We start from the raw sequence: 144,179 nt of genomic DNA on the forward strand, positions 1-144,179 counted from the left end.
TAAACCAAAACCCAATCCCCTTCTTCAATCTTCTTGGGACGAAGTCGATGCGTGTTGTCGAACCGAACTTTGTTCTTTACTCGGGCTGCCTTCATCATCTTTCGCGCTTTTTCTAAATCTTCAGGTCTTCTTTCAAGTTGCCTTATCCGCGCCGCTAATAACTCTTCTCGGCTCATCTCGTTCTCCCACGGTATCGCTACCCATGAGGCGATCGTCCTTTCGATGGGCATAATCGGCTTTTGTCCATACATAAGCTCCGTCGGCATATACCTTGTCACCGAGCTATGTGTCGTTCTATCGGCCCACAAGGCATAGGGTAATAGTCGTGGCCAATTCCCGACTCGACCGTTGCATGCCCGTACGATGGCTTTAACGATAGGTCCATGCCCTCGCTCGATCTTCCCATTTGCTTCCGGATTGTAGGCAGTCGTGAGGGAGAGCTTCACGCCTAGTCTTTCAAAGAGCTCCGTCTCTTCGTGCGCGTCCAACTCCCCTCGGTCGGCCACTATCTTCCCTACACATCCATATCGGCAAACAACATCTTCAAGTAAAAATTTACAAACGGCTGAAGTCGTCTTATTTGTCAAGGCTCGTCCTTCCACTTGATTTGTCAAGTCTTCCCTTGCCAGCGCTAAGTACTTCATTTGTCCCACTCCCATTGGCATTGAGACCAGATCCACCATCCATTTGAAGTGAGTGGTGAGTGGGTATGTCGGCTTTAACTCATCACGATGACGTATATTTGAATATATTTGGCAAGTTTCACATGTGGACACGAAATGGAGTACATCTTTGTACATGCTTGGCCACCAGTACTTCTCCTTCAATTTTTCGAACGTCGCCCATGTTCCTCTATGACCTGCCCAAGCACTCTCGTGGAATTCGGTCATCAGCGTCTCTTGCTCTTCTTTCTTTACCACCACTCGACGTGGTATTCCTGTCCTTCTTTTTGGATGTCGCCAAAGGAATCCTCCCTTCAAGAAGTATCGGTAGCTTTCTTTCGGATTCGTAGGGCCTCCTCCTTTGTCAACGAAGCATCTGTCGTCAATGTTCTTAGGAATCTACCGATGAGTAACCATTCTCCTTCGTACTCATTCTCGTTGAAGGCGTGGAGGGTTTGTGTGTCCTGGTCTTCCACCGACAATTGAGCCATCTTGAAGAAGTCGAGGGCGACATCTTCATCTTCCGAAACCATGTTACTTCCATTTGAAAATCTTGCCCTCGACAGCATGTCAGCCATGGCGTTCTTCTTCCCTGCGATGTGACGGATCTCTGGGTTTAAAGACTTGATGTAGGCGATCCACCTTAGCATAGCAAGATCTGGGGTCGCACATCCCGAGACCATTCCGAGAATTGGGAGACAATCTGTCTCTATTATCACTTCTAACCCGATCAGGTAATCTTTGTCCGTCTTCACTGCCGACACAATACCCCAAAGTTCCCGCTTGACTTGGGCATATCTTTGTTGCCGTTCGCTGAGAACCTTTGCTCCGAACCGGACGGCATATCGCGCATTATCTTCACCTTCTTGATTGATGACCCACCCGATTCTGGTTGGGCTCGTATCTACGGTCACGTAAATTGGTTTCCCTTCGGCATAGTCGGCCTTCCTTAGTGCCGGAGCTTCAAGAAGCAGTTTCTTTAATCTTCGCATCGCCTCTGTGTGCTCGTCTCGCCATTCGAACTTTATTCTTTTCTTTAGTAGTCCATATAACGGTTCGGCGACATGAGCGTAGTGAGGAATCCATATATGATAAAACGCGCACGCTCCAAGGAACCTTCGAACCTCCGTTTGGTTTTCGCATTCTTCTTTCATGTCTTGGATTGCGTTCACTTTGGATGGCGAGGGCTTCCGGCCGTATGCTCCACACAAGTGACCTACCACCAAGATCTCCGGTTGCCCGAATGTGGATTTTTCTCCCGAAAATGTCAAATTCGCATCTTCGAGCCTTTGAAGCACCTTCTCGCAATCTTTCATATAATCCGCAACGAACTTTCTACAACCTTCCTTATCTTTCGATTCATCTTTCTCCTTATCCGAACATCCTTTTATCGGAATATCATCCAAGAATGGCATCGTGATGTCCGGAATGCAATCCTTCAAGACTTTATTCATGGCATTCACCATATGAGCCACCGAGTTCATTGCACCTTGGGGTAAGGTACACATCCGCACAAGCCCGATCGGAGTCCTCATGGTTGTAATGTCCCGACTGTCGATCGCCAATTGGAATTGGTCATATCCGGAGTAGAGATCGCCAATGGAGTAGATGGACCGGCCCGCAAACGCTTCGGCAAATTCGTCCACGCTCGGACCGATTCCGGCATTTCGAATTGTCACCTTGTTGACGGGTTGAAGATCTTGGATGAATCGCAATGATCCATTCTTCTTCGGCACCGTGAACCACCTATTGGAATAAGGAGCATTCGACGGTTCTAGAATTCCCATACTCACCTTCTCCTTTAAGAGCTCGATCAGCTTTGGAAGGTGTGCTCTCGGAACCGGTATCGGTTTCAAATTCCAAGGCACATGAGGCACCGTGAAGATCACCATCGGCTCTATAACCTTTGGGTCGGCGCATCCGATTTCTCGTGGGAAGAATGCGAAAGCCTTCCCATGTCTCTCAAGCATATCGCGAAACCTTCGCTCCTCTTCAGGGAGAAGGAAATCCTCCTTTCCAACTCGTAGCTTCCCCTTCGTCTCTTTGGTGAAGTCATGACCTATCTTCTTCGGATCTCTTAAGCTTGGATCGTTAGCGACTTCCTTCATCTTTTGCCAGCTATCTTCCGGTAGCGGAACCGCAACTGGCTTGATCTTCTTATCCATCGTTTTATATTTCGTGTTGATGTCAGCTTCCTTCATCGAGATGCCACGACGGTATTCATCGATGATAGCGTACATGATGACGGAGTTAACCGAAATCACGCATTGGTTGTGAAGATAGCTCAAGTCCACGACGTCCTCGATTTCGCTGATGGTGTCATTAAATGAGGCTTCTTCCATAATATGAGTCACGAACTCTCCTTCTTCTATAATGTTCTCTTCTTTCAGCATCTTCTCGAATTCTTGCATCCGGCGCTTGTGCTTCCTGTCGGGTAGTACTAGTTTACATGCGCCACTAGGTGTGACACATGTTGCTTCTCCTTGCAATCCACGCACTCTTCTTTCTTGTGGGGTCTTGTGATTGCTCGGACTATTTGTGCCCCATGCTTCAATAGTCCGCTCTAAAAATCCGAGGATTCGCCTCCGAGACTATCTCTATTCCTTTCATGATTGGCTCGCACTGTTAGGAATTGGACCGATCTTTGGTTGTCAAGACTCTTTATTCGTGCGAAGGCTGCTCCATTATCGAACACTTTGGTCTCCATCCGAGATGATGTGATATAAGGTTGCCCTAGGATGACAGGATGTGACGCCGATTCTTGTACGAAGAAGTGTTGATCCATCTCCACATCCCCGATCGTGACTTTGACATTGGGACAAGCTCCGTACAAATCCTCCGTAGACTTTGTTGCCGCGCGAATCTTCCATCCGTGGTTTGTATTGATTGGCCATCTTCCCTTTTTGTAGAAGTCGGTTGACATGAGGTTGATCTCCGAGCCGTGGTCGATCAAGGCTATGACGGTCTCTTTCTTCTCCCCGATCTTCACCGGCGTCTCCGTTGTCGCTCGTGCCCAATGAGGTCGAGTGTAGTGGCTGTCCACCATATCTTCATCGATTTCGTCTCTTGCCATCGTTATGGCATTCGTTTTTGCTTTTTGAGGCTTCTCTTCTTCCTCGTCCGATTGTTGTCTCTTTCTCTTTACAAGGTCCACGATCGTGTCATGGAACTCCTTCTTCGTAATGCCAAGCAATTCCCTCAAGGACAAAGTTACGTGGCTATCAAGAACTCGTTCTTCGAGAATCTTCTTTAGGTCCGTTGTCTGCTCTATGTCTGACCTTAGCTTATAGGTAGGTATAGTCCTTGTCCTCCGAGTGGGGTCTTCGACACCAACCTTCACGGGCCGAACCGTTTCTTCAACTCATATGCTTGGCTCCCCTTTTCGGCTTGATTCTCGTTCCTCCGTTTGTAAAGGTCGACTCGTCTCCGTATCGTCCTTCTTTTTCGCGTTCCTTGTTTCATGTCTTTTTGATGGGCCTTGCTCTTCTATTTTCTTTCTCTTTTCTTCGACGAACACCTCGTGGTTGTCGCACATCACCTCTGCGAGTATGGTGTTGTCGTCCACCGGATCCGACCACCCGGTTATGCTTTGCACGTTTCCGTCCGCAAGCTCTACCTCGTTCGATGTGACTTTTCCCTTCTTCTCATATTCGAGAACGGAAGTCCAAAACTTTGCTCCCGCTCTAGCAGCTTCAGTCTTGTCTTTCCCGACTCTTATTCCGGCCGACGCAGCATAGTGCATCGCATCCACATGAGTCGCATCGGCATCCTCCATAGATTTCTTCATTCCTCCTCTTCCGAAATTCACCCATAGGGGTCTTCTAGTCTCGCTTGAGCAGATCATGTTGTCCTCTATGTATACGATATTTTGTCGAATCGCCTCTCGAAGGCTCGCACAATCCCTTCTCATGTGGTCCATGCTATCGCACCACACGCATCTAAAGGGTTCTTTTCCTTTAGGGCCCCGATGATTCATGTTGGCTAGAGTGACCTTCTCGAACTTCTTCGCTAGCTCTTCAATGATGTCGTCATCAATCTTCTTTTCTTCCACGTTACTTTGTCTCAGCGGCTCAGCTACTTTCGGCGGTCTTGCTTTCTCCGTGGTAGTCGGTCCCGTCAAGTCGGTGTCATCAACCCATTGGCGACGCTTGTCGAGCCTATTGCATGCCCGCTTCACCGCGATCCAGTCCGCTACGAGCCCATTTTCTTGGGTATCATCTTCGAGAAGAGTCCCCAACTCCCGTCTATCCTTTATGTCCACGGCCTTCAAGAAGTACAAAGTCTTGTCCTCTTCAAGCAACACTTGGTCCGTATTGGGGAGACGACTAAACATCTAGTCGAATTCGTCGTACACCCTCGAGACGCTCATCTTCTTATTCTTCTTCTCTATCCACTTCATCAGGGCATGTCGAGTCATCCTCGTTGAGTCTTCAGTCACGAACTCCGCTAGTATCGTTTTCTCGAACTCAGACCATGTTGTCTTTCCTTCTTGAAGGTCGATGACGCGTCTTTGGATGTTGTTGGCGACAACTCTCTTGAAGCTTGCGATTTGACGTGCCTCGGACACGTCCCTTTCATTCATCTCCCTCTTATATGCATCAAGGAACTTCGTAACGTTCCTTCCATCAAAATGGCCCTCGAGCTCTACAACACGATCGACAGCCTTTTCCACGCTCGCGTCGTTGTCCCGAGATCTCATCATTTGCTCGACGATTAGCATCATCCTTTCGAGCTCTCCTGCTTGGTTGCTTGAGGACGCCATCTCCAAGTATTAATCTCGACTTGATCCTTCCTACCGCCTCTTTCACGTCGGGTTCACCACTTAATTATGTCGTGAAGATCCGTCACTACGCGCGGATCGTGAGGCGGAACCGCCGAGGTTCTGGACCAGAAGGATTTAGAGTCGATACAAGCTTTGACGAGAAAGTACTTAAGATAGATTGGGAAAGAGAGAAGTTGAGATTACACGATTGATTTGATAACGAATTTCTTCCTCTTAATTTTCATAAAAAAAACCGTGTTTTTTCTCCTCCCCCTTCCCTCTTTTATAGATGCTCTCATGCATATGATGCATGTGAGGGTACAAGACATGCATAAATTGCATGTTTGCCGACAATTTGTCGGAACCTCGTCGGGTCGCATACCTTTCCCGTATCGGGACGAAGCTTGACGGTTCTGTCCAGAGGAGTCGAGATGGACTTACAGTCGGCCATCCCGAGTTTGAACAGCATACTCAGCACGTAATGACGTTGGCTGATCAATATGCCTTCGGGGGTACGGATCACTTCGATCCCGAGGAAGTAATGAAGGTCCCCCAGATCCTTCATGTCGAACGATGCCGCAAGCTGGAGCTTCACGCAGTCGATTTCACCTAGGTCGGCGCCGGTGATGACCAAGTCATCAACATACAGTAAAATACTAACCGGTCCGAGTCGACCTGTCCGGATGAACAGGGAAGAGTTGGATTTTGACGTGACGAAGCCCATCCGACACAGTTGTTGCGTGATCTTTGCGTTCCAGGCACGCGGGGCTTGCTTTAGTCTGTAAAGGGACTTCTTCAGTCGGCATACTGCCGAGGAGTTCGTTCCGGAGTGAAATTTGGGGGGTTGTACCATGTACACCTGTTCCTCAAGGTCACCTTGCAAGAACGCATTCTTTACATCCATCTGATGTAAGTGCCACCCCTTCGCCACAGCTACTGCCAGCAAAACACGGACGGTCGTTATTTTCGCAACCGGCGCAAACGTCTCATCGTACTTGATGCCGTGTTTCTGCGCGTAGCCCTTTGCCACTAGCCGAGCCTTGTACCGGTTGACCGAGCCATCGGTGTTGTACTTGACCTTGTACACCCACCTACACCCGATCGGCTTCACACCCTTCGGTGCGTCAACCAGGTTCCAGATCTCGTTCTCTGCCAATGCGTGCATCTCTTCCTCCATCGCGGCACGCCAATTCGCGTCTTTAGCCGCTTCTGTGTAGCTCTCTGGCTCACGCACTTCCGCTACACGGGTCATGTACGCATAATGATGCGCCATGTACTCGTTGTATCCGAACCGCACAACTGGGTTCTTTTGGCAGGTAGATCGGCGTAATCTCACATTAGCCGATGTCGAGGCCTTCTCGGTCGACACGGTCTTCATCTTAAAAGACCTGTCACCGGTTCCCTCGGAGTCGGACTCGCGTCGGTCTGACTCGTTCCTTTCCGTGCCGGAATCCGACACCTTCTTCTTCCCTTTCTCTTTGCGCGTAAGCCGTCTCCTCGGCTTCCTGCGCGGGGAATGCACGGCCGAGTCTCCACTACTCGCCGGCTCTTCATCGAACGGGTCGTACCGACTCAGTCGTCCAATCGATCCACTTAACCGGAGTGAAATCGGACTCTCTTCGCAGGTCTCGATTTCGGGCTCATCCGGAGGCATATCGGCCTCGCTGACCTCATCGTTAGAGCTTGTATTGGAGTCGGGGTTCCGAGTCGGCGGGAAGTACCAGGACGCGAACTTGTCAAACACAACGTCGCGGCTGACACGCGCTTGTTTGGTGCGAGGGTTATAGCACTTATAACCCTTCTGCTCGTCCGAGTAACCGACCAAGATGCACTTCTCGGCCTTTGCGTCCAGCTTCCTCCTTTTCTCCTTCAGTACATGCACATACGCAATGCTACCGAACACCCTCAAGTGTCGCAAGTTCGGCTTCGTTCCAAAATATAGCTCGTGCGCCGACACTTTGTCTCTAATCTGGTTCTGGATGTATACCGCGGTCCTTACCGCCTCGGCCCAGTAGAACTTGGGCAAACTCTTCTCCTCCAGCATTGCCCGTGCCGCTTCCACAACTAACCGATTCTTCCTCTCGACCACGCCATTCTATTCTGGCATGTATCTACAACTGAATTCGCGCCGAATTCCCATTTGTTGTAGATAACCGTTGAATTGACCGGAAAAGTACTCTTTCCCGCCATCCGACCGCAGGCACTTGATCTTTCGTCCCGTTTCCATTTCCACGAACCCTTTGAGGTCCCGGAAACAGTCGAAGAATTCGCTCTTCCTCTCAATGAGGTAGATCCACGTGTGCCGCGTGTGGTCGTCGATGAAGGAGACGAAGTATCGGCTCCCGCCAAGACTAGCGTTTTGTGCCGGCCCCCACACATCCGAGTGTATAAGGTCGAGCTTGTTCCGGCTCCGGTTTTGCTCATTGGGGAAAGGAAGTCGGTGTTGCTTCCCGAGCTGGCAGGCTTCACAAATTTGTGCCTTTCGGCCACTAAACTTGGGCAATCCGGACACTACCTGTTTCGATTACAGATCTTGAAGCCGCTGGTGGTTGACGTGGCCTATCCGCTTGTGCCACAAGTCGATGTCCGACTCGGCTTTTTGTCCCTTTGCGAACATTGCGGTGCCGCCGTCAGTGGAATCGAGGATGAACATCCTCCCGTCTCTGCGCCCTTGCGCGATCACACGGCCTTCTTCCTCAATGAAGCACCCGAGGTGTGTAAACCGAACCTCCATCCCTTGGTCGACGATCTGTCCAACCGAGACCAAGTTCTTCGTGATTGTCGGAACGTGCAGCACGTTCATGAGTTTCCCTTTCTGCCCAACATGGCTAAGGGGAACTTCTCCGACATTCGCGATCGGATGCGGAGTGTCGTCTCCTGTTGCGACTACTCCCGGTTGTATCGGTTTTTCAAGGTACGAGAACCACTCCTTATGGCTCATCATGTGGTTTGACGCGCCGGAGTCCACGTACCACACCTCGTCCGATCTCGGGGTGTTCTGCTTCATTGAGTTTGGTTTGTGTCTCATCACGAAGGCAGTCCCTTCTCCGGCTCTCCCGGAGTCTTCGGCGTAGTGCGATCGCTGCCGATTTCCCTTGTCGGTATGTCTGGAGCCGTTCCCGGAACCAGTTCTCTCCGAATCGGCGCGCTTCTTCCAGCACTCACTTTCCTTGTGGCCTTTCTTGCCACAGTACCAGCACTCCGCGATGGCCTTCCCTTGCCGGTTCTCATCGCTTCGACTCCCCCTATTTCCGGAGGGTCCAGAGTTGCTGTCGGCATCACTTCGGTGCCTTCTTTCTTGATCTCGTCGGCCGCCTCCATTGCGTGCCGACTCGCCTCGTCCTCCACGTCCACGGGGCCTATCTCCCTCCATGTACAGCATTCTGTTGTCGGTGTGCGTGCTTGTAGACGCACCCGCGTGGTTCTCCTCTACCAGGAGCATCGACTGTAAGTCAAAAAAGGACGGCGTATTCTCCCGGGTACACACAGCCGTTCGGAACGCTCCAAACTTCGACGCCAAACCTCCGAGACAGATCTGGACCATCTCGCTCTCCTCGATGTTCACCTCTATGGAGGCGAAGGAGTCGCAGATATCCTTGATCTTCGAGGTATAGTCCGCCACCGACAAGTCGCGTTGTAGTAGGTTGCTCAACTCCTGTCGGAGCTGAAGCTTCCTGGCTGTGGTGCTCGCGGCGAAAATCTTCTTCAGATTTTCCCACGCACCCTTCAGCGTCTTTGCATCCCGAACATAGCTCAATAGTTGTTCGCCCACACACGACGCGAAGCAATATAATACCCTGCTCGCCGATTGCTCCCACGACGGGAAGTCTCTGTGTGTCGATTCGGGTGCCGCGTCATTAGCTCCTTCAACATAACTCCAGTAGCCGTGCCCGAGCAAGTACTGGTGCATCTTGTAGGACCAAGACGCGTAGTTGGTTCTGTCGAGCTTCTCTGTTGGAAGCAAGCTCGCCATGCCTTTATCCATCGTTCTTCTTGTTCTTCTTCGTCAAGCTATGTCAGCTACAGAGAGGTTCTCAACCCTCGCGCTCTGATACCATGTAGAAAGTAACGTGCGGAAGCAAGTATGAAGACCGAACAGAAGGAAGGAAACTCAGGTTTAATGGAGAGCTTGAGCTTACATGGTATACGCGGGAGAGACAGAGAGAGTGAACTCAAAAAACTATATTCAACAATAATACTCAATCTGTACATAAGACGTTGTCGTGAAGTACGAAAGCTTCACATTAAAAGTCTACAATAAGATAAATACGTAACTAAAATAACATTTGATAATGTTTTATATATAAAGATAATATTAACAACACATATGATAATATTATATATATGTAAAGAAAAATAATATATATATATATAGATAAATATATTATATTACACGAACAAGAGAGGACTTGAACCAATAACCCCACCCTATGACTCTCAAATCTTACCATTTACTCTACACTAATAATATTCATAAAATAAAGCATACTTTATATATACTTTATATTACATAAAGGATTTGCTTCATGATATAAAAATAAAGTTGCATGTTGTATTCAATAATATTTTGAGACTCGAACCCACAACCTCATACACTAAAGTCAACACACCTACCATTAGGCTAGGCCCTTTCTCTTTAAGGTTATGTTTTCATGTTTGTTGTTATTGCATATATTGTTTCATACATAAAAGCTCAAATGAGCGAGATGTTTATCATGCATCACATGTAATGCATGAACGCCAAATGGCGATCATGCATCACATGCATTTCATGCACTACATGCATGATTTGTACCCTCCAATGCATCATATGCATGGGGGCACCTATTTAAATGGTGAAAGAGAAGATCAAAGGGGGATAGGTATGAGATATCAATCAAATTATGTATTACATAAGAGATACCACAAAAATAGATAAAGAAGGGAAGAAGTTTAACATAAAGGTGGAGCTCTAGCTTGGCGGTCGTGGTGGTCAACTCTCAACAAGAGGGAGGTGGTTCGAGCCTTATCTTCATCAAAATATTGAAGTGAAGATTGTAGTGGTCTACGATCAAGAAAGAGAAGAGCGATTACCTTGCAAGACAAAGTTCGGAGGTTCAACGACGTGTACAATCATTTTGTAACTCTTTTATCAAATAATTATAAATCTTTTTTATTGCTTCAAATATCATTCTATATCCTATCTTGTCGTATCTTGTTGATCACTATTTATCTATCTCTACTCTTTCGTCTCTTCCGTCCATAATCCCAGTGATTCCTTCCTCACTTTCACGTTATCCTTTGTCTACGCAACGCTACGCTTCTAGGCGAGCCACGCCACGACAACGTGCTCAGTGAGCACTTTTATACAAGTCCTAAAAGGACTGACCGAAGTACTGACAATACTTCAATGCTCATCAAGAGCCCCTACACTAACTCCCAAATATATTCCTCACGGAATATCTTTCCTAACGACCTCCCGGTTTACGCACTCGGCCTAACCGATCGGTCCCAACCGATCCGGTCCTCGGCTTCTTCAGCCGATCCGGCTAATGTTGAGCTTGTCTCTCAACAGCTTCGCCCAATAATTCAACAATATTTCATGGAATTGTTCCCCCCACAGGCTTTCCCAGCTCCGGGCTCGACCCATCCATCGCCAGCTCCACAACACTAGAAGTGGAGGCTTGAAGACCTCGCCACAATAGAATGGGAGGAGGAAGGCAACACTTAGGCCCCAGAAACCATCGTTCCCCGAAATGAGCACCGGACCCCTCCCGAGGAGGAAACTAATGAGCGAATAAGCAACCCTAAACCCAAACGTCGTTGACTAGATCAAAAGGACGATCGAAGGTTGGTAAAAGATGCGGCTCCACAACCTACCCCCACAGTAATCGTTGAAACAAAGCCCCCGCAAGTGCTTGAAAAAATTCCACGGTCCCAATTGACCCTGACCGGAAATACAGAACGAGGCAAAGTCATCCTCATGCCCGATAATGTCGTAATGGCTTACCTGGAGATGCCAGTCGTGGCCCCACGAAGCGGTGCTCCATTCGGCACCTCCTTCGAAATCATGAATTCTTGGCCACACAGTAAATCAAAGTCTCGCAACGCATGGCGGAGAAGCACGCAGAGAGGTAAATGATCAAGCAAGCTCTGGCCAGAATGGTCGAACGAGAGGAAGAACGTGCTCTAAGCAAGATCGACCGAATGTGGAACGCGGATGAGGGCCGTATGGGAATCGAGTTGCCCCCATTAAACATTGCCTTAGTCGAAGTTCACAAGGAACTCGCCACAGTGCAGAACAATGTGAAGGATATGATTTGTAAGAACAAGATGGCGAAGAAGGCCGAAAAGTACGCCAATCAGCAACTTGAGGAGGCCCAAAAGACAATCGCGGAATTGGAACACCGCCTACAAGAAGCCACGGCCTCAACCACCACCGCAGCCTCCCATACACCCGAATTACAAAAACTCCACAAGGAGGTCGAGGCTCAAACGATGATAGTAGCCATGGTGAAAAAAGCAGTAGAAATCTTCAACACTGAGATCGAAAGACTCCGCTCCGAACTCCGACACTGAAAACTTAGACACTAAAATCACGGCTCACGCAAAGATGACCGAAGAGCTCAATAAGAGAAAGGAAGAAATTGGTCGAGCTCAAGGGATCATCACGACACTGCAGGAGGCCACGCAAAAAAAACACCAATGGTACAAGGAACAAATCAAGATGCAACAAAACACGTGAGTGGGCGAAGTACGCTTGAACAATGAAATGGGTCGACTCGAAGTGTTTCACGATAAAGAATCCAAACTATGGTAGGCAGTAAAAGAGCGGTACGAAGAAAACGTCGCCTCCAGTGCAAGCAAAATTTTGAACCTCAAGACGACTCTCAAGAAGATGCGAATGTGCACAGAGATGAACACAGAGCGCATTAAGGTCCTCCTAGCCACAACACGTGACAAATTTACGTAGCAACTTCAAGCGACGTTGAACACTAGATGGATCGAATGGGCAAAGCATGCCGCAGAGCTCCACACATATCGGGCCGACCAAGAGAATTGGTTGAAAGACGGGAAGGGCTTCTATAAACTTAACTAGGAAGCATTGTCACGGTCTGCGAGGACCTTACGCAAGACTATCAAGCCCTGGTCGATCGCCACTCTGAGGAGATAGTGCAACTGCTAGAAGAGTTCGGCGACAGTCAGCGCGATAACTCCCTCCAACTCTAGGCATTCGAAAATGAGCAAATGAAGGCAGAAGAGGGTAAAAGGGCGGTCGCCACCATACTCCCCGACAACAACTCCGGGGAGCTCACAATCGAAGGACCCCAACAACCGGAAGAAGAAATCCCAAAGGTCACCACGGCGCCAAACCCACCCTTGGATGCACAATCGGATTCCCGCGACGCCACGACGGAAGATACGGCTGAAGGCCCTACGCAAGAAACGCTACACGCAGAGTCGACAAGAGAAGCTACACACGCAGTAGAATAGTTGCAAGCAGAACAAGCACCGCACTATTAGAAGAAGGCTCGTAGCAAGAACAACCGCAAGAGGTTGCACTAGAGCCGATAGAACCCGCCAGCCTCCCAAGCGTGCCATGTGTCGGCCACCTTGGACGGCCAAGTGGGAAAGGTCGAGAAGGAGAAAAGACAAAGGGACGGTTACGGCAAGCGAAGAAGACCGGTGGGGCCGTAGCATAATGAAGAGGGGGTAACAGTCGTAGCGTAGGGACAACTGAAGTGTAATTAATATGTTTAGAAAGAGTAATGGTTCACGCGTTGAGCGTAACCGACCATAACCCTATATATAAATGGCATGGAAAACTTCTAATAACTAGCGATAATTTTGTATTCAAGCATCTGCAATATAGTTTCTGTTTGCCTGACTTTCTGTGTTCTTGTAACTCTCCGTCTCTGTTTCTGTGTCGAGTCATATACGATGTGTATGTTGTTGCATAAGAAGTCGATTGTAGGCGTCTTCCGAATCTCCACAGTCTCCACGATTACGGTAACACTTACGAGCTCAATGTATAGTAATCCGTATCACGGTTATGGTGTACTCTCCCATTTCCTAACCACAATTCAGCATCGTGTCACCTTAACCAGTAACAATCGACTCCTTATTTTATGATACTGCCATGACATGCCAATGGACAAACATTTTGGAGTTCACAAAACTTTGGAATTAGTTTCTAGAAATTATTGGTGGCCACATCTTCGTAATTATGTTGAGGACTACATTCGCAATTGTGATGCATGTTGTCGGTCCAAGTGTCAACGACATCGACCGCATGGTTTACTCCAACCCTTACAAGTTCCTGATGGTCCCTGGAAGTCTATATCTATGGATTTCATTACTGGTCTTCCTTCTTCCAAAGGTTTTGATTCCATCCTTATTGTTGTAGATCGGTTCACTAAGATGTCATATTTTCTACCATGCACAAAGACTTTTAATAGTCAAGAGACAACATATTTGGTTATGTGTGAAGTGTTTCAACATCATGGTCTTCCTAATGATATCATTAGTGATTGAGGCCCACAATTTATCTCGACACTTTGGAAACACTTGCTTGGACTCCTCCAAATTGATTGTAAACTCTCTTCAAGCTTCATCCAGAGATTGATGGTCAAACCGAATGTACCAATCAAACCTTGGAACAATACCTTCGTTGCTTCATCAATTATCAATTGGATGATTGGTTAAACTATTTGCATTTTGCGGAGTTCTCTTAGAATAATTCAGTTCATTCTTCTACCAAACTTATTCCCTTCTTTGCCAACATAGGTGTTCATCCCTGTTGGACAATGCTTGACCATCCAAAAATCTTGAAAAACCCTACTGTGGAGGATCGCCTACGTCGTATCCAGGAAATTAATATTGTTGTTTCTCATCATTTACATAATGCTCAAGCCACCCATAAGAAATTTGCAGATTGTCATCGACTCGACTCATCACCAGAAAAACCCAAATTTCAAGTTGGAGATCGTGTATGGCTCTTACGACGTAGTGAAGACCACTAGGCCTTGTAACAAGTTGGATTATCAACATCTTGGTCCATATTTAATCACGAAACAAATCAATGAAGTTGCTTTTCATCTCGATCTCCCTCCTCATACATGCATCTTCATCCAGTGTTCCATATCTCACTCTTGGAACCTTATGCTTCAAACTCTATTCCAGACTGTGTTGCTCCCCCTCCACCTCCTATTCAGGTTGATGAAGGCCCGGAATATGAAGTGAAATCCATTTTGGACTCTAAAGTTGTGAACAACAAATTGTATTATTTCGTTGATTGGTCGGGTTATACACCTACAGATCGAACATGGTAGCCAGCTAAAAATCTCAATAATACCACAGAACTTGTAGCCGAATTTCATCAACAATATCCGAATAAGCCAAGTCTTAGTTCGTGGATTGCGACTCGTGGAACTCGTAATCAAAGGAAGGGGATAATGTTATGAACATATACCAAGACTGTAAGACTCGTAATAGAGATTCAAACCCAAGACCTCCTAAAAAAGGATGTGTAGGTTTAACCACTAAAATCTATTATATTACATATATTAAAATATACATGCTTATATTAGATCAATAAAAAACATATATACTATTATGAAATCTTGCCACCGCATAGGCTAGCGCATGATTACTAAGTGTCCTGCTTGCACGAATGCCAAGTGGCAATCATGCGTGCTTATGAGGTGGCGAGCATGCATGTATCCAAAGCATGATATATAAACATGTAACGAAGTATTGATGAACCATTCCAATTCAACGCCAGACTTCGGCATACTCTTGTAACCCTTGTTCTCATTGTTGATACATTGTCAACATCTTATTTCTCTCTCATTCCTCTCTTATTTGATACTTCTAATTCTCGTCTTCATTTTCAACTTGTCTTTGGCTACGGCCTTGACATCGTGCTCCTGCCTTGAGTTGGTCGGGCTCCTGGTGACAGAGGGGATCCTTTTTATAGAGTCGAGCTCCTGGTTACAGAGGTTGTTAGACAACGAGGCTCCTAGTGACAAACGTTGTCAGCTTTTTATCCACGTTGGACGGTGGAGATCGCACACGCCATTAGCTGAGCGACCTGCGCCGTCCGCGCCCGCGATTCCCTCACGTGCTCTCTTTAATTTTTTGTAGCAATTAGACACGAGCATATGTATGTATGTATGTGTGTGTGTGTGTGTGTATGTAATTAGACACGAGCGTATGGCTCGTGTCTATTCTACATCAAATCATAAAGAGGGCTGGTGAGGGAATCGCGGCCACAGACGGTGTAGATCGCTTAGAGGAAGGCGCGTGCGATCTGCACCGTCAGATTTCGATAAGGAAGAACGCGCGAAAAAAAAAGTTGTCAGAGGTCGCCCAACCCTGTCAGAGGTCGCCCAACTCTGAGTCGTTGGTCGCCCAACTCTGACTGTTGCAAGTCGCCCAACCATTTTAGGTCCCCCAACCCTGACATTTGCAGGTTGCCCAACCGATTGGTCGCCCAACCGTTGCAGGTCGCCCAACCAAATGTATCATTTCGACCAAAATCTTCAAATAAGCTTGTTCATTACCCTTAAAACTTACAATAACATATCAAACAGTCACAAAATCCAACCTTAAATTATTCAAAATCGACGATCTTTACCATACTTATGTTAAAACAAATAATCATATTAAAACATAAAAGTTAAAACTTAAAAAACTTAAAACTTAAAACAGAGAACGTAAATCCACTTTAAACACCGTAAACCCAAATCAAAGGATGACATACTTGAATAAGGAAACTTAAAACATAAATCAACATATGACATACTCCCAAATGCACTCATAAATCAACATAAATCCACTTGAAACATTGTAAACCCAAATGCACCGGTCTGCAAAACCACCCAAGCTACGTTTATGGCTCATCCAGAGATGATGGCAAGATGCGACCACAATTCTTGCAACAATCAACATTTGAGTCCCTTGATCTAAAGGTCAAGGCATCGCAATGCAAGCATCGCACCTTCTCTGTTGCACATATTGGCAACCGCCTCCTAGCTCAACTTGTGCCTCTTTGCATTTTTCCTGTGTGTGCCTTGCAAGTGTTTGGGGAGCTGCCAATAAGATCTTGTGAAATGTTGATTGATGCTCCCCTTTTTGCACCAATTGCTTGCTTACGCCCTATGGATCCACGGTCTTCTTCATTGGTTGGTTTCGGTGCACCTAGGTGATACACCAGTGTCTAACCTATTTCTTCAATGGACTCCATACATGCCAAAATTGTTGCACGGTCGAGGGATCGTAACCCTTGCCTAAGACATTGAATAGCCCCCTCAACCGTTTGTATTTTCGACTCCCATTCCTCCATTTGTGATGTTATAGGGTTTGTCTCCTCGACTGGTTCTACTTCTGTCTCCACTTCCGTCTCTGTGAAATGGTCATTGCGCATATGGGTTGCATGATCTATAAAAGGCAATGACCCACATAGATGTGGCATGTGCCTCTCAATAATCATCTTGATGCCGAGTATATGCTTACATTTACTCGTAGGGTCTTGGCAATCACAATATGAACATTGGAGCGATACATTATACCATACATTCGGTTTTGTCAAGCTCAATATTTTAAACCAATATCGGAGCTCATCCACAATATGCATTGTCGCATCATTAGTTTCATACCTCTCTAGTAGCCTTTCGGCCTCTTTAAGTCTTGTTGTTTGATCCCTACAATTTGCACGTGGTGCAAATCTACCACTCTCACATATTTCTTGTCGTTGCTTGTACCATTCAAAAACAGTACCCCCGATGCAAGTGCTAGTTTGACTATCCCCGATTAAAACATGCACAAGATCGGTAATTGATCGGTTTATCCTCCCTCTTAAGGCAGTATATTTGATAAACTGCCAATGTCTCTCCACGAGATTGGTAGTGTCAACATGTCCGTAGTTGAACATTCTACCAAATTTGGGCCACAGTTTCCTCCACACACATGTCAAGCCACACCATCCTCCTTCTATATATTGCCAAACACCTGGCTTGTTTGCATATTCTACCTTTAACTCCTCACATTGGGCATTGAATGTGGATTCCGTAATGCATTGCATGAGTTGGCACATCCGATTATAAAGATGGTTTCTCTTAGTTGCACTTACCTTTGGCAACAAATTGTCCAACCATGCTTTTTTTGCGTGGAAGTGACACAACAAAAGTCGACAATGTGTTTGCGACCTTTGCCCATTTGTAACTATCCAAGATAATCGGTCTGTTGCAATCACATTACTTATGGCATTATATGATGTCCAACTTTTATCGATGACTATGGCATTTGGCCTCACATTGGGCATCCGAGCAAATATGACTCTCAAGCAAGTTTCTAAAGCTACTTGCTCATGGTTAGACCCCTTATCAGAACTACATATCATGTACCATAATGGGATACCAACTCCCATGGCATTTGGGGCCACAGCTGCATATAATGGCAAGCCAAATTGGTTTGTTTTAAACGTGGAGTCGATTGCCCAAGAGTTGTTTATTGACAATCGCTCACACATCTCTAACATCCATTCATCTTGGAGCACCAAGATGAACGGTTGCCTTGCGGGAGATCCATATTCACCAGGCAAGTAGGGTTGGACATGAGCCACCTTCCCAAGATCTCAGAGGGCATAGGCATCTTGCATCGTCAAAGACCAATCAACCCCTGACATGGCACTCCCAATTTTTAACTTGTTGGCCATGTTATTGACCTCCTTTGGTATCATAAAGAACCTACAACTCACAAGGTCTAATGGACTAGCCTTGGACTTATGATATGCTTCCTTACGCATGCTCATTCGTGCCACATGTCGTGCGCAACCAACATCAAAAAGGTCATCTCTACAACAACTTATAACATTTGGGGCCACTGGCAAATAGTACGCATCTGGTCTACTTCCCGGTACATGACCCGTATGAGGTTCATATATTGAAACGGTCACTATCCCATGGTCAACCCCGCCATTCATTCGAGCGTTCACATGAAAAGTACACCCACATCAAGATGAATGCTTTCTACGTCGAGTGCATGGATATTGCTTGTTGGCCACACCGCATCGGTGACAATTATACCTAGTCACATGTGCACCCCTTGTGATCCCTGTACGGAAGCGTGTGTGATACCTCAATTGAACATCTATGAGCGTATCATCAACCCTATGTGCCTCTATCTTGATCACTTCTATGGGTCTAGACTTTTTATATTTCACGACACTTGTCCCCTCCATGTCAGATGGAGTTAACCTCGACACAACTTGACAACCACATTGGTCAATCACTGCTTTCACATACGCACTAGGGATCCCATGGTCACGAAGGTCATTGGACCAAAGTCTCTTTAACTCTGACAGAGTACTTGTCAAAGAACGGTGCGATGCGCCACAATGTGACGCCAATACTATCTCCCTCCATTTGTCTACGTGCGTAATCTGAAGATGAGGCGATGCCTTAAGGTGTATTGCATTCTCATTTCTAAGTGTGAGACGACTCTTCATGCGCCTCCATGCATGTAAATTAAGAGGTGCACCCCTTGCGAGTGTGCTTAATATTTCAAATGTTACCTTAACTTGACCCAATAAATCTTTAAGCATTAAATCGTACATACCTCTAGTGAACGCAAAATACCTCGCCGAACAATACATGAAGGGATCAACCTCCCCCACCTCTTCTTCAGATGAAGCTGCCGACTCATAGTCTTCGGATGTAGACGAATCCAAGTCTTCATCGATGGTTGCGGAGTATGGTGATGCATAACCATCCTCAGAATCATACAAGGACGTGATGAAATCTATTTCATTTTGATTCATCTCAACAACTTGGTTTTCTTGTAGTGATTAATCAGAGGTAATTTAAGCTAGAGAATGTGATAAAGTAAATTTGATTAAGACAGAGATTATGATTAAGATAGAGATGGCGATTATAAGAATCTGATTAATTGAACCTGATTAAGCTAGAGAATGTGATTAAGTGAATTTGATTAAGACAGAGATTATGATTAAGATAGAGACGGTGATTATAAGAATCTGATTAAGCTAGAGAATGTAATTAATTGAACCTAATTAAGATAGAGAATGGGATTATAAGAATGTGATTAAGATAGAGAATGTGATTATAAGAACGTGATTAAGGTAGAGAATGTGATTATAAGAACTTGATTAAGATAGAGAATGTGATTAATTGCTTCGGATTAAGATAGAGAATGTGATTAATTGAATCTGATCTTAAAAGGTAATTAACTGGAGATGGAATCAACTCTTATTAAAATGACGGTGAAGGGTTTAATATGACTTAAAATGTGATTAATTTACATGTTAATATGACCGTTTTTTTGGCCGTTTAGGTAACAGGTTGGGCGACCTGGATTATGAGGTTTGGGCAACCTGGTTGGGTGATCATATCAACATAGAATAAATTTTAAGAGGTTTGGGCAACCTAGTTCGGTTACGATATTAAAAGAGAATTAATTGTAAGAGGTTTGGGCAACCTGGTTGGGTGACCATATCAAAAGAGAATTAATTTTAAGAGGTTTGGGCAACCTGGTTGGGTGACCATATCAAAAGAGAATTAATTTAAAGATGTTTGGGCAACTTGGTTTCTCCGTTGAATGAAAAATCGTAGTTCATTAAAGAAATAAAAAAAAGTCATTTTTTTAGACATACGCGAGGAAGGTTCTAGGAACGTTGCTAAAGTCAATTGAAAGTCTTTTAGGAACTAGGAGTTGTGTGAAATTAGAATTTACTAATAAGATAGAGAAAGGATTAAGTAGATGATTGGTTAAAACGTCAAATCTATTGGAGATCACAACTTGAGAAACTTTTAAAACAGCAAATCAACTTTAGATCACAACTTAGATTGGTTGAAAACAACAAATCACCTTTAGATCACAACTTGTGATTGGTTTAAAACAACAAATCAACTTGAGATAAACACTTGTTGTAAACAACATTTCCATTAATAAGTAATCGCGATATACAATGAGTCGATTCTCGCTATACAAAATTTGTGTGGATTCCAAAATATAGTTATAACATCAACTCTATAGCAAAATTTGTGCTGAAAACAACATTCACAAAATTTACAATATGGAGCCACCGGTCGCAGGTGCAAATCCTAGTACCCTTCGTGCCCACTCGTCCATATGATTCCGAAGTGAATCCACTTCGTGTTTGGTGAACCACATCTCTGTGCCCTGTCACCAAATATGTATAAGAACACATCTATACACAATCCACATGAATAAGGCATTGCAATTACACTTACAAAAGTCGGAGATATCCATCCTTGTAAGAACTCCCCCACCAACATTTGGATAGTCTTCATGACGTAAAAGCCACAATCCCAACAATTTGGCTGAGTTGGGATGTGCAATACGTGATGTTGACCCTCGGGCACAATGCTGTGGTCTAACGGTTCAGATGAAATTTCCCGAATCGCCAACTTTGCCATTCTCCGCACGTTGTCAGTCGCTACGTTGTTCAATGGATCACAGAAGACTACTTTGCTAATTAGCTTAGAAACTTTCTGTCGCATCTTCGTCCACAACACCCAATGCCCGTCAAGCACGATCGGAATGAACATATAATCACATTCAGCCACCTTCCTAAGGATGGCTTGCCCCTTCATCGTCTGTTGGTGTAGCGTCACCCACAGTGGGTCGACGACGGTGAAGCGTTCTGTCACCTCGAGTGGCAACGAATACTCCATCCACAACGTGAATAAGGTCATAGTCCACGTCGATCTGAGGCGTATGTGTTTGATCCATTCTGTCCCCAGGCGTATGTGTTGCCATGGCCTGTATGGGCTCGATATGAGGCGTATGTGTTTGATCCATTCTGTCCCCACTCGTACACATGTCGGCTGACAAACTTCGCCAATGTCTTCTAACGAAGACCCTTTAACAAATCACGAGTCAACATACATGCATCAAACCCTAAACCAATATTAGGGGAGATTGGTTCGTGACATACCTCTCTTGAGTTGGATATATGTCACTGTTATCGAAATCCCACCAATCTTTGTACTTGGACTTGGAAGCCATCTACCACCATTCAAGTAGTCAAACATTTTTTGAATTTAATACTCAAACACACACAATATTAAGTTTAAGCAAGCAAATCATTAAACCCAAAACCCAAAACCCAAAACCCTAATCCCTCACTTCCAAATCTCCCCATATGTTATATCCTACTTATCATGTTGCGATAATTAGATTAAGCAGGAATGAGACTCAAATCCCAATGTCTAAGTTGTAAGAATTGATTGTTTAAATTGATTGTTTCAACCTCATATTTAATCAAGAGACATGAAGTTTTGGGGACTTAAGGGAGATGTGAGTTCTTAGAATGCCAAAGCTTGTTAAGTACCTACCATTTAGGAAAAGAAACACAAAGACATTGACACTAGAATGCATAGGAAGCTCAAAAGGAACATTAGAAAAAGGGAAATAGAATAAATCTCACCCAAAACTAGAATGTAGATGGCTTTTGTAATGTTGGTAGCCCAACCCCATCGTATAGAAGTCCATTGGTTGATTAATATTGGTTGATTAAGAAGAAGAAATGAAGATGAAGATGTGTTGCAGTGAATGTGGTTGATGTGACCTCTAAGAAAAAAAGATGAGGATGGAACAATGGCAATGCTTTAGTGCCATTGTTACACATTATTGATGACTAAAAAAATGAAAAATCAATGCCATTCTGAATCAACCAAGGATTGAGACAATTTAAACATGGCATAGAGCTGTCTCTGGGGATTGACAATAAAAGAGAGTTAATTGAATCAAAGCCAGAGTCTCTGGTGTTGGTAAACTAGAGAGAGTACAAGATTAAAGAAGTAAGAAGGTTTATGAAGAGGGGGTAAGGCTATTGATGATGGTATGGAACCATGATTATGATGATGAGTGAATGTGTAATTGATAGAACATAAGATAGTTTTCCTTTCGTTATGTAGAGGTTGCTTGCATGCCGCTTAGCAAAAAGTGTTACACATTCTCGAAGAAGATTAAAAAAATGTGGTAATTGATGTGGATGATCTTAGGGGGAAGATTGAAATACCCCTTTTTGAATCAATCAAACCAAGGATTGAGACAATTCAAATGCAGCTTCATGATTATTATTACTATTTTTTCCATTTGTTTTGGGGGGATAATAGTGATGGCATATCCATCTTTTGTACCTAAACTATGCAGTTAAAAGACTCAGGATGCAATATCGAATACTGCTACCTTATTCAATGCATAGATTTCATGTCTGAGGTAGAGCCTTCTACATGATTTTAGTAATGAATCCTTATCCTTGTAATCCCTCAACAAGAAACAAAATCCCTCAACTACTCCAAACCCTAATCCCTCAACTATTCCTACCACATGTAAAAAAAACAGAAAAAGTGATGTGATAGGGTTTAGTACATACCTGGGAATAGTGATGGAGGAGATTGATTGTTGTGTATGTTGATTGCAGGTCGCCTAACGCCCAACTCTTTCCCGGCAAAAGAAACCTGTCAATCTCGTTTGAAAAAATGAGAGATAATGACAAGTTTTAGGCTTTTATAGTCATCGGTTGGGCGACCTACATCTTTTATTGGGTTGGTTGGGGGACCAACTCAATATAAACCCTAAAGCAATTGGGCAACCTGCTTAAAATGGTCACCCAACCGCTTTAAAAATAAACGGTTGGGCGACCTGCATCTTTTATTGAGTTGGTTGGGTGACCAACTCAATATAAGCCCTAAAGCAGTTGGGCAACCTGCTTAAACTGGTCACCCAACGGTTGGGCTACCTCTGACAAGGTTGGGCGACCTCTGCACAACTTTATTTTTCACGCCTTCTTCATTATCGAAATTCGACGATGCAGATTGCACGCGCCTTCTCTGAGCAACCTGCACCGTCTGTGGCCACGATTCCCTCACCAGCCCTCTTTATGATTTGTGTCATAATAGACACGTCGGAGCGTATGTATGTATGTATGTGTGTGTGCGTGTGTGTGTGTATGTATGTATGTATGTATGTATGTATGTATGTATGTATGTATGTATGTATGTATGCACGAATCTCTGGAGTCAGTATGTATGTATTTGCTCTGTCTCCTTCTCAAGAAGAGTCTGTCACTCCCGCAGAGACACAGCGAGAGACAGAGACAGAGACAGACAGAGAGACAGAGGGAGAGGATGAGAGATGGAGATCTCAAGCTCTCTCAGAGATTTCTGCCCTCTGCATGCCTCCCAGATGCAGTACCTTCTCAATCGTCTTCCGATTAAGGTTCTATATATAAAAAAACCTTCCTTCTTTTGTTTTCGTCCCCCGTCATCTTCATATTCATCGTCATTGTCGTCATATTCATCCTCCTTTCTTCCTCTCACCTTTTCTGGTTTATTTGCGCATAAATAGGTTGCCGATGTCAAGAAAGGATTTCCTGGTGCAAATTATGCAGATCGCTTCTCCCTCTTTGTTCCTTTCTGTCTTGATCACATCAAATGTACGCGTGTTATTTCCTCCTGCGTGATAAATAAATGAATGAAATTGTGGTCTATTTCCTGTAGTTTTGTTAGATTTTGCGATTTTTTTCGCTCTCGTTTACTTTTAATTATCAAATTATATATGCATCCCCCCTCCATGTGCAGAGTAAATTAAGTATATTTCATGTAGTTTTCTTTGGTCTTCTGTTCCTCAACCGCGTTTAAAATTTTTCTAATTTGAACTTTATTTTGTTTGAATATTCTTGGTCGTTGAAAACGTTTTATGCTCTCGTCATCTAATAAATGTATGAATAGAATATGTGGTCTATTTTATGAAATGTTGTTATTTTAGATTGTTTCCTTCTCTGATATATTTGTAATCCATTTCAAGGATCAGTAAATGATGGAAATGTTGTGTATTCCATTAAATGCAGCTATGTTTTTTTAGAGAATTTTTTCTTTTCTTTTATTTTGGCTGTATTGATTGTATATAGTTTATATACGAATCTTCCATTGCTAAATGTGAACAGGACTTCTGTCTATTTTATGAAGCTATAATAGGCTTTCATTCGCTAAATTAACTATTTGAATGATTCTATGTTTCTTCATTGGCTAAATCAATGGATGTGAACCGTGGTCTCTTTCATGTAGTTCTGTTAGATTTTGCTCTTATTTTTATTTGTTTGAAGGTTTGCTTTTTTCTTGCTCCATTTGAACCAGGGGATATTATCTTCAACGGTGAGTATCCTAGGCATGCTCCTGATGTTATATTTCCAGTGGAAGATGAGAAATTTCTGGCAGCTTTGGTTGGAGATAATAGCCAAGCGTGTTCAAATGTGGCATGGAACATCTTGAGAGATTGGAATGTGAAAGATGAAAGCAAGCTTTTCCAATTAGTATCTGAAATAAGGTAAAATGCTTATTCTCCTGAAAAACATATTATGAACTAACATTTGATAATACAATGGTGGATGTTAATAAAATGCAGATTTTAATATAACCTGAATTTTACAAGCCTTGATAAGAATCCAGGCAGGGGGATAAAAATTTACGATTCTAAAACTTGTGGACTTAACTGAAATTTGCAAGTTCACATAAGACTCTAGGTTAAGAGGGAAAAAGAAATAGTAAGATGATAATGGATGATGGCAGATGTTTGAATATAAGCTTAAGTTTATGAGTTTGGAAATGGTTGTGAGGCAAGATGCTGAAAGTTTGAATATAAGCTGAAGCTTGTGAGTTTGGAAATGGTTCTAGGGTAAGACAGGAGCATTGTCATAGAAAGATGATAGTGCGTCATTATATATATATAGATAGATAGATAGTTAGATAGTTAGATAGATTCATGCAAGTCTATTTGCATGTATGTATGAACAATCTATAGATAGGTATATGAACATGTAGATATGCCAAAATTTTACACCTTGATATGAATATATATGTGATAAGGATGTGAGAGTGAAAAAATTAAATTTGAGTCGTTGAAACTTTGACACGCCTTGGCAAAATTAAGGAAAGTTTAGCAAAAATGGTTTTGTAATGTGTCAGAGTTGAAGTCTTATGGATATATATATATCATTATTTTAGGGGTACCTTTTCATGGATGCTGATATGTATTAACCGATAGAGTTATTGAAGCTTTTTTGTTCATGTAATTTATATGGATGTTGAAAATTGATATGTGAACCTTCACTTACACTTGGGAATGTGATAGAATATAGTCAAATTTATGAGAGGTTGGTTTCTTTGACACTGATAGATTAACTGTGGTTTGAATTGATGTACTCGATTCTAGTTGTACAAGAAGCTGACCTATGTATCTTTACATTTGCCCGCCATTCTTTTGTTTTCTTATGGGTTTGATTTAAGATTTTCTAATTTATATGGTTTAGTGTCACAAAATTTTTATGCTATTGTTGATATCTCAACTTTTGTCAATAGGTCATTGTACTTGCAATATCAACGCAAACTCGTTGAACAAGTTGATGATGAAAGAGTGCGGTTTGAAGTTGGAACAATAAGCGATTTTGAGGTTTGTTGCTTGTTCCATTGCATTATCATAATGGTAAAGCAGATATTTTCTGTTAATTACTGATCTAATCTCTTCTGCAGGGTCTGGAGATGTGTTTGGTCAACATAGCTGACAAGGTTAATCATGTGGATGGTAGCTCTTCCATGTTTTATATGTAATAAGTTTCTTGATTATTTGCGGCTTATTCCTTTTTGTAAATCTTGTTGTCGCCTGGTACAATATCTCAGACACAGGAGGTCGTATTTGCTGTTTCTGTCCTTAGAACAGATTGTGACCTTGAGACATCTAAGCATCAAGCTGTGATTAAGCTAAAAGTGAGGGATTTCTTCGCATAATAGAATATAAAGACTCTAGTAGTTGAAGTAAAGCATGCACTGACTCTAATCAATGGGATTGCAGGTTATCTTTCCTGTGAGGAAAGGGCATTCATGGAACCCCACAACCCCATCATTGAAGCTGTTTGCTCCTGGTTTGACAAAAGAATTGTTTGACGTTGATGATGTTAAGTTACCTGTCTGGCCAGAAAGAATGTGGGTTTCACTCTTATGCAATCAAATGTACTATTGCATTGTAGGTGAAAACATTCAGCATCTTAGAGGTGATGACAATCATTGTGATAACCTTGACTAAGATGAAGCAAGAAACTAGAAAAGTAAGAAACCAAGAAACAAAATGGCCTATGAGACAATGTGTAAGAGTACATCAGAGAATTTTATCTCATCTCAGGGAACCAACAAATCCAAATAAATATAAATATAGATCAATTAGAACTGCTTGATATTACCTGGATGAAAGGGTAGCCTTGAGAAAAATGTAGATACTCCCAGAAACCAAAATGGCCTATGAGACAATGTGTAAAAGTACATCAGAGAATTTTATCTCATCTCAGGGAACCAACAAATCCAAATGAATATAAATATAGATAAATTAGAACTGCTTGATATTACCTGGATGAAAGGGTAGCCTTGAGAAAAATGTAGATACTTCCATTAGCTAAGCATATAACATTATGAGCGTAGAGAGTTTTTGATTTTGTGAATGTAAACTGAGTCCCACTCAAAAAAGTATTCCTGATATTCTAACTGCCTGATATTACATGGATACTAGGGTAGCCTTAAAAAAAATGTAGAGCATACACCATTGTGAACTTAGAGAGGTTTTGATTTTGTGAAGGTAAACTGAGTCCTCTCATAAAGTATCCCGGGTATGGTGCAGGTGTATAGCTGAGTATATACCAACATTGCAGGAAACTCTAAAAAAACAGGTGAATTTCTGTGTTTTTTGAAAAGCAATGGAAATAGAGAGTAGTAAACAATGCAACAGATGGGGCATATGATTGCATAACAATTTCATTTAAAGAAATTTTTTCTATCTGGTAATAAGCATTAAAAGACAGTGATTATTATGACAGATGAACGAGGCCTTCGCGTCCATCACTTTGCGGAAAAATTTCATAGAACGTTTAGCCATCTTTTTCGGATGGCCTCTCGAGGCAGATATTGTAAGTGTGACCTTTTCTGCTTCAAATAATTAGATTGACATATTTGTGCTCTGCATGAAATGAAGCTCTTCTTTGCTGTAATTCTGAAGGATTTTTGTATAGATAATATAGAGCTATGTTTTTTAAAAATAAACAAGATAGTACTTTTTTGGATGAACAAAGCAGCTTCAATTTCATTCCTTAGTCCATTAGTGTGTCTATGATGAAAGGATAGGCGCCACATATTGACAAAGATCAATGCCCTTGAACCTCTCACTTGTTTAAAAGCAGTGGAGCCTCAAACATTTTCTGTTCACTCAACAACCTGAATAAGTGAACAAAAGTGCTAAGCCACTCTATTCCTTTCACAAATCATCAGAAGCTAAAGATTTCATCATTTCATAGATGTTATTGGGGGTTCAGGACTGATACTACTCTTGCTACACAACCGTGCATGTGTTTGTTTGCTTTATAGTTGGTGTGCAGTTGTCGAGGTCAGACAACATAAACCCAAAACCATATATACAAATGAACCATCTCAAGAACTGCTGTATCTTGATAATATGTGATTGAGCCTTGATTCTATTGTCTATAACAGCTGTGTACTTCTTATGCTTAGGTTTATTTGAAAACTGTTTACAGAATTTCAAATGAACTTCCAAGTCTTTCCTTGAAGAAATGCATACACATAAATGGTTTTGAACCATGAACAAGTGTGTATGTTCTCCATAATCCATCGGTCATAATGATGGCTGATCTAGTACAATAATGAAGTATTATAAATGGTTAACTGAGATGCCTAGGAAACTTATTCAGGCTGTTGAATTTGGTAACTTCATAGTGTGACGAATGTTTATTATATGACATTATTGTAACTATTTTATTTGGTAGAATTCTCTGCCTGATTATTAATCTTAGTGATCTTGTCTGCAGGCTTTTGGGAGGAAAGTCTCTATATTGACATCTTCAGGCATTTTTATTTTCTTGGTATCATCTTTGAACTGAGACACGTTATATGCATCAGAGGATCAATTTTCTGTATTTTATAAGACATCTTTCAGTTAGATGTCTTTAAACCGAAAAGAGAACAGTTTTTTATCCATCTACTTGCAGCTAAAACAGATGATACTGCTAGTTATCTTATCGATGATACTGGTAGTCATCTTATAGATGATACAGCTGCATTGAGCAGAATAGCAGAATCTAACATTTTTTAGCTTGATCCTATCATTCGAATTTTAAAATTTATCCAAATCAAATCATTTTATAATTTCATAGTTACTGTGTTTTGTAGGTTCATTTCACACTCTTAACTCAATTTCCTAAACAGCAGCCATCTATAGTACTTCAGAGCTGTCTTGTAAGTCCTGAATAGTCTTTACGAATATATCTTGATATATATATTGTACACATTCAAATTTGAAACAATTATTTTTCTCGACAATTATGTTTTATATTCTTCTCTCTTTTTCAGCACTTTGACAACCTTGGAAAACCAATAATGCGCTCATACAGTGATTACCCATGGAGTCCTCGATGGGATACATCTGAGATGGTGCAGCGTGTTTGGTACATAATCTTATCTTTCATTATGGTGCAGCTACACTGAACACAAATTCTGCAGTGTTGCTTATTTATTTGGAGAAATTTTCATTTATTTTCAACATACTTAACAATAAATATTGGTTTATTGCTACAGCGAGTTTATTGTTGAGGAGAGTGGGAACTTCAAGAAATATTGTACTGACACATTGCAACGACTTCGGTAGGAAGAGCATGTGAATGTTTTTTGCTGTATATTTTCAACCCAGCCTTCCTCAGTTGTGAATCGGGAACCCTCTGAGTGAGACAACCATAATCTATCTAAAGCTCGTGTGATGTATTTTTTAAATTTATTAAGAGAGTAACTTCTGAAGTCTGCAGAGTTAATTATGGCAGATTTGATATAATAATTTTGGCATTTAAGATCAATATGGATGTAATATATCGCTATTGTAACATGTAAAAAGTTGTTGGACAAAAATCCAAAATTTTGAAGAATATGGACCGATTTTTGACCTGTATCAATATTACTTACCTGTTTGAACTGAATGGTTTTATGTCCTGACACCGTCTTAGTTTTTCTTGTGGTATTAGATGTTTTACACCTACCTATTGTCTTCTTTATATTAGTGTTTTTTATGTACAATTGGACTGGAGAGAGGGCACAGAGGTAAGTAGGTCACATGATTGTAAACTTGAAAAGGTGAGAAGCCAAATGAAATAGAGAAGACTGAATGGCTGCAATAGATTGGGGACAATAAAAGGATCAGAATCATCAGATGTCCTTTGTGCCTGTCTATTTTTCTCTTATTTGTAGTGGGGCATGCTGACGTTTTCTGTGGTATTGGTCTTCTGCAATGTATGGAAACAAAACCTTGATTGAGTTTTAATAAGTTTGATAGTATATTCTTGAAGAATTTGGTGAACCGTTCTCCAATTAGCTCCTGGAATCATATCATTTACAGAACCAAATTCAGGGAAGAAACCATTTCCTGTATATTTAGTGTTTCATCTATACAAAGGAAAATGCCTCCTTTGTCTATCATGGCACACCATGCAATGGTCATAAGTATATCGTGCCTTCTGTGTAAATGTATCCACATGATGTGAACCACATGTAGAGGTTATTCAAAGTAATAAATGATGCTGAGTAGTTGCCAGTTGGATGCAATGATTTTATAGAAACGTTTCATCATAAGTATGTAAAAGAATGGCTCCTCATAATGTGAACCATGAATATGAGATTATTCAAAGTAATGGATAATGCCTACACGTACTAAAAGTATACTGTGCCCTTTGTGTACTTGGTTTTGATGATTTTGTACGAAAGTATGTTGTATATTTTGCATATTTGGTTTTGATGATTTTATACAAACCACCGTCATAAATGGGTGAAAGATTGGTCCACTGTTCACAATTCCAAAGCCCCATAAGGTATCTCATCTTGATTGTTACGATTGTGCTGTAGGAGTTGCAATTCAAACTTCCAATGCTTCTCAATGACTTGCATGTATCAAGTTTGTGGAGAAAGGTCACGATTTTTCACTCATCTAATTACTAGAGGAATTCACAACACTTCTCAATGATTTTTCTAAATGCACATATCTAGTTGGCATATCTAGTTGATGGACAAAGGTCATGATTTTTATCCCATCAAATCAGTTGAGTACTTCATCTCCGAAACAATCCCAATGGCAAATTCCTAGCCTCTTGTCTAGTCTATACAAATTTAGGTGGGAGAATATTATGTAAATTGAATTTCTAGACCAGAGGCTTTCAGTGCAATGCAGTTCCTATGTGTAATGTTTAAAGATTTAAAGGCCATATATAGATATCTGAGACTCATACACAAACTACTATTCTTCTTAGTTAACTTTTATCAAACCAATGATGGTATTTTTAAAGGGATTTTACAAAACTCAGTGAGAGGTACGCATGCATATACGGTTAACCATGACAGCAGTTGTCAAACTCAATTGATGATAAATTTATCTGTTTATTACAAGATGAAAACAAACAGCCATCTCAAGATAGAGCCTTCCCACATTCAATAACAAAATCATATGCTCATAGATTTCTTTCTTCTAATAAAGGGGAGAGGTTGAACCGTTATTAGCATCAGTAAGGCACTTTCAACCACCCTTCAAATTCTATATGGAGAACTAGAGCTCTTTAGAAGTCCCCTACTTCTGAAGGACAAGCTCAGCTATGAAACATTTACCACGATCTGAATAATCAAGGGTTCTAATTAAAATTTACAAAAGTATCTACAGTTGAGATCGCAAAGTTGTGACATCTTTGTAGATAACACTTTGAGCAAATGAACGTCCAAAAAAGCAAGGGATTTTTGGCAGTACATTTAATACATTAGTGTCCTAGAATATAACATCCATGGTGGCCATGCACTATCCCATCGATGTTATATCTATGACATGGCAGACCCACTATCAGCTGTCTGTGATTCGTTAATGCTTTTTGGGGTTTACCAAGGGCAACAGTTGTTGGATTCCATAGAAATTTCTATATATGTATATATCCTCGGATTGCTTCTGTACAAAAGTCCAACAAACCATTCAATCACGCACTTGTAGTTTTATGTGGTTTTGGCCCGATGATTGTAGAATACGAAAGCACTCAGAAACATCAGCATCACAAGTGAGTATGACCCACTCTTCATCATCATCTAGATACTTCAGCTGAAACCCATCTATCTTCAGTTTGAATCTTTTACCAATTTCTTCTCTTATATCGTTGTACCCGATGTCCAACTTTACACGGAATCGCGCAATATCATCTTTGTATGTTGCCTTGATGGTTGCATACGTATCTTCCAAATCTCGTCTCTCATTCCGGGAGCTATTGTCTCCGCTTAATGAGCCTGACCCAGACTCGCTTCCTTGCATTCTTGATGATTCTAAATCAGGAGAAGATCCAGCTATTTCTTGAGAGCTTTGGCTAGCTTCTTCACCTTCAGATGTCGGGGTGTGCATCCTCATGATACCTGGAATATCCAAGTTTATTGTTCCAGAATTATAGTTCATAAATGCATTCTCTCTCTCAAATGACCCGAGTGCTCCTCGTAAGTTTTTCAACATCATAAAAGAATCGAAATTCCCATGGCTCTGGGACTCATAACTATTGTCATCACCTGCACTCACATTATTAAAATTCACCTTCCCTTTCTCATCATAAACAGAAACAACTCGTGACGGGAGATCAGCCATCAACGACATCCGACTGGAAATATTTGGATAAATGTGATTCTCCCTTACTTCAAATGTTTTTCCTCTTGAAGGATGTTCATTATTCCCATTGACCTTAAATAATTGTCCTCTTAGAGGATGTCCGTTATTCCCATTTACTTCAAATAATATTGTTGAAGGTTGCTCATTATTCACATGAACCCCAAATGTTTTTCTTCTTGAAGGAAGTTCATCTACTTGCATTTCGCTCAGCTCTCTGACCTGGTCACTAGCTTCCTTCCCTGCGCTACTACACCCAACCGCTTCCATATCAAGTGAAGTTCTCCCTAAAGGAGAACATGAATCATCTCTTGCCACTGAAGCCATTGGCATGTTCTCAGAAAACTTGCATCCAGTCGTTTCTCTCTCTAAAATCACAGGTCCTATACTTGTAGAGAAAGAGGAATCACCCAAACTATGGTCCTTCGTAGAATCTAAAGAGGGAGGTTTTCCATTATTAGCCTCCCATGAGAGGGCCCACCCACCCAGTTCAATTGCTGAGCTGTTGTCACTGCTTGTTTGTACACGCTTTACAGCTGCTGCTAGAGCTGACAGATTATTTATTTTCAAGGTACCATCTGCACCCTCTACTGAGTCAATCACACATTGCAGCTTCTTGAGTGAGCGGTTGACCTTGTTGATCTTCCTCGATGGCCACCTTGAGATCCCATGTTGCCGGCATATTCTCTTCAGTGTTGTTGGACACACTGTGTCATATACATTTTACGGCATTTATAACAATTTATAACATACATCCACACCCCACACACATAAAGATCCTAAAGGGAATAAGCACAACTCAATAATACTTATTTAAGGTGGCAAAAAGGAGTAGCCAAACACTAGAACAAAAACATTGAGGACATCTATAATGCACATGCAAACGTATACAGAAGAAATCACATACAAGTATCTATGAGCAAATCTAACTTCCTTGAGGAACTAAAAGGGTGACAAATCCTTGAAACAATAAAGAAGAGGAAAACCGAGAGTAACCAAACATTAGAACAAAAAATCAGGGATATTCATAAGACAGACACAGAGAAATCAAATACAATAAGTTGTGATCGAATCTAATACTCGAGGAAATAAAAGGTTGGCAAATCCTTGGAACAAAAGAAGAGGACAGTGGAAACCTATGTTCCATATAACACTTTCATGTCAAGAAGAGTGGAATGAATCATTTTATCAACCACTTCTACCCTTTAATCTGTATATCATTGGGTCTTGACTTGGTTTATAAGGCTTTACTTTATATTTCAGAAAACCACAACTTTCAAGAATAAGTTGTGCTATTGTCTATGACATGGATATTCAAACCATAACTGCTGAAGCATAGATACAATTTCGTCAATCTAGAGCAGAAAACATCCCAGCTAAAGTAAAGAGTCATTAATTTCAAGTTGCATACACTTGACGAAGCACATTAGACAAAAGTATCATTAATGATGTAAAAGAAAGAAGAGATTGCATACCACCGAGGCTTTTAGCAGCATCCTTTAAACTACCAGCAAAGTATTGTTGCAGAACACTGAGGCTAACAGATTTTTCCGTCATCCCCCGGCGCCTGCTTTCAGACTGCCCTTTAGTGCTGGTTCTATCTTCATGCAATTCTTTTACTGACTTCTGGGACGAATAGTTCTCATCTGTATGAGACTGAGGTGGTCTTGATTTATCTACGATGACAGAACTACTTGACCTCATATCACAATGAGGAATAACTTGTTCACTAATTCGTGACGAATGCAAGTTTTCTCGCTGCCCATTTATTCGCTCATTGAGTTGAGAGGATGACAAGGCATCTTGTTGCCTATTAATTCGCTCACCAAGTTGGGAAGAAATATTATTCTCTCTTTGGACATGCACTTGATCATTAGGGATAGACACTTCAGTAGACACGGAACTTGAATCACAACCTGAACCATACGGCTTCAGTAATGGGAGATCATCACTGCTACCTGACAGATTTGCATGTAAGTCTATGCCTTTCAAGTTAGTCTTTTCCTCTTGCAATTCTTCAATGGTGATTGTGCGCAAACTTCTGCAAATGCATTGCATAGTTACAGAAATTGCATTCAGCAATAACTGTTGCTCTTCGGGATCCAAGCATGATTGTGGTAAGAAGAACTCCAACACATAGTCATTCTTACCCGTATGCACACTTCTAAGCCGAATAGCAACAGCTGCGTGGAGATTGAACATCCGAGCATGATGACAAAGTGGATATTCTTCTTTGCTACAGCCTTTGACATCAGAACAAAAGACAGGTTCATTGGAAACCAATGCTTTACCAGGAACGCCTTGTCCAGTGTCCAGAAAGTACTCTGAGCATGCTTCTCTGAACTTAGCAATCCTGGAATCGGTGAGGTAATGGGGACCATCCCCAGTAAAAAGACCTACTCTGGTGGTATCACAGCTAGCTGGACCAGAAAAATGGCACTCTCCCGTTTGATCAAGAACATTAGAAAACCGGCAAGGAATCCATGTCTGAGCCAGTGGAAGTTTATGGACCCCACCAACTGCCATCAAGATCTCGAAGATTTCTTTGAGAACCAGTTGTCTAGAGGTTTCTGACACCTGATGCAAACAAGACTTAGTAGGATAAGCTATGATCAAGATTTAGTATCAGCAGCTATTGGCTAAAGAATTACAATCCAGCGTTAACTGGAAAATCCATGAGCAAGAGTCACTTGGAGAATCTATAGGCAGAATTAGTTGGAAACCTTATAAGCAGGAGATATTTGGGGAACGAATGAAACAGTCAAGATACAATACCTGAAGTGGAAGGTGAGACGGCTTCTCCACGCTCCCAAGGTTGACCTTCTGTAAGAATCAAAGAAAAACCATGATTAAGAAAGTGTTTATCTTCTTTGCAAGAATATCATTTCAAAAATTTAGAAATATCAGTTGAAGTTACGCTAATCAAACATTTTTCACATTACATTAAGGGCTTCACAAACGCTTTCAATCTCATTCTTGTACTCCAACTGTTCTTTCGACATAACTAGCTCAAGAACCGCGACACAACGACCCGAACCCTTCTCTACGACAGGCAAAGCCAATGATCCCCGAATACCAAAGTGTACTGCATCTTCGACTCGGAGATACTCACTCTTACTGTAAAATTGCACATTTGGTGTCCATTCCGGAAGCTTCTTTAGAAAGACTCGACCCGGAAGCCCAGGTAATGCCACTGGATCATCTTGCTCAACCGAGAACTTATAATTATTAGAGATCTCCCTATATTTAGAAAGGGAATCATTGTTGGGCTTGTGCAATAAACTTAGCTGTCTATAAGTGCTTAAGAAAACCCTGTCTTCATGCTTCTGAGGTACCCATACTTGTACGAGAATACCATTGCCAGATAAATGTAAGTAGTTTGTAAGTGCAAGTTTAATCCGATCAGTAAAAGGTAGATTACCCAATGCCGAATCATTCCAAGTCGTAATGTGTTTTTCCTGTAGTTGATAACTTGAATATGGAAATTTCAATTTAGACTTCTTCGCTTCAATTACATCTGTAACACACAATCGAGACTCGCGGTCTATTGCTTCTGATACGGTATCTTCCATCGCTCCTTCTTGTGGGAGATGCCTATGGTTTATCACTTGAGAAGAAGGAGAAACATTCGTTGGCCCGGAGATGGACATAGGAATGCGGTGCAATGAATGCAAAGAAATGTCAGAAATTTGTTCCTTAACGTTGTAATTTGGATTGGAATCTATTGAAGGTTGGATAATTGGAGAGGAAAATCCAGGGCTTAGAGAGTATGGATTAATACCTCTCGGGGAGTCGAGGAAAGGTGGAGGACTAGAGGAAAAGAGAGGAAAAGAAAGGAAAGTATCAGAGGAATAAGGAGAAAAAGCAGTGGGTGAAAAACCCATTATATAATTACATTCCGATGTAGCCTCTGAAAGAATAGCATCTAGATCCATAAGCTCGTCGAGAACAGTGTCCTCTCCGGGTTTAGAATTAGGGTTAGGATAAGGATAAGAGTAAGGGTAAGAGTTGGGGTTATGGTTGGGGTTCATTATATCGCTTGATTAGCCTCCTGTATGCGAACTGAGCTATGTTCTAAGGTTAGGGTTAGGGATTATTTTGGTTCTGATATATGTTCTGTTCTAGGTTTGGGTTAAGATTAGGATTTACTCTATCTATTGAACTGTCTTCCTCTATTTGTCACAAGTCCTGTTCTATGTTTGGTTGGGAGTTATTCTATTTATTGAGTTTTCTTCTAGATATGATGCTAGTTCTGTTCTATGGTTAGGCTTTTCTCTAGTTGTGACGCAAGATTTGTTTTAGGGTTCGGGTTTGGTTTAGGATTAGAGTTATGGTTTATTCCATCTATTGACTTGCCTTTTAGAGGCGATGCAAGATCTATTCTGAGGTTTGAGTTAGGGTGAGGATTTATTCTTTCTGTTGACTTTCCTTTCCAAATCTGATGCAATCTCTGCTCTAAGGTTAGATTTAGGGTTTATTGTATCTGTTGACTTGCCGTTCTATATGTTATGCAAGCTCTGTTCATCGGTTTGAGTTCATTGTATCTATTTACTTCCCTTTCTGTTTGCCATGCAAGATCTATTCAATGGTTAGGGTTCATTCCATCTATTGGCTTCCCTCTCTAGTTCTGAGTTAATCTTTTGCAAAAGAGATATCAAATGTGATGCAACCTGCAACCTCTGTTCTAGGATTAGGGTTTTCTCTATCTCTTGATTTACCTTACCTTTTCTGCTGTGCAAGAAGTTGTTCACGGTCGGATTAGGGTTTATCATATATATCGAATTGCCTTCTTTTGCTGTGATGCGATACCTGTTCTCGGGTTAGGGTTGACTCTTACCTATTGATTGATTGATTGATTGATTGATTGATTAGCCATCTTAGATGTGATGCAAGTCCTGTGCTAGGTTTGTAAATGGCTTTTCTTTCCGATGTGATGAAAGACTCTGTTTTCCTGAGTGGGCTCTTTTCAAATTTGCAGCAGAAAAAGACCAGGGCTAGCTGCAGCCATGGCCATATGGAGAAGAAGATCTTACCTCTAGATTGCTGATTTGGGTAGGGAGGGGGTGGGGTTTTTTTTTTTTTTTTTTGTTCTTTTTTCCTTTTCTTTGATCCTCTTTTAGCTGCTGCTTCTTCTTAATCTACCAAAGCATTAGAGCCATGGCTGTTCTTTCATCAAACCATCATTGCTCTGTTTTCTTCCTCAATGCTCTGTTCCTTTCCTTTCCTTTCCTTCTTTGCATAGGGTTAGGGTTGGATCAATGGTGGAAAAAGAGAGAGAGAGAGATTCTGAAAGAACAGAAAAGAGGATGGATGAATGATTGATTGGCCTTTTATGAATTAAAATTTTTCATCCTATCATTCTCCATTTACTGCTCAAAAAAGCTTATATATATAACTTTTTGGGGGAAGAAAAAAGAAGAAGAAGCTTATATATAAACCTTCTTCTCTCTTTATAGAAACAAAAAAAACAAAAAAAACAAAATTGGGGAGAAAAGGGGGAAAGAAATAAATACACAAAGATTTAACTAATCACCAAAGTTGCCAAATCACACACATGTCTCTCTCTCTCTCTCTCTCTTCATGCTGATGTAGAAAGTGCAAACAGAGAGACACAGAGACAGAGAGAAAGAGAGAAAGAGAAAGAGACTTAACAAAAGAGAGACATAGAGACCAATCTACAAAGAAGACCACTTCTTCTTTCTCTTCCACCACTCTTTTTACACACACGCACCCTCCCCACTTTCTCTCTATAACAAAAAAACCCTTCTCTCGATCGAATGACCTCATCATCGATGTCACTTCCTTGTTTCGTCTCTCGCATCTCTTCTTACAAGAGGCTCTCTTCTCATTGAGAAACTCAGACTAAGACTGAGAGAGAGAGAGAGAGAGCGACAAGAGAGCCCAATTGTTGGCCAGTAGTAAACCCATGCGCCCCAACCCCACATATCATTTCACTAGAACATGAAAGTCCGGGATGTGACAATGGTAAGGGGGGTGACAATCGTGGGGCATGGGGGCATGGGGGAGGAGAAGGAGAAGAAGGAGATGTGTGTTTGTGTGTGTGTATGTGTGACAATTGTGGGCCCGACAATCGTGGGGCATGGGGGAGGAGGAGAAGGAGATGTGTGTGTATGTGTGTGTGTGACAATTGTGGGGCCGACAATCGTGGGGCATGGGGGAGGAGGAGAAGGAGATGTGTGTGTATGTGTGTGTGTGACAATTGTGGGGCCGACAATTGTGGGGCATGGGGGAGGAGAAGGAGAAGAATGAGATGTGTGTGTGTGTGTGTGTGATCTGTAGGAATCGCCTCTCCAATGACTTGATAGATAATCGATGCCTCCACACATTGAAGTTGAGCTGCGGGTTGCTTGCCCCCCTCCCCCCCCCCTTTGTTGAGACAATTTCCTCGTCGAACACTACAGTTTTTCTCTAAATGTGTTGCTTATTCGACTTTTCGAAGCCACCTCTCCCACTTGATCTTTGCTCATGTCCCCCTCCCCCGACAAAAGGGATGCGTCGATGTGCGACAACACACCTCTCAAAGTTAATGACCCCTCGTGTTAAGAGATCCTGAGTACTTTCATGGAGAGAATGGAAGGAAATAGGTGATGCGTCACAACCATATGTAAGTAAGTAAAGTTTGGGATCATTCAATCATCAAATTTTTTTGGGCCCCTCTCGAATAACTCAAATGTACGTATGTGTTTGGATTTTCTGTGTTGTTAGATCTCTTCCGCATCTGAATACAACCACACATTGAAGAGAAAAAAGAAAGAAAATTCGTAAATTTGTTTGTGCACGATGTATTTATATGGCCGAACTTTAGATCTTGGAAACTTTGTTTTTTTGCTCTTTACTTTTTTTAGGCTTTAAACAAATCATGTTAATTACTTGCATATGCCTATAAGATTGTTTTTTATGACCTCTTTCCAAAACTCAACCGTTGTTCATGCACTTCATAATACCACCACTTTATCCACAAAGTCTTTGTCTACTCACACGTTGAGAGGGGTGGAAAGATGCAATGACAATTCTTTTTATAACCTTCAACATTTTTAAGACCTAGAGGTTTTTTGATCGAATCATATAGCATGCTACATGCATGTACATGATGAACATAAGCTATGAGGCAGAGTACATAGACATCAAAGAAATAAATATGTTAGTAAATGTCCTTATCCCAATCAACAACGCAATGTTATTTTTCACTAAGCTAAGTTGGCAACTCCGTGGAATCTATTACAAACTTTGGTACTACTATTGCATTTACGATTTACTTGCTCTTGTTGTGAGAGGGTTTTGACTGCAATTGCTAATCTAAGAAACATTGATAGAAACCAATTGCATTACTAGCTTCGAGATATATGTGATGTGTACAAGGACATGGGCTTTGAGCAAGTGAGACTATTTTTTAATAGCTAAAAATTGTGGAAATAAAAACATAACGAAATCTGTTAATTTTGAAGCAACTTCATACATTATGATAAGCCTTGGTTTCCAATCCTCGATTAGAGAGATACATGAGAAATGATTGATTCCCTTGGTTCCGGCCCCTCCACCATCAAATAATTTCTTTCATAGAACAAAACTAGAATATGCTCACATGTTTAAGCCATATTAATCCGCCATCATGTGAAATCAACTTTAGGTGTCAAGGCAACCTTACTTTTTCAAATGCATCAATCAGCCGAATATCTTCTATGTTTGCAACAATATTAAACCCATAACTAAATACAAGAGCACCTTGTTTTTCCATACTTAAGTAGTTACACAAATACCATCACATAAAGCTTTGTTTATTGTTCTTAGTGCATATGAGTCTTAAGATTGAACAAGTGGTGAGCTCGCTAACCTCACAAGTTGCCTTTACCTTTGCATATTCTATATGAACATGCACGAGTCAACAATTGAAGCCCAATCCTCAAATTTGGTCATGGCTATCCTTATATTGCGACATAGTCCAATGCAGAAGGTGTGGTGTTTCAGCATTTATGATCACTCCTCGTCCAAACTAGGTCTAAGAATGTACAACCACTAGGTATGTGCTAGAGCAAAGAGTGGTATGACTCGGTTGATATATATACCCCTACATTCAACATGCAACATATTGTCAACAATTATTATGATACATGATTAGGTGCATGTAAAATAATTTTGGTTTACCACTAAGGTATAGGCCTAGCACAATAACTAATGCAAAGACATAATATCATCTTCCCCATTAGGATGTTATGCAATTAAGCAAAAGCATGTGTTGCAAGGGAAGTATGCTTTTGATAACCCATATTTTCAATATTCTTGGTTTTTAGTAATTGAGGAGTACACATGATGAGGGCAAGGGGCTATTGACAATCTCTTCTTTTGTCATAATGTATACATAATTAGAATCCGAAGCATGGGTTGGATGTGCTCACAATGTTAGGTCCTAGTTGTTATTCCTTCGATCAAGTTGGCCAATGGAGTTAGGTGTACTTAGGAATTTGGCTACCACATAGTTTTAGACTTTGTAATCAATGCACTGTTCAAAGAACCTGTAATGAATGAGCCACTCTATTAATTTAATGTCATCGTTATTGTTGCCCGACCATATGTCAAAAGCCTACAAACGCTAATGTTTTGTAACTAAAAAGTTCAAATTTTTTTTAATAAAAATATGTATGTGTGTGCCTTTCTCTCTCCTCCTTTCTTCTTTGTTTGTCATACAACCCTCTCCTCCTAATGTAGCTAGTTGGAGTATGTGGAATGAAGGTCACGATATTAGTAATTTAGTTCTTAATCACACTTTTCCTATGCAATTGGCAAACTTGTGTGGAGCCGACCTACAAGGAGATAGAGTCAACGATAATGTTATGTCTTATTATGATACAAATCGAAAATGTCCAACCAAGACTTTTGTGAATGTGAGTGAGAGAGGCAATCGAGATAAGAGATATTGCTCATAATGGTAGGTCCTAAATTCTCCCAAGCTAGAATTCAAAGAAACAAGAGAGTCTAGAGAGACTGCATGCATGAACAGGTTACAAGAATCCCTTGCCCAAATAGAAATCGTAGAGAGAGAGAGAGAGAGAGAGAGAGAGAGAGAGAGAGAGAGAGAGAGAGAGAGTGTAAGCATATTGACAAAAATCCAAATAAAAAGAGAGAACGCAAGTTTCATGATGTTGACCCACCGAAAACATCCATGAGAAGGTTCATATTGATCATACTATTATGCTCAATGAATGTCAAGCAAAGCCTTTGATTTCTATTGGCATATCTCTAATTCTTGATTTCATGTCTCCAATGACCAACACAATCCCTTCATTAGCATATTTAGTAGCCTCGAAGCACAAATAACAAAAAGGGATTGGTCTTGTCAAACACAAAAGCATGTCACCATAATGATCTCCCTCCCCCCAAATGATCAATCCGCTATGCATATAGGTGCCTCTACTACATGAACACATGCCCACACGTTTCTTTCAGAAATAGCCATCACGTATTGTAGTTCCTCTCTTTACATACTTGCTATACCTACACTTGACCTTTCTGAATCTCCACGTTGTGGCACCCAAAAGAGAAATGGGTTACAAACATGACTAAATGGCACTTGTCGTTTTCATGAAGGATGGGGGTTACCTCGTTCATGCCTTTCTCCCCAGTTCCATGAGAATTTGTCTACGACAAAAGTTGGTCCCAAGGGATGGGTCACAAAGGAATGGATGGATGAATGAATGTATCGATTGCAGGCTATGGAGTTTTTACTGAAGAAGCATTGTAAGCTTGTCGGACATAAATGTATGTATATGTATAATATGTGATCACGAAGCAAGCATTGCATTGGGTGTCCAACTGAAAAGAAAAGAGAAAGGAGCCAAAGAGAGAGAGAGAGCGAGCGAGCGAGAGAGAGAGATTAACAATTGGCAACGATTCGGTTTGAACCGAACCGAACCGAACCGTGAAACCTGGCTTAACGGCTTGAATGGATGGATGGATGGACATGAATCAATGAATGAATTGAATGAATGGAACCTCTTCTTCATCTAATGAATCTCATCATCCAAATTTGTACATACATATGTGTGTGTTTGAGAGAGAGAGAGAGAGAAACAGAGCATCCCTCTGTTCCTCTCCTCTGTTTCTCCCTGAATAATAACCAGCTCTCACCCCAAAAAAAAAAACAAAAAAAAACGAAAAGCTTAGGCCCCGGATTAGGTGTTCGACAGTTCAAAGATTGATTATATAATCCGGAAGAATATTCATACATATGTATACATCTCCAATGTCCCTTTGATTTTTGAGCTCTATGCGTATTCGCCATTGATGTTTCAAAACCAGGGCCCCAGATCAAACCATGAGATAAAGATTTGGATCTCTCCCTCTCTCTACGTTCATTTCGTTTCAGCTCGATACGGATTCGCCATTGATCTTTCAACATTGGGGCATTTTGAGTCTAGTCGTCAGAGAGAGATTTGAATGCGGGTAAGAGAGTTATTCTTGGTTTTGGTCAGAAATTCGATTTGTATTACATATAGAGAAATTTTCCATTGATCAGAATTTTTTATATCTAGAAAACCCTGAATCACACAGTACAGAGAAAAAGGTGTTTTGATGCATTGTGCAAGGCTATGGAATTTTTTTACATAGATAGGTGTATATAAATATATTTGTATATACACCTACATACATGCTTACATATTTGAGAGAGAGAGAGTGATTCTTCTTGATACTGTGAAGATCAACCGTCTTTCCAGAGATTCCACATCTAATTCTGAGAAAAAACCCTGATGAATCGTCAGGTGATGGTTTTGACCTTACCTATTGCACATATAATTTTTGGTAAAGACCATAATCGATCATCAGGATTTGGTGAAAGACATATCTTTTACTGATTATATGAATGCATTTTCTGAAACTCTCAAAGAAAAGATGTTTCGATGCAATATAAGGCGATTCGGAAACCCTAAACCCATGGTTACACTCTTCCCCTAAGCCCTAAATCACACAGTTATATGCTTCTCCAGAACCCTAAATCAGGCAGTTTGATGCTTTTGAGAATCCCTGAATCAGACAGAGGAGGTCTTTGATGCATTACAGAGCTACGGTGATTGAGTCTCAGGAAACTGCTATATGATTTTGGTAACCTAATCACAAAGAGAAGATATTTTGATGCATTATAAGGTTATGCTGTTTCATTTTCCAGAAAGTACTATAAACGTTCATGAACCGTAATCTATTGCTCAAAGGAGTGTTTTTTTTTATGCATCGTGAGGCTATGGCAAATCTACCCTCATTGTGATTCTTTGAATCAGACATTTCTTTATCCTTTTGAGAAACCATAATTCTGAAGATAACATCATACATACATCATTCTACAAAGATAGAGAGATGGAAGGAGAGAAACTTATTGGTAGATTTCTCAAAGAAAAACTTGAGGTCATGGTAATTCTGTTCTCAGTATGATACCTTGGATCAGAAAATTCGTCCTACTTTTCAGAAACCCTAATTACAAAGACAAACCTCTTACATACCTTAGAGAGAGAGAAAGAAAAGTAGTTTATCGGCGATGGTGAAGGTCAACTTCTTCTCAGATTACGGTGAGGTGAATAGATATCAAATCCAAGAGATTATCGGAAAAGGAAGCTATGGCTTGGTATGCTCAGCCATTGATAAACAAACAGGGGAGAAAGTAGCTATTAAGAAGATCACTGATGTTTTTGAGCATGTATCAGATGCAACCAGAATACTCCGAGAGATTAAACTTCTTCGATTCCTTCGACATCCTGATATAGTTCAAATTAAACATATTCTTTTACCTTCTTCTCCTCGTGATTTCAAAGACATTTATGTTGTGTTCGAGCTCATGCAAGCAGATCTTCATGAGGTTATTAAAGCTAATGATGATTTAGCACCTGAGCATTTCCAATACTTCTTATATCAGCTTCTCCGAGCTATAAAATTCCTGCATACAGGTAATTGGATTCTTGCTAATGTCATTTTGATCTAGCTATTATTTTGTCATAAAATATATCCATCACTGTTGAGTATAGCAAAAAATGCACCGGTGATTTAAGGAGAGATATGTCATCCTTAGGAGGAAAGGTTATAGTTTTTTTTCCCAAAATACCCTCAAATTTTCCTTTATTTTTCCCAAACGCTCCATGTGCAATATGGGTTCTTTTGGCTCATGTGCATACCTAAATGCTTACATCTCATCTTGAAAAGAATATTATTCATCAAATGAATTGTACACGTGATCTGGGAAGGATAGATGTGTTTATTTGGTTTGGAATGTGAAGTGTCATGGGACAACTGGGTAAATTGAGGCATGTTTTTTTTATCGTCCATAAAGAGGTCAGTTTTGACCTATGGGACCAGAGTATACATGTGTTGATATGTGTCTCCTTCCTAAAAAGGGGTATTCATACATTGAAGCTCAAAGTCTGTATGCGTGAATAAGGCATACACATATGAGCTCAACCTTCTAGGTGGTGTCTTAAGTATGGCACTTAGGTTATCCCTCTTAATATGTCATCATATCTTGAACGAATTGCATTATATGCCAAGCATGTTAAGAGCAAGTGACATTCATCCTCTACCATGCCTTCATTGCATACTTTACATGCCTTCAAATTCGTTGCATTTTGATATCATGATGCAACTTCAATACCTATCTTGTGAGATCGAGTGTGAAGTAGTGTGAGGGCTCTATGAGCATTACTAATCATATTGGTAATGAGATAAGGTTGGATACGATCAATAGGCATTCTTGCCTTATATTGAGACCAATATTCAGGGTTGACATAGGGTGGGATATGGGTGTTTGGTTGATTTGGTATATAAAGTATCAACAAATGGGTAAATTGAAACTGAAAAATGCTCTGTTGTTGAAAGTTTTTTCATGTAAATCCAAAGGATATGGTAATGTTAACATTTATTATTTTAGAAAGACACAAAAAGCACACTTTGTTGTTGTATTGGAACCAAAACATTTCAAATTTCATTTGATTTGTAATGCAGCAAATGTATTTCATCGGGATCTGAAACCAAAGAATGTATTGGCGAATTCTGACTGCAAACTTAAGATATGTGATTTTGGTCTAGCGCGGGTGACTTTCACTGGTTCATCCTCAGCCATTTTCTGGACAGTGAGTGGCCCCAATCTTTGGAACTTTTGTTGCAGAATTCTGTCTAACATCTATGTCTAAAGAGCATAACTAAAACTTGTCGATTCATCTCTTAAACAGGATTATGTGGCCACAAGGTGGTATCGAGCACCAGAACTTTGTGGATCATTTTACACAAAGGTATTGAGTTTTGCCAACAGTTCTCCATGTGTACTCACCATCATATTCAAATTTGAAGCCATTTCTTAATTGCGTATATGGTTTCCATTTCTTCATAGTTTCTCAGGAATTAGTAATATTTTTTGGGCTAAATTCTTGGAAGTTGATCAGATCAAGTGTATGTGGTGTGTCATTCATCGCTTAGTCATTTATTTCCTACTTTTCTTGCAGTATACAACTGCAGTCGATATATGGAGTATTGGGTGCATTTTTGCTGAGCTCCTGACTGGAAAACCTCTATTTCCTGGGAAGAATGTGGTTCATCAACTAGATCTTATAACTGATCTATTGGGAACTCCTTCAGAGGAGGTTATTTCACAGGTTTCTGTTCCTTAACAGCGCAAACATTATTATTATATTATGTGCTTGTTTAGGATTGTGTGTCTACGCTAAAACAATAATATTTAGGAATATGATCGAGCATTACTTTCCAATGGTTTTAAGAGAGGGCAGGAAAGCTAATGTTAGGGGGGAACCATTCTATGAAAGGATAGAAGAAGATGCTGTTAAATTGGAACAAACACCTGAATTATTTGGCATTGAATGTCTCAAAAGGTATTCAAGTTGAAACTATTTTACTTTTGCTTCTATGCCAAATTACTCTCTTCGATATGATATCCTAATGTTTTTTCCATGTCATAACACCAAAAACATACAATTCCTACTTAAAACTTTAATTGAAAGACCTCATTTCTTGATGTAGATCTTGTGGTAGGGTGTAGGGATTAAGAAAGTGATGCTTCACATTGAGGGCTACTAACATGTGTGAATACCCCATATATTAGCCAAAATCACTGCCAGAACCACTTGTAGTCATATCAAGAATATTTGTAAACCAATATGATTAGGTAGTTAACACAAGAGAGATCACCCTTTGGTGCAAAATGGCATAATGAGATCTTGCAATTAGATGGGATGTTTGGAAGACTTGAATTAGGGTTATGGACGCAATACACCTGCAGAAGAGATTGTATATATTGAGTGTGAATTAAAGCTCTCTTTCCTGGGAGACCATTTTTATCATGCGACCTTATATTATTTGTTCCTGCTTCATTGGTATTAGATCAGCAATGAGAAGGCAAAATGTCACTTGAATAATATGCGCAAAAAGCCACCATTCCCATTTCAGCAAAAATTTCCACATGCCGATCCAATGGCAGTCAGACTCTTGAAGAGGCTTCTTGAATTTGATCCGAAAGATCGTCTGACAGCACAAGAGGTGAGAATGTATCTATTAAAACTATTGATAAATCTATATACTGGATCATGTTTAAACATTTCATGTAAAAGTTCCCTTTTATATATCATGGACTTCCATATTTCTTCTGTAGGCTTTGGCACATCCATACTTCAAGGGGCTAGCAAATATTGAGCAAGAGCCTTCCTCACTGCCAATTGCCAAAGCTGATTTTGATTTTGAAAGGAAACGATTAACAGAGGATGATTTGCGAGGTTTGATTTATAGAGAGGTACGTTTGAGTTAGAGTCAACCTGGAACAATTTCATAGCAGATAACATGTTTTTTCAATGCAGAACTTCTTCAAATAGCATTTCTTTTGATTACACATCTCAATTGACGTCAACACCATGACCACTGCCTTTGGAGTAGTCTATTTTTCAAAAACATAAAGGCACTCTATGATTCTGCAGCAGTTAATGTTCAAACGTATTAATTTTGACATTACAATTAGCATCTGGCGTGGGTTTCTATTGCCAATTTCAGCAGTAAGGGCTATCTTGTTTTCCAGATACTCGAATACCATCCGCAGATGCTGAAACAATACTTAAGCAATCACAGTAGTGATCAATCAAGATTCTTTTACGCCAGGTTTGTAAGTGTAAAAACGACCCATATGCATATATATCTCATCAAATTTTGGCACTTGATAGAACTTTAATGCACATTGTTATGTGGCAGTGCAATTGATAAGCTGAAGAGGCAATTTGATCATTTACAGTCAGGGTCTGATAACTTCGAAAGAAGGGATACTTCTCTACCAAGGTACAAATTCTCCTCATTTATCTGAAAGGCAAAATGGTTTTTTCAAAAACGAATGTCTTCAAAGTTACCAAAAGTGACAGTAGAGATCCGTTTTGTTTTTTAGAAAAAAAGAATTGCATGTGTGTAGTATCAGTTCGGTTGGGCCTATTTATACGACTTCTTTTGGATGAAAGTGTCCTTTTAAGCATCATATTTATCGGTATCCATGTTTGTATACTTTTGTTTGTTTAGAATATATACTAGCTGATTAGGTCCTAGTTGACTGACTGAAATAACAGGAAGTGTCTGATAGAAGGAGACGGAGATGCAGGAAGGCATGCGAAAGAGAATGATGTGGTACAGTGTCTAGGACAGAATAAAAGCACTGAAATTCGGGCACCCCTCGAACCCCGTAAGTCTTCTCAGGGTTTGAAAGAGCATTAGCAGTTTATTTTATTTATTGTTGACATTAGTAAGTCAACCCTGGAGCAAAGAATACAATTTTTGTTTGTTTATATTTTTGTCAATGTTTTCAAAGATGAACCTTGACTAAAACCATTTATCTATTATTTTTTGACATAATGTATTTTGATGTGAATGAATAGGTGAATCCTTGAGCAAAAACATTAATGATCCAAGTACCTCTAAGAGTGTGGATGAAGTTCGAAAGCAAGGTGTGATGGTCGCAAAAACTGCAAGTTTTCACTTCTCTCACCAAAGTAATACAAATTCCAGTCAATCTAAAATGAAGCCACAAACAAGTTTCAATACAAAGTTGAGAATAGACCAACATAATGACAAGGATTTTGTCAATGACGCTAAAGCATTCCAACCAAGAAGCCGATTTTCTGGGGTGTCTGTTGCCAACTTAGGCGATTCTGATGTCAAACTGACAAATGATCAGGATAGTTATTGCAAGCAGGATGAGATGATGGTAAATGAATCGGAAGTAGTAGGTCAACCAAGAGCTAGGTTAATGGGAACCAGAGTTGCTAAGTTGGTTGCAGCATTCTCTAATGGAATGCCCATGTAATTCATGATAATTTGGGAAGTGTCTCCATAAAAAGCCAAGCTACCACCCCTATGCATGTAAATATTCTATTTTTCACACTGATAACCATTTTTTTATTCATATGATGTGTTTATGCAGCTGTTAAAATAGAATTTTCTGCTATTGCAATGCCTTTATTTTGTAACTTTTATATTTTGGATTCGAATGCCTGCTAAATAGAGATGGTGTATATGAGTGCGTATGTGTCTATATATGGATACACACAATTCATCGATGGCAGAATTTCTTGTGGAACTCATGGATGGAATAATGAAGCTACCATTGAGAGCTATTGTCCATTACTATCTGTAAAAGAGTTTCTTGTACAAGCAATGTGACCAATCCACCTGACCTGCAATGCGCCCTTGGAACATTCCATCATAATTGGAGAGATTTGGAAGTCATGTCCAACATTATGAAGATATTTGTATCCTTTTGGCTCTGCACCGCACAAAATTACTTTGAGCAGCCATGCATAGAGTTTTAATATATTTCTATTTATTGTGTTTTCTCCAAGCATAATCATGCGTAGCACACGTGGGACCAATCGACAAATGTGAAACATAGAACCTTAGAAATAAGAGGATTGCTCAAGAAACCCATTGTTGGGTACCCATCTTTTGCTGAAGATCCAAGTGGATATGAAAACATTCCACCTTTATCTTTTTTATGTGCCATCCATAGTTAAGAAACTGTTGGTAGTGCATTCTTTCCTTGAATTTCCAGACAATTTTATTGCAACTTAGACGAAGACATTTTGGGACCTTGAATTATTGGTGATAGATGATATGATAGGGAGAGGTTGGAAAGGTATATATTTTTAATAATGAAGACGAGAATGTCCTTTTATCAACCATCATAATTACAATGACATTTTCAATGTCTTAGATGAACATGGTTAAAAGTTTGGTGGCCAACAATAGACACCCAAATGGGTTGGGTGGTTGAAATTATAGGTTCATATTTTGTAGAGTATCTTTCATGCAATGTCTATTTTAGCTCAACAAAGGCCAAAAAGGGTCAAGAGATAGTGCTAATAAGTGCTAGTAAGTGATAACTAAATGGATTCGAAAAGAATATGCCACAAAAGGGATATGCGTAAACTACTGCATTATAGCTTAATTGATTTCAAAACTTTTAAAGGTTTTGATAAAACAATAGTTAGATCTTCTAAATAAATCTAGATATTCCAAAGATGGGAGGAATCATGTCTATAATATATTTTGAACAAAAGGGGCTAAAATCACGAGGTCCACCCATTTGGAATGTACTTGATGTAGTTCAATGCCATAATGTCGATGTAGTTTATTGTGATAATGCTCCCAATGTTGAATTGTACACATCCTTTTCCTTTGTGACCTAGATGTCCGTAATTTATCATGCTTTAACACATTACCCTTTTCTTATGATGCTTACATGTTGTCATGTTCCTTGTGTCATTTAGGAATGCTCCATATTCCCCTCAATCGAATGAGATAGTCTAATCACTTCTCGATTATTGGTGTTTAGTGTTTGTTCCAATACTTCTCTGATTTAATTTTCGATATATTTGGGACATGCTCATACGACTACTATATATCATAACTTTCATACACATCCTAAATATTTACAAGGTTCAATTAAATTTTTGAAAATGCGAGACATTAGTTGTTTTTGAAGAAGATGTCGTAATAATTTTATCTCTTTAAGGAATTGATTGACTTGGGAAATAAGACATTTATAAAAATAAGACGTTAGTCTACTGGGAAATAAGACATTTATGAAAATGTCAGAAATTAATCTTCAAAATCGATGTGGAATATTTTCCTTTGCTTAATAACATAGAAAAATATTGATCAAGATTATGAAGTATTCCATGTTTTTGATGTGGAGGATACTCTTTTGGGGAACTCTACTTATCGGTTCCTAATTTGGCAGGTGTGGTTTTCATGTAACCAGAATATGATGAAATGTTTGCAATTTTATAATGCATGGTACCTAGAATTTCATTAAGTGTTGTGGACAAGCTATTTATGTGGATAGCTTTTACGATAATATTTGTCTCAAAATATGTCGTAAAAAACCCTTTAATCATTGTAGTGTATGTCATGAAGGAAATGTAGCACATCCCATCATTCACATGGACATGGCACATGCTCTAAGAAAAGTAAATCGTTGTAGAGTATGCCATGAAGAAAAATGTAATGCGTCCCATCATTCACATATACATTAGAATTAGAATTAGAATTTTTATCGTCCATAAAGAGACCAATTTTGACCTATGGGATCAGAGTATACATGTGTTCTTGATATGTGTCTCCTTCCTAAAAAGGGGTATTTATACATTGAAGTAAGAAGTCTCTAAGCGTGAATAAAGCATACATATATGAGCTCAACCGTCTAGGTGGTGTCTTAAGTATGACACTTAAGTTATCACTCCTTAGTATGTCAACATATCTTGAATGAATTGCACTATACGTCAAGCAAGTGACATTCATCCTCTACCATGCCCTCATTGCATACTTTACATGCCTTCAAATTCGTTACATTTTGATACCATGATGCAACTTCAATACCTAACTTGTGAGATCGAGCGCGAAGTAGTGTATATGATCCCCAAAGCTAGAGGGGATATGTATGAAGAGGGCACTATAAATACACTATTTTATGTTTTTTGGTGTATCCGAACGTAGGCCAAGCCGCATTCATATTATTTTTTAATCCACCATCAAAATCAAAATACCTCAGTAATCAAATTCTTCATAAAAAAAGATAGGCCTTGAAATTTTTTTGTATGTCTTCAAGATATAATGCCTTTTTTTCATCATCACAATTCACAACAAACATAGTATTTGTCAATTATCAAATCCTTCATGAAAAAAAGATAGGCCTTGCAAAGGTTTTTTAGTTTTTGGTATGTTTCCAAGACATAATGCCTTTTTTCCATCATTAGAGCAAACACTAAGGTTACCTTATGATGGAATAGATTTCATTTTCCAAACATGGTTTATGGCCAATACAATTCATTCATTTGCATGGATTATAAATTTTTCCTGGCATTGCACATCCATATCATAAATCATGAAGCTAAATTTCCTCGTTAAGTGCAAGTGGAGGGGTTTGTAATCACTATGTTAATCATCTAAGTGGAGCATTGATAGTGAACCTTAATTACTCTCTATTCACTTAACCATTCTACTTGAGACACTCATATATGATATCAAAGTTGGGCACATCATCATTGTCTTTAGGCCTTCATCTCAATCTGCAAATAATACTTGTGACTATGATGAATTGCTCAATGTGTTGGACTCAAACATGATGCATGTCCACAATATGTGGGCAATAAATGTCAACCCAACAGTTTTCTCACGACGCGTAAGCTAAAACATGCCAAGGAACCATGTGACATCTAGAGAGTGTTTACAGTTTATGGGCTATACCATAGATATTAACACAATCCTGACAACCTTCTCAGAGGTGAACGATACATCGTTTCCCCTTGGAATAGCAAGAATTTAATCCACTGAATCAACATTGGGATCATCAGTTAGAATGATACAATCTCCATGAGCAATAAATATTGGGGAGACCAGCCACTAACGTCTCACAATCATACATATATTCCCTCTTGGGAACTTGAAATGACTGGAAACTATCATCAATCACTACATTAAAATATTGCATTTCATTACATGTTAAATTCGGTGTACAAGATGATGAAATCACAACATCTATAATGGTTTCACGTGGCTTCTTTGACTCCATACAAGGACGCATAATGACCTCCGAGAGCAATGAGAGACAAATGGGTTCCTTGCTCCATGACTCTTCCATCTTTTAGAAAATATATTTTATCTGCTCGTCGTATAGTCTCAAGACGGTGAGCTATCACAAACACCTGCATGTTCATCAAACAATTTGCACAGAATATGAAATTAATGAATTTAATATAGATAATTGAATCAATGAACTTACTGCCGATTCATAGAAGGAATGAACTTACTGTAGATAATTGAATGAATGAATGAATGAATTAACTTACTGTTCGACCCATCATGCATTTTTGCAACGCATCCTTCACAAGTTTTTCCGAGATATTGTCTAAAGCTGATGTTGCCTCATCTAATATCAATATCGACGATCGCCTATAAATTGCTCTTGCTATAGACAACCTATTCAGACAATGAAAAACAAACAAATGAAACTCTATTTTTCACAAAAAACAATGATGTGAAATACAAAGACAGAAGTTTAAGAGCCATCTCAAGAGCATAAACTTAAAAAACCAATCGATTCTATCTTTGTATGGGGGAAAAACATGAAGAAACATCCTAAAAGAGAGAGACGATCATAAACACCATAAGAAACATTCTAAAAGGGAAAGAGGTCACAAATTACATCCATGTACCAAATTCTCTTAATCATTCTGATTATATATATATAAATAACTTAATAAATGGAAAAAGAGACAACCTCTGGCGTTGTCCACCACTTAAACAAGAAGCAGAATTGGTTAACTCTGTATTATAGCCATTTGGAAGCTTTTCAATAAAATGATGAGCATTTGCTAGCATTGCAGCTTGCTTTATTTGCTCCATTCTATCAGAACAAGCGTTCTCTCCATATGCAATGTTCTCAGCCACAGTTCCGCTGAAGAGATCCTGGTACAAATAAAGAACAAAAGCTCTGATTAATAAATTGGTTTCTTTTACATTGTAGTATTTTGATAAATGAAAGTGAATAAAAAAACGCTAACATATTCTCATAGAGTTTAAGGTCGTGCATGTATCAATATCAGATTGCATAGGAAATGATACTTCAATCATTGTGTAAGAAATGGTACTTCTAACAAATGTGTAAGAAAGGGTACCCATTAATAGTCATTGTAAATGATCTGATGCTTTAATAATCACTGTCTAAGAAATGGCAATTTAAAGATTGCTATGTAAGAAATGGCACTTTTAAGATTGCTACGTAAGAAATGGCACTTTAAAGATTGTTGTGTGCGAAATGGTAAGTTATCAATCATAGTGTAAGCCATGGTACTTAACAACATTCTGAGGAACAATAGTCACATGTTGCCGGAGACTCTTTTCATTCAGATCCTTTATGTCATATCCATCTATTAATATAGATCCTGCAAAGAGTAATGATTTGGGACTAAATCTTCTTACAATTTGTTTTCAAAGCAGCATAAATTCTCATATATATATATATATATATATATATATCTGTATATATATGTGTGTACATAGATATATATATGTGTGTATATATTGATGTATTAGTACAGAACACCAAATACCACCAATGTCTTGGGAATTTACCACAATACCTCCAAGTTTCCTAAAAAGACCAAAAATGACCCTACTTAATACAAAAGTTTAATACTATACCCCTATCTAGTTGGGTATTCCCCAAAATGTCGTCATGTTTCCAGATTTAACCAAATATGACCAACCTAGTATTAAGGTTTACTATGACAGGAGGGTTTGGTGCAGTTTGAAAACTTCGGGACAGTGTGGTAAATATCCAAAAACTTGGGACATATTTTGGTAGTTTTCCTCAGTAATAATCAACTAACCTTCGGTAGGTTCATAGAGGCCTAGGAGCAACTTTGCAATGGTTGTTTTTCCCCCACCAGAAGGTCCAACAAGTGCAACAGTTTCACCAGCTTGAATATGGAAGGATATACTTGTTAATATATTTGGCAGAGCATCACCATATTTGAATGTGACTGAACAGAACTTCACATCCCCATGAATATGTTGCAAAACCAAAGATCCACCTTTTTTGGTTACCTGAACAGAACAAAAATGTGTTTAATCTAAATGAATTGCCATGTTTTTTTACAATCTCTCAGTAGTAATCAATGTAATAGATACACATCTTCGTAACCATACTTTCTGGGAAGGTATAAGCTCAAAAAGATGTTCAATCACTGGCTCCCCCTGTTTCAACTCATTGTATGACTTGCCTACAGCCTGTAATAGAAAGATCCACAACAATATAGAAGGCTTGTATCATCTCTTTATTATCAACCTACTTCAGTTTTCTTAGCACCAAGCCTTCACAACAATGCTAAATAAAAGGAATGACAAAACATTACATGATAAAGACATGTATGAATGAAAAAAACTTGAAGAGGATAAGATATGTTCATGCACCTGAATTGGATCAATGAGAAGCACAAGAGATGTCATAAATGAGACCACATTTGGACCACCCAATGATCCACAAGTCATGGCCCAAGATGCAACAGAAAAAAACACTAGTGCTATTGTTGCATAAATAGCAGTGACTGCCTCTGGTATAAATGCTTTCATCCTTTTTTTCTTTAATCGTGCTTTTGCATCTGCCGAGGCCAGCTTTTCAAATCGTGATTGTTCAAATCCTTCGGCTGAATATGTCTTAACTAAAAACATCGAGACGAGTATCTGCAAGTTCTATTCCTATTAATACATGAATGCTCAAAAGGACTTTTGATGATAACTAGCTACCTCATTGAGATAGGATGACAACTTTGCTATGGTATCCTGCCCTTCTCTTGATATTGACTTCAATTTCTCACCAAGTAAAGCCACAATTAAGGACATACAAGGGACAACCTGACAAGAAGATCTATAACACATATTAGCCAAGGAATGCATGGACATATGTATGTATGTATGTATGTATGTATGTATGTATGTATGTATGTATACATACATACATGCACACATATTTATACACACACACACACACACATGTGTGTGTGTGTATGTTTCTGTATGTATGTGTGTATCTCTATCATCTTTCATTCAAGTATAACATTCAAAAATATTGTAATGGATTTTCTTGCCAATATATACAAACTTACCAGTATGATTATCATAGATAGCAAGCGACTCAACATCATCATTTGAATGCTGACCACAACAAGTTGCAGAACGTTTGGTATCAATGTCTGTTACCACAGAATCAATACAATCATCAATCAGCATTTTACTAGATGGTATTTCAAAAATCAAAACTAAATGAGTATGTGAAGCCTTTTTTAGTTATTATGGGGATTTGAACACATGAAACAAAAGAGCAGTTGAAATCATTCAATCTAGTAGCATGAGCAATACTCTGTCTTTATATGTCTAATTGCACTACGTATTATGACAAACAGTTATATAAGGTGAATAGAACCTATACTAAGCATACTTGCAATAATTATAGAAAAGAAATATATAATAAGCACAATTAAAATCAGTAGACTACGGCAAAAACAACATATATTAAGGAAAATTACCCAGACATCTTGAGGCGGAGCTAAACTCCCCTTGTTGATTGATTAGGGCAAGAAAAGAAATATATTAACTGCAATTACAATTATTTAATGGGGTACAAATAAACCTAAACTACTTGCAATCACAATGATTTAATAAGATAAAATAGGGTTTAGCGCATAAACATAACACGAATACTATGATTCAATAAGGCAAAAAAACCCCATACCAAGCACAATTATAGTGATTTATTAAGGCAAAATAAAAATATATTGCATACAATTATTTAATGGGGTACAAATAAACCTAAACTACTTGCAATCACAATGATTTAATAAGATAAAATAGGGTTTAGCGCATAAACATAACACGAATACTATGATTCAATAAGGCAAAAAAACCCCATACCAAGCACAATTATAGTGATTTATTAAGGCAAAATAAAAATATATTGCATACAATTATTTAATGGGGTACAAATAAACCTAAACTACTTGCAATCACAATGATTTAATAAGATAAAATAGGGTTTAGCGCATAAACATAACACGAATACTATGATTCAATAAGGCAAAAAAACCCCATACCAAGCACAATTATAGTGATTTATTAAGGCAAAATAAAAATATATTGCATACAATTACAACAAATAATGAAAACATAAATAATTTTAAACTGAGAACAATGAATTTTATTATAGCAGAAAAATAACCAACCTCTAGGAGAGAGTATACCAAGTCACCAGTGTCTTCTGCCTCAGTAGTAATTCTATATGCAATGTCACCTGAAGGGGGTTGATATCTATTGTCAAAATATGATGGGTAATTGTGAAGAACCTTATTGAACACATGTCGACGAACATCATATGTAACATTTGAAGATACTTTTGCAAGAAAGGATTGTTGAAGGAATTTCGATACTGATTTCAAGATTAGAAGTGACGCCATGTATATACACTCTCTGTTAATGTGATTAATGTCTCCTTTCGATACAATACTAGTGAATTTCCCACTCTCTGATACTAATGTAAACAGAGCAAAAACGGAAATTAGGGTAAAGGCCCATGCTTCCATGATAAGCTTCCATTGTGTCGATAAAAACGGGATTATAAGGTGAAAAGTACGGCTTAAGGGAAGATGATTCTTATTCAAATCCTCATACGGAAGATCATCTTTCTTTATAGCTTTACGAAAAAGGTACTTCTTCTTCCTTAGTGATCCATCATAAGAAAGATAACCCTTTCTTATTGCTGGATAAAGAAAGTAATTTTCCGTCTTTATTGATTCATAATAAGGAAAATAATTCTTCTATGCTGTTTCATAAGGAAAACCCTTCTTCTTTCTAGGTGTATCATGTGATGCTGCAGAAATGCTCTGCTTTTCTGCTCTGATTACATGCCATGCTCTATAAAAACTCTGTTTTAAAGGGGAGATACATCGTTTTGTGTTTATATGATAACGGAGATATGAAGATTCAGAAGAATGAATTGAAAGAGGTATTGTCTTCTTGAAGGAATGTCTGTATCTTCCAGGGGTTTTTGAAGATGTTTCCTTCCATTTGCATATCTGTGATGAGAGGGGAAGAACAGGGGAGGGCAATACCAGACTAGACCCTAAATTCATTTTTGAAAAGCCCTAAACCCTAAACATAAGCAATCCTGGAAATCTTCAACCCTAACCCTAGACAGGGAAGATCAATACCATTTGCATATCTGTGATGAGGGGAAGTTCAATACCATTTGCATATCTGGTGTGAAGTTCATCATCAAACTTCAATCCCTTTTCTTATGGTTAGTTCAGCTTTGTTGTCCTTCATTGGTGCCATAATCTCTGCAAGCAATGTACCAAGTGCTAGATACTTAACAACTCATAAAGGAAAGAATTGTAAATGAAAGAATTGCAAGCCTTGTGCATCCTATTTTGCTAGCAACATAGTGATATCATTTGTAAACTTTGTAGAGAATTATAATCTCTAGGAGAAAAATGAATTTCAATCCAATCCATGCATTTTGGTGAATACATGTAATAGTTTTTGTTCATATACCTATACTGAAGCTAGAGTGATGTAAAGAAAATAATTCATTTCTTCATATCTAATGATAAGAAGCTTGTTTTAAATTACATTGACAATGATTGTTAGATCAAAATAGAGGGCTTATAGAGCATTGGGTTGGGTTCGATAGAATTGTAACACAACTTTGCAAGGTAGAAATGCTATTGGAGATTACATGATTTTTTTTTTGATTCTATCAGAAGAATTGAAAATGCTTTACTGGTCGCTAAGTTTCTTCGATAATGGAAATGCCATAAAGTGCGGCAAGTTCTCCTGCACTCATTTATTCTGACCTCTGATATAGATAACGAGGCCATCTTTACGATGAAAAAGATAAACACGATGAAACAAGTATAGTTATAAACTGTGCACTTACTCATGAACAACTTAGGGTCAATGGCACACATATAACGTATGTAATTAATGTGGACGGTGTTTACTCCTCATAGGTTCAAGACATCCCACAAGTATTTTTTGAAGTGAGGCTAGGGAGAAGAGAAGGATTGTTAGGGAATCCCTAAATTATGTTTGTCGCCTATTTGATTAAGAAGGAAATAGAGAAATATGTGTCGATCATAAAAATTATTGACATAAATACTATACATGGCTCAAAATAGAAACACCTAATGATTTGCCCACATTCCTCGTCAAGATTCTAACTTTTATGCTTATTTGGATAAAGATCAACCTTTTGCCAATCTGGAAGATGATATTGCTTATTTCATATCCAAAGGGGAAGTCATTGTCTTTGGTGACAAGAATGCTCATACAAGAAGTTTCCAACTTGATGCACAACAATCTTTTATGCCACATATTTAAAGGATGCAAGACGATATAGAAATATTATATCCGCTCTTCTAGTGATGAAAAGGTCCAAACCAATTGTGTGCAATAGTACTAACTTGCTTATTGCAAATGGTGTATCCTTATGGCCCAACACTAATGGTTTTACATGTAGAAAACACAATGGAAATAATGTTATTGACTATGTGCTACTTTCCGAAGGTATTTTCAATCATATACATAAATTCTCACTTGGTGAATGGACACCATAATCCGCTCATAGGACTTTATGTATTGACATCAAATGTGTGCATGGGTTTAATTGTGAGAAGGTGATTGAAGATAATAAACAACCACACTTGACCATGAACCTTAAGCTAGTACGCATGTACTCCAAGATGGTTGAGGTTATGTTACAAATGACAAAGATACAAAATGGTGCCACACGAGAATGCAAATAGGAAGCTTTTAAGAAAGTCATTTTCTCATGCACAAACAAATGCTTTTTGACCAAGCACACATCAAGAAAGCTTTTGATATAGTACTTCATGAGCATCTTTGGAGGCTAATGGAAGAACTTGAGGTGCCAAGTGAATATATGTTTGCAATTTTCTAACATTGGGGTGCTATATTCCCACACTCATTAGCTGAACAAGAGCCCAAGAAAGCTTATTTTTGAGCAAAGAAGGTGCTAAAATCAATTACAGATGTGGTAAATGACCAAGGTCACCTATTAGGCTTCAATGACGTGACATGTCATTATAGTATTGGGTCACATCATCGCGTTATCTGGAATCAAGTCACAGAGTTGGTACTTTCCTTAGTACATGTGCCACCCCTAGATGGAGATCGCGGGATTCAAGACTAGATCTTACAAAAAGGCAACATTGTTCTTCCAATGAATAAAGTTACAACATATTTAGTATATATGTTGTTGCAACCTTCCCCATGGTTTCACAAACATGCAAATGCATTGTGGCACCTACACAAAACACAATCCTAGTGGAAAAACATGCTTACAAGCTTAGGGAGTTGTGGCCTTCCACTTAAGCAACGGGTATTCCTATGGAGATGCCTATTGGGTGTGCTCCTGATTGGGTTGAATCTTCAAAAGTGATTGATAGCCTCGCTGCATTGTACAAGATGTGGTGGACGATTAGAAAGTCCCACACTTATTATGGACTTGCCCACACAGAATAAAGAGAAATATGCAAGTGTCGATTAGACACTAATAATCAACATTAAAATGCTTAGAAATGTTACTAAAAAAAACCTAAGCCAAACTCTTCCCCTTTCCTCAACAAACGATTGATCTTCTACTTTGCACAAACGAATCCAACATGGAGGAGCTTCTCAACCCCTCCTTTACCAATGTTACATATTTGGGATTCAAGAGATACCAATGGTCCTTATTTCTCTCATAAACCTCAAAAAGTGAACATTTTAAATCACTTTCCAAATTTCTGAGGTGGTTATGAACAAAAATATCCTCCCTCCAAAATGAGACATTATTTCACAAACATGTCTACAAATATAAATAGGGTTTAAGATTCAGGGTTTATTATTGTCATATACATGAAATTGGGGCATATTTGGACCTTCAACATATCACTTCATACAATTGTTTTTTGAAGGACAGCAACGATGGGCACTTTGTTGCACAAATCTCCTCACATTTTCTTCCATGGAGATTATTCAAAATGCACCATGAAGTTGATGGAAAAATAACCAAATTATGAAGGGGATAATTTGGAAGGAAAACAAAATTATAAGAACCCCACAATTTATCCACTTTACTATGCATAATATACATTCTTCGATCTCCAATTTGTATGCAAGTTGTCATTCTTCCATATTTGTGCAAATGAGAACACTATATATACAAATTCCAATACACCTTACACTGCAAATCAGCTAGAAGTACCAGAGACCCGATTGATGAAATCTTCTAGACTACTAAAAAGGTTACCAACTGTAAGCTCAGGGGCACCTTGATTGTCACCATTAATCCTCATACCTTGTTCTTCATCCTTTATGTAGCATCCTACAAAGAAGGTTAAACTTGGGTGAACTAGGAATCAATCACTACATAGATGAATCGATCCATCCAAACTATGAAAAATAAGGAAAAACACTAAAATACCTCCAAGTTTTCTTTATTTTCCCAAATACCCCCACGTTTTCTTTATTTCCCCAAAATTCACCGTAAGAAAAAATGGTGATCAAAATTTGTTTTCTACTGAAGAAAAATGGAAATGTCATCACAATATAGAGCTCACCCGCTTCCTTGAATGTGACGAGGATTTGCTTCCGAAGGTCAATCACGACTGGCAAATATGCTTCCTCGTCAATCTCTAAGTGCCTCACAGAATCTAGAATAGAAGTGACCATGTGATTTGCTTCACATTTTCTAGATCCAACACTTGTTTTGATCTCGCCATTTTCCAGTCGTACTGGCTTATTGAATATATTATCTTGCCTGGCTAAATCCAGCGCATCCATTTCCTATACATGAAAGTTATATTATAATTAGACCTTGTCCAAATAAATTTGAAAATTCGAAAAAATCCTGAGTTCTTTATTTCCCCAAAATTCAAATGCCCATACATTTTTGTTCCCCTTGGCCAGACCCCTCTCGACCAATTATGAGCTATACGAGCGATCTGGTGGTCAACTCCTCCACCACCTTTCTCTCTTTTGAGGGTGGACAATCATGGGCATTTGGAGAAATAACAAAAACAGAGAGCATGCAGAGGAAATAAAGAAAAAATCAGGGGTACTTCAGAATTTCTCCTTTGGAAAACAAGTTTTACAACAGCATAAATTAATACCTTAACAAGTTCTTGGATATGCTTAAAAAGCTCCACATTCTTGCATTGTCTGTCGATAATTGTCGGCAAGACATTGGCAATGTTGTCAACATTAAGCAATTCTTGCACATTCCCAAAAGCTTTGATCTCAACCCATGGCCTATAATTGCTGCTAGCTTTGCTACGTTTTGCATAATGAGTCCTTGAGATGTTCCTCAAATTTGAAGCTCTGCTTTTTCTTGTTCGCTGTATACATAAAACAACTTTTTCCATAATTCAAATTTCCTACATTGAAAAAAGTAATTGTTTCATAATGTTTTCATACTATATTCCTGAAAATTTCTTAGTAAGTAGCATACTAAAACATCATATGCCTTGAATTGCTCTTTCTGAAGATAGGCTAGTTTGCGCAGATCCATGGAAAAAGTGACTTCCATTTGCAACCACATAAAAGAAAATATAAATAACAGTTGTTTTTAGTTAGTATCCCCCTTCTCCTTGAGGGTTATTTTTGCAGTTTCCCCCATGGAAACAGAAAAATGCAACCAATGAACTGTATGCCAGATCATACTATACTATGAATCATGGCAATCAGTACTGAAGAACGACCTGCAAAACTCTGAAGCTAAGGAGTATCCTACATTCAAATTTAAAATGATAATGGCAGTTAATGGTTGGTATCCTGCTTCTTTAGCATTATTCTTTGGAGTGTCCCCCATGGAAACAGAAAAATCCTACCAATTGTCATAAATTTTATTATCTTCTGAACAATGAAAGGTGGTTAAAATGTTTTAAGCACTTTAAAGTGTTGGCCAGAGATTCATTGCATATTCTTTCTTTTATTTTCAAAATTAACATAGAGATACATACAACAACTTACATTCATATTTGTATTTTTGGGTAATGATTCTGATTCAGGTTCCTTTGTATTGTCTTTAATGTCCTCAGTTTCATAGTAAGCTAACTGACTAGACTCTAAATCTTTCATGGAATATGATTCTTGGGTAGCCCATCCCTCCATTGACAACCATTGTGAATAAATATTCTTGTAATCAACCATGTCCAGAAGATCTTTCTTGCATGGAAAGTAATGAACCATCTTAAAAGTGATGTAAAACTTCCATGCTTAGAGTGTATGATTTTTTATTATGAAGCAAGCTTTCAGATCATTCTCCACATTACTTTAATATTCTTCAAGAAAGATGCAATCTATGATAAGAAATCAAGATGTGGAGAACACCTACCTGATATTGCATCTTGGTACTCGCTTCTGTCAGCATACATAGCATTCATGTCTGTAATACATTGTTGGATATCTTCCTCCCATTCATTGAGTTCAGTGTTCAACTTTTTGTAAACATTAGTGTAGAAATCTTGTTCCCGCTTAAGCTGAGATATTTTACTCTTCAACACTTTCATGTCTCCTTTAACAATATTTGTATCTTCAATTGCCTACATAAAAGTAAAACAGTGCGTCAAATCCTCTCTCTTTTGTTCTCACCTTGTTTAAAAGAGTTCATCATTGTTATTTGGTGGTTCTGTATAGTTCTTATTTCCAACATAAGCAGATATCTCTCAGAGATCATTTGGGATCAACAAACAAGAAAAATATTCTATTGCCACATATGATGATGATATGCATACCAAACACTCTTTAGTATCTCAATACAGCATTCTCTATATATGCAGTATTTTCTCATTGAAATTTGGCTTATTTGGAAATGAAATTATTCACAATCATCAGATCAATGCCATTATGATTACTATAACTAAGATTGATAAGAATAAATGGGTTGAAATTCCTATTTTCAAATACTACGATATTATAATTTGGCTTATGTTGATCATTCTTTTATACCTTCTGAAGTTTATTCTCATTTTGTTGGATCTGAATCTGGGTTGTTATGTGTTTTTTCCAACCAGCCATGTACCCACCTGTTCTCCTCTTTGAATCCAACTCTTTTGAATTTGAATCACGTATTTTAGCATCTAAATAATTTACTCTTTTTGTCTCCACCTCAATGAGCCCAGTATATTTCTTTGATTCATCCATAAGTTTATCCATTTGCTTCCGATAATCCTGTTGATAATAAGAACTTACAATTTCTAAAAAAATTTGCCTCTCATGTGTAATTGGGCAAATTGTCCCTCTAGTTTACATAATTACGAAACTGCCACAATATAACTATTTTTTATCATTTAATTTAAGCAACTAATCAGACAAATTACGCTTTTAGGCTCAAAACAAATTGGTCATAACCTTGTAACCTACCAAAAAGCTTGATTTTGGTAAAGTTGAATGGCATTTTGGAAATTTGGTAAAAATTGAGTGGACATATATTAATTAGTTTGGAAAAGTTGAGTGGCAATAATTTAGGAACTACAGGTTTTTGATCGTTTGCCTAAAAACAGTTTTAGTTACACCTTGTTCTATGGAAATTATGTGTACCTTAATTTCATATGTGTCAACAATCTCTTGGAGAGCAGAATTGTCAGATGTCAAATTGTCCAGACATGCTTGTTGGCGTCGCATCAAACCTTCAACTTCGATATGGTAAAACCTTTTCTTCTTTTCCAACTTTCTATAAGCTTGATGCATGGACTGCAACTGCTTAAGAAAAATCATACATGTTAGATACGTTCCATAATAAAGTATGAAAAACTAGAAGGTTTTATCTACAAAATGGAACACCACGTGTTAGGTACATTTCATGATGAGGTATCATAGTCGAAAATCTATGCAGAAGCATGAGCAGATTCAGCACACAAAGGACTAGTAAGATATGTTGAAAAGATACAATGAAAATATGATAGTAATAATATCTGGTAGAATGCCAATGTAGATTAACGGTAGCCTGCCCTCTGTGGAGTTCAGGGTTCTAAATTACTTATACCTTTATAAGATCATCATATTGATTCCAAAAGACTAAGGTTATCATTCCTAGAAAAATAGAAGGCTGTAATACTAATGGCTCTACCAGGTGTAGATCTCTTTAAGAACAGCGGCTCATATAGGGGAATAGCCAAAAACACAAGTAAAAACTGCCTAAGGTAAAGTAGCTAGACCAATGAGGGTAATACACACAGACTCTCTCTATCTCTAAAAATAGTTTTAGACCATTGGTATGAGGATCCTCACGTAAAAGATGTCCTCATCATCTTACCTCTGACAGATATTGATGGTATCAGGTTCATTGGATGTCAATACACATCATCTATGTTGTATACTCCCTGGATGTTGTTCCTGACAGCATTTCCGCTACATTATATTAGAGTACTTGTTCCTCACCTCTAAGGTTTTCACTAATACATTTTTCTATTGGTGAACAATCCAATTCAATAGATGAGATTTGTGCAACATTAGATGTGATGAATATAAAACATCTGTGAAAAGTACGCAATATGACATATGGCTTGACTATGTTACAATGGTCAGACATTTCACTGTAACAAATATCCCAGAGAGGAGACCACCCAAAGACATGATACATTTCTCTGAACCAATGCCTAGCCACTAAAAAGAGACATTGATTTCTGAAGAAAACCTTGAGATCATGTTAGAACCTAAAACTCTCAGTGATAGGTTTACTCTCTCCATTGTTGGGTTCTTATTATAAAACGTCCAAAACCATGTTTTTTTTATCTCCCAACCCTAGATTGCCATTAAAATGAAATGTACCTTCATCAAGAATATCTGGAGGTTTTGGCCGAACTAAAACCCTCGGTTAACAGATAAACGTAATTATTGTAAAACAAACCTATTCCACCGAAAAACATCATTTTATCGCATAACAAACTTTGCTTTTTTTGCTTAGAATATCATAAGAATGTGGGAAAACTTAAACCCCCATACACATGTAAATCACAAGGGTTTCCACAGATCACGTACTATTTTAAATTTTATTCTACCCAACAAAATGAATATTTTATCTACTAACTGTAGCCTCAGTAATCCACAAGGAGTTTTTCTATGGACCATACAATTTTTTCTTTATAAGAAAAACGCAAAATTCTTAACTAGTGAATAAAATCATGAGAGGTTCCATACACACACATATATACATACAAGTAACAAGACTATAAGGAGAACATACAATAGGTTTAAACATAATCCATCTGATAGATAATACAATACAAAGAGAGTAAGGAGAACATAAAACACAAAGAACAACAACAATGATAATAACAAGAGGTAAACACCAAAATACCCCTAGCTTGTTAGGGATTTAGCAGAATACCCTTATGTTTCTAGAATTCCCTTATGCTAAGGTATTCACGAAAATATCACTGCATGCTGGATGTTTATCAGAATACTCCTTGGTTTCTGAAATTTACCACATTACCGTCTGTACAGTTCAAGGTTTGCAGCTACGTGGGGGATTCTGGAAATTTTTTGAAACATAGGGGTAATATTGTAGATTTTTAAGACTTAAAGTGTTTCTGTACAAAAGCTGCTACTATGGAGGAGTATTTCGGTAAATTCCCACAATAAATTAGGAGTAATGTGGGTTGTTTTTTCCCTAATAACTAAAATAGAAAGAGAATAATGGCATTAACCAGAAACAGAAACATAAAGAAAGGAGAGATTTTAGAGACTTACTCTGGCTGCATTTTTGTGTTGTTTCAAAGAAGAAAGATCATCAAGGGAAAGATGATCTTCCGATAATTCTTGGTCGAGAGAATCGATAAGTGTCAGTTCTTCTTCCATCTTCTGATTCTGATTCTTCTTCGTTTTGAGTTGTTTTGATCGATCTAGCGGAGTCACGAAGAAGAAGAAGAAGAAGAAGAAGAAGAAATATCGGTAGCCCTGTTATGTTCACTTGACAATATTTTAATTTTAATTTAAATAAATAAATAAATAAATATCTATTTTATTTGTTTATTTCGTTAGGGCCTAATTATGAAAATACCCCTCTTTATTTTCATGATTTCTGAGCATACCCTTTGATACTTCAAGAAATGGTTTAGAATGCCCTCACAAACTCAAGAAACTCCCCCATTTGGTGAGGCAGATGAGCTTATGTGTTATGGCCATTACCATAATTTTATCCCGTGGTAAGTTGTACAAGAGTAAGGATAAAGTATGGTCATGCCCGTAACATTCTGGTACACCACTTCCGACATTGTTCTATCACCCGTAACATGTATTCGAGCACCACCGTTCTTTGGATCGAAGCATCGCCTCCACCAGTTGTTTCAGAGCACCAATCTTACATCTATACGAGATTTTTCAACGTATTTACCTTTTCTTTCGCTAAGGAAATTTGTGTGTTTGATCAAGAGTTCATGTGATCGACTGATGTTATTGTCGTGGTCGACAATGCTGCTTGTCATTGATCAATCAGGATTCAAATGATGTAGTCTTCACTAGTCAACATAAGGTGGCAAACAAACCAGTGTAATAGGGGTGTAATAGTGATAGTCACTAGTCAACACAAGGTGGCAAGTAGTTTATGTCGGGTGCGACTGTACATGTAGTTAGACTTTGTTAGGTATAAATTGATTATTATTAGATTTAGTTAATACATAACGAACATCAATAGATAACATCACTTGAGACCACAGAGTTGGATGTCAAAAGATTAAATGTGCCCCAAATTTGGTGACAAATAGTTTGATTAGTTATGAGTATTACAATGGCACAACATCGGTTGAAGGTAATAGTGGTCGATTAGAAGTGCAGCGCTATTAATGTTTTTTTTTTTCCCAAAAAAACACTACTTCACATTAGTTAGCAAATAGAATACAATAGAGTTTACCCAAATCCACAATGGGATCAACATATACAACTTGGAGGAACAACTCCAAAACTATCAAACAAAAACTCAACCGATCGTTAACTCAAACAAAACTGAAATAAACCCTATTAATGTTATATTGTGCACTACCAAATTAATGTGGTAGTGTACACAATTAATACTCGAAGCATAGTATGTAAAATTTGTGTTCGTCTAGCATAACATTCGTTTTCCTACGTTGGAAAACGAATCCGAATGTTATTCAAACATTCTTGTGTTTTTTTTTCCCTTTTTTAAAGTTTTTTTTTGTTTTTTTAGGTTTATTTACCTCATAATAAATAGTTAATCCAAAAGTATGGTATTTGCCATACTCAAATGATTGAAACATGCTCAAATGCGAATGTGAATGCACGTATGGTTCATGCTATGACTTGAAGGGTGATAAGGTGTACACTACTAAATTGTGTATATGTATTATAATATACATAAATTAGTAACTTATTGGTTAAAGTTGTGACATACATAATTAAGGTCTTAGATTGAAGTCCCTATGTAATCATCTTCTAATGATAATATATGTACTTTACATAACACTATCCCATTCCTTTGGTGATGAATTCCACGAGTCATAAGATGGGACTTGGCTTGTTGGGATATTGGTGATGAAATTTGGTTACCAACAACATGTTTGGACCTATACTACATGTTCACCACTTGGCATTCGTGCAAGCATGCCATTTGATAATCATGGATTAACCTTATGAGGTTTGTTACCCGGTGGGACAAGCAGGACAAGTGGGACAAGTGTGAAACGTAGCAAAAGTAGTTGAGCACTAACAACCGAATAAGGAAGCCGAATGTCCAGGAAGGAGTAGGTGGAAAACGCCAAGCAGAAGGGAAGCTATGTATATCGAGGAGAAATAAACAAAAGAGGGAGGAATTAGAGCAGACTAAGCCTAGGTCTAGACTAGAAAGAGTGAGTGAGTGTTTATTGATTTTATTCAGTACTTGTATCTGTAATTGTATGCTACAGGGTCGAAGCATGCTACGGTGTACCAAAAAAGTATTGTTTTTGGCCAAGAAAAACACGAGTACTTTTAGTACTTTTAGTACTAAGTAATTATAAAAAAGCTTTTAAAAAAATCGAAAAATTTTATAGTCATTTTAGGGAGTGGGGCGGGGGTAGTACACGTTGCATTTAATGAGGGGAGACAGTTGTTGCGTATTTTGGAGTCAGGACTGATTTGGGGGCTATTTCCCCCTCGCTTTTAATTTAGCACGCCACATTAATTGAATTTGGTGCTTCTCACCATTTTGGCGCATCCCCTTCCTCCTTCCAACCGAGCCCGTCTCAGATTCACTGTTTGTCGTTCTCTGCATCTCAAGTATTCACATCACGGGAATGTCCCCAAGATTTGGGATCTTGCCATTCCTTATCTACGAATCAAACCTACGTTGTTGTGAAGATTCTGGGCCATGGTGAGAAACCGGGGAATATCGGAAGAATCAGCGGAGTGCATCGTGTGCAGTCACCCTTGTTAAAACGTGTGAATAATAGGGGTGCCTTAATGGCGCCGAGTAGGAGTTAATTTGGGACAGAGAATCCCTTGTAAGTCGGGATTTATCCCACATAGTCACGCGACCCTCACCTTGTTCTATAAAAGGGAGGGTGCACCCCTTGTAAAAGGGTTCCTCATTTTTGAGATTTCATAGGTTCCATTTTTGGTGTTAAAAACTTCTGTGCATAACATCTTTTCTGTCTTCTCTTCATCTTGGTGTGCGTGTTGTCTCTATTCTCTGTTAGGGTTTCATCTTGGTGTGTGCGTTGTCTCTATTCTCTTTTAGGGTTTCAATGTCATCTGTGTGCGTGCGTAGGTGGCGTGTTTAGTTGTGGCGGGCAACGTGCGGACTGTCTGTGCCTTCCTTGAGTTCTTTCTTATTGGTTCTTAGTACTCCACGTCCGGTACGTCTGTGTGTGTGGGTGTTGGCTTCCGTCGCTTGTGAAGAGCCCCCACGCTAGGTGGTTCGTTGGCAGGTTTCCCTCCTTGACGCGCAAGACCCAACTCGGTTCAGCGAGCCCGTGCGCTCCCCTGAAGACGGCTTGGCGATAGGAGGTGGTCGTTCTGGAAGAGGCGTGCCCTACACGAGGGTCCCGTCGCGCGAACGAGCCTGAGAGGTCCCCGAACGGCCATAGGATGCAAGCTCCCTCTTCCTCTCCGTCTGGAACTGGCGTCGCAGTGACCGTCGCGTGTGTATGTGTGGGTGTGTCTTTGGATAGCGTAGGGTCCAAGAGCGGGTGCGTGCGTGGTCGCCAGTGTAGAGGTGCCGGTTGTAACCGGGTGTGTATATGTGCGTGTGTGTGCGCGCGGGCGTGGTTAACCGAGCCGTGTCACGTGCCTCTTTTGGGTCCCTTGTACATACGGGCGGAAGGGGCGACAATGATGAGGGTGCGCTCCCTCACTTCCCGTGTGGCTACCGGTCGCGTCCGGAGAGTATCCGGGATCGAATCGGCCGGCAACGCGGCAAGCTTCGGAGGATTCAGGTTCCTAGCAACTCCTCCCCTCTTGGTCCATGACCCCGGTGGACCCGCCTGGATCCGACATGCAAGCGCGGATTACCGCAACAACGTGAAAATGATTAAGCGTCCTTTGTGTCACACATCTTAGCCATCTTCGCCTTTCGTCGGTATGTCTTCTCCTTCCCTCGATATGTCGTCTCCTTCCCTCGGTATATCTTTAGAACTGTTTTTTAAGCGTTGGTTATTTTAGAACTGTTTTTTAAGCTTTAATATTTATTGTTTATCCTTTCAAATGGAAACTTTAAGATTTATTTATGCTGAAAAGATTATGTCTTCATCATCATCATGATTATTATTGTCATTATCATCTCCATCTACTGGTTCATTGTTACCATATTATGTTGAGCATATTGTTATTTGTACTATTTCTCGATCTTAATAGAATGATAATCTTCTGCCAATGATGTTAGGCACATGTGGATAACACCTAAAACTTGACTTTATATTAGCCTATTGGTATGGTTGTCTTTCTTAGTACTACATTGTTTTGTTAAAGGAATATATGTGTGTGGTATTATCGTACATGTTTATTCGAAAATAGGTTGATGTGGTTTGCATTGACGTATTAAGTACGTTTATTCTACGATGTATTAAGAATTTATTTTGATTAATTAGGTACTGAAATACGTATTGGTATGGTTGTCTTTCTTAGTACTACATTGTTTTGTTAAAGGAATATATGTGTGTGGTATTATTGTACATGTTTATTCGAAAATAGGTTGATGTGGTTTGCATTGACGTATTAAGTACGTTTATTCTACGATGTATTAAGAATTTATTTTGATTACTTAGGTACTGAAATACGTATTGGTATGGTTGTCTTTCTTAGTACTACATTGTTTTGTTAAAGGAATATATGTGTGTGGTATTATCGTACATGTTTATTTGAAAACAGGTTGATGTGGTTTGCATTGACGTATTAAGTACGTTTATTCTACGATGTATTAATAATTTATTTTGATTAATTAGGTACTGAAATAACAAGAAATTAGGTGTTGGAATACATGAGAGTGGCAATGGTAGATGTCAAGGAGAGTGAGTTGTCATGTAGCAATTCTATGTTTGAGAGGAGCAAGAGACGGGTGGTTCTTCACATAGTTCACTATTTACTAGAAGTAATTGAGAGATTTACCAAGGAAAATCGTAGGGATATTATCTCTAGAGTGTTACACCATCAACTTTTGAATGAGTGCATGGAGAATATTAAGTTTAGGGACCAATGTGTTTCAGAGGAGATTGTAGAGTCTATGAAGTCATCGCTACACTTAGTGAAAGGGGTAGAGAGCATAGATAAGCTTGGTGCAAAGAGAGCATCCCTTCACATGGTTGTAAATGGTACAAGAAAAAAAAAATAGTGATACTAAAGTTGCCTTAGCCCTTGGTATTCAAAGAAGAAACTTGAGGAAGCATCAGACAAATATACAGTCAAATAAATTTAAGTGGTTGGGGTTAGGCCGTAGACGACGATGGGATGCCTTGTCTCATGAGATTATTGAGAAAGTGGATTCCTTTTGGACAAAAAACACTCGTGTCTCACCAAATAAAAAAGATGTATGTAGACAACGTATAAGTCTGGGTAGGTACCAGATTCACCCAAGACACTTCTTGGAGATGACTGAGGTAATTCTTTTGTTTTTATCTATTTGTTTCTGAATTTTTTTATTTATTAAAGGATTCTATTAACGTTTGTTATTTATTGAGTGATGTAGGAGGAATTGTTTCTTTTATTGTGTTGTCAGGAGTAATCCTGAAACTTCTAGAATGTTCTAGAGAAATCTGGAATATACATTACTTTCTTATAATAAAACATAAATGAAAATAATATCCTATGAATTACAATAGATGGTGTGATGGTTAAGAGCTCGACCCATATACCATAAGGTTATGGGTTCGAGTCTTGCCATATCATGACACTATCTCCCCCTTAAAGACGACGAGTGGAACGAGTCGACGCTGATTGCGGATCTGGTTTGTCCGGATACTTTCGGTGGAAATCAACAAGAAGATCCTGAGCATTGGCAACATGCTCGACGGGTTCCCAAGTGTGTTCGCTCGGACTATAACCAAGCCAATCAACCAAATAATAAAGTTTGTTGCGAATAAGTTTGGAATCGAGGATGGCAGCAACTTCATACTCCGGGCCGACGTCCAACTCCAGCGGGGGCGGCGGTGGTGTAACACGATCGGGAATGGTGTTTGCTTTATAAGGTTCAAGAAGAGAACAATGGAAAACCGGATGTATCTGAAGCTGCGGAGGTAGATCGAGGCGAAATGTGACATCATTAACCTTACCCATAATACGGAAAGGACCGAGTCGTCGATAATCCAACTTGTCGCACGGTCGAGTAGTCTTGATGTGACGACCTAAGAGCCATACTCGATCTCCGATGGCAAAAGAGGAGGGAAGCCGATGACGATCTGCGTAAGTCTTCTGTGTTTGTTGAGCATGACGAAGATGAGTTGAGAGATCTGTCTGGATCTTGCATAGTCTCTCCAAATGATACCCGACACGAGGATTGGTAGGTAGCTCCGGGGTGTCGATCACCGACCAGTGAGGATGAGAACCGGTATAAGCGTAGAATGGGGAGACTCGAGTCAAGGAGTGAACAACATTATTATACGCAAACTCCGCAAAGTGGAGAATCTCGGCCCAATCGTCCTGTTGATAACTCAGGAAACACCTGAGATATTGCTCCAACGTTTGGTTTGTTCGTTCCGCCTGCCCATCGGTCTGAGGATGGTAGCCGGAGGAGAGGCTACAAGAGACCTTGAGCATCTTGAAGAGATGCTGCCAAAATTTGGAGACAAATTGCGGTCCTCGGTCACTGATGATACTGTCTGGGAGGCCATGATGCCGAAATACCTCACGCATGACTAGGGCGGCGATTTCCTCGCTAGTGATGGCCTTAGTACACGGAACAAAATGTGCCATCTTCATATATCGATCGACGACGGTTAAGATAACATCGAACCCCTGCAAGACCGACATATCTGTGATAAAATCAAGACAAATAGACTGCCACGGCTTACTTGGAATCGGTAAGGGTTCCCAACAAGCCATATGGATGGTGTCGTGGCATCTTTGCTCGGCAGCAAGCATCACAGGTCCGAACGTAGTCGTCGACAAAACGGCGAATGTGGGGCCACCAAAAAGATCGCTGCACTAGCTCCAACGTCTTAGTACTACCGAAATGTCCCGCCGTATGGGTGTCGTGACAATGTTGGACGATTTGAAGGCGACAGGAGCAATCAGGGACATATACGCGCTTTTTAAAGAATAACAAACCATCATGATATTCGAATTGTCGGTAGTCAATACCTGGTTGTTGAGACTGAGAACAGGATGCCTGAGAAGTATCAATGTGTGCCAGGATGTCTTGAGCAAAACTATCCGTCTTCAAGTTTGCACGTATGTCATCGGTAATCCGTGAATCCATCGGGGTGTGAAAAATCCGTGTCGTGTGCAATCGTGTTGGTCCCAAGATTACTTGCTTTTGATTATCAAATGTTGGATCACCAGGACGAGGTGCAAGATATGAACGCCGTGATAGTGCATCTGCTTTTCCTTGCTGCTTCCCCAGTCGATATGTGATTTTGAAGTCGAAATGCGTGAGGAATTGCGCCCATCGAGCTTGCTGTCGATTTAGTATGCGAGCGTTCTGGAAATAAGCAAGATTTTTATGATCACTAAAGATAATGACCTGATGTGGAGAGCCCTCTAAGAAATGCCGCCATTGCACAAATGAATCCACGATGGCTAATAACTCCTTGTCATGTATTTCGTAGTTGATTTCCACGACATCGAATTTGCGCGAATGGAAAGCCACCGGATGCAACTCTTCTTTATCTCCTTGTTGAGAAAGGATGCTACCGAGGGCGAAATCTGAAGCATCAGACTCCATGATGAATGGTTTGCTGGTATCCACATGAGCTGGAATTGGTGTTGATGTAAAGGCTTTCTTAAGATGCTGAAAAGCCATATCTGCTTCGATGGACCAAAGAAATGCTTGGCCCTTCTTCGTAAGTTGTGTGAGGGGTAAAATAATCTTTGAATAATCCTGTATAAACTTACGGTAGAAGTTAGCAAAACCTAGAAAACATTGTACATCTCGTACCGACCGTGGAATTTGCCACTCTAGTACAGTTTGGACTTTAGTTGGATCCATGGCGATGCCCTTTGAGGAGATGACGTAGCCTAGAAATTTCCCTTGCTTGCAGTCAAAGCTACATTTTTCTAGCTTGGCATAAAGACCATTCTCGCGGAGTCGCTTTAGTACTAATAGTACATGAGAATCGTGCTCTTGCTGGGTCTTCTAATAAATCAATAGATCATCCAGATAGATGATCAAACAGATATCCAAGAGGTCTCTGAATATATCATTTGCCATGTGTTGGAAGACTGCGGGTGCATTGGTTAAACCGAACGGCATAACAGTATACTCGAAATGCCCATACCGCGTGCGAAAGGCGGTCTTCCATTCATCTCCCGGTCGGATCCGCACGAGGTTATACGCTCCTCGTAGATCGATTTTGGTAAAAAACTTGGCACCATTAACTCGCTCTAAAAGACTTGATATAAGAGGAAGTGCATACCTATTTCGGATGGTGACCTTATTCAATCTGCGGCAATCAACGACGAGACGAAGTGAGCCATCTTTCTTCTTGACAAGGAAGATGGGTGCACCGGCTATAGATTTCGAATGACGGATGAACCCGCTTGCCAAGTTCTCCTCTATGTAGGCTCGAAGGACTTCTAACTCGATGGGTGACAAGTTGTAAATTGGTCCCCATGGTGGCTCGGTTCCTGGTTGTAAATCGATGGGACAGTCATAGGGACGGTGATGAGGAAGGGTACCGGCTTTTACCTTGTCAAATACATCGGCATAAGGATGATATTTTGCCGGAAGTTGTATTGAGGAGTCCTTCTTAATAGTGCTGGAAGGATGTACTGATATTGCAAATAGGAACATTGCCTCCTTGTGTCCTTCTTCGCGTAATTGATGGAGTGAAATGGTCGAAACTCAGTGAGTAGATTCTTGGGGTGGTCGATATCGGACTTCTCTTGTTCTCCAATCTATGGCTGGATTATGTAATTCAAACCAAGGTAATCCTAGGACAATGGGATGCTCTGGACTACTAATTATATTAAATGATATTACACACACAAAACTACCTAGGACAACTTGAATGGGTTCTGATTCTTCTACAATATTCCCGGAAGCAATGGGATGACCATCAATGACTACTACAGATGCGGGACAAGGAAGTTTTCTTAGGGATATCTGAGAAGCTTGGGCAAAATTTCGATCCATGAAACAGGAATTAGCTCCGGAATCTAAAAGTGCTAGGACGGGTATTGGGAGAGTACTTTTAGTACTAACAATGACTTGGGCTAGGAACACATTGCTAACTTGCTTGGAAGGAATGGAACCACTAATGGGTTGTACAGATCTAGGGCTGCTATCCAACCAAACGGCTCCTATTTTGGCTGGACTCAATCGTTTAACTCTTCATCTAATTGACTAAGGATTTCAAATTTGTTTGAGATACTTGGGCTATTAGTACTATGAATACTATCTGACACTCTATTAGTACTATTAATACTATCAGACACTCCGAAGGGAAGAATTGACTCGGGTTTAGTACAGGCGACGATTTGATTTACTTGTCTTCTTAGCCTATGGGGACAATTGATGGCGGTATGCCCTGGTCCACCGCAATAAAGACATAATCGATTGGCACGTCGTCGTTGCTTTTCTTCTTCCGATAACGGGCCGCGTCGACGCATGGTATCGATCTCCATCGGTGTCGAAGTATTTGCTTGAGGTATGTGTAAAAAGTAGCGTGCGGAAACAAGTATGAAGACCAAACAGAAGGAAGGAAACTCAGGTTCAATGGAGAGCTTGAGCTTACACGGTATACGCGGGAGAGACAGAGAGAGAGTGAGAGAAGACTCAAAAAACTATATTCAATAATAATACTCAGTTTGTACATAAGACGTGCTCAGTGAGCACTTTTATACAAGTCCTAAAAGGACTGACCGAAGTATTGACAATACTTCAATGCTCATCAAGAGCTCCTACACTAACTCCCAAATATATTCCTCACGGAATATCTTTCCCAACGGCCTCCCGGTTTACGCACTCGGCCTAACCGATCGGTCCCAACCGATCTGGTCCTCGGCTTCTTCAGCCGATCTGGCCGATGTTGAGCTTGTCTCCCAACACTCCCCCTCAAGCTCAACTCGAGACTCTTCGAGATCCTCGGGCTCACAGCTCCGGTTCCTCCTGGCTTCACGCCTCGCTCGCGCTCCTCGACCTGTTCGACTCCGCGCGCTTCGACCCTTCCGGTCGGCTTGTCTGCTCATGCGGCCCTTATCAGCTCTTCTGCTATTGCGGTGTCGACACTTCTTCTGCTGCCTTTTCTTCCGCTTGGGCCTCGGTTGATTTAGCGTGTCTGAATCAAACATCCGAACCAACTCAGCTACCTCCGATCGGTTTTCGCTCTCGTCCGAGTTGGCTGTCTCCAACTCATCTTCGGTCTTCTTGCCCTCGATGGCGTCATCCTCCTCATGCGTGGTTGGCTTCGGCTCTCTCCTTCGGTTGCTCCCCTTCTGTCCGCTTCCGAACTTTTCCGCGGGTCCGCCCTCGGCTTCTTCAACCGATCCGAAGTCGAACTTGTCAACCGACTCGGTGTCGCGGTCTCCGCTCCTTTCCTGCGGCCTTGCTTGGTCGTTCGGGACTGTTCTCCCCCTCAAGTTCGGCACGTCAAGGTGATGCAACCCGAGCGTACCTGAGAATTGCCGCAACTTGTCCAGACCAAGAGGCTTGGTGAAGATGTCGGTAGCCTGCCGATCCGTTGGAACGTACTGAAGTTCGACTTCACCGGAAAGGACACGCTCACAGACGAAATGGTAGTGCACCTCGATGTGCTTGGTCCGTGCGTGGAAAATGGGGTTTTTCGTGAGCTGGATGCTGCTGAGGTTGTCGCAGTAGATCGTCGTCGGATCGGACACCTCCTCTTGCAGGTCCTTAAGTAGCCACTTCAACCATATGGCTTCGCATGTCGCGACAACCGCTCCTCGGTACTCTGCTTCGGTGCTCCACAGGGCAACTGTCGGCTGCTTCTTACTGCTCCACGCGATCGTGGCACTCCCGAGGGAGAACGCGTATCCAAACGTGGATCGGCGATCGGCGGCGTTGCCAGCCCAATCAGCATCGGTGTAGCCGACTAACCGCGTGGTTGCACCGGTCCGATATAGCAGTCCCCGGTCCTTAGTGCCGTTGACATACCGAAGTATGCGTTGCGCACACTGAAGGTGCTCCTCGGTAGGTCGCGCCATGAACTAACTGATCACCCCGACCGGATAACTGAGGTCGGGTAGGGTGATGGTCAAATATATGAGGCTTCCGACAATTTGTCGGAACCTCGTTGGGTCGCATACCTTTCCCGTATCGGGACGAAGCTTGACGGTTTTGTCTAGAGGAGACGAGATGGACTTACAGTCGGCCATCCCGAATTTGAAGAGCATAATCAGCACGTAATGACGTTGGCTGATCAATATACCTTCGGGGGTACGGATCACTTCGATCCCGAGGAAGTAATGAAGGTCCCCCAGATCCTTCATGTCGAACGATGCCGCAAGCTGGAGCTTCACGCGGTCGATTTCACCTAGGTCGGCGCCGGTGATGACCAAGTCATCAACATATAGTAGAATACTAACCGGTGCGAGTCGACCTTTCCGGATGAATAGGGAAGTGTCCGATTTTGACGTGACGAAGCCCATTCGACGCAGTTGTTGCGTGATCTTCGCATTCCAGGCACGCGGGGCTTGCTTCAGTCCGTAAAGGGACTTCTTCAGTCGGCATACTGCCGAGGAGTTCGTTCCGGAGTGAAATCCGGGGGGCTGTACCATGTACACATGTTCCTCAAGTTTACCTTGCAGGAACGCATTCTTTACATCCATCTGATGTAAGTGCCACCCCTTCGCCGCGGCTACTGCGAGCAAAACACGGACGGTCATCATTTTCGCGACCGGCGCAAATGTCTCATCGTAGTCGATGCCGTGTTTCTGCGCGTAGCCGTTTGCCACTAGCCGAGCCTTGTACCGGTTGACTGAGCCATCGGTGTTGTTCTTGACCTTGTACACCCACCTACACCCGATCGGCTTCACACCCTTCGGTGTGTCAACCAGGTCCCAAGTCTCGTTCTCCGCCAATGCGTGCATCTCTTCCTCCATCGCGGCACGCCAATTCGCGTCTTTAGCCGCTTCTAAGTAGCTCTCCAGCTCACGCACTTCCACTACACGGGTCATGTACGCATAATGATGCGCCATGTACTCGTTGTATCCGAACCGCACAACTGGGTTCTTTTGGCGGGTAAATCGGCGTAATGTCACATTAGCCGATGTCGAGGCCTTCTCGGTCTGACTCGTTCTTATCCGTGCCAGAATCCGACACCTTCTTCTTCCCTTTCTCTTTGCGCGTAAGCCGTCTCCTCGGCTTCCTGCGCGGGGAATGCACGGCCGAGTCTCCACTACTCGCCGACTCTTCATCGGACTGGTCGTACCGACTCAGTCGTCCAATAGGTCCACTTAACCGGAGTGAAATCGGACTCTCTTCGCGGGTCTCGATTTCGGGCTCATTCGGAGGCATCTCGGCCTCGCTGACCTCATCGTCAGAGCTCGGATTGGAGTCGAGGTTCGTAGTCGGGGGCAGGTACCAGGACGCGGACTCGTCAAACACAACGTCGCGGCTGACACGCGCTTGTTTGGTGCGAGGGTTATAACACTTATAACCCTTCTGCTCATCCGAGTAACCGACCAAGATGCATTTCTCGGCCTTTGCGTCCAGTTTCCTCCTTTTCTCTTTCGGTACATGCACATACGCAATGCTACCGAACACCCTCAAGTGTCGCAAGTTCGGCTTCGTTCCGAAATATAGTTCTTGCGCCGACACTTTGTCTCCAATCCGGTTTTGGATGTATACCGCGGTCCTTACCGCCTCGGCCCAGTAGAACTTGGGCAAGCTCTTCTCCTCCAGCATTGCCCGTGCCGCTTCCACAACTGACCGATTCTTTCTCTCGGCCACGCCGTTCTGCTCCGGCATGTATCTACAACTGAATTTGCGGCGAATTCCCATTTGTTGTAGGTAACCGTTGAATTGACCGGAAAAGTACTCTTTCCCGCCATCCGACCGCAGGCACTTGATCTTTCGTCCCGTTTCGGCTTCCATGAACCCTTTGAGGTCCTGGAAACAGTCGAAGACTTCGCTCTTCCTCTCAATGAGGTAGATCCACGTGTGCCGTGTGTGGTCATTGATGAAGGAGATGAAATATCGGCTCCCGCCAAGACTAACATTTTGTGCCGGCCCCCACACATTAGAGTGTATAAGGTCGAGCTTGTTCCGGCTCCGATTTCGCTCGTTGGGGAAAGGAAGTCGGTGTTGCTTCCCGAGCTGGCAGGCTTCACAAATTTGTGCCTTTCGGCCACTAAACTTGGGCAATCTGAACACTACCTATTTCGATTGCAGATCTTGAAGCCGCTGGTAGTTGACGTGGCCTATCTGCTTGTGCCACAAGTCGATGTCCGACTCGGCTTTTTGTCCCTTTGCGAATAGTGCGGTGCCGCCGTCAGTGGAATCGAGGATGAACATCCTCCCGTCTCTGTGCCCTTGCGCAATCACACGACCTTCTTCCTCAATGAAGCACCCGAGGTGTGTAAAACCGAACCTCCATCCCTTGGTCGACGATCTGTCCGACCAAGACCAAGTTTTTCATGATTGTCGGGACGTGCAGCACGTTCATGAGTTTCCCTTTCTGCCCGACGTGGCTAAGGGGAACTTCTCCGACATTCGCGATCGGATGCGAAGTGTCGTCTCCTGTTGCGACTACTCCAGGTTGTATCGGTTTTTCGAGGTACGAGAACCACTCCTTATGGCTCGTCATGTGGTTTGACGCGCCGGAGTCTACGTACCACACCTCGTCTGATCTCGGGGTGCTCTGTTTCATTGAGTTTGCTTCGTGTCTCGTCACGAAGACAGACCCTTCTCCGACTCTCCCAGAGTCTTCGGCGTAGTGCGATCGCTGCCGATTTCCCTTGTCGGTATGTCTGGAGCCGTTCCCGGAACCAATTCTCTCCGAATCGGCGCGCTTCTTCCAACAGTCACTTTCCCTGTGGCCTTTCTTGCCACAGTACCAGCACTCCGCGAGGGCCTTCCCTTGCCGGTTCTCATCGCTTCGACTCCCCCTGTTTCCGGAGGGTCCGGAGTTGCTGTCGGCATCACTTCGGTGCCATCTTCCTTGATCTCGTCGGCCGCTTCCATTGCGTACTGACTCGCCTCGTCTGCCACGACCACGAGGCCTTTCTCCCTCCATGTACAACATCTTGTTGTCGGTGTGCGTGCTCGTCGACACACCCATGTGGTTCTCCTCTACCAGGAGCATCGACTGTAAGTCGAAAAAGGACGACATAATCTCCCGGGTGTACACAGCCGTTCGGAACGCTCCGAACTTCGACGCCAAACCTCCGAGACAGATCTGGACCATCTCGCTCTCCTCGATGTTCACCTCTATGGAGGCGAGGGAGTCACAGATATCCTTGATCTTCGAGGTATAGTCCGCCACCGACAAGTCGCGTTGTCGTAGGTTGCTCAACTCCTGTCGGAGCTGAAGCTTCCTGGCTGTGGTGCTTGCGGCGAAAATCTTCTTCAGATTTTCCCACGTACCCTTCGACGTCTTATCTTCCCGAACATAGCTCAATAACTGTTCGCCCACACACGACGCGAAGCAGTACAATACCCTGCTCGCCGATTGCTCCCACGACGGGAAGTCTCTATGTGTCGATTCGGGTGCCGCGTCATTAGCTCCTTCGACATAACTCCAGTAGCCGTGCCCAAGCAGGTACTGGTGCATCTTGTAGGACCAAGACGCATAGTTGGTTCTGTCGAGCTTCTCTGTTGGAAGCGAGCTCGCCATGCCTCTATCCATCGTTCTTCTTGTTCTTCTTCGTCAAGCTGTGTCGGCTGCAGAGAGGTTCTCAATCCTCGCGCTCTGATACCATGTAAAAAGTAGCGTGCGGAAACAAGTATGAAGACCGAACAGAAGGAAGGAAACTCAGGTTCAATGGAGAGCTTGAGCTTACATGGTATACGCGGGAGAGATAGAGAGAGAGTGAGAGAAGACTCAAAAAACTATATTCAATAATAATACTCAATCTGTACATAAGACGTGCTTAGTGAGCACTTTTATACAAGTCCTAAAAGGACTGACCGAAGTACTGATAGTACTTCAATGCTCATCAAGAGCTCCTACACTAACTCCCAAATATATTCCTCACGGAATATCTTTCCTAACGGCCTCCCGGTTTACGCACTCGGCCTAACCGATCGGTCCCAACCGATCCGGTCCTCGGCTTCTTCAGCCGATCCGGCCGATGTTGAGCTTGTCTCTCAACAGTATGTCTCGTGCAAACGGTTTAGCCGCGACTGCGGCGTAAGTGGGCTCTGGCCTAGAGCGTGGTATCTGTAATTGACGTTCCGAACGCCGTTCGAAAAGGCGGTTGTCACATCGGACTGCTCGACTGATTGCCTCCGTAAGAGACTTTGGTTCTTCAGGGAAAGTTAGAAGTAGATCTTTGACATCGTTTCGTAGGCCATAGCGAAACTGCTCCATTAGTGCTTGATCATCCTAGGGTATATCTAAAGCAAGTAGGCGGAAATCCGCAACGTAGGCAGAGGCTGGACGATCGCCTTGACGCAATCGCCGGATCTTGTTGATCGCCGTCCTGATGCTGTTGGTGTCTCCAAAGCAGGCTTTAAACTCACTAATAAAATCTTCAAAATTATTAAGCAAGGGCGATTGTTTTTCTAGAAGCAGAGTGAACCATGCTAAGGCTGAGCCGCTAAGCAACGTGCCTATTAAGCCAACTCGGGATGCATCAGTGGGATATCGGGAAGGATGCATTTGGAGAACTAATCGTACTTGATTAAGGAATCCCCTGAATTGCGATCGCGTTCCATCAAATTTCACAGGAAGTCCAATCTTCGGCTCTTTATGAAATCCTTGGGGACTTGATCCTTGTTGTTGCAATGCCGCTTCGAGTTGTTGCACCCGTAATGCTAACTCCCCATGCTGTTGCTGCGTTTGTTGTTTTTCTAGAGTGATTTGTTGCAGATCCCCTATCAGCCGTTGGTTTTCTTGTTCCAAGGCAACAAATTTTTCTTTTAAGCACTGTAGCTCGGAGAAAACGGATTGATATTCTTGGGCGCTAACAGTAGCCATAGTATAGGGAAAAGGGTAGGAGGATGAGGGAGAACGACAAGTAGGTTGGAGGACCGGCAAAATTGGTTCAAACTGTCAGGAATAGTACTAAGCAGATATGGAATTAGTACTAAAGAAGAGCAGTACTATTAGTACTAAGAGGACGGGACTGCGTAAGACTCCCGAGAGAGAGAGAAAGAGAGAAGCGAAAAGAGAGATAGCGAGGATGAGAGAGAGAGAGAGAGATGATGATGATAACAACCAATATATTATGTGAAGGATAAGTACAAAATGGCTAAGAGGCTTAAGACTGGCGTTGAACAAATTTGGTTCAACATAATGCCTAGTGCCTTCTTTTATAGTGTTGTCAGGAGTAATCCTGAAACTTCTAGAATGTTCCAGAGAAATCTGGAATATACATTACTTTCTTATAATAAAACATAAATGAAACTAATATCCTATGAATTACAATAGATGGTGTGATGGTTAAGAGCTTGACCCATATGCCATAAGGTTATGGGTTCGAGTCTTGCCATATCATGACAATAGGTAAGGGTCTTGTTAGTAAGCGTATCAAGGAAGTATATAAGGAAACATGTGTTGCTACCCTTGTCTCAGAGTTTAAGAACCAACTCGAGGAGTTCATTCCACATAACTTTAGGAGTTATTGGCAAAATTCACAGTTCAAGGAATGTACAAATAACTTACCACCAGATGTTATAGTATCTGTTATTAACTTTGCAGAGAACTATACGTTTAAATTTCAAAATGAGGTTCAATCAATGCATTGGTACAATGATCAATGTACAATACTTGTACATATTTGCTACTGGAGAAAAGACGGTGAGTTACATAAGAAATCAATATTCTACATTTCAAATGATAAAAAGCATGATATGCTATTTATTCAACATTGTTTTAAGCTTCACCATGCAGATTTATTGTCCTTGGGTGCTAACTTTAATTGGCATTGGGTTTGGTCTGATGGTGTTGCCTCGCAATTTAAGGCAGCCTGTCCTTCTACTTCATTGCAAGGTGAGGAAATAATCCATATGTTTGGTACTTATAAATGGAAGTCTATTTTGGTAATACTCCATAGTACTTATAAATGTTTGTATAAAATACTGAATTAGTAAATCTTCAACTACATGCACCAATACTGTCTTGGAATGTGAATCTGAACTGATTGGCCATTTAGTTCTCTCCTCCTAGATTCACTAGTATTGATTATGGTAATAACCATGTTAAGTAAACTTAACTTATAGGTTAGTACTGTCGTCCTACGTGTACAAGTACTAATTAAGGTTGAGGCCTTGTAATGTATCCGTAATTTACAACATAGTATTATCCCCAAAGGTGCACATGCAAAAGTACTGACAATGGTTTACAACTAAGTACTCAGTGTAAAGTAAGGCGTGGAATATTGTTCGGCCACAACCGAGTCTTAAATCACTTCGATGAGAATGAAACACCAAAATGGGAAATGGAGAGTACACAAGGAAATACACAGGATGTTTACGTGGAAAACCCTAATAGGGAAAAACCACGAGAGCCCACAGACTCCAAACTATCACTATATGAGAAAGGTACAATCAGAGCCTCAGAGGCAATGACCTCGTGCTTTGTATCTTCGCCAACCGGCAGTTACAACAGAGTATCGCTCTGTATCTCACACTCTCTCTCTATATATCGCTCTCTGTACAACAATTATCACTGAACAACAATATCGCAACCACAAAAAGTGATTGCCCTAAGTCATATTTATACTTATATGATCTTAGGTCTATTTACAAATATAGCCTCAATAGGCTTACTCAAAACATATTTACAAATATGTCTTCTCATCCGGTTCTCACCGGGTCTATCCGATCCTGTTTCCGGTCTGATCCGGTTTCCGGTTCTCACCGGGTCCACTTCATTCGTAACCGGATCCCATTTGGAGGGACCAATTTCCCAAAAATCTCCCCCTTCACTCCGGCATGGGATGTCTCGTCAACTCGATCCTCTTTCATCACGCGTCTAACTTGTCGGTTGTTAGCACCTTGGTCAGCATATCTGACTCATTCTCCTCCGTGTGGATCTTTGTCAGCACGAACTCTTGATCTTCTACTCTCTCCCAGATCCAATGGTACCTCTGTTGGATATGTTTCGTCCAGGAATTGTAGGCCACGTTCTTTGCAAGGTGGATGGCACTTTGACTGTCACAATAGAGCCGGTATTCCTCATGTTGGATCCCTAGCTCTCCGATGAAGTCCTTCATCCAGATGATCTCCTTGCTGGCTTCCACAGCTGCCATGTACTCCGCCTCGCTGCCCCGTCAGCGGTCTTCGGTCACGAGGTTGATCGCCGTTGTCCCTCCGTGCTTGCAAGATCTGGAGGTTGCGCACCATTTGCATCAGCTCTTCCAGAGTTGCTCCTCCGGAAGAGCCTTTGACCACTCCGCTCGAGGCTGGGCCCGTCTCGAGCCAATTCTGAGTCTCTTCCTTCCCAGCCGGCACCGATACCGGCTCCTTGAGCTTCCTCGCCGGGACCGGTCCCAACGCTCACGAGCCCTCATCACTCCACATCGCGCCGCTTGTCAAAGCGGGCGTAGACTCCTTTGACCACGGCCCAGTCAGCCGTGAGGCCTCCATCCGTCTCCAATAGGAGACCCACCTTCTCCCGATCGAATGCATGCACCGACTTGACGAACATCAAGACCCTGCTTGTGTCAAGCAAGGTCCGATTCAGCGCTGACAGCCGAGCGAACCGTTGTTTGAATTCCTGGAGGAGCACCAACATGTTCCTCCCCTTTCCAGGGCTCTCAACCCAAGCCATGAAGTCCCGCTTCGACAGCCGAAGTGAATCGTCGTACCCGTACTTCTCGAGGAGCCGCCCTTCGAGCTTCACCCAAGCATGGCATCCAGCCAGCACCTTGAGCACCTTCGCGTGGATGCTTGGCGTCACCACTTGAGGGTGTTAACTCTTAGGGCCGGACAATGGCCTAACATAGGGTGTCTACGGAAGACACTTCACCAAAGGGTGTTACGGCAACCGGATTAGACTCAACGCTTAATCCGACTTAATTAAGTTACTTAGCATGATCGTATTTCCTAATCACACGCGTAAGATATAACAATTAAGGCAGAACGACAATTAACACAGAGAGATAACAACGCTAAGCTTTTTATTAATTAACCGCTATTCATTACATTGTATCCGGGCCTTTAAATAGGTTTCCGGTCTGTATTACAAAACGGTGCCATCCGCACCTGTTCGGGATCGGTCCGGATCTGGAACGACATACTGATTCTGGTCCGTCCGTCCACACTCATAGCTTAATTACAACCACATTCCTACTACTTAAATAACTCTCTGTTTCCCACTCTGGACTCCTTTGCCGACCGGTAACACATGGCCTGCCCGTGGGACAGTACCTTGTACGTCGAATCCACAACCGACCCTTGCTATTCTTCGTCCAAAATATCCAGAATGCTTTGTTCAAGAGTCTCCAATGGTTCATCTGGAATTGGTTGTTGTTGTTGTTGTTGTTGTTGTTGTTGTTGTTGCTGCTCTATTGACGTCTGCTGCGATGGGTCCGTTGATGGCTGCTGCTGCTGCTCCTCCGTTTGTTGCTTTAACACCGACGTCTCCGTCATTGCTCCCTTCGTCGTAGTGGTCTCCGGTTGACTGGTTCCGGGCTGGCCCTCAGCCGGCGACGGTTCCTCATCACTAAGGTTAATCGTTGCCGCTTCCCGTGCTTTTTCTTCTCGAACCCAGGACCGCTCGTAGCTTTCAAACTGGACTTGAGTGTCCAGCCTATCATCGTCTAGCTGAGCTACGAGCTGCCTGACCTGCGCCAGCTGTTCATCCTCCAGGACTTGGAAGTCGTCGGCCAGCTCGTCCCGTATGGCGGTGAAGTCCTCCGAAGTCAACATATAACAATCATCTCCTTCCTTCCGCCGGTTTGCCATGTCTACCCGTAGCAATTGGAGTTCCGCCGCGTTTTGTGCCCACTTTGTCCACCATCTTACGGAGCTTTCATCAATCAAGTGTTTTGTCTAATTCAGCCATGCCCGGAGGATGGACTGAATCCAGCCCGTTCCTAATTGCGATTTGGTTTCCGCCGCTTGCCGTTCCTCCTTCAGTTGCTTGATGATTTTTACGTTGTCTTCCGCCTGCGCCTTGTAATGCGTCAATTGCCTTTGATATGTGCTTTGTAATTTCTGCAATACTGTTGACGCTCTCTCTTTTTCTTCCTGCTGCTGCCTTTGGAGCTCCATCCGGACCTTCTTCGCCTCGTCCAAGCGTCTTGTATTTTAAGCACGTTCGTCGGCGATCGCCGTCGCGGCCCGATAAACTTCCTGCTGGAGCTCGGCCATCCGTTCCTTATGCTCCGTTTCCAGCCGTTTGTAGTCCCGGTGCAGGTGCTCAAAATCATCTGTCTTTTGCTTGAGCCGTGCGTTGATTTGTCGACGGGCCCAGTCCTCGCGGTCCTTTTGCTGGCGAAGCTCTTCCTTTAGCCGTTCAATCTCCGTTTCCGCCGTTTTCCGCAGCTTGTCCTTTTCTTGCAGCACTTTGTCTTTCTCCTCCTTTAGCCGGTCGTACGCTTGATGGCCTTTCCGGAGGCTCTCCTCTGCCCGGCGGAGGTTCTCAGCAGTCTTCTTTAATTCGGCTTCGGCCGCTGTCTTCAATTCCCGTTCACGGCTCCTTAGCGCTTCTTGTGCGGCAAGTTCATCTCTCAATTCCGCAAGGTCCTGGGCTTGCGCCGCATCTCTCGCCGGAACGGTTTCCGTTGCCGGGGTCTTATTGGTATGTACAGGTCGATCCGTTTCTTTATTCTGTACACTTACCGGAGTCACCGGTGGTTGGATCTGTGTTGCCGTTAAGGCCATTTTGGCCATCTCTGTCGTGACCTGATCCAAGTCTTTTTCAAGGCACCAGATTCTGGACCGGTCCGTCTCTAGTTATTCGGTTGTGACGAGCAACCGTTCGCTTTGCGCTCTTTCTTCCGCCTCAATATACCCCACTGCTCCGGCTATCTGTTCGCCTATCCACCGGAGCCACAGGCTACCGGTGCCTTGTTGTGCTTGCACGGAGGTTTGATAGATGGGTTCACTTGTAGACGGGTGGTCCCGCCTGGTTGCGCCGAGTTGCAGTTCCGTTTCTGCCCGTGGACCACCCTGCTGTTCTGGCTCCCGTTGCGCTTCTTCTTGGCTGGCCGAGGGAGGCTGCATTGACCTTTCCGACTCTGGCCGGATGGGACTTGCAAGTGTTGCCGGTGGTGCCGGGGCTTCTGATTCCGGTGCCATGCGCACCGGTTCCGGTTCCTTCCTTGGCGTGGGAGTCTCAGTATGGGGAGCCGGTGTTCCCTCCGTCTGAGGGTCCGAACGTTTCCCAGCTGCCTCAACGGTCCTTGCCGACGACCGTCGCTGGAGGTGCTCCGTCGGCTCCTCCTCTATTTCCTCTTCCTGAGTTCCGGCATTGACTTTTGCCGCCAAGGGGTCCGCTTCTCTATTCACCGGTCGGCGGAGTGTAACCTTTACGGGCTGTGCCGGTGGTTCCTCCTGCGCATCCGTTGGCCGCTTCCGGCTGCCCCTCTCCTTTCCCGCCTATTCTGCATCTGCCGCCTTTCCCTTAGTGGCCTTAGAGGCCAACAACTGTTGTCGTTTGGAAGCCGTCTTTGGGGTGCCGTTCGCCATTCTTCCTCGCTTCTTGGGTTGGACGGGCTGGTCGGGTGGCACAAGCAAGGTGAGCCACTGCGTTACGGCGTGCCATATTCTCCGTTCGTCTCGGCCTTCTTTGCCGTCTTTGCCTCTGACGATCTCGATCGCCGCACACAACCCGTCTGCGATCAATACCGGCCAATCCACCTTGATCCCTTCATAGGTGGCGATGATCATCCCTGCCCGGTTCTGCGGCATGACAGGGGGTCTAGGGTACACGTGGCCGTATTCGTGGAGCACACGAGCAATCTCGCGGAACAACATATCTCCGCCGCCTTGTGTCCGGTAGCCCTTGCTGGCTAGAGAGTACTCACCAAAATACCTGCTGAGTTGCTCCGGGGTTGGATTGTCAATCGTGAGTATGCCTCCCTCCGGAAGGCCTGTTAACGCTCGAATCGCCTCTGCCGTTATGACCTCTGTGTCGATTTCTTTGATCACTTTGTCGGCTTCTTTGTGTGGCGGTACTTCCATCATCATCAAGAAGCCCTTGAGCCCGTGTTGCTTTAGCCATGTCTTGGCGGCTTCCGACAACGTTTGCGGGTCCATGTCTGTGTCGAGGTCGGACTGCGGTGGCGAGGTTGGATGGTGATGAGAGTGAGGTTGAGAGAGAGAGAGAGTTCAGAAGGCGGGGGTTCTCTGTGCGTAGGTTCTCGTGTGATGATCTTGCAGCGTCTTGGTGCTTCTGTGCTCCTGGGTTCGCGAAAGTAAAGGGTTCACGCAGTTGTTTTTGTCTGTGCATTCTGGCGCCTTTTTCGAGTGTCTGCATGTCGTGTACTAAAATAGCATTATGTCCTGTGGTAGCGCTTTAAATGCCCACTATGTACCTTTTCGCTCCTCGCTCTTTCATCCATTCATTCCTCGCTTTTGCATGATTCTTTTATTTTATTTTTTATTTTATTTTTTATTTTTTTAGTGTGACGTTACTTGTCCGTTGGTCCTCTCGAACCCTTACCGGCCTCATTCCCCCTAGTTACCGGCTCGCCGTCTCCGCCGTCTTGGTGGTTGCCGTTTCCCTTACTGGTGTCGGTCCTTTGCTCAAATGGGTTCTTACGCATCGGTCCTCTATATGGCTTCAATCGGAATCCGTTGACCCATTTGCCTAGCACTTCGCCGGCAAGTGTCCCTAACTGGTAGGACCCATTATACTCACGTGTTAGCCAATACAGTCCGGTCCATCTAAACCGTAGTTTACCCGGCATCTTGCCCATTCGGGTCTGAAATACTAACACCGGCCAATTACGAACATTTTTTCGTTTCCTTTCCTGTGCCGGTCGACAAATGCTTTCCGTCGCCATTGCTCCAATTCTAAGTGCAGGATGCTGGCTAGTCGTTGTTCCTCGAGTTCACACAGCGCTGTTAACCGTATTCCCTCCGACTCCTTCTCGTTCAGCCGTTCCCGTAGCTGGATCCGTAAGCTGGGTACTTGGAATTCCACCGGCATTACTGCCTCTAGTCCGAACACTAATCGGAACGGTGTTGTTCGGATGCTCGTCTTGTATGCCGTCGGATATGCCCAAAGCGCGTTGTCGCATTGTTATGCGCGTGCGTGGGGAAAGGCGGGACCACGGGGGTCTTGGACTAGGGAGTGATGGAGTGTAGGAAGTCGTGCTTCACCGTTACCGAGGCATCCCAGAAACACGCCGGAAGCAACCGAAGGGAGAGAGAGAGAGAGAGAGAGAGAGATTAACACCGACTCACACACACACACACACACCCGCACACACACACAGCCTCACACTCGTACACACAGCTCAACTCGACTCGCGCCTTATGTACAGAAAACGTAGGAGAAGGTAAGCACCCGATGCCAACAGCGACGCGAATATACACAGACAAACGTAAACGTATATGTATGTATATATATGAAGAATACATTCCCGGCTTCGAGCCGGACCAAGATAACTTACAACAGTCGTCTGTTGTCAAGCCGCCGTCGGGGAGCTCTCGGGCTCGTCGCGCCGAGCGGGGTCTTGCACAGGAGATGAGCTGCAGCAAACCCCAAGCGAACACGAAGGAGAAGAAGAAGAAGAAGAAGCTAACTCTAAACCTACCGGTATACCCTCTAAAGCAAAATGGGCAACCCTTTCACAAAGGGCGTTCCCTTCCTTTTATAGAACAAGGAAAGGGATGCGTTACAATGTGGGACAAATCCCGACTTACATGGGATTGTCTGTCCCGACTTAACTACTCTTCGGCGCCATAAAGGCGCCCTCGATATTCACACTAAATGTACATGGGTGCGTACACACACTGCACCCCGCCGATGTAGCCAATGTTTCCCGGTTTCCGCTTGTGGACGAAAATCTTCACGACATCCGCCCCCACCTAACCGCACATCCTCCGGTATGTGCCAAAACATAGGGGAGAGAACACGAGATTTTCGGCCACGACGACCGACCGAGTCCTTAGCGTCCTCGTGGGCCTGCCCGAGTTTGTCTTCCACTTCGAGCAAGACCACCCCGTCCACACGAACCACCGCCGCCTTCCGACCCACCATCCTCGCCGAATGGTCTCGAACCGTCGGCGCCATCCGATCCGCCACACTCGACGATGTTCGCCGAGTCGTTGCCTCCACCCGATCCGCCACGTTCACCGTGGGTCCTTGAACCACCGACTACATCCGACCCGCCGTATCCGATGCCCGTTGTCGTGAAGAATTTCGGCCATAGGCGAAAACCGGGAAACATTGGCTACATCGGCGGGGTGCAGCGTGTGTACTCACCCATGTACATTTAGTGTGAATATCGAGGGCGCCTTTATGGCGCCGAAGAGAGTCAAGTCGGGGCAGACGATCCCATGTAAGGCGGGATTTGTCCCACATTGTAACGCATCCCTCTCCTTGTACTATAAAAGGAAGGGATCACCCTTTGGAAAGGGGTTGCCCATTTTGGATTAGAGGGTATACCGGTAGGTTTAGGGTTAGGTTTCTTCTGCTTCTTCTTCTTCCCCTTCGTGTTCGTTTAGGGTTGGCTGCAGCTTATCTCCTGCGCAAGATCCCGCTCGGCGCGACGAGCCCGAGAGCTCCCCGACGGCGGCTTGACAGTAGACGACTGTTGTAAACTATCTTGGTTCGGCTCGAAGCCGGGAATGTATTCTTCTTCTATATATATACATATACGTTTGTGTCTATCTGTGTATATTGGCATCTTGTTGGTGTCGAGTGCTCCCCTTCTTCCCTGCGTTTCCTGTACATAAGGGCGTGAGTCGGGTCGACTGTGTGTGTGTGTGTGTGTGTGCGTGAGTCGGTGTTAAGCACGCTCTCTCCCCCTTGGGTTGCTTCCGGTGTGTTTCTGAGATGCCCCAGAAGCAGTGAAGCACGACCTCCTACGCTCCATCGCTCCCTAGTCCAAGACCCCGTGGTCCCGCCTTTCCCCACGCACGCGCGTAACAATGCGACATCTTTGGTGAACCCGACGTGAAAGGCGGCAAGGGAGGATGGAGTCGGAAGACGACGACCTTGTGGAGATGGTGGCCGAAGTGGTGTTGGAGTCGGCACGAGTGGTGATGAGGCGAGAAGCAACGCAACAAGCGGGTGAGCGAGTGGTCAAAAGAGTCGGCCGTTTCAACGGGGACAAAGTCCCATCTTTCTTGTGTTGGTAGACAGGTCCCTCCGGATGGGAAGGGAGAAGAACAGTGCCGACGAACAAACTCGGCCGAGGCCGAAATGGTATGAGGAGTACCCGGCTACGGAGAGCCGGATGATACAGGCCTGGTGTGAACTGGATGAGGAGTACCCGGCTACGGAGAGCCGGATGGTGCAGGCCCGGTGTGAACCGAATGAGGAGTACCCGGCTACGGAGAGCCGGATGATACAGGCCCGGTGTGAACCAGATGAGTAGTACCCGGCTACGGAGAGCCGGATGGTGCAGGCCCGGTGTGAACCGGATGAGGAGTACCCGGCTACGGAGAGCCGGATGGTGCAGAACCGGAGGAAGAGACATATTCGTAAATATGTTTCTGAGAGCCCATCGAGGCTATATTTGTAAATAGCCGAAAAGTCATATTAGTATAAATATGACTTAGGGCAAACTTTTAGTTGTTGTTGTCATTTTCTGTTTTGCACGAAATTCGAGTGCGTAACTGTACAGAGAGAGAGAGAGAGAGATCAAGGTCGTTGCCTCTGTTGTAACCGCCGCCTGTGGCGAAGATCGAGAGCACGAGGTCGTTGCCTCCGTGGACTCACTGTTTTTGTACATTCTTACATAGTGACAGTTTGCAGCCTGTGGACTGCCATGGTTTTTCCCCTAGTTTGGGGTTTTCCACGTAAACCTCCTGTGTAGTGTGTCTGTATCTTCCTCTCCTTTGTGTCCTGTTTTATTTCCCGTCTTCTGTGTATCATTCTACGCTCGGTTGTGGCCGAGAATCGCACATAAGGATCGTTGGGTTCCCGTCATCTTGGAAGCCTACAACGCGGAAATGGAGGAGCGTGGCGTAGACGAGGCGTTGAGGCTGGAGTTCTTCTGTCGGGTCGTGGCTATCCGGATGCATGCGGAAATAAAGGAGCTCCGTGAGGCTCATAGTTCGTGGGAGGCCTTTGAAGAGGCGCTCCTGAAGGCATACGGAGGACGGCGGAAGAGTCGGGGACGACACGACTTCGATCAGTGGGTAGCATCGGCAAAGACCCACCGGGGTGCGACGAAGGCGTTCCGGGAGTTCGAGCGACGACTTGCTCGGCTCCCAGAGCGGGAACAAGGTTTGGTGGGGGCGGACAAAGTCCTTTTGTTCGTCAGGTTGATCGACTGAGCGGAACGGGAAGCCATTGGGATTGAGCTCGAAGACGATGACGAGCGAATGGGCTTACGGAGGACTGGTCGAAGGTCGGAAGGGTGTGCCAACGGCTAGACAACGAGCGAGCTGAGAAGGCTAAGAGGAAGGTACGCGACGGCGTGCCATCACAGCGGGAAGAGGTCGAATGGCAGAGAGAGTCAGCAAGGGTCGGCGTTGGGGCCAGGATTGCGGAGGCGTACGCAGCTCTCAAAGCGAAGCTCGAGGAAGAGGGGAAAATCGAAGCCGAAGAAGGGCTTATTATGGAGTCGGGCCGGAGGCGATCGGAGGATGAGGAGGCCGAAAGAGAATGGCACATCGGTACCACGGGAGAGGGTGCGGGACGAGCCACCCTCCCGACTTGCGGGGATAGAACGGCCAAGGACGAGGCCGAGATACAGATCGCGGAACCGGAACGTTGGGACCAGCGGTTTCGGGCGTGTCAGCCCGAGATCCCGGTCATTGGAGAAGCAAGCCCAAACGGGGCTTGCGCGATCGGTAAGAAGACGACCGCCGACCACGGAGAGCCGGTGGCTACAGACAAGGGTGTAAAACGGACGGGTGATTCCTTGTGTCTTCCCACACTTGCTCCCAAGACGATGGCAGTCGGGCCCCAATGCCCACGCGAGTCCCAAGCGGAAGAAGGCAGCAGCGATAGGCCAAGAATCACCGGCGAGACGATACGGGGAAGGAACGGACGAAAGCCCACGGACCCAATTCCGGAGAACTCTGCATTCGGGTCCGTATGGCCATGTAAGACCGAGGAGATGGATGGCGGTACCGAGGAGTCCTGGCACGATGTTAGCGAAGTCGGATGGGAAACGGCCTGCGAGGAGGCCAAGGACAGAAGCGGCACGAGGAGATCGTCATTCCGATATGGATGGGGCGTGATCCGGTCGTGGATCGTTCGATCGAGGCCGGATTCGGCATAGAGGTGCCAATACGGGAGAGGGTGCGGGACGAGCCGCCCTCTTTTACATGGGGAGAAAGACCGACCGGGCGAAGGTCGAGATTTGGAAAGAGAATGAAAGCCGGTCCTATGGGTTTCCTTACACCGATTCGGCGGCAGGCCCGAGTGCCGGCGTAAGTCCTGTACGAGAGACGGTGGCGATAGGAGATCGAGACTCGGCAATCCGGAGAAAGACGAACGGACTCGGACGAGAACCGGGCGGAGCGGACTCCCGGATGACCATTCCGGGAGGGAGGAAGAGAGCAAGCCTACGAAGAGGCTGAGGAGACGGTACGTCGGTACCACGGGAGAGGGTGCGGAGTAAACCGCCCTCTCGCCATGCGGAAAAGGACGACCCGGGATAGGGTCAGGAAGCCAAAACAGCGGGCCACGGAGGATCCTTCACACCGGTTCTAGAGACTTCGGCAGTCGGCAACGCAGTCGACGTAAGACCAAGATATTGATGGTGGCGGCGAGGTGACGAAGGCAAGGGCTAAGGATGGAACGTCTACGGAGGATCCTTCACACCGGTTCTAGAGACTTCGGCAGTCTGCAACGCGGTCGACGTAAGACCAAGATACTGACGGTGGTGGCGAGGTGACGAAGACGATGGGCGTAAGGAAGTCTGGTCCTACGGGATCCCCACACCGGTTCCGGAGACCCCGACTGTTCGGCCAACGTGGCAACGTAAGACCGAGGGAGAAGGAAGGTGGCGGCGGGAAACGGGAGTTGGCTACGCGGAAGGCACAAGGAGAGTCCGGGAGGAACTCAAACAAAAGACACCCGAGTTTCGGCAAGCATAGAAACGGAGTCCGGTCCTATGGGACCCTCACACTGATCCGGAGACTCCGACAGTTCGGCCAACGTGGCAACGTGAGACCGAGGGAGAAGGACGGTGGCGGTAGGGAACGGGACCCGACGACACGAGGTTTCGGAAGAAGCCGGTAAGGGCAAACACGGAGAGGTGTGTCAGGCCGGAAAGGCACACCTTGGGCAGAACAAGAGTCTCGCAAGTGGCCATCGTGGGCCGGATCGAAGCGTGACTACGGGACGGTGTTCGGCGCGGGCGGGGCCGAACGAAGGAAGCGGAAGACGGCACAAGGGAGGTGCCGAGAACGAAGTGACAAGTGCCTAGTGGACTGCACAGGGTCGGGATCAGGATAGCAAGAGAGGCCGGAGGAGGATCCTCCACACTCGCTTCGTAGATCTCGGTAGCTCCGTCGAAGTAACAAAGACTGACACGGCAAGCCGGGGTGACAAGTTGGTGGGGGCGAGGGGACGACGGCAAGCGGAAGACTCAGGACCTGTTGCACCAGCACGGAGACGGGAAGGGCCAGGCGGGCTACTACGGGGTGTTCCTCGGATGCAGAGGACACCGGTATGCGGGTGAGCGGCGATGCACGATCTGGCCGGAAAGGGGCCGACGAGGCGTGCAATAAACCAGAGTGCGACATAGGCGGTGCCAAACAACGGGCGAGGGTACATGGCACACGGAGGTGCCGAAGCAGAAAGGCGAGCGCAGAGAACGTCGGAAAGGGATCCTCCACACCGTTCTGGAGACCATGGCGGTTCGAGCCCACGCGGCGATGTGAGACCATGGAGAAGGAAGGTGGCAGCGGAAGGACGAAGGCAACGCGAAACACCATCGGGACATCACGATTCGACAACGGAGGCCAAGCGGGCTGCCACGGGCATTCCTCAAGCGGAGGACATCGGGCATACGGCGGGAAGCGGGGCGTTCATACGGCCAACGGAAGAACGTGTACTACGGAGATCGCGGCAGAGGACCCATCGACGGGTCGAATGAGCCTACGGGGAGGCGAGCGCGAAGGAAGACTCGAAGCCGACGAATCTAACTGGCAGCGAGCCTGGATGCGGATCACGGGAGACCGGTTTCTCACCGGCCGAAATCTCTCACCCTTCAACCAGATTGGCACATACCGGTGGACGTGCAGTTAGGTGGGGGCGGATGTCGTGAAGAATTTCAGCCATAGGCGAAAACCGGGAAACATTGGCTACATCGGCGGGGTGCAGCATGTGTACGCACCCATGTACATTTAGTGTGAATATCGAGGGCGCCTTTATGGCGCCGAAGAGAGTCAAGTCGGGGCAGACGATCCCATTTAAGGCGGGATTTGTCCCACATTGTAACGCATCCCTCTCCTTGTACTATAAAAGGAAGGGATCACCCTTTGGAAAGGGGTTGCCCATTTTGGATTAGAGGGTATACCAGTAGGTTTAGGGTTAGGTTTCTTCTACTTCTTCTTCTTCCCCTTCGTGTTCGTTTAGGGTTGGCTGCAGCTTTTCTCCTGTGCAAGACCCCGCTCGGCGCGACGAGGCCGAGAGCTCCCCGACGGTGTCTTGACAGTAGACGACTGTTGTAAACTATCTTGGTCTGGCTCGAAGCCGAAAATGTATTCTTCTTCTATATATATACATATATGTTTGTGTCTGTCTGTGTATATTGGCGTCTTGTTGGTGTCGGGTGCTCCCCTTCTTCCCTGCGTTTCCTGTACATAAGGGCGTGAGTCGGGTCGGCTGTGTGTGCGTGTGTGTGCGTGAGTCGGTGTTAAGCACCCTCTCTCTCTCTCACTCTCTCTCCCTTGGGTTGCTTCTGGTGTGTTTCTGAGATGCCCCAGAAGCAGTGAAGCACGACTTCCTACGCTCCATTGCTCCCTAGTCCAAGACCCCATGGTCCCGCCTCTCCCCACGCACGCGCGTAACAACGCGACACCGTGCTTTCCTCCCCGTTCGGTCCTCCCGAACGCCATCGCCGACCCGGTTGCTCTTCCTTTGTCCGCCTCGTATATCCTCCGGATGCGCTCCCGGTCGCATGCCGGATTCCGCCCTTTGCCTGCCGCACACCTCGGCGTGCCGACTCTCTCCGCTCCGCGCTTGCCTTCCGTAGGCTTTCCCCGTATGTCGATGTTGCCCTCCGAATGCGTGCTCGTGCTTCGGTCCTTCGATGACCCCATCACGCGTTTTTCGCTTTCCCCTTTTTCGCCGTGCTCTCTCGTAGTAGAGCGTATCGTCATCCCGACCTCCGTGTCGGTGTCCCTCGAGGCTCTCGTTATCGCCTCGCCTCGACTTGCGCCCTCTTGGCCCGCTTGGCCTTGTATGCCCTCTGGGAAGCCGCCACACTTTCTCTTCCCGGTGTGTACCCCGTTGTTCTCCGCGCATCTCCTCCCTTTTCCTAGATACGACTCTCCGCTCATGCCGATCGCGCTCGGCCCATGTCGTCGATCTTGGTGTTTCGCCGCACCGTCCTTCGTCCCGCGCTTGCCTCTCGAAGGCTTGACCCGACCGTCATCGTCGGTCAATCGTTGTCGCCCATCCGCCGTATGCCTGCTTGTGTCTTGGCCCTCCACCGGCCGTATTGCATGCGTCTCGTGTCGTGCTTCCGCCGTAGACCCGACCTCCGCGTCGGTCTCCAACTCCTCGCCGCCACCCACCGCTTCTTCGTTCTCCTTTCGATCCGCGACCGCCGATGCCTCACGGGTAGGTGTGGAGGGTTCCTCCCACTCTCGGTTCACCACCGAGTCCTTGCCTCTCAAAGGCTCAATCGGTCCACAGTTTTCGGTCACTTGTTGACGCTCTCTCAGATGCATGCTCGTTCTTGGGCCCTTCACTGACCGTAGTGCATGCTTCGTATTACGCCCTTCATCCGCCGTAGACCCGACCTCCGCATCGGCCACTTCTTCCTTTGTCACCGTAGCCCGTTCCGACCCGAGCTCGCCATCTTGGACCTGCTCGTCCATCATCTCATACCGGATACCCGCTCCGATAACTTTGTCCGCTTCGGCCTCCGACTCCTCGCCGCCACCCGCCGTCTCTCCGGTCTCACGTTGATCCGCAACCACCGAAGTCTCTAGAATGGGTGTGGAAGGTCCCCCTCGCTCTCGGTCTTCTAGCAAGCCGTGATCACCGTGCCCACTAGGCCTCCTTCTTGCTGTCACCGGCTCCCACCGTAACCGTACCCGGCCGGCTACGAATCGATCAAACAATCCCGGTCTTGCCGGCTTCCTTCGGTTCGTGCCCGGTTGACCGGCCCTTGCTTCACTCTTCTTCCGCTTCGCCTCCCGATCGGGTCGGATTACCGACCGGCTCATCTTTCGGTTGGGTCGGTTCCCGATTCGCTCCTCGATGCCGCTCCGGAGCTCTCCTTCGGTCTTTTCGCACGTGCCCACTCCGGGCCTCTCATCCTCACGGCCACCGCCCATCTCCCCGGTCTTATGTCCGCGCTCGGGCGCAACCGCCGAAGTCTCCGGCCCCGGTGTCGAGGGATCTTGCCTCCGTCCGCTACAAACCTCCTCTTCGTCATTTCAGTTGCCCGCCTTGCCGCCGCCACCGTCCGTCTCTCTAGGTCTCACACCGGCTCTCGGGCCGGTTGCCAGAGTCTCTAGGACCAGTGTGTGGAAGGTCGCGGCACCGCCGCTTGTCTCCTCTTCTTCCTCGATTTCGCAAGCCTCGAGTATGCTCGCGAAATCCTCGTAGAACATTTCGGGCAACCGCGTCCCGAAACTTTCGCCCACTCTTGAAGTGGCGTCCATTGCTCCGTAGATATCGGCCTCATCTATGGCCGTCCTCTTTCCACAAGTCAAGAGGGTCGCTCGCTCCACACCCTCTCCCACATCGTCGCCGTCGTGGTCGCCCGCCTTGCCGCCGCCACCGCCTGTCACTCTAGGTCTCACACCGGCTCTCGGGCCGGTTGCCGGAGTCTCTAGGCCCGGTGTGCGTAAGGTCGCGGCACCACCGCCCGTCTTCTCCCCGCTTGATGTTTCGGGCCTCCGTGCCCGAACTCCCTCATGTCCGCTCGAATCGGCGATCGCCGCCTCACCGTCCCCGACCTCGTCCTCGGTCGATCTTTTTCCGCATGTCGAGAGGGTGGCTCGCTCCGCACCCTCTCCCATGGTACCGATGTACCATTCTCTTTCGGCCTCCTCATCCTCCGATCGCCTCCAGCCCGACTCCATAATAAGCCCTTCTTCGGCTTCGATTTTCCCCCTCACAAGCTCACATGCCTCCCGTATTAGCGCTTCTAGGTCGAGCTCCTCCGAACCGTTTTGCATTGAGCTCTCTTCCGGCGGTAGTGCGTACTGACTCGCCGCTCTCTCTTCTCCGCCATTCGCAGGCCATGTTGTTGCCGACCACTCCCCATCGGGTTGCCCGCATACCCACTCCGGTTTCGCGTATCCGTACGCTTCCAATAGAGCTCCCTCGAAGGACTCCCATGACTCATGAGCTTCTCGTAGCTCCTTGACGTCCTTGTGCACTAATACGGCCGCCACTCGCGGAAAATACTCTAGTCGCATCGCCTCGTCCACGCCCCCTTTCGCCATCTCGGCCTTGTAGGCTCCCAAAATTTTTAGGACCTCATTCCTATTGAACCGGCCGACTCGATCGACCACCCTTTTGACGGCTTGTTGAGCCGCATCTCGCTTCGCCATCTTCCGTCCGGCTTCCATCACGATCTTTGCCATCATCTCCTCGAAGTCAAAGTCTTCTTCCATCTCCATGCTCCCTTGCCGCCCTTCACGTCGGGTTCACCAAATATGTCGCGTTGTTACGCGCGTGCGTGGGGAAAGGCGGGACCACGGGGGTCTTGGACTAGGGAGTGATGGAGTGTAGGAAGTCGTGCTTCACCGTTACCGAGGCATCCCAGAAACATGCTGGAAGCAACCGAAGGGAGAGAGAGAGAGAGAGAGAGAGAGAGAGAGAGATTAACACCGACTCACGCACACACACACACCCGCACACACACACAACCTCACACTCGTACACACAGCTCAACTCGACTCGTGCCTTATGTACAGAAAACGCAGGAGAGGGTAAGCACCCGACGCCAACAGCGACGCGAATATACATAGACAAACGTAAACGTATATGTATGTATATATATGAAGAATACATTCCCGGCTTCGAGTCGGACCAAGATAACTTACAACAGTCGTCTGCTGTCAAGCCGCCGTCGGGGAGCTCTCGGGCTCGTCGCACCGAGCGGGGTCTTGCACAGGAGATGAGCTGCAACAAACCCTAAGCGAACACGAAGGAGAAGAAGAAGAAGAAGAAGCTAACTCTAAACCTACCGGTATACCCTCTAAAGCAAAATGGGCAACCCTTTCACAAAGGGCGTTCCCTTCCTTTTATAGAACAAGGAAAGGGATGCGTTACAATGTGGGACAAATCCCGACTTACATGGGATTGTCTGTCCCGACTTAACTACTCTTCGGCGCCATAAAGGCGCCCTCGATATTCACACTAAATGTACATGGGTGCGTACACACGCTGCACCCCGTCGATGTAGCCAATGTTTCCCGGTTTCCGCTTGTGGACGAAAATCTTCACGACAGCGCTATGTAGCTTGGTATCCCAATCCGTTTGGTTTTCGTTGACGATCTTCCGGAGGATATTTTGGAGCGTCTTGTTCGTTGATTCCGCTAAACCGTTCGCTTGCGGATAGTAAGGTGTGCTCCATTTGTGAACAACGGCATAAAATGTCGTCAGGCTTTCCACTACTTGGCCGAGAAAGTGCCCCCCTTGGTCGCTTATTAATTCAATTGGGCATCCGTAACGGCACCAGATGTACTCGTATAGAAATTTCGCCGTTGACATAGCGGTGTTGTCCCTTAAAGCTTTGGCCTCCACCCATTTCGTGCAGTAATCTGTCGCGACGATGACGTACCGATTACCCGTTCTCATTGCCGGTGGCTTGAACGGTCCAACAAAGTCCAGCCCCCACTTCTGGAATGGCTCGAGTGGTAGTACCGGCTGGTGTGGCATACGAGCCTGCTCTGTTGGTTGGCCCATTCGCTGGCATAGGTCACATTCTTTTGCGTACCGTACCGCATCTCTTAATGTCGTTGGCCAGCATAGGCCACTTTGCCATATTTTCCTGGCCGTCGCATCTCCAGCATAGTGACCTCCGACAACTCCGCAGTGGGCTTCTCTCAGTATCAGTTCCTTTTCATCGATGTGCACCGCTCGTCTCCATATGTTGTCCGCGCCCTTGTGGTACAGTATGTCTTGCAGTAAGCAGAAATGTCAGCTTTGCATCGCCAGGCGTTTCCGTTCGTCCCGGTTCATCTCTTCCAGAGGCAGTCCTATGCTCAAAAACTGGTGCATATTTGTGAGCCACTTGTCTTCCTGGGCCACCGTCTCATTTGCTGCCGTCTCTGTAGTGACTCGAAACAGCTCCGCATCCGGAAACTCATCCACTACTCCGTCACCCGTCTCTCCGGACTCTAATTGGCTTAAGTAATCCGCCACGACATGCTGTATACCGGGTCGGTGGAATATTTCAAACTCGAATTCTTGTAACAGTAAGGTCCACCAGGCCAATTTGCCGGTGAGTGATGCTTTCGACACCAGGTAAAGGAGTGCCGAATGATCTACATGGAAGGAAAACTTCCTTCCCAATAAATAATGCCGAAACTTTGTCACACTGTAGATCATCCCTAGAGCTTCCCGTTCCGTGGTAGAGTAGTTCTGTTCTGCTTGGGATAGCTTTCGGCTGGCATAGTACACTAGCCGGTACCACTTTGGTTCCGTAAGCTGCATCAGTACGCTTCCAATTGCGATGTCGGAAGCGTCCACGAAAACGTGAAATTCTTTACTCCAATCCGGAGGCTGCACTACCGGTGCTTGCGACAATAGTACCTTGAGGGCCCTATACGCCCTATCCTCGGTGTCGGTCCACTGGAATGGTGTCCGATGTACGGCGGCATGCAACAGTGTAGCCAAGTCGGCCAAGTATCGGAGCATCCGGCTGTGCCACCGGATCTGGCCTAAGAACCGGCTTAATGCCTTTGCCGTTGCCGGCGTCGGTGCTTCTAATATGGCTTTCACTTTGACCGGGTCGACTGCAATACCTTCCTGGCTCACAATATGTCCTAATAGAGTTCCACTGGATACGCCAAATACACACTTTGCCGGATTCAAGCTTAGCCAGTACGTTCTACACTTTTCTAGACAAAGACGGAGGTGCTGAAAATGGTCCTCCTCCCGGCTATAGACAGCGAAATCGTCAAGGAAAACCTGCATAAAAGCCGGAATATATTCACCAAAAATTTCCATGATGATTCGTTGAAATGTTGCCGGTGCTGTTTTGAGTCCGAACATCATCACCATGGCCACAAACACCCCCCATTCGGTGACGAAAGCCATTTTCTCTTGGTCGTCGGGGTGCATCCGGATCTGATTATACCCGCTGAATTCGTCTAGGAAGCTATAGACCTCATGGCCGGCGACGGCATCCAACACTCCATCTGTGAACGGAAGTGGAAACGCATCCGTTACTGTAGCTGCATTGAGTTTCCGGTAGTCCACACAAACTCGAATTTTTCCGTTCTTCTTCAGTACGATTACGATCGGGCTCAGCCATGTCGCTTTCTTTACCGGACAGATAAAGCCAACTCTTAGCAGTTTTTCGATTTCCGCCTTAACTTTGGCGGCATAATTGGGATTCATCCGGTACCGTCTTTGTGCCACTGGTTTTGCGTCCTTGCTCAAGTGCACCTGATGCTGGTATAACTGAGGGTCGAGTCCTCGCATGTCTTCGTATGACCAGGCGAACACATCGCGAAATTCCGTGAGAAGTGTGATCATCGCCATTTTGTCTTCGAACTTCATCTCCTTGGCGATGTGCACCGGTTTTGCTTCGTCTGTGGTCCCTAGGTTCACCTCTTCCAGTTGCGACGCTTTTACGCGCTGTGAAACGGCCATTTCCCATTCCAACGCTTCCTGCGCTTGCCGTAACTCCCGGATTGCGTCTTTATCCGGTTCTGCTTCAGCCTCTTCCGGTTGCGGTAAGTATGGTGCTACTGCTTCGGCGATGTCAATTTCGAAGAGGGGTATGATCTTCGGGTTTTCCTGCAAGTACTGAGCTTCTTCTTCGTCAACTAACCCTTCTAGCATGTTGACGCATTCCGCATACAACAGTGTACATTCCTTGCCAATGCTCGTCCTTGGCTGTGTTGGTACCCGTACCTTGGCTTTTCCTCGCGGAAGGTAATTATATTTTTCCTCCAATTCTGTTTGATATGTGTCGTTTTCAACCATGGCCGCCCCAGCAATAGCAGGTATGCGCCTTGTGCCTATAATTGTAGCACTACTGCCGAGATGTGAAATGTATGACCGCCGACGGTGACTTCTAATTTCCGTATTAATCATGTCGGCCGCACTGAGCTTGTATCGGCCATCCGCAACCAGAACGGACACGGCTCCCACTCGTGGATTCCTAGGGCATCACACGTCCGGAGGCTTATTACATTCACCCCAAAGCCTCCGTCTATAACTGTGCCGGGGAGTTCTTTCCCTTTTACAATGGCCGTGATTACCGAACTGCTGGTGTCCACCACCGTTGGTCCCTCCTCCGGATTCGAGAAGAGTACCGGTGCCGATGATGGTTCTCCTGCCGTCATGGCCGTCTTCAGTCCTTCCGTGAATCTTGGCACGAGTTGTAGGAGTCTTCCTAGTGGCAACGTAATCTGGCATTCTTGGAACGCCTGCCATGTCTCGTTCTCGAAGTGACTACCGTCGGCAAGCCCTACGGTGTTCTCCTTTTGCCGCTGTAAGTTTGTGACATTCTGCTCGTTTGCTTTCTTTACCCATTCCGTTGCTTGTTTCCGGATGGTCTCCTGCGTCTCCCATTCCTTGGCCATGCCCTTCGACCTTGTGGTAACCTGCTGCAGATCTGCCACCTCAGGGACTACCATATTTACTGCGGTCGTTTTTCATAGCTCTTCACCGGGCATTGGTTACTATAATGGCCTTCCCGTCGGTAGTAGTAGCAGTAGGCTTTCCGGATATTGCTGGATTCGGCATTGTCTGTTGTACCCGGGGCAGGTCCTGCGGTACGCGCGGGGTTTTGGACTGGTAGGCTGCTTGGAGCTCCTTGTTCCGGATCCCGTGGGTAGCCGCCTTTTTTAAAATGCCGTTTTTTGTTATAGCTCTTCTTATTGCGGTACTCTTGACGGGGTTGCCCGTTATATCTGCCGTATTCCTCCCGTTGCTGACGATACCCGGGGGAGTGCTCCCGGTCGTAATGTTCGTATCGTCTATTGTAATCCCGGTACCAATCATGCCGGTCATAGTTATCCCGCCGATCACCGTACCGGACATCATTCTCCCGTCGATCGCCATACCGGACATCCTATGCCGGTCGGTCGCGGTCCATTCGCCGCCAGCGTTCCTCTTCTTCATCCTAGCTGCTGCGTGGCTCAATTTGTCGGACGGCCGGTGCTTGCTGATTCAACAGATTATACTCGCACCTATCCGTCGTATGGCTCTTGGATTGACAGATTACACATTGCGTCCTCATAGTGCATTCTAGAGCCGAGTGTCCGGAATTCAAACAGGTTGTGCACTGTATTGCTTGCCGAAACCGGAGGTCTTCATCGGACGGTAACGCCCGTTGGAGTGCTCCCAGTGTGAGCCAGGAGCTTGTCTTTTCCATCTCTCTCACCCGGTCAATGACCTGGTCGATGGTACTTGTGCGGAAGTCAATTACCGTGCAAACCGTGCGTAGGGGTTCCCGGAGCGCGTTTAGGAATATAGTCCGTAATTTCTCCTCCGGAGGTGCGCGGGTAAGCTGACTATGCATCCGTTGAAACCGGATGACAAATTGGGGAATGCTCTCCCCTGCCTCCTGTCGGATGGTATAAAATAAGCCTACCATTACGGTCTGGTCCACCTCTTTTTGGAAAAAATGCAAGAATTTAGCTTTTAAATCTGCAAAGGTGGTGATGGTAGATGGGTCCTGCGTCCGGCGCCATCTTGCTGTCGGTCCCTCCAATGTGACACCAACTTCCGCTATCTTAGAGCGTTCTTCTTCATCGGAGGTCAATCGCTGGGACACATGGTTGGCTTCCCATGTCTGTTCAAAGGCGTGCACATGAGCTTCCGCGTCCGGATCATCTCTATACTTGGAGTACTAGAATGGCATGTCGTCGTCCGGTATCGGTGCGCGGGCTGGCAGTGTTGGTGCTCGTTCCGGAATTTTCTCTAGCGTCGGTGGTTTTTCCTCTTCTTTTGGTGAAGGAGGCCTCTCCTCTTCGACTTCCAGTGTCGGAGGTCGCTCTTCCTCTGCTGGTTCCGGGGGTTCCAGCGTTAGCACTTCCGGTTCCGGTGTCGGTAAGGTATCCGATCCTTCGTCCTCCGGTCCGCCCGGGGTTTCGTTGCTGCTACGGTAGTTCGTGTGCACGTTGTATTCCCCTTCAGAGTCCGATTCATATGCTGAAAAGGCTTCTGCTTCGCCTTCTCCGTTTGCCAACGCGTGGAGAAGGGATTCGGTTTCCCGGAGGCTGCTTAGGCTGCTGCCGTCGTCTGGGTGCGATGTTTGCTGTAACCAGAGGGAGTCCTCCGCTACTCTCCAGATTACGTTGGAAAACGAGCGATCCGCTCTAATTTCCTGCGCCGCTTGCTAGAAAGCCTCGCGTCTCCTTTGCCTTTCGGCAAGGCGTCGAGTTCGATCTGTAACCAAGTCATGCGTTGATCTAGACATCCATCCGCGCCGTCGTTCGCTGCAAAAACAGGAATCGTGGTCGCCAAAAACTATGTTAACTCTTGGGGCCGGACAATGGCCTAACACAGGGTGTCTACGGAAGACACTTCACCAAAGGGTGTTACGGCAACCAGATTAGACTCAACGCTTAATCCGACTTAATTAAGTTACTTAGCATGATCGTATTTCCTAATCACACGCGTAAGATATAACAATTAAGGCAGAACGGCAATTAACACAGAGAGATAACAACGCTAAGCTTTTTATTAATTAACTGCTATTCATTACATTGTATCCGAGCCTTTAAATAGGTTTCCGGTCTGTATTACAAAACGGTGGCATCCACACCTGTTCGGGATCGGTCCGGATCCGGAACGGCATATCAATTCCGGTCCGTCCGTCCACACTCATAGCTTAATTACAACCACATTCCTACTACTTAAATAACTCTCTGTTTCCCACTCTGGACTCCTTTGCCGGCCGGTAACAGAGGGAATCCGGACAACCATCTATCCTCCGAGATGTCCCTTATGATCATTTGGCCCGATAGGCCTCCAAATAGCTTGTGGCGTTCTTCCCACCGAATCGGCCTAGGGTGCCGACAATCGATTCGTTCCCTCACGAGCGCTCACTAGCCGGTCGACGACTACTGCCATAGCTTCAGCAAGCTCGGATCCCCTCATCTTCAACTCCTTTGCCGCCTGTTCACGTCGGGTTCACCAAATAATGTGTGTTGTTACGCTCTCGCGTGTGAAGTGAGGCGGGACCGCGGGGGCCCTAAACCAAGGAGCGTGAGAAAGAAGAGGGAGAGAGATTCGCTTAAACACAGAGAGAGAAGGGAACGGAAGATTCAATTACAATTTCAACAACGATTACAATCGGCAAGCCGGCAACAGACCCAAAAAGGAGGTCCCACGCACACACACGGACGACACAAAGAACGCACAGAGGAGCCTCTGCTGGAAGCACATGGGCTTACACGCAACAGAGGCAACCGACACAGAAACGTAGTGGAGAGTGACGATTGAGGAGGAGGAGAGAGTTCGGTTCCTAGTCTGACCGCACTTCGTCCTTGCCAAAACGTGATACCATCTTCCGCCCTCTCCTTTTCCTTTTATAGGTCGCCCCAGACGCCGTCACATCAATCTCCTCAACTTTATTCTCTGTCACCTCGGATAGAGATTCTCATCGATTCCCTAGACAATTAATACCCTTCCTAGTACATATGTACATCAGCCGATCTATTCCTAGCTATGTACAATTCATCACCCACACACGTGAAAAAGGATTGGGACACGCCTCCTCCCCTTTGTTCCTCCTAGGGGCGGTTTTCTCCACGACAACGGTAAGATACATCTTTACCAGTCCATACTTTCTGAGGTGATTCTCCTCCCAAGGGTACTGAGGGTTATCTGTTTATCGCATAGGTCGTCGTCGTCAGCGCCTCAGCCCAAAACGTCTTGGGTAACTCGGCATGTGCAAGCATGCTCTGGACTCTCTCCATTATGGTCTGGTTCATCCTTTCAGCCAGCCCGTTTAGTTCCGGCATCTTCGGCACGGTGAATTCAAGTCGGATTCCCTTCGACCGGTGTCGTAGTGTATTTTGTACACTACGTGAAAAACGTATATAGTATTAGATTCAATAAAAAATGAAGAAATAGAAGAAAATAGCAAAATAAATGGAACATGCATAGGGCAAGATTCGAACCTTGCACCTCCATGTTAATAATGTAATGTCTTACCATTACACTAGCATTTCATTAGTGTTAAAGCATAGATGTCTTTCAACCGAAGTTTATATTCTTATATTCATATTGATTAATCTAATACAATACACTCGTGGGATTCACGAGTTTGCTATAACTCTTTCTTACAACATATTTATATTCTTATTAGCCTTAAAACTCTCCTCTTCCTAGTCCAAAACCCCAGCGGTTCCCACCCGACTCACGCAAACGATCCGGAGCCGAAAGGCACGACACCGGTAGTACTCTTCGAACTGCCCGCGGTATTCTCCTTCGTTATCTGTTCGAACCACCTTCAGCTTCCGGCCGATTTCTCTTTCCACTCTCGCGTGGAGCTCCTTGAATACGGATAACATTGATACTTCATCTTCAATGGTGAGACCCACAACTTCCGGCTATGGTCGTCTATGAACGTCACGAAGTACTGCGATCCGGCATGTGACTTCATGTCCACTTGACACACATCGGTATGCACCAGCTCCAATGGTGCATTCCGTCTCATCAGTGGTCTTGACCGGAAGGAGGTTCGGTTTTGCTTGTCGGCCAAGCAGTCGGTACACTTCTCAAGTTGCACATCCTTCACCGGAATGAGGTTGTCTTCGGCAAGCCTCTCATCCCCTTCTCACTCATGTGACACAACCTCTTGTGCCACAGCTCACCGGCAGTGTCGGATGTTACGTTCACTTCTTCCCGGCATATCCGGGCATGCATCAAGTACAACGTGTTGACCTTCCGGGCTTGAGCCACTATTAGGCGCCCTTTGCTGAACTTCATGACTCCGTTCCGGATGGTACTTGTGTAACATTCATCATCTAGCCGATCGGCTGATATCAGGTTCAGTCAAACCTCCAGAACGTGTCAGACATCCTTCAGCAACAACTTGCATCCGGTTGATGTCGTCAACGACACATATCCTATGCCAACAATTCGGCATGTCCCTTTATTCCCCATCTAGACACAACCATGATCTCCGGCTGTGTAGGATGAGAAGCATCTCAGGTCCAGTGTCAGGTGGAACGACGCTCCGGAATCAACAACCCACGTTGTCTCGTCGCTGACAAGGTTTAACTCATTCTTCTCGGTAATGAGCATAAGTTCTTCTTCACTTGTCGCGATTGCCGACGTTCCCTTTCGATCCGGGCCTCTCCAGTCCGAACTCTTCTTTGAATCGGTGGTGCCGGTTTCTTTCTCTTTCCAGAAATGCCGACAGTTCTTTTGGAAGTGCCTCAGCGTCCCACAGTAGAAGCAAGTAGGCCTCCCCCTTGACTTCAACCTCGTCCCTGATTTGTCCCGGTTTTGGGGACTCTGATACCGGCCTCTTCCCCGGTTGTGGTCATCTTTGGTAACCAAGGCCTTTGGATCGGTTCCGGACTCCCGATCCTTCCGACGAGCTTCTTCATATAGCAAGCTTGACTTTACCCTTGCTAGGGACAATTGTTTTCCTTCCGGCCCGGCATTGCCCAACGTGACAACTAGCGTCTCCCAACTATCCGAGAGGGAACGGAGCAAGAGCAATGCAAGTACCTCATCGGTGAGAGGTACTTCCAATGAGGTTGCTTGGTGTATTAGCTGTTACGAAGGCGCTACGACTCTTTTGTGTGCACAGCGGATCGTGATGTGTTGGATCGTTCAGTGCTCAAGACAGAAAGGGGAAGGGGAAGGAGACTTACCTTTGCATAGTCCAAAAGCTTCTATTTCATTACACACAGAGCTCAACTTGCTCTCGTCTATTTTTTGTTTTCTTACCTTACTCTTTGCACTACTCTCACTCTCCCACTTACTACTTACTACAACTTACTTTTTACCTAAGTACATAAGTGACTTATATATGCAACTAATTAGCTGTCTATAGCTAAATAGCTGTCAGTAGCTAAATAGTTGTGCATAGTTAAATAATTGTTTCACCTTTATGTCCACTAGTAGCTAATTAGCTAATTGCTACTATAGCTTATTTCTCAATAAGCATCACATACCTTTGTTGAGCTTGCTTCTCAACACTCCCCCTCAAGCTCAACTTATCCTTTCTTGAGGTCATCTTCAATCTTCTTTTTTTCATGGTTTTCAGCTACCATGTCGATGGTTATAACTCCCATCATGTCTCTAAACTGTGTATGTTTTTCCATGCTCAATCCCTTTGTAAGAATATCAACAACTTGCTGATTTGTACTTACATATAACAAATCCACTTCTCCATCAATCACTTTTTCTCTAACAAAGTGATAATGCACTTCAATGTGCTTTGTTCTTGCATGGAACACTGGGTTTTTTGCCAATTGAATGCTGCTCATATTGTCAGACCAAATTGTGGCAACACCATCTATATATTCTCCCAAATCAAAAAGCAATCTTCTGATCCATACCTCTTCACAGGTAGCTATTGCAGCTCCTCTATACTCAGCTTCAGTTCTTGACAATGCAACAGTAGCTTGTTTCTTGCTACTCCATGAAATAGCTACACTTCCCAATGTAAACATATATCCACTTGTGGATCTTCTGTTAGTTTGGCTTCTAGCCCAATCAGCATTTATATATCCTTCCAACTTTGTGTCCAGATCAGCCTTGTAAAACAATCCATAATTTTGAGTAGCTTTTACATACCTCAAAATTCTTCTTATGTAGTCCAAATGTGGCTTTGTTGGTTGTTGCATAAATTGGCTGACTAATCCAATAGCATAACTCAAATAAGGTCTTGTTATGGTCAAATATATGAGACTTCCCACCATAGACCTATACATGTTTACATCTTCCATTTTGGCTCCCAAATCAGCCCTCAATTTGCAATTCTTATCTAGTGGTCTACCAATAGGTTTGCATCCAACATAGTTCTTGCATACCATACTTCTTCAACATAGTTGTTGCATACTGTTTTTGCAACATATATATACCACTCTTAGATCTTATCATCTCAATGCCGAGAAAGTATCTCAACTCTCCCAAATCCTTCATCTGAAATTGCATTTCCAGATTTTTCTTCAACTTACTTATCTCTTCCATAGAATCACCTCCAATTATTAGATCATCAACATATATCAGGATCACAACAATGCAATCATTTATCTTCTTTACATATAATGATGGATCAACCTTCAACATTTTGAAAGCAAATTTTTTCAGAGATTCTGAAAGTTCCATGTGCCATGCTCCCAGTGCTTGTTTCAGTCCATAGAGAGCCTTTTTCCGCTTACAAACATATTCAGTATGCTTCTTGTCTTCAAAACCTGGTGGTTGACACATATATACCTCCTCTTCTAAGTTACCATGTAAAAAGGCATTTTTTACATCCATATGATGCAAAACCCATCTTCTGGCTGCACCTACAACAAGTAATGTCCTCAATGTTGCCATCTTTGCAACCGGTGCAAATGTCTCATCATAATCAATTCCTTGCATTTGGGCATATCCCTTTGCAACAAGTCTTGCTTTATGTCTACTAACATTTCCATTGGAATCATGCTTTGTCTTGTAGACCCATTTGCAACCTACCACATTTTTTCCTTTTGGTAACTTCATTAAATCCCATGTTTTGTTTTCAGCCAATGCATCAATCTCTTCTTGCATTGCATTCACCCATTTTTTCTCAACTTTTGCTTCATCAAAGTTGTTTGGGTCAGGGATTTGTACCATTTTAGACATGTATGCATAATGCATAGCCATATATGTGTCATAGCCAAATCTTTCAACGGTCTTTTACTCTCTATCTAATCTTCTCAGTTTCTTAATTGCATCCTTCATTGCTTTTTCCATACCAGGGATTTTCAAGGCTCGTATACCAAGCTCATCATCCAATGATGTGTCTGAATCTACATCTTCCATGTTTCTAGACCCATCATCAAGCATCTCATATTTTGGCATTTTGTGTTTTCCCTTTTTATCATCATATTTTTTCTGTCTTGCATTTTTTTCACTCCATGCATTAGATTCAGATTTACTACCTGAGCTTCCAAATGGTCCAATACATTCCATTGATGTGGAACTTTGTTGTCCAACATTGTTTCCATCTATGTGGTTATCTCTTACATATTCAGATTTATCACTGTCTTCATTTTCACAGTCTTCATCAGTTTCTACATTTTGTTTTGGGTTGTACCAGCTGCCCAACTCATCAAATATTACATCCTAACTTACCACAGTCTTTTTTGTCAAAGGGTTATAGCATCTATACCCTTTTTGCTCCTCTAAATATCCAACAAAAATACATTTTTTAGCTTTTGGATCAAGCTTACTTCTCACCTCAGTAGATACATGAACATAGGCAAGGCATCCAAACACTTTTAAGTGTCCTAAACTCGGCTTTCTGCCATAGAAACATTGTTCAGGAGTTACTTCATGTACTCCAGATGTTATACATCTATTTAGGATATAGTTTGTTGTGTTTACATATTCTGCCCAATAATACAATGGCATATTTTTTTCTGTCATCATGGCTCTTGCTATGTTCACCAGAGTTTTGTTTTTTCTCTTAGCAACTCCATTTTGTTGTGGAGTATATCTACATGTAAACTGTCTCTTTATCCCTTGATTACATAGAAAATCAGAAAACTCATTTGAGAAGTATTCTCCTCCATCAAATCTTAGGCATTTTATTCTAGTTCCAACCTGCTTTTCTACCATGCATTTAAACTTACAGAAATAATCAAACACTTCACTTTTTTCTTTCATGAAGTAAACTGTTGAATACGAGTGTATAATAGCCGTATTCACACTGTCCCTTTGGACAACCCAAGTTTGGGCTATTGTCGGAACCAAGGATAAAAGACAGAGTGATGGAAGAAGGATATTAGAGAACACGAGAAGAAATGAACCAAATACTAAGAGAAGAATGGATGTATAAGATAGAGAAAGAAAGAGAATGGATACAAGATATGTAATGAGAGCTAAAGACTAGTGTTGATTCGAATTGATTTGAGAATACATGCATGCCCTTATTTATAGGTTCCTATAGAATAGCTTAGAGATTTCTAGAATGTTCTAGAATGTTCTAGACCTAGAATGCTCTAGGACATTGTAGAACATTCTAGAATAATCTAGAGTTTTTACAATAATCAATGTAATATAGGAAGTAGCTTTTATTGTTTCATATAACAATAAGCTATCTTAATGGTTGAGGTTTTCAAGTATGGATTACAAGGTTCGAGGTTCAAGTCCGGGTGACGCCATAATGGTTATGTGTTCATGACACTATCCCTCCTTCGAGAACGCTGAGTGGAAGTCGGCGTTAACATTGTTGGGTCGGGCTTGTTTGGATAGTGACGATGGAAGTCGTTGACCAGAGCTTCAGCATTACAAACATTATCAATGGGTTCCCAAGTGCGATCACTCGGAGGATAGCCAAGTCAATCAACTAGATAATAAAGCTTATTGCGCACAATCTTAGAATCGAGAATAGCAGCTACCTCGTATTCGGGGCCGTCCACAAGTTGTACAGAAGGCGGTGGTGGCACGACACGATTAGGAATTAAAGAGGTGCGGCAAGGTTCCAAAAGAGAGCTATGAAAGACAGGGTGCAGCCGCATATGTGCAAGAAGGTTAAGACGAAATGTTGCATCATTAATCTGCGCCGTGATGACAAAAGGACCTAAGCGTTGATAGTCAAGCTTAGCACACGGTCGGGTAGTTTTGATGTGACAACGAAGCAACCATACACGGTCACCAACCTTAAACGGAGACTTAAGACGATGTCGATCGGCATTGGTCTTATGGTGTGCTTGCGCTTTCTGAAGATGTGACGATAACTCGAACTGGATTTGTTGTAGTCGGTGGAGGTGATGCGCCGCACTAGGGTTTCGTGACACCTCAGGAAGATCCAATATACACCATCGAGGGTGGTTGCCGGTGTAGGCAAAGAAAGGTGTAACTTTGGTAGAAGAGTGAACTGTGTTGTTGTATGCAAACTTGGCAAGATGTAAAATATTACTCCAATCATCTTGTTGATAACTAATGAAACATCGAAGATATTGCTCAAGCGTTTGATTTGTGCGCTTTGTTTGTCCGTCAGTTTGTGGATGATAAGCCGAAGAGAGTTTGCAAGAGATTTTGAGGCCTGGCCATAGGTGCTTCCAAAAGTGTGAGATAAATTGAGGACCTCGATCGCTAATAATATCATTCGGGAGACCATGATGACGAAACACTTCACGCATAATGAGATCTGCAGTTTCTTCACTATTGATGGTCTTTACACATGGTACAAAATGTGCCATCTTGGTGAACCGATCCACTACTGTTAAAATAGTATCAAAGCCTTTGGAAGGTGGCAAATCCATAATGAAATCCATAGAAATAGACTGCCATGGCTTGTTGGGAGGGGGTAATGGTTGTAGTAAGCCATAAGGGTGATGCCGGGGTATTTTGGCGCGACAGCAAGTGTCACAAGTGCGAACATAATCTTCGAAAAAATTTTGCAAGTGAGGCCACCAAAACGAACATTTCACCAGCTCAATCGTCTTGGAAATACCAAAATGTCTAGCCATGGGGGCATCATGACAATGTTCTAACACTTGAAGTCGGGGTGATCCGCCAGGGACGTAAAGGAGATTCTTGTAGAAGAGTGAGCCATCTTGCCACTTGAAGTGCTGATAATGTTGAGATGACCCTAGCAATGTGGAGCAAGATGGAAGACTTGAACCACAGTGGGCTAAGACATCCTTAGCAAAATCATCCGAATGAAGTTGTTGCCGAATAGTGTCAAGAAGGGTAGAATCAAGTGGCGTGGCATAAATTGTTGTTACCTGTAGCTTTGATGGCCCGAGGAGAGTTTGCTTTTTATTGTCAAAGGCCGGATCTCCAAGTCGAAGTGCTAGATACGAACACCGAGACAGAGCATATGTTTTCCCTTGTTGTTTTCCAAGGCGAAAAATGATCTTGAAATCGCAACGCGTTAGAAATTGGGCCCACCGAGCTTGTCGTCTATTTAATACTCGAGCTGTTTGAAAATATGTGAGATTTTTGTGATCACTATAAATGATAATCTAATGAGGTGATCCTTCTAGAAAATGACGTCATTGCTCGAATGAGTCGACCACAGCTAGTAACTCCTTGTCATGCACCTCATAGTTTATCTCCGAAACAGTAAATTTTCTCGAGTGAAACGCGACTAGGTGTGTCTGCCCGTCCTCGCCTAGTTGCGATAGGATACTCCCCAATGCAAAGTCTGATGCATCCGCCTCAATAGTAAATGGCTTTCCAGGATCAATATGTGTTAGGATGGGTGCTGATGTGAATGCCTCTTTCAGCTGCGTAAAAGCCTTGTCCGCTTCGATACTCCAAAAAAATGCTTGATTTTCTTGGTGAGTTGAGTAAGGGGCAACACAATGCTTGAATAATTATGTATGAATTTGCGATAGAAGTTCGCAAATCCGAGGAAACACTGGACATCCCGAACTGAGCATGGGGGTTTCCATTCCAATATTGTTTGAACTTTTGTTGGGTCCATGAAAACACCCTGGGATGAAATAGTGTATCCCAAAAATTCGACTTGTTTGCAATCAAAACTGCATTTCTCAAGTTTGGCATAAAGACCATACTTCCTTAGACGTTCAAGTACTTGCCGCACATGTATATCATGCTCCCCCTGTGTTTTAGAGTAAATCAATAGATCATCTAGGTAGATGATTAGAAAAATATCCAAGAAATCCCGGAAGATGTCATTTGTCATATGTTGGAATACTGCAGGTGCATTTGTGAGCTCGAAAGGCATGATTGTATACTCGAAATGACCATACCGAGTACGAAATGTTGTTTTCCACTCATCTCCCAGCCGAATTCGAACAAGATTATATGCACCCCTTAGATTAATTTTGGTAAAATGCTTTGCCCCACCAATGCGTTCTAAGAGATTGGAGATTAAAGGTAAAGCATACCTATTCCTTATGGTGACTTTATTTAAGCCTCGATAGTCCACGACCAAACGAAGGGAGTCGTCCTTTTTCTTCACAAAAAAGATAGGAGCACCAGCTGGAGACTTTGAATGTCGAATAAACCCATGTGCAAGATTTTCCTCGATGTATTCTCGAAGAACCTCAAGCTCAGTGGGTGATAAATTGTAAATCGGACCCCACGATGGCTCTTTTCCTGGTTGGAGATCAATAGGACAGTCGTACAGCCGATGCTTTGGAAGAACACTAGCTTTGACTTTGTCGAAAACATCAGCATAGTCTTGATATTTTTTGGGAATTTGGATGTCTAAATTCCCTTGAGTGACACTAGAAGGTGTCACTGATACTGCAAAGAAGAAAAGGTCCTCCTTGCCTCCCACTTGGCGCAATTGTTGCAATGTGATGGCTGAAATTTGATGAGAAGGATATGGTGCATCGGTAGAACTATATACTTTAGGAGGATAATCCCGAGTTTGATCCTTGACAATGATATTTTCTGCTAAAGGGCACCTAATTTCTCGCTTCCTCCAATCGATTCTAGGGTTATGTAGCTCGAACCATGGCAAATCGAGGACAATTGGATGCTCAAGACTATAGATTATGGGTATTGGCTCAGACTCTTCAAATATCTTCCCGGAAGCTATGGGGCGTCCATCAATCACTACTACGGAAACTGGACAAGGAAGTGTATGCAAGGATATTTGGTGTTTTTGGGCAAAATCTCTATCCATGAAACAAGAATTGGCTCCAGTATCTAAGAGGGCTTGGACTTGAAGTTGACAACTGGCTATCCTAACTTGTACTAGGGCTGAGAAGACTCTACTAACATGCTTGGAAGAAATGGAACCCACACTAGGTTGTACATATCTAGGGTTGTCCAACCAAATGGCTCCTATTTTGGCCGGACTTCTTCGTTTGACTCCTCTTCTAATTGGCTTAGGACTTCAAATTTATTGAACAAGGGTGGATTATTCATAATATTAGATTCACTAACTGCTTCTAAAATGTTGGACTCATTTTTATTGTCATAGTGAATTTGATTTACCTGATGTCTCAGCCTACGGGAGCAATGAATGGCTATATGTCCTGGACCTCTGGAATATAAGCACAAATGGTTTGCTCGACGATGTTGCTTCTCTTCGTCTGACAACGGTCCTCGTCGTTGAGTCATATCGATCTCCATGGTTGCAGGACTATCCGTTGGGACTGGACTACGTTTTTGCCTTGGAGTTGGAGCAGCGCTATACATTTGCCTTGGGGATGATTGCGCCGTTACTTATGCATAAGTTGGTGTGAATCTTGATCTTGTTATTTGTTGTTGTCGCTCACATCGACGCTCAAAAAGGCGATTATCACACCGTATTGCTCGACTAATAGCTTCTGTAAGTGACCTTGGATCCTCGGGGAAGGTAAGAAGTAAGTCTTTGACATCACTACGAAGGCCTGAACGGATTTGCTCCATTAGGGCTTGTTCATCCCAAGGAATATCGCTTGCGATGAGACGGAAATTGGCAGCATATGTCGAAGCTGGTTGATCACCTTGACGAAGTGTACGAATCTTGTTGATAGTTGTTCTCGCCCCATCAGTATCTCCGAAACAAGACTTAAATTCCTTGATAAATTCCTCGAAATTATTCAGTAGAGGAGAATTGGTCTCTAGCAATGGAGCAAACCACGACAACGCTATGCCAGTCAATAAGGTGCCCACTAGCCCGACTCGTGATGCATCTGTTGGATAACGCACAGGATGCATTTGAATCACCAACCGTACTTGATTCAAAAAACCTCGGAAATGTGCCCTCGACCCATCAAATTTAGCTGGGAGGCTAATTTTGGGCTCCTTGATAAGTCCCTGACCTTCAACCCTTTGTTGTTGTAACACTACGATTGTCGACTCTAACTATTGCACTCATCGCGTGAACTCCTCTTGTTGTTGTTGCTTCTCTATAGTAACCTTTTGTAGATCCCCAAGTAGACGTTGATTCTCTACTTCAAGAGATGCGAACTTGGATTTAAGGTTCTCCATTTCTACAACAAGGGTGAGATATTCTTCTGAGTTAATGGCAGCCATGGTTTCAGGATGGTTACAAAGGAGGATAAGAGAGAGAGAGAGAGAGAGAGAGAGAGAGAGAGAGAATTCGAATCAAACTATCAAGGATAAAAGATAGAGTGATGGAAGAAGGATATTAGAGAACACGAGAAGAAAGCAACCAAATACTAAGAGAAGGATGGATGTATAAGATAGAGAAAGAAAGAGAATGGATACAAGATATGTAATGAGAGCTAAAGACTAGTGTTAATTCGAATTGATTTGAGAATACATGTATGCCCTTATTTATAGGTTCCTATAGAATAGCTTAGAGATTTCTAGAATGTTCTAGAATGTTCTAGACCTAGAATGCTCTAGGACATTGTAGAACATTCTAGAATAATCTAGAGTTTTTACAATAATCAATGTAATACAAGAAGTAGCTTTTATTGTTTCATGTAACAATAAGCTATCTTAATGGTTGAGGTTTTCAAGTATGGATTACAAGGTTCGAGGTTCAAGTTCGGGTGACACCATAATGGTCATGTGTTCATGAAAACTATTTCTATAAATAGCATAAAGGGCAGTTGCCCTAGGATAGTCACTATATAAAGTGACTGTGTAACCTTTGGTGGTGGTTGGTTGTCATTTGTAACTGTTGCTATTAAGAAAGAAAACATTTCTTTGTGCCTATCTCTCTCTCTCTCTCTCTCTCTCTCTCTCTCTGTGTATCTTGTTCATTCTCATACACAGGTCCTTCAACATCACAGATGTTGTTTGTTCTTCCGCACTAACGACCTTGTCCCCAACATTTAGTATCAGAGCGTTGGAGGTTCTTCAACCCGTTGTCGGCCATCATAGTACACCACACAACATTCTGTTTCTGTTTTTTCTTGAAGAACAGAGAAGAGAGAAGACAAACAAGAAGTCTGCATCTCATTGTGTTAAATCGCTAATTGGAGTAAGCTAGCCGGTTGTACTCTGTTCCTGTGATTGTAACCACTTGAGGTGAGCTCCTTATGTAACACCCGACCCAATCGTGCTTCATCTGGTTAAACAACATCCGAATAGGTCACCGGACGTTATTCACCCGCTTGTTGTAACCACCCGTTGCAGATTGGTCTCCTGGCAACAACCAAATTTGTGCTTCATTCGGCTGATCGACATTCGGGAGGATCAGTTGGATCCGTCCCTCTCATCGTTGCAGTCATCCGAAGCAGAATCGGCCTAAACAATCGGTATTCAGCATACAATCAGAAGCTAACTGGGCTCACTCTGACTTAGCAACATTTGGGAAGACCAACCGGTTCTGTCCCTGAAGTTACCGGAGTTACGCCGAGCAAGTTGAGCAACAAGTATCTGAAACCAAACCGACTCGGGTTCAAAACCGACTAGAACGATATTAGGTGAGTTGACCGGGTTGCACCCCACTAAGGTTCGTAGTCAACTCCGAACCGAGTCTTACCAACCGAAACCGAAGCAGATGGCATCAACATCTGGCTCATCGGAGATGAGTCTAAGGAGGTTCGACGGTTCGAACTTCAACTTCTGGAAGGAACAAATGCAGGGCTATCTCATAGTCAAGGGTCAGATAGACCCGATTGAGAATGAAAATCCTCCAAAAGCATACAAGGCAAACGAGTGGCTAAAGCCACGATCCGGATGCACTTGTCGGAGTCAGTGTACTTCATAGTGCAATCATGCACGATAGCTTTTGAACTTTGGAAAACATTGTCAGAAACTTATGAAAACAAGGTTGCCGCAACGAAGATGTATCTGATCCGGCGCCTCTACAACTTGCGGATGAAAGAAACTGATTTGGTTCAGGCACACCTCAACGAGTACGAAAGCATAAGCTCCCAAATCTCGTCTCAGGGGACGACAATTGAGGATGAACTCAGAGCAATGATACTCATGAGTAGTCACCCCTCTTCATGGGAAACTTTCGTTACAACCGTGTGCAATGCTTCAACAACTATCGTTAAGTACCCGAAGTCATGAGCGCAATCCTGACTAAAGCAGCTCGGAGAAAGTCTTTCGCCAAAGACTCGGCACATGAAGCTTACGCAGTACAAGGTTCGACCGACCGATCGAACAACCGGGGAAGAAGTTCTTCCCGACCACCGAACAATCAGCGAAGCCAGAGCAAGTCCCGGAACAACCGAATCTGCAGCTACTGCAAGAAACCGGGACATATCAAAGCCGATTGTCGGGCACCCAAAGCAAAAACCAACAAAGCTCAGAGAGCGGATCAGAAGAGTAGCCGACATGAGGAGGTCAACTACGTCAGCTCTTCAGCTGAAATTTTGACGACCGACCCGAACATATTGTCCATAGAGAACCCAGTCGAATCAGAAGTTCTGCTTACGACTGAGGAACTGAGCACATGGCTCCTAGACTCGGGCGCATCGTATCATGTGACACCTCACCGATCTCAGTTTCGGCAATACTCAAACCAGCACTCCAACTCAGTTCGAGTCGGGAACTCGCAACACTGTGCCATAATCGGAATCGGCACCGTAGAGCTCAACCTTCCGGGTGGCTCTACACTCATACTACACAACGTCCAACATGTTCCTGAGCTCTCAAGTCCCTTGATCTCAATCGGACAACTTGACGAAGCCGGCATCCGTGTCGGGTTCTCATCAAGAGGGTGGACACTCCACAAAGGGAACCTCCTGCTTGCTCGAGGACCAAAGGTACACTCATTGTACCCTTTATATGTCACACTCAAAGAGGGTGACTTATTTTTGGTTGATATCCCTGTGTCATCGTTATGGCACGGACGACTTGGACACCTCAGCAAGGTCGGCATAACGCACCTATCCAAAGCCGTTACATCCCCAAGCTCTCCTTCTCGGATCTCCAATTCTGCGAGCATTGCCAATACGGCAAACAAGTAGCCGCATCACACCCGACATCAGCACCAAGAGAATCGAGTCCCCTCGATTTGGTCCACTCAGACGTTTGTGGCCCGATGTCACATCAATCTCTCGGTGGTGCTTCGTACTTCATCAGTTTTATTGACGACTTGACTCAAGAGGTGTGGGCTTATCCCATTAGAACCAAAGATCGGGTGTTCCCGATCTTCTCCGAATGGCTTGCAATGGTCAAAAACCAGACCGGTCGGAAACTAAAATGTCTCTGAACCGATAATGGAGGAGAATTCAAGTCTGACGAATTCGTCAAATTTTGCCATGAACGTGGCATTCGACGTGAATATATAGCACCCTATAGTCCGAAGCAGAACGGAATTGTTGAACGCATGAATCGGATGATTCAAGAACGCATAGTATCCATGCTCCAACACTCTGGACTGTCAGATGCTTCTGGGCAGAGGTTCTACTTATGCCAGTACACATAATAAATATGTCGCCAAGTAGACCTCTAGGACTTAAAATACCTCAGGAAACATGGACCGGCAGTAAGACGAATTATGACAAGCTAAGGATCTTCGACTGCGAGGCATATGCCCTCATACCGAAAGACGACCGCCGGAAATTCGAACCAAGATCAAGGAAATGCGTTTTCCTTGGATATGGACCCGACGGCGAGATCGGATACCGACTCTGGGACCCTGAGCACAGACAAATCATCCGAAGTTTGGACATTGTGTTCAACGAGTCGGCTATGCATAAAACGGCCGAAAGGCCTATTGAAGTCCGAAGGGTAATATTTTCCGACGTGCCAACCCTTCATGAAGGCCCAACCCACAACACGAGATCGGTTTCACGGGTAACCGACAACTCCCGTCCTGAATCCACAGATTCAACACAGCCGAATGGCTCAGCTTTCTACCATCCGACACCCATACCCGGTGCGACTAGTCCAGTCATACCTCAACGATCCGAGAGACTGTTGCAACCTCGGAAAAGGTACTCTCCCAGAATTTTCTTTACCGATGCCGGCGAACCGACGTCTTATGAAGAAGCATCGGCATCTGCCGACTCAGCTACCTGGCATTTGGCAATGGAGTCGGAAATGCACTCCATTCGTGCAAACAAGACTTGGAACCTGGTCGAATTACCGAAGAATCGGCGTGCTCTTTTGTGTAAGTGGGTCTATCGACTAAAAGAGATGTCGACAAGGCCAGATTAGTTGCGAAGGGATTTCGACAAGAATATGGCGTCGACTTCAACGAAATCTTTTCAACAGTGGTGAAAATGACAACCCTTCATTTCATGCTCGGCATCGTGGCCGCCGACAACTTGGAGCTGATTCAGCTAGATGTAAAAACGACATTCCTTCACGGTGACCTACAGGAGGAAATCTACATGCAGCAGCCAAAAGGCTTTGTTGCATTTGGCCGACTCAGGAAGAGTTTATACGGCCTAAAACAGGCACCTCGACAGTGGTACAAGAAGTTCGATGACTTCATCTAGTCGGTCGGCTTCTCCAAGAGCGATGAGGACCATTGTCTCTTCATCAAAACAGCTCAAGACGGGTCTCCCGTCTTCCTCATCATTTACGTGGACGACATGCTCCTCTCCGGCCAACATGCTCGGAAACTGCAGTTGAAGTTTGCCATGAAGGACCTCAGTCCAGCAAGACACATACTTGGTATGAAGATTAGTCGGCATCGCGATAAACAACAACTTTTCTTGTCTCAAACCGACTACATCGGACGTGTCTTGGAACACTTCAACATGCACTAGGCCAAGTCTGCTTCGACCTCGCTCCCCATTAACCTTCGGCTATGTCAGCGAGACTGCCCGACATCCGGTCCGGAGGGGGAAGATATGAAATCGGTACCGTATGCACCGGTGTCGTGAAGATTTTCGGCAATAGTGTGAAAATCCCATAAAACGTACAAAATCGAGTATGTATCACATAATACAATAATTGTGAAGATAACATTTTAAATAAATTTAATATCTAAGTACAAAATGATGGAGGTTTCGAATGCACTTTATTACACAAGAAACGGACAACTAAATGTCAAGATATCAGGGTATAAAGTTTATGAAAGGATAAGAGAAAGTTGTAAGATATCCCACATAGGCACGACAAATACGACTCTCATCATATATAAGGTAGAGCAAAAGATATTATCTTTGTGTTTATGTGTGGAGCATAGAGAGTTCAAGGTAACTTGAACTAAGAGTGGAGGTGGGCTAGCTACTCGTAAAGGGTTTTGGCCAACCAAAACCGGACCGGCGATGGAGCCGGTGATCCGGCGCCAGTGAGACACCGGCATCCGACGGCAATCCGGCGACGATGAGACGACGGCATCCGGCGAGGCACCGGTAACCGACGACATCCGACGAACCGGCGTCCGGGGACTAGATAAATAAATATATAAATATATATACATATACAAGGAGGGCAAGTAAAGATTCGAACCTTGCACCTCCGAGTTAAGAGTCAATTGGCTTACCATTAAGCCATGCCATTTAGTTGAATTTATATTTCTATCATTGTACTTTTACGTGTAAATTCTCATACTTGAGAGCTAAAATGAGTGACATGGTTATCATGCACCACATGTAATACATAAGCGCCAAATGGCAAGCATGCATTTTATGCATGTCTTGTACCCTCACATGCATCATATGCATGAGAGCATCTATAAAAGAAGGAAGGGGGAGGAGAAAAAACACGTTTTTTTTTTGTTATGAAATTAAGAAGAAGAAATTTGTTATCAAATTGATCGTGTAACTTGTTTCTTAAATCTAAAGATAAAAGTTCAATCAATCTCTCTCAATCGTTTAATCTCAACTTCTCTCTTTCCCAATCTATCTTAAGTACTTTCTCGCCAAAGCTTGCGCCAAAGCTTGTACCGACTTTGAATCCTTCCGGTCCAAAACCCCGGCGGTTCCGCCTCACGATCCGCGTGTAGTGACGGATCTTCACAACATAATTAAGTGGTGAACCCGGCCTGAAAGAGGCGGTAGGAAGGATCAAGTCACGATTAATACTTGGAGATGGCGTCCTCAAGCAACCAAGCGGGAGAGCTCGAAAGGATGATGTTAATCGTCGAGCAAATGATGAGATCTCGGGACAACGACGCGAGCGTGGAGAAGGTTGTCGATCGTGTCGTAGAGCTCGAGGGCCAATTCGATGGAAGGAACGTTACGAAGTTCCTTGATGCATATAGAAGGGAGATGAATCAGAGGGACGTGTATGAGGCACGTCAAATCGTAAGCTTCAAGAGAGTTGTCGCCAACAACATCCAAAGACGCGTCATCGAGCTTCAAGAAGGTAAGACAACATGGTCCGAGTTCAAGAAAACGATACTAGCGGAGTTCGTGACTGAAGACTCCACGAGGATGACTCGACATGCCCTAATGAAGTGGATAGAGAAGAAGAATAAGAAGATGAGCGTCTCGAGGGTGTACGACGAATTCGACCATATGTTTAGTCGTCTCCCCAATACGGACCAAGTGTTGCTTGAAGAGGACAAGACTTTGTACTTCTTGAAGGCCGTGGACATAAAGGATAGACGGGAGTTGGGGACTCTTCTCGAAGATGATACCCAAGAAAATGGGCTCGTGGCGGACTGGATTGCGGTGAAGCGGGCATGCAATAGGCTCGACAAGCGTCGCCAATGGGTTGATGACACCGACTTGACGGGATCGACTACCACGGAGAAAGCAAGACCGCCGAAAGTAGTTGAGCCGCCAAGACAAAGTAACGTGGAAGAAAAGAAGATTGATGACGACATCATTGAAGAGCTAGCAAAGAAGTTCGAGAAGGTCACGCTAGCCAACATGAATCGTCAGGGCCCTAAAGGAAAAGAACCCTTTAGATGTGTGTGGTGCGATAGCATGGACCACATGAGAAGGGATTGTGCGAGCCTTCGAGAGGCGATTCGACAAAATATCGTATACATAGAGGATAACATGATCTGCTCAAGCGAGACTAGAAGACCCCTACAGGTGAATTTCGGAAGAGGAGGAATGAAGAAATCTATGGAGGATGCCGATGCGACTCATGTGGATGCGATGCACTATGCTGCGTCGGCCGGAATAAGAGTCGGGAAAGACAAGACTAAAACTGCTAGAGCGGGAGCAAAGTTTTGGACTTCCGTTCTCAAATATGAGAAGAAGGGAAAAGTCACATCGAACGAGGTAGAGCTTGCGGACTGAAGCATGCAAAGCATAACCGGGTGGTGGGATCCGGCGGACGACAACACCATACTCGCAGAGGTGATGTGCGACAACCACGAGGTGTTCGTCGAAGAAAAGAGAAAGAGAATAGAAGAGCAAGGCCCATCGTGTTGACAAATAAAGAGTTCGATAATGGAGCAGCCTTCGCACGAATAAAGAGTCTTGACAACCAAAGATCGGTCCAATTCCTAACGGTGTGAGCCAATCATGAAAGGAATCGAGATAATCTCGGAGGCGAATCCTCGGATTTTTAGAGCGGACTATTGAAGCATGGGGCACAAATAGTCCGAGCAATCACAAGACCCCACAAGAAAGAAGAGTGTGTGGATTGCGAGGAGAAGCAACATGTGTCACACCTAGTGGCGCATGTAAACTAGTACTACCCGACAAGAAGAACAAGTGCCAGATACAAGAATTCGAGAAGATGCTGAAAGAAGAAAACATAATAGAAGAAGGAGAGTTCGTGACTCATATTATGGAAGAAGCCTCATTTAACGACACCATCGGCGAAATCGAGGACGTCGTGGACTTGAGCTATCTTCACAACCAACGCGTGATTTCGGTTAACTCCGGCAACATGTACGCTATCATCGATGAATACCGTCGTGGCATCTCGATGAAGGAAGTTGGCATCAACACGAAATATAAAAGGGTGGATAAGAAGATCAAGCCAGTTGCGGTTCCGCTACCGGAAGATAGCTGGCAAAAGATGAAGGAAGTCGCTAACGATCCAAGCTTAAGAGATCCGAAGAAGATAGGTCATGTCTTCACCAAAGAGACGAAGGGGAAGCTACGAGTTGGAAAGGAGGATTTCCTTCTCCCTGAAGAGGAGCGAATGTTTCGCAATATGCTTGAGAGACATGGGAAGGCTTTCGCATTCTTCCCACGAGAAATCGGATGCGCCGACCCAAAGGTTATAGAGCCGATGGTGATCTTCACGGTGCCTCATGTGCCTTGGAATTTGAAACCGATACCGGTTCCGAGAGCACACCTTCCGAAGCTGATCGAGCTCTTAAAGGAGAAGGTGAGTATGGGAATTCTAGAACTGTCGAATGCTCCTTATTCCAATAGGTGGTTCACGGTGCTGAAGAAGAATGGATCATTGCGATTCATCCAAGATCTTCAACCCGTCAACAAGGTGACAATTCGAAATGCCGGAATCGGTCCGAGCGTGGACGAATTTGCCGAAGCGTTTGCGGGCCGGTCCATCTACTCCATTGGCGATCTCTACTCCGGTGTCGTGAAGAAAACCGTCCCTTAGCGCAATCGGTGCACAGCGCGCGTGAACCGGCTCTTCACGCGTGCGCACCCTTTAATGTATATAATAGGGAATTAGGTACATAGGCATATCCGGGGTAGTTAGATTCGGTAGGTAGGAAGTAAATGGGGGAGACGGCTCCCTTCTTGAAGCTATAAAAGAGAGGGAGACGCGGGGAGAAGGGGATCACGCATTAAGGAGGACGAAGTGCTGTCGGACCGTAACCGAACACTTCTCCTCTGTTCGTTCTCCATCGCTCTTCTCTGCAGGGTTTCGGGAGGCTCGCGCTGCTTCGAGGAACGCCCGTGTGCTTCTGGCAGCACCTCCACCCTTTTCTCCTTTTGTGCGCAGATGAACAAGCATCGACATCTGTTCGCCGGCCTATTCGGTTGTAACCGCTCGCGTGCTCTGTTGTGTATTTGATATTCGTTAATATACAAACACTTGTGTCTCCCTGTCTCTGTGTTCATTCGCGTCTTCTGTGTTGACGGGTTGTGCCCCCCTGTGTTTCTTTGCTCATACGTGACCAGGCGTCTCTCTCTTTCTCTTTCCCCTTCTATCACCTGCTCTTCGGTTCAAGACCCCGGTGGTCCCGCCTCGTTTCTCCACGCACGCACGTAGTAACGCGACACCGGATATGACCAATTCCAATTGGCGATCGACAGTCGGGACGTTACAACCATTAGGACTCTGATCGGGCTTGTGCGGATGTGTACCTTACCCCAAGGCGCAACGAACTCGGTGGCTCATATGGTGAATGCCATGAATAAAGTCTTGAAGGATTGCATCCCGGACATCACGATGCCATTCTTGGATGATATTCCTATAAAAGGATGTTCGGATGAGGAGAAAGATCAATCGAAAGATAAGGAAGGTTGTAGAAAGTTCGTTGCGAATCATATGAAAGATTGTGAGAAGGTGCTTCAAAGGCTCGAAGATGCGAATTTGACATTTTCGGGAGAAAAATCCGCATTCGAGCAAACGGAGATCTTGGTGGTAGGTCACTTGTGTGGAGCATACGGCCAGAAGCCCTCGCCATCCAAAGTGAACGCAATCCAAGACATGAAAGAAGAATGCGAAAACCAAACGGAGGTTCGAAGGTTCCTTGGAGCGTGCGCGTTTTATCATATATGGATTCCTCACTACGCTCATGTCGTCGGACTGTTATATGGACTACTAAAGAAAAGAATGAAGTTCGAATGGCGAGACGAGCACACAAATGCGATGCGAAGATTAAAGAAACTGCTTCTTGAAGCTCCGGCACTAAGGAAGGCCGACTATGCCGAAGGGAAACCAATTTACGTGACCGTAGATACGAGTCCAACCGGAATCGGGTGGGTCATCAATCAAGAAGGTGAAGATAATACGCGATATGCCGTCCGGTTCGGAGCAAAGGTTCTCAGCGAACGGCAACAAAGATATGCCCAAGTCAAGCGGGAACTTTGGGGTATTGTGTCGGTAGTGAAGACGGACAAAGATTACCTAATCGGGTCAGAAGTGATAATAGAGACAGATTGTCTCCCAATTCTCGGAATGGTCTCGGGATGTGCGACCCCAGATCTTGTTATGCTAAGGTGGATCGCCTACATCAAGTCTTTAAACCCAGAGATCCATCACATTGCAGAGAAGAAGAACGCCATGGCTGACATGCTGTCGAGGGCAAGATTTTCAAATGGAAGTAACATGGTTTCGGAAGATGAAGATGTCGTCCTCGACTTCTTCAAGATGGCTCGATTGTCGGCGGAAGACCAGGACACGCAAACCCTCCACACCTTCAACGAGAACAAGTACGAATGAGAGTGGTTACTCATCGGTAGATTCCTAAGAACATTGACAACAGATGCTTCGTTGACAAAGGAGGAGGCCCTACGAATCCGAAAGAAACCTTACCGATACTTCTTGAAGGGAGGATTCCTTTGGCAACATCCAAAAAGAAGGACAGGAATACCACGTCGAGTGGTGGTAAAGAAAGAAGAGCAAGAGATGCTGATGACCGAATTCCACGAGAGTGCTTGGGCAGGTCATAGAGGAACATGGGCAACGTTCGAAAAGTTGAAGGAGAAGTACTAGTGGCCAAGCATGTACAAAGATGTACTCCATTTCGTGTCCACATGCGAAACTTGCCAAATATATTCAAATATACGTCATCGTGACGAGTTACAGCCGACATACCCACTCACCATACACTTCAAATGGATGGTGGATCTGGTCTCGATGCCAATGGGAGTGGGACAAATGAAGTACTTAGCGCTGGCAAGGGAAGACTTGACAAATCAAGTGGAAGGAAGAGCCTTGACAAATACGACGACTTCAGCCGTTTGCAAATTTCTGCTTGAAGAGGTTGTTTGCCGATATGGATGTGTAGGGAAGATAGTGGCCGACCGAGGGGAGTTGGACGCGCACGAAGCGACGGAGCTCTTCGAAAGACTAGGCGTGAAGCTCTCCCTCACGACTGCCTACAATCCGGAAGCGAATGGGAAGATCGAGCGAGGGCATGGACCTATCGTTAAAGCAATCGTACGGGCATGCAACGGTTGAGTCGGGAATTGGCCACGACTATTACCCTATGCCTTGTGGGCCGATAGAACGACACATAGCTCGGTGACAGGGTATATGCCGACGGAGCTTATGTATGGACAAAAGCCGATTATGCCCATCGAAAGGACGATCGCCTCATGGGTAGCGATACCGTGGGAGAACTAGATGAGCCGAGAAGAGTTATTGGCGGCGCGGATAAGGCAACTTGAAAGAAGACCTGAAGATTTAGAAAAAGCGCGAAAGATGATGGAGGCAGCCCGAGTAAAGAACAAAGTTCGGTTCGACAACACGCATCGACTTCGTCCCAAGAAGATTGAAGAAGGGGATTGGGTTTTGGTTTACGACAGCACCCTTGACAATCAACATAGTACAACAAGGAAGTTCGCAAGAAGATGGTTCGGGCCGTATGTGGTGACAAGTGCCAACGATAATGCCACACACCACCTTGCAGAACTAGACGGATCAAGGTTGGCCGTACCCATTGCGGGAAAAAGAGTAAAGATTTTCAAGAAAAGACAAGACAAGGATCCTGACCTCGATTACCTCGACGATGAACATAATAGGGCGGATCTAACTGAAGACATGGAGGAATCTAATTGATCACTGTAGCCGAAATCTCACTTTCTCTCTTCTTGGCACGTATCGGAGGACGTGCGGTTTGGTGGGGGTGGATGTCGTGATGATTTTCGGCAATAGTGTGAAAATCCCATAAAACGTACAAAATCGAGTATGTATCACATAATACAATAATTGTGAAGATAACATTTTAAATAAATTTAATATCTAAGTACAAAATGATGGAGGTTTCGAATGCACTTTATTACACGAGAAACGGACAACTAAATGTCAAGATATCAGGGTATAAAGTTTATGAAAGGATAAGAGAAAGTTGTGAGATATCCCACATAGGCACGACAAATACGACTCTCATCATATATAAGGTAGAGCAAATGATATTATCTTTGTGTCTATGTGTGGAGCATAGAGAGTTCAAGGTAACTTGAACTAAGAGTGGAGGTGGGCTAGCTACTCGTAAAGGGTTTTGGCCAACCAAAACCGGACCGGCGATGGAGCCGGTGATCCGGCGCCAGTGAGACACCGGCATCCGACGGCAATCCGGCGAGGCACCGGTAACCGACGACATCCGACGAACCGGCGTCCGGGGACTAGATAAATAAATATATAAATATATATACATATACAAGGACAAGGAGGGCAAGTAAAGATTCGAACCTTGCACCTCCGAGTTAAGAGTCAATTGGCTTACCATTAAGCCATGCCATTTAGTTGAATTTATATTTCTATCATTGTACTTTTACGTGTAAATTCTCATACTTGAGAGCTAAAATGAGTGACATGGTTATCATGCACCACATGTAATACATAAGCGCCAAATGGCAAGCATGCATTTTATGCATGTCTTGTACCCTCACATGCATCATATGCATGAGAGCATCTATAAAAGAAGGAAGGGGGAGGAGAAAAAACACGTTTTTTTTTTGTTATGAAATTAAGAAGAAGAAATTTGTTATCAAATTGATCGTGTAACTTGTTTCTTAAATCTAAAGATAAAAGTTCAATCAATCTCTCTCAATCGTTTAATCTCAACTTCTCTCTTTCCCAATCTATCTTAAGTACTTTCTCGCCAAAGCTTGCGCCAAAGCTTGTACCGACTTTGAATCCTTCCGGTCCAAAACCCCGGCGGTTCCGCCTCACGATCCGCGTGTAGTGACGGATCTTCACGACACCGGCAGTCGGCTCCCTTATGTATGCGATGGTCACGACACGGCCTCATATTTCTCACATCGTAGGAGTCGTCAACAAATTCATGCACAACCCAGGTCGATCGCACTAGAACACAGTCAAGCATGTGTTCAGATATCTAGCTGGCACCAAAGACCGCGGCATTCTTTTTGGCCCGAACTCAACCTCAGGCGTAGTCGGTTACACCAACTCGGACTTCACCGGCTGCGTGGACAGTCGGAAATCAACAACCGGATATTGTTTCAAATTCGGCAATGGAGCAATCTTGTGGAAGTCAAAACTTTAGGAGTGCACAACCACCTCAACGACCAAAGCGGAATATGTAGTTGTGTCCGACGTGGCAAAAGAAGGTTTATGGCTTGGTCGGTTGGCTCACACGTTTCGACAAGTCAACCTCGACTCGGCTTTAGTTGTCTACAGCGACAGTCAGGGTGTTGTTGCTTTGTCAAAAAATCTGGTTCACCACAACGCCTCCAATTATATCGACGTTCGATATCACTTTGTTCGAGAGTGCGTCATTTCAGGGAAAATCGGTCTCGAGAAGATATCCACAACCGATAATGTCGCAGATGGAATGACCAAGTGTCTTTCGGCGGATCGCTTTTGGTCCCTTCAACACCAGATGGGCGCAACGAAAAATCAGTCTGGTTAAAGTCGGACACACAGCACAGGATGGTTTCGGACAACCGACATTGGTTCTTTGAGGATCGGCTTCAACTCTTCCGACTCGACCAATTCGGTCTTCTGTCTTCAGATCTTGCCGACTCGAACAAAATCAATATGTCCCATAAACCTTGTATATACCTGTAATTTCAAATAACCCATGTATACACCCATTACGGGGGAGTGTCGAATACGAGTGTATAATGGTTGTATTCACATTGTCCCTTTGGACAGCCCAAGTTTGGGTTATTTCTGTAAATAGCATAAAGGGCAGTTGCCCTAGGATAGTCACTATATAAAGTGACTTTGTAACCTTTGGTGGTGGTTGGTTGTCATTTGTAACTATTGTTATTAAGAAAGAAAACATTCATTCTCTCTCTCTCTCTCTCTCTCTCTCTCTCTCTCTCTCTGTGTATCTTGTTCATTCTCATACACAGGTCCTTCAACATCACAGATGTTGTTTGTTCTTCCGCACTAACGACCTTGTCCCCAACATAAACCCATGTTTTCCTTGAGCAATCATCAATGAAAGTTACATAAAACTTACATCCACTAATTGATGCATTTTTTGTTGGTCCCCATACATTTGTATGTACCAAATCCAACAAATTTTGGCTTACATGTCTTTCGTGAGGGAAAGGCAACCTGTTTTGCTTTCCATATTGACATGCTTCACATATTTTTCCCATCTCACAGTCTTTCAACTTAGGCAGTCCAGTCACTACATCTTTCCTCAACATATTTTTCAATGTTTGCATACTTATGTGACTGATTCTTTTATGCCACATTTCCACTTCTGAGATTACACTCATACCTTCTGTAAACATGGTTGTAATCTTCCTAGGCATATCCACATCTAAAACAAACATCCTTTCCTTTTGCAATGAGCTTTCCATTTTTCTCTATGAAGCATCCACTTTGCTTAAACTTCACTTGCATTCCTTGCTCCACTATCTGTCCCACAGAAATCAGATTTTTTGCAAGGTTTGGCACATGCATAACATTCAACATATATTTTGTTTTTCCTTTTTCTTCCCACAATGGGATATCTCCAACATGCTCTATTTGGTGAGTAGTATTATCACCTATCTGTATATAACCAGGAATCTCTGGTTCCCTTAACCTTTCAAACCAGTTTTTATGTCTTGTCATATGATTAGATGCCCTAGAATCTACATACCACATAAACTCTTCATTGCATCTCTGTGAACATTCAGCCACTGCTGTTGTTTCATGTTGCATCACAAATGCACCATCTTTATCACAGTCTTCACTGGTTGAGGCATAATTATTTTGTTGTCTCTTCCCTCTTTTCTCATCATTTTGCTTTTTATAGCATTCAGCCTATGTGTGGCCTGGTTTTCCACAATACCAACAACCATCATCATTCGAATAAGTTTGCTTACCTCTTCCTCAATTGCTCCCCCTATCTCTGATGTTGTTTCTTCCACTTTCAGCCTGTTGTCCTCTTCCTTGATAACTATTGTTGTTGTTGGTTCTAGCTGAACCAAGTCTTCCATGGCCTCTTCCTCGGCCTCTTCCAACACTATTGTAGAGGGCTTGCCTCTTAGTCTCAGTGTTTCCTTTGTTTACATCATCCATTTGATTTCTTTCTTCCACTACAAGCATTGAAACCAAATCTAGAAAACTTGGGATGTTATCCCTTGTAAGAATAGATGTTTTGAAGCTTTTATATTGAGGTTCTAAGCCTCTTAAGCATATTTCCACCTTATCATCATCTTCTACCTTCACATTGATAGAAGCAAGTGATTCACATATGCTCTTTATTTTCAGAGCATACTTATTCACTGACATCTTACCTTTTTCCAAGGTATTTAGCTCAGTCTTCAACTTAAGCTTTCTTGCCTTTGTATTCACTGCAAACAGTTTTACTAAATTGTCCCAAGCTTCTTTTGGAAGCATAGCATCTTGTATGTGTCCAAACATCGAATCTGAGATGCTAAGTGACAACCAATGCAATACCTTTCTTGCCCCTTGGTTCCATTCCTTAAATGCTTTAATTTGTGCAGCAGATGCATTTTCTTCAGGGATCTTTGGAGCCTCTTCTAGGTTTCCTTCAATGTAATCCCAATATCCTTTCCCCATCAGGAAATTTGTCATTCTAAATTTCCACACCGGGAAATTGTTTTTATCTAATTTCTCTGTAACGATTTGGCATGCATTCTCAACAACCATTTTCTCTTTCTATTAGGGCTTTTGCTATGATTACTTCAACAAGTAACTCTCTGATTCAGATCAACAAACAGAGAAATAACCTTCTCATATCTGTGCACTGCTATACTCTTCTTTATGAGCAACTCTGCTTTGATACCATGTTACGAAGGTGCTACAACTCTTTTGTGTGCACAGCGGATCGTGATGTGCTGGATCATTCAGTGCTCAAGACAGAAAGGGGAAGGGGAAGGAGACTTACCTTTGCACAGTCCAAAAACTTCTATTTCATTACACGCAGAGCTCAACTTGCTCTCGTCTGTTTTCTGTTTTCTTACCTTACTCTTTGCACTACTCTCACTCTCCTACTTACTACTTACTACAACTTACTTTTTACCTAAGTACATAAGTGACTTATATATACAACTAATTAGCTGTCAGTAGCTAATTAGCTATCTGTAGCTAAATAGATGTCAGTAGCTAAATAGTTGTGCATAGCTAAATAGTTGTTTCACCTTTATGTCCACTAGTAGCTAATTAGCTAATTGCTACTATAGCTTATTTCTCAATAAGCATCACATACCTTTGTTGAGCTTGCTTCTCAACATTAGCCCCTAGAAGGCATTCATGTGCTCCATCATGCTGGAGTCGTCCTGGTACCAGAGCCTCACTAGCTTCCGGAATACCGAAACCCAATTAACAGCATTCTTGTTCTAGAACATGATGTCGATCTTCTCCCAGAGTTCATGAACCTTGCTCTCTACATTGAAGTTGTTGTACAGGATCATGTTGATGAAGCACTGGATGTATACCGTCGTCTTCATGTGCATCACCTCCCACACTGTGGCGTCGATCTTATCTAGTCTCTTGTCCCCGAACTGAACCGGCAACCAAAGATCTTTAACCACCAGCATATCCCTCATCTTTGACTTCCACACTGAGTAGTTGGAGTCGGTGATCTTGAACATGCCGCCGAACAATTCTTCCATTTCTTGTGTTGTTTGCTCTGATACCAGATTGTAAAGTAAGGCGCGGAATATTGCTCGGCCACAACCGATTCTTGAATCATTTTGATGAGAATGAAACACAGAAACGAGAAATGGAGAGTACACAAGGAAATACACAGGATGTTTATGTGGAAAACCCTAATAGGGAAAAACCACGGGAGCCCACAAACTCCAAACTATCACTATATGAGAAAGGTACAATCAAAGCCTCAGAGGCAACGACCTCATGCTCTGTATCATCGCCAACTGGCAGTTACAACAGAGTAACGCTCTATATCTCACACACACTCTCTCTCTCTCTATTGCTCTTTGTACAACAGTTATCACTGAACAACAATATGACAACCACAAAAAGTGATTGCCCTAAGTCATATTTACACTTATATGATCTTAGGGCTATTTACAAATATAGCCTCAATAGGCTTACTCAAAACATATTTACAAATATGTCTTCTCATCCGGTTCTCATCGGATCTATCCGATCCTGTTTCCAGTCCAATCCGGTTTTCGGATCTCTCTTCCGGTTCTCACCGGGTCCACTTCATTCATAACCGCATCCCATCCAGAGGGACTGATTTCCCAACACTCAGATCCCACATGCACAAGTAATAATTTATAACTTAGGATTGTATTCCTTCATTGGCACGAGTACTAATTTATATCTCACCATTGCCCTCTCTTGTGCATTAGTACTAATGAATAACTTAATACTATCCTCTTTCGTTCATTAGTACTAATTTATAACTTTAGACTGCCATCCGGCAAGCACGAGCACTAATTAATACTTACATTGGCCCCTCTCAGTAATGTTTGTACTAATTCATAACTTAGTTGTATTCAACTTTGTTCGTTAGTACTAATTTATAACTTAGGATTGTTCTCTCTCATTGATACTAATTATTAACTTAGTACTATCCAACCATGTTCAATAGTACAAATTATTAACTTAGTACTGTCCAACTTTGCTCATTAAGACCAACTTATAACTTAGGATTGTCCTCTGTCATGCATTAGTACTAATTAATAATTTAGTATTGTCCAACATTGTTCATTAAGACCAACTTATAACTTAAGACTATCCTCTGTCATGCATTAGTACTAATTAATAACTTAGTACTCTCCAACTTTGTTCATTACGACCAACTTATAACTTATGGTTGTTCTCTCTCATGCATTAGTACTGATTAGTAACTTACCACTCCCCTCTCTCGTCTGTTAGTACTCATTTCCAACTTAATACTATCCTTTCTCATGCATTAGTACTAATTAATAACTTACCACTTCCCTCTCTCGTCTATTAGTACTAATCTCCAACTTAGCATTATCCTCTCTCATGCATTAGTACTAATCAATAACTTAGTACTATCCTCTCTTGTTCATTTGTACTGATTCAAATATTATTATTGTTCACTCATGCATAAGTAATCATTATGGTTTAAGTCATGCAATTAATTATTTTTGTTGGCTAACTGTCATGCAAAACACCCATATACTTCTCATTGACAAACATTAGGATGCAATGGAACTACTTCAGGTCTGGACATGGAAAGGGAGAGCACGATGGCGCAAGGGCTGTGAACATGCATGCTCTTACATCGGAGCAATTGGATAATAAAGGTGTTAAGCTACAAAATGCACATGATGTTGTGGAGTGGCTCACATGGAAGATGTCAAATGATGGTAAGAATAGATTGTTTATTGAGGTTCGTGCTAATGAGGTGGATAGGAGTAAATCATACGGTTATAAAACCGTGAAAGGGATGCGCAAGACCCATTGTGTTTTAGGGTTTAGTCTCAAGGACACAACACAATTGTTATTCCACATTTTATCGTGCTTTTGTTCCATGTGTTTAGATGAAGCTTGGGATAAATGCACCAATCTATCAATTGTGGAGCCATGGAAGCTACAAATGCTAGAGATAGAACACAATGTGAATATCCAAGAAAACGAGCATTCAGACAATATTGTATATTACAACCAGTGTGAGGATTTAGCAATATTATTGGAAGTTGGAGATCATTTTGAAGTGCTCAAATCTCCTCAGAATGAAGATTTTGAAGACTACTACATTGTGGTGTGCAAGCAAGTAAATACAATATTGGAAGAACTCGTGAGGGATGGTTGGTACAACATGTTCAATGTTGGTGAGTCTGTCATGTATGGCAACTACTATGCAAAGTTGCCACAATGCAAGAATACATATGCATTGTTAAAAGATGCACCCACCGCAATTATCTATGTTGATGCCATTATTGCAATCAAGTTCAAAATGACTCAAGCAAAGCACAAGGTTAAGGGATACAACATTGTCTACAAAGTCCCCAAAGGGGTACACGAACACATATTGGGGGAGGTCTCCCTCTTTCATGTTTAGAATGGCAAGTGTTGCGTCTAATGTAACTTTTGCATGTATTCAAACTCTGACTTACAAAGGAAAGGAAATATATCATCCTGGGTTTTCATATTTATCTTGGGTTTTCTAACAATATCCCTCTTTGGTTTAGAGATGTATGTTTCTTTTACATGAAGTCTAGTGCTTGGTAAAAAATCTCATTGGCTAGTATCTGAGCCTACGTTAGTATCAAAGTTAGGAGTTCATGTGTGTGCCTATAACTCTGTAGTAGTTCATATATATCATATGTGTGCCTATAACTCTTTAGGAGCTCATATGTATAAAAGTTAGTAGAATGCATATCAAGTTAGTACTAAATCTGTGTTAAGAGTTTGCTAAAGTGTCTGCATATGTAAGATAAGAGTGTTCATTCCACTCATCACTCATCTTCTCACTGTCACATGTGTGCATAACAAGTAAACCAGAACAATGTCACGATGAGGGTAATCAATAACTTAACATTCCTATCAATTATAGACAACCACCCAGATACAATAAACTTATCTAGATACTGAGTGGCACTTCATCATCGGAGGTAGTAGACTACTGAGTGGCACGAGGCAGTAGTAAATTAGCTACAATGCATATCAAGTTAGTACTTAAACTATGTTAAGTGTTTACTAACCTAGACATATTTAAGATAGGAGTGTTCATTCCACTCATGACTTTACATTCTCACCATCACATGTGTGCATAACAAGTAAATTAAAACTGTGTCAAGATGAGGGTAATGAATTACTTAGCATTCTTATCAATAACTTTGCATCCAATTCACATCTTGGATATGTAAACCTCGTTAGTGTCAAGAAGCAGGTAATCAATAACTTTACATTTGGTAATCAATAACATACAACGATCAAAATACAATAAACTTTGGTTTTAGTTTTTTCTAGATCTTGTAATGCGCCTATTTTTTGTTTCATTCTTCTCAGATTTCACACCCTTCTTCATCTTAAAACCACGAGGTAGTAAACTACTTAGTGGCAATTCATCATCGGTGGGTAAAGCCAAGCTTGAGGAAACAGTGTGTTCTGTTGCAACTGCTTGAGATGCACACACTTCCAAGAAGATGCGGTCGATAGTCTTACCAAAAATCTCTTGGAGGTCATTGGACATGTCATTCTTCAATTTTCCCAACTCCACTACCACATTATTAGGAGTACAAACATGTTCCTCATCTTGGGTGTTTGTCTTCATTGCAAACTCCCCATTGATCAAGTTAGACACTTGCTCCAAGTGCAAGCTACTTGCAGTATTTTGGACAGACACCTCATTCATAGTACCACACTCTCCTTCTTCTTGGGTAGTTGCGGGGATCTCCTTAATGATACAACCTTGCCCTAGGTTAAGGCTGCTTGTGGTGTTTTGGACACACACCTCATTCTTTGTACAGCCATGATCCTCTCCTTGAGTCAATTTCACATTCTTTGTAGACTCCATTGCAAAGTTGCTTGTCACCTCATGCTTTGTCCACTCCGGCTCCTCTTTTTGGGTGATCTCACATTCCTCATGTGTGGTAGCATCTGAGCCTGAATAATCAAGATTGCTCCATAAATTGCCTGAATCATCTGATGGTATTTGTGAATCTACATGCTCTTCTACTCCTAAATAACAGTAAAGTGATGCAAGAACAATATCAATTCACATTCTGAAAAAATGAAGGCACCTAGCCAAACGTTTAAGGTTAAGGAACAAATGTTTACCTACTGTTACATCGTCATTGTTGCTTGGGATGGTCCCAGTTTCAAGTTGGGGCTCTTCATCATGCCAATATTTCACAACACTCTCTATGTATATACAATTGTACATTATTGTCACGTGAAGTAATATGGTCAAAATAACAATTATATGAGAGGGCTCCTAACATGTACTTGGAAGTGAGATAAATTCTTCTTCATATTGTGGCTCTGAATCTGTATCTCCATTTTCATTACTCTTTTCTTCCTTGTCTAAAAACAAAAGTATGTAGTATTAGTCTAACTCATCAAGATGACAACAGCCACAAGTTTGTGAGAATTTGTATTACCCACCTCAACAATCAACTTTGCATTTCTTCCCCTTTCCGTACAATTTCCTTGTAGCATTACGCTTCTTCATAGGCTCTTTGATAGAAACATAATAAATTAGTAGTATACCAACATTTCAGAAATTAGAAAAGCAACACAATTAGCATTACCATTCACATAGTAAGGGTGTGCCGAGCTAGGAGATTTTGTTTCAAGCATCACATTTTCAACTGTTCCAATGACCTTTCTCATACATTCATCTTCATCATAAACTTCATTAGGTACCACTAAGGAACAACCGTGCACTTTGGAATTTGCAGCATACTCTATACGTAGTATTGCGGGGCTTGGTTTGTCAATTACCTTCCCTGGTGTGGTGTTACTAGAAACTACAACATTCATATTATACGCATACATATTATAAGAGTACATATTATAACATGAGTCCAAAATTACAAATATAGTATTGATCCACCTGGACATGCATATTTCATCTGGTAACGAACAATGTTAGTACTAAAAAGCCAACACATTCATGTCTATTTGTTCGGTGCAAAGCCTAATTCAAGTGGACACAAAAAGTACAATGCAATAAGCAATGTTAGTACTAATACAAGTTATACAACTAAACATTTAGGACCCTCCGTACCAAATAATCAATACTGAATCAATTGATCATGAAGGAATACAATGTATTAAGTAATGTTAGTACTTAATCAACATCTTAGGAACTTAAAGGATTAGTCCTAAGCCACCTAGACATGCATATTTCATCTGGTAATGAACAATGTTAGTACTAAAAAGCCAAGACCTTCATGCCTAATTGTTCGGTTATACAAAGCCTAAGTCAAGTGGACTCAAAAAGTACAATGCAATTAACCAATGTTAGTACTAATACAAGTTATACAACTAAACATTTAAGAGCCTTTGTACTAAATAATCAATACTAAATCAATTGATCACGAAGGAATACAATGGAATAAGTATTGTTAGTACTTAATCAACATCTTAGGATCTTAAAGGAATAGTACTGAACCACCTGGACATGCATATTTCATCTGGTAATGAACAATGTTAGTTGTAAAGAATCAAGAGATGGATTCTTGTGAAGCGGAATAGGTGTGAACTGTGTGTGTATGTGTGTGTATGAGAGAGAGACAGAGAGAGACAGAGACAGAGTATACGCAAGGTTAAGTATATTAACAAAGGAGAAAGACTCAACATTATACAAGATGGGAGGAGGGTGCTTTATGTAGTCACCCTCTCTCTTCATTAACTACAAGGTTCATGGAGCATGGGGAATGTGAAAGCTCATAAGTTATGTGTCATAGAATATGATTCTATGACTCATACTAAATGCTAGAATACAAGTGGTGACATAATGGTGACTCTTGACCGTTGGAGTGTCTCTTCACTCTCAAGGTGAGTTCACACACTAGACCAAGTTGAGCTTGATTCTCAACACGCCCCCTCAAGCTCAAGTCGGGTCGGTTTCATACGGTATCCGAAATCCGCTTCAACTTGTGTTCCGGAGTCTGCATCGACTCGCGTCAGCTCGTTTTATGCGAAGTTGCGGAATCCGTGCTCCAGCTTGCGTTGTGCGTAGTTACGAAGTTTGTGCTTCGGCTTGCGTGCGTAGTTGTGAAGTCTGTGCTTCGGCTTGCGTCTTTCTTCGCGGCTTTGCGCGGTAGATTGGCTCTTTGCTTCTACGGTGTGTGGTTGCGGAATCTACGCGTTATTGCATAGTGTCTTCAGTACTCCCCCTCAAGCTTGGTTGGTCAGGGATCGTCAATCCAAGATCGGTCATGAATTGCCATAGCTTATCGGCTCCTAAGGCTTTAGTGAAGATGTCGGCCATTTGAAGATTGGTGCTAATGTGTTGTAGGTCGACATCGCCAGCCAAAACGCGTTCTCGAATGAAGTGATAGTGCACTTTGATGTGCTTTGTCCATGCGTGGAACACTGGGTTCCAAGCCAGATAGATATTGCTCATGTTGTCGCAGTAAAGGGAAGTTGGATCCTTGATGGGTACGCCCAGTTCCTTCAAAATCCTCTTGAGCCATACGGCTTCACACGCAGCTACGGTTACGCCCCTGTATTCCGCCTCCGTACTCGAAAGAGCAACGGTGGGCTGCTTCTTGCTACTCCAGGATATTGCTCCACTACCGAGGGAGAAAACAAATCTGGAGGTTGATCTTCTATCGGCTTTGTAGCCGGCCTAATCGGCGTTTGTGTACCCCTCGAGTCATATTGGCATCGTGGTCTTGTAGAGGATGCCGCAATCCATTGTGTCGCTCACGTATCGTAGAACTCGCTTAGCGCAATCCAAGAGAGTATCACGCAGTGTTTGCATGAATTGGCTAAGGAGACCGACCGGATAACTGAGATCTGATCGTGTGATCGTGAGGTAGATGAGACTCCCGATGAGTTGCCGATACTGAGTCGGCTCACACGCTTTGGTGCCGGCGTTCGCATCTAGTTTGAGATTTCGATCGAGCGAGGTTGTCACAGATTTGCACTCGGCCATCCTGAACTTGTATAACAAGTTGAGGATGTAGTGTCGTTGTCGCGTTGTTACGCGCGTGCGTGGAGAAACGAGGCGGGACCACCGGGGTCTTGAACCGAAGAGCAGGTGATAGAAGGGGAAAGAGAAAGAGAGAGACGCCCGGTCACGTATGAGCAAAGAGACACAGGGGGGGCACGGCCCGTCAACACAGAAGACGCGAATGGACACAGAGACAGGGAGACACAAGTGTTTGTATATTAACGAATATCAAATACACAACAGAGCATGCGAGCGGTTACAACCGAACAGGCCGGCGAACAGATGCCGATGGATGTTCGTCTGCGCACGAAAGGAGAAAAGGCTGGAGGTGTTGCCGGAAGCACACGGGCATTCTTCAAAGCAGCGCGAGCCTCCCAAAACCCTGCAAAGAAGAGCGATGGAGAACGAACAGAGGAAAAGCGTTCGGTTCCGGTCCGACAGCACTTCGTCCTCCTTAATGCGTGATCCCTTTCTCCCTGCGTCTCCCTCTCCTTTATAGCTTCAAGAAGGGAGTCGTCTCCCTCATTTATTTCCTACCTACCGAATCTAACTACCCGGATATGCCTTTGTACTTAATTCCCTATTATATACATTAAGGGCGCGCACACGTGAAGAGCCGGTTCACGCGCTCTATGCACCGATTGCGCCAAGGGACGGTTTTCTTCACGACATCCGCCCCCACCTAACCGCGCATCCACCGGTATGCGCCAAAATTGTGCTCTGGTTGGAGAAAACCGGTCCGAGTTCCGGTTCTTCGTCCATCGGTTCGTCCTCCGTTTCGGACTGTTCATCGTCGATGTCCAGGCCTCTTAGATCCGGTTCGCCGTCGTGGCGCTTCTTGAACGCTTTGATCCGCTTCCCTGCTACCGGTATCGCCATCCTCGTACCGTCGAGTTCCGCTAGGTGATACGTCTCGTTGTCGTTGGCGCTCGTCACCACGTAAGGCCCGAACCACCGCTTTGCAAACTTCCGTGTTGCCCGGTGCTGGTTGTCGAGGCTGTTGTCGTAAACTAGCACCCAGTCGCCTTCCTCGATTTTCTTTGGCCGGAGCCGGTGCGTTCGGTCAAACCGGGCTTTGTTCTTCATCCTCGCCGCCCGAAGTCTCTCCGTCGCTCGTTCCACGTCCTCTGGCCTCTGCTCGAGCTATCGTATACGCACGGCTAGCAGTTCTTCCCGACTCATCTCGTCTCTCCAGTCTACTGTCGCCCAAGAAGAGATCGTCTGTTCCATCGGCATGATCGGTTTCTATCCGAACATGAGCTTTGACGGCATGAACCCGGTTACCGAACTGTGCGTTGTCCGGTCCGCCCACAAGGCATAAGGTAATAGTCGTGGCCAGTTCCCGACCTGGCCTCTGCATGCCCGGACTAGCGCTTTGCCTATCGGTCCGTGTCCGCGCTCCGCCTTCCCATTCGCCTCCGGATTGTACGTTGTGGTGAGCCAGAGCTTGACCCCTAACCGGTCGAACAGCTCCTCGGCCTCTCCGGCGTCCAATTCCCCGCGGTCAGCCACGATCTTCCCGACGCACCCGTACCGGCATATCACGTCCTCGATCAGGAACCGACACACGGCCGCGGTCGTTTTGTTCTGCAGGGCTCGGCCTTCCACCTGGTTCATCAGGTCCTCCCGGGCCAGCACCAGATATCGCATCTGCCCTACGCCCATCGGCATCGTCACCAAATCTACCATCCATTTGAAATGGATGGCCGGAGGGTAAGTAGGGTGAAGCTCGTCCCGATGTCGGACTATGGAGTGCATCTGACAGCTCTCACAAGTTGTCACGAACCGATGCACGTCCCGGTACAGTCCCGGCCACCAGCACTTCCCCTTCAGTTTCTCGAACGTGGCCCACGTCCCACGGTGTCCAGCCCAGGGGCTGTCGAGGTAGTACTTCAACAACTCCTCTTGCTCCTCCTTCATCACCACTACTTGGAGCGGGATGTCGTTTCTCTTCTTCGAGTGCTTCCATAAGTATCCGTCCTGGAGAAAGAATCGGTATGCTTTCTTTCGGATCCAGTTGGCCTCGTTCTTGGTCCATGATGCGTCCGGCGTCATCGTCCTCAAGAATCCCCCAATCTGCAGCCACTCCCTGTTGTACTTGCTCTCGTCGAAATCGTTAAGCGCCGGAGTGCTCCCTCCCTCGGTTGTTACGTAACCCGCCTCGAAGAAGTTTACGCCGACTTCCTCGTCCTCCGAAACCATGTTGCCCTCATCGTCGAATCGCGCTGTCGTGAAGATTTTCGGCAATAGTGTGAAAATCCTATAAAACGTACGAAATCGAGTATGAATCACGTAGTACAATAATTGTGAAGATAACATTTTAAATAGATTTAATATCTAAGTACAAAATGATGGAGGTTTCGAATGCACTTTATTACATGAGAAACGGACAACTAAATGTCAAGATATGAGGGTATAAAGTTTGTAAAAGGAAAGGAGAAAATTGTGAGATATCCCACATAGGCATGACAAATACAGCTCTCATCATATATAAGGTGGAGCAAAAGATATTATCTTTGTGTCTATGTGTGGAGCATAGAGAGTTCAAGGTAACTTGAACTAAGAGTGGAGGTGGGCTAGCTACTTGTAAAGGGTTTTGGCCAACCAAAACCGGACCGGCGATAGAGCCGATGATCCGACGGCATCCGGCACCGGTAACCGATGGTATCCGGCGAGGCACCGGTAACCGACGGCATCCGACGGCGGCATCTGGAGAACCGACGTCCGGTGACTAGATAAATAAATATATAAATATATATACATATTTACATATACAAGGAGGGCAAGTAAGGATTCGAACCTTGCACCTCCAAGTTAGGAGTCAAATGGCTTACCATTAAGCCATGCTATTTAATTGAAATTATATTTCTTGTTGGGATTACGGTCCCTTCGGATGGGATGGACGGATCCGGTTTCGGTTCCGGATCCGGATGACGAAGACCCCGGTTTCGGTATCGGATGACGAATGTACCCGGAGAGCGATCCGGATGCAGGGACATATCCGTGAATATGTTCGCTATGGGCCCCTGAGGCTACAGTTGTAAATAGCCCAAAGTCATATGAGTATAAATATGACTTAGGGCAAACTGTTTTGTCGTTGCTTCTCATTTTTCTGTTTTTCCACTCAAGAGGAGTGAAGTGTGAGCAGCCGTGAGAGAGAGAGAGAGATAGAGCGCGAGAGAGGAAGAGGTAGACGCCTCTGTGTATTTCCGCCGCCTGTGGCGAGGACAGCGAGCTTAAGGTCGTCGCCTTGTAGCTCGCCATTGTATACTTCTCTATATAGTGTTGATTTGGAGTCTTGTACTCCCGTGGTTTTTCCCGTCTAGGGTTTTCCACGTTAATCCCTGTGTACCCACGTTTTGTTTCTCACTGTGGTTCCTATTTTCTGCTCCATCCATTCGCGCTTACTCGGTTGTGGCTGAGTGGTGAAGGTGAATAGAAGCGTCTATTCCCAACAATCTGGTATCAGAGCGAGGTTGCAGAAAATGGAAGGCGGCGGCAGCGGGCAGCCGGGGATGATGGTGCTGAATGCACAGAATTACGCCGACTGGAAGATCAAGATGGAGGATCTTCTGATTGTTCGGGACCTGTACGAACCGATTGACAGGTCGGAAATACCGAAAGGGGTACTTGAGTCGGAATGGAGGCTTCTGAACCGGAAAGCCGTTGCAACCATTCGGCAATACGTCGACGTGAGCGTCCTACAACATGTGGCAAACGACACCAACGCATATGAAATGTGGAAGAAGCTGTCGGGCCTCTACGAGAGGAAGAATGCGTTGAACCGGACCTCCCTGATGAGGAAGATTGTGAATCTCAAGTACCGGGACGGCGAGAGTATGGTGGAACACGTAAGCACGTTCATGGGATTCGTGAATCAGCTTGCGGCAATCAAGTTCCCGTTGGAGGATGCAATGCAAGCCATCATCCTGATGTGTACATTGCCGGATAGCTGGGAGAACTTGGTGGTGACTCTCAGCACCTCCTGCACCGAAGATAACTTGTCCTTACAAACGGTAAAGACAAGTATTTTGAACGAAGAAGCGCGTCGGAGAGATAAAGAACCGACCTCCGACTCGAAGGCGCTGCTTACCGAATCGGATCGGGGAAGACAATGGAACCGGAGTCCGCAAAGACGAGAGAAGTCGGGGACCCGGTCGCAGTCAAGAGGAAGGCCCACATGC

The 144,179-nt window shown here is 43.6% G+C and overlaps 5 protein-coding genes across 8 annotated transcripts; 2 read left to right on the top strand and 3 right to left on the bottom strand.

Annotated features, from left to right (window-relative positions):
- The first annotated feature begins 23,502 nt into the window (after positions 1–23,502).
- Positions 23,503–29,441, top strand: LOC147859148 (BRCA1-A complex subunit BRE-like protein). The gene is made up of 13 exons (XM_087325548.1): positions 23,503–23,673; positions 23,803–23,890; positions 24,591–24,780; positions 25,812–25,902; positions 25,983–26,018; positions 26,130–26,216; positions 26,302–26,432; positions 27,118–27,166; positions 27,314–27,403; positions 28,316–28,369; positions 28,677–28,742; positions 28,857–28,951; positions 29,082–29,441. The coding sequence occupies exons 1-13, from the start codon at positions 23,590–23,592 to the stop codon at positions 29,149–29,151; spliced, it is 1,131 nt and encodes a 376-aa protein (XP_087181674.1). The 5' UTR covers positions 23,503–23,589; the 3' UTR covers positions 29,152–29,441.
- A 1,446-nt stretch (positions 29,442–30,887) lies between these two features.
- On the bottom strand, positions 30,888–37,409 carry LOC147859149 (protein NLP7-like). Its single transcript, XM_087325549.1, has 4 exons — positions 35,109–37,409; positions 34,942–34,989; positions 33,642–34,743; positions 30,888–32,873 (listed from the first exon to the last, which is right to left on the bottom strand). Exons 1-4 carry the CDS (start codon positions 36,195–36,197, stop codon positions 31,498–31,500), a joined length of 3,615 nt encoding a protein of 1,204 aa, XP_087181675.1. The 5' UTR covers positions 36,198–37,409; the 3' UTR covers positions 30,888–31,497.
- Positions 37,410–42,319: 4,910 nt separating this feature from the next.
- On the top strand, positions 42,320–48,618 carry LOC147859150 (mitogen-activated protein kinase 15-like). The gene is made up of 10 exons (XM_087326530.1): positions 42,320–44,114; positions 45,163–45,290; positions 45,390–45,449; positions 45,660–45,809; positions 46,552–46,707; positions 46,820–46,957; positions 47,237–47,316; positions 47,407–47,490; positions 47,769–47,881; positions 48,075–48,618. Exons 1-10 carry the CDS (start codon positions 43,709–43,711, stop codon positions 48,500–48,502), a joined length of 1,743 nt encoding a protein of 580 aa, XP_087182656.1. The 5' UTR covers positions 42,320–43,708; the 3' UTR covers positions 48,503–48,618.
- A 3,552-nt stretch (positions 48,619–52,170) lies between these two features.
- Positions 52,171–57,495, bottom strand: ABCB29 (ABC2 homolog 12). Of its 3 annotated transcripts, none has more exons than XM_087326129.1 (10): positions 56,475–57,495; positions 55,362–55,448; positions 55,003–55,110; positions 54,670–54,939; positions 54,406–54,486; positions 54,087–54,303; positions 53,554–53,639; positions 52,976–53,163; positions 52,506–52,674; positions 52,171–52,400 (listed from the first exon to the last, which is right to left on the bottom strand). In XM_087326129.1, exons 1-9 carry the CDS (start codon positions 56,829–56,831, stop codon positions 52,536–52,538), a joined length of 1,533 nt encoding a protein of 510 aa, XP_087182255.1. In that variant the 5' UTR covers positions 56,832–57,495; the 3' UTR covers positions 52,171–52,400; positions 52,506–52,535. The 3 variants fall into 3 exon arrangements, with proteins under 3 accessions (XP_087182255.1, XP_087182254.1, XP_087182256.1); XM_087326128.1 differs by having other exon boundaries at positions 52,545–52,674; positions 56,475–57,493; XM_087326130.1 differs by having other exon boundaries at positions 52,545–52,674; positions 55,003–55,123; positions 56,475–56,525.
- A 2,624-nt stretch (positions 57,496–60,119) lies between these two features.
- Positions 60,120–66,157, bottom strand: LOC147859152 (uncharacterized). Of its 2 annotated transcripts, XM_087325305.1 has the most exons (8): positions 66,004–66,157; positions 63,853–64,011; positions 63,262–63,483; positions 62,648–62,855; positions 62,284–62,474; positions 61,425–61,649; positions 60,873–61,098; positions 60,120–60,637 (listed from the first exon to the last, which is right to left on the bottom strand). In XM_087325305.1, the coding sequence occupies exons 1-8, from the start codon at positions 66,109–66,111 to the stop codon at positions 60,504–60,506; spliced, it is 1,473 nt and encodes a 490-aa protein (XP_087181431.1). In that variant the 5' UTR covers positions 66,112–66,157; the 3' UTR covers positions 60,120–60,503. The 2 variants fall into 2 exon arrangements, with proteins under 2 accessions (XP_087181431.1, XP_087181432.1); XM_087325306.1 differs by lacking the exon at positions 63,262–63,483.
- Between the last annotated feature and the right edge of the window lie 78,022 nt (positions 66,158–144,179).

The sequence above is a fragment of the Azolla caroliniana genome, unplaced genomic scaffold, assembly GCF_043228905.1.
Source record: "Azolla caroliniana isolate FFs.n. ecotype wild unplaced genomic scaffold, voAzoCaro1.0.p SCAF_10, whole genome shotgun sequence".
In the NCBI taxonomy this organism is placed as follows: Eukaryota; Viridiplantae; Streptophyta; class Polypodiopsida; order Salviniales; family Salviniaceae; genus Azolla; species Azolla caroliniana.

Bases quoted from the DNA above. Each gene is read 5' to 3' on its own strand.
- LOC147859149 (XM_087325549.1), bottom strand. From the start codon at position 36,197: ATGAACCCCAACCATAACCCCAACTCTTACCCTTACTCTTATCCTTAT. The intron at 34,990-35,108 runs GTAATGTGAAAA...TGATTCTTACAG, and splicing joins GCGTTTGTGAAGCCCTTAAT to AAGGTCAACCTTGGGAGCGT. The intron at 32,874-33,641 runs GTATGCAATCTC...TATATGACACAG, and splicing joins TGCTGCTAAAAGCCTCGGTG to TGTGTCCAACAACACTGAAG.
- LOC147859148 (XM_087325548.1), top strand. From the start codon at position 23,590: ATGGAGATCTCAAGCTCTCTCAGAGATTTCTGCCCTCTGCATGCCTCC. The intron at 26,217-26,301 runs GTGAGGGATTTC...ATGGGATTGCAG, and splicing joins AAGCTGTGATTAAGCTAAAA to GTTATCTTTCCTGTGAGGAA. The intron at 28,743-28,856 runs GTAAGTCCTGAA...TCTCTTTTTCAG, and splicing joins TAGTACTTCAGAGCTGTCTT to CACTTTGACAACCTTGGAAA.
- ABCB29 (XM_087326128.1), bottom strand. From the start codon at position 56,831: ATGGAAGCATGGGCCTTTACCCTAATTTCCGTTTTTGCTCTGTTTACA. The intron at 54,940-55,002 runs GTAGCTAGTTAT...TAGAACTTGCAG, and splicing joins TGTCATCCTATCTCAATGAG to ATACTCGTCTCGATGTTTTT. The intron at 52,675-52,975 runs GTTGTCTCTTTT...TTGTCTGAATAG, and splicing joins AGTGGTGGACAACGCCAGAG to GTTGTCTATAGCAAGAGCAA.
- LOC147859152 (XM_087325305.1), bottom strand. From the start codon at position 66,111: ATGGAAGAAGAACTGACACTTATCGATTCTCTCGACCAAGAATTATCG. The intron at 64,012-66,003 runs GTAAGTCTCTAA...TTTCTTAAGCAG, and splicing joins AACACAAAAATGCAGCCAGA to TTGCAGTCCATGCATCAAGC. The intron at 61,650-62,283 runs GTAAGTTGTTGT...TTATGTATACAG, and splicing joins CCAAAAATACAAATATGAAT to CGAACAAGAAAAAGCAGAGC.
- LOC147859150 (XM_087326530.1), top strand. From the start codon at position 43,709: ATGGTGAAGGTCAACTTCTTCTCAGATTACGGTGAGGTGAATAGATAT. The intron at 44,115-45,162 runs GTAATTGGATTC...TTTGTAATGCAG, and splicing joins TATAAAATTCCTGCATACAG to CAAATGTATTTCATCGGGAT. The intron at 45,810-46,551 runs GTTTCTGTTCCT...CATTGGTATTAG, and splicing joins CAGAGGAGGTTATTTCACAG to ATCAGCAATGAGAAGGCAAA.